We start from the raw sequence: 144,179 nt of genomic DNA, 5'->3' as shown, positions 1-144,179 counted from the left end.
AGCCTTTGGAGTGGGAGCACTGACTCCAAGACCCCAGACTACCAGAGAACTAACCCTAGGGGGTATCAAATAGTGAGAACTCACACAAAGGAAACCACTTGAATACAAGAGCCAGCATCACCCAACCACCAGGAACACCCTGTGCAGGATGCCTCATCTAAACAACAAACACAACAAAAATACAAACCCAATCATCAGCAAAGGCTTCCCTGGTGGCTCAGATGGTAAAGCATCTGCCTACAATGCAGGAGACCCGGGTTCGATCCCTGAGTCGGGAAGATCCCCTGGAGAAGGAAATGGCAACCCACTCCAGTATTCTTGCCTGGAAAATCCCATGGACTGAGGAGCCTGGTAAGCAACAGCCCATGGGGTCGCAAAGAATCAGACACAACTGAGCGACTTCACTTAATCAATAGCAAACAGGATTACCACTTCACTCAGCCTTGCCCATCAGAGGAAAAACAAACAAACAAACAAAAACTCAGCACAATCTCACCCTATATGAAGCTTACACAAACCACTGGACCAACCTTAGGAGGGCAGAAACCAAAAGGAAGAAGGAATTCAACCTTGAAGCCTGGGAAAAGGAGACCACAAGCACAATAAGATAAAAAAATAATAATAATGAAAAGGCAGAGAAATACTACACAAATGAAGGAACAAATTGAAACACAGAAGTCCAAATAAATGAAGAAGAACTAGGCAAACTATCTGAAAGAGAATCCAGAATAATGATAGATCAAAATAATGATGATCAAAAACCTTGAAAACAAAATGGAGAAAATGCAAGAATCAATTAACAAAGACCTAGAAGAATTAAAGAATAAACATAGAAAAAATACAATTACTGAAATTAAAAATACTCTAGAAGGAATGAATAGCAGAATATCTGAAGCAGAAGAACGAATCAGTGAGCTGGAAGACAAATGGTGGGAAAACCTTTCGAAGAGCAGAATAAAGTAAAAAGAATGAAAAGAACTGAGGATAGACCCAGAGACCTCTGGGACAACACCAAATGCACCAACATTCAAATTATAGGGGTCCCAGAAGAGGAAGAGAAAAAGAAAGGGTATGAGAAAATATTTGAAGAGATTATAGTTGGAAATTTCCCCAACAAGAAAAGGAAATAGTCAATCAAGTCCAAGAGGTGCAAAGAGTCCCATACAGGATAAACCCAAGGAGAAACACACCAAGACACATACTAATCAAACTAACAAAGACTAAACACAAAGAAAGAATATTAAAAGCAGCAATGGAGAAAGAACAAGTGACATACAAGGGAAACCCCATAGGCTTAACAGCTGATCTTTCAGAGAAACTCTGTGGGCCAGAAGGGAATGGCAGGATATATTTAAAGTACTGAAAAAATATCTACAATCAAGATTACTGTACCTGGAAAGGATCTCTTTCAAAATTGGTGGAGAAATAAAAACTTTTCAGACAAACAAAAGTTAAGAGAATTTAGTACCATCAAACCAGCTTTACAACAAATGTTAAAGGGACTTATATAGTCAAGAAATACAAGAGAAGAAAAAAGATCTACAAAATAAACCCCAAACAATTAAGAAAATGGCAATAGGAACATACATATCAATAATTCCTTTAAATGTAAATGGATTAAATGCTCCAACAAAGACACAGACTAGTTGAATGGATACAAAAACAAGAACTATATATATGTTCTGTCTACAAGAAGCCCACTTCAGACCTCAAGACACATATAGACTGAAAGTGAGAGGATGGAAATATATATCCCATGCAAATGGGAAGCAAAAGAAAGCTGGAGTAGCAATCCTTATACCAGACAAAATGGACCTTAAAATAAAGAATATTATAAGAGATAAGGAAGGACATTACATAATGATCAAGGGATCAGTCCAAGAGGAAGACGTAACAATTGTAAATATCTATGACCCAACATAGGAGCACCTCAGTGCATAAGACAAACATTAATAGACATAAAAGGAGAAATGGACAGTAACACAATAATAGTAAGAGACTTTAACACCCCACTCACACCAATGGACAGATCATCAGAACAGAAAATTAATAAGGAAGCACAAGTCTTAAATGATACATTAGATGAGATGGATCTCATTGATATCCTTAGGACATTCCATCCAAATGCAGAATACACCTTCTTCTCAAGTGCATATGGAATACTTAAATCAAACCTCAGCAAATTTAAGAAAATTGAAATTGTATCAAGCATCTTCTCTGACCACAATGCTGTGAGACTAGAAATCAATTACAAGAAAAAAAAAAAAAAACTGTAAGAAACACAAACACATAGAGATTAAACAACACATTTCTAAATAACAAACAGGTTACTGAAGAAATCAAAAGGGAAATCAAAATATTTATAGAAACAGTGAAATGACAGTGAAAACACGACAACTCAAAACTTATGGGATGCCGCGAAAACAGTTCTAAGAGGAAAGTTTATAGCAGTACAATCCTACCTCAAGAAACAAGAAAAACATTGAATAGACAACCTGACTTTACACCTAAAACAACTGGAAAAAGAAGAACAAAAAAATCCTAAAATTAGTAGAAGGAAAGAAATCATAAAGATCCAAGTGGAGATAAATGAAAAGGAAATGAAAGAAACAATAGTAAAGATTAGTAAAACTGAAAGCTCTTTCTTTGAGAAGATAAACAAAATTGACAAACCTTTAGCCAGACTAATCAAGAAAAAAAGAGAGAAGAATCAAATGAACAAAATTAGAAATGAAAAAGGAGAGGTTACAATAGACAATGCAGAAATACAAAGGATTATAAGAGACTATTATGAACAAATATATGGCAATAAAATGGATAACCTGCAAGGATGGACAGGTTCTTAGAAAAGTTCAATCTTCCACAACTGAACCAGGAGGAAATAGAAATCATGAACAACCCAATCACAAGCACTGAAATTGAAGCTGTGATCCAAAATCTCCCAAAAGACAAAAAGCCCAGGACCAGATAGCTTCACAGGAGAATTCTATCAAACATTTAGAGAAGAGCTAATGCCTAGCCTTCTAAAACTCTTTCCAAAAAATTGCAGAGGAAGGAGCACTTCCAAACTCATTCTATGAGGCCACCATCACCCTGATACCAAAACCAGACAAAGACAACACAAAAAAAGAAAACTACAGGCCAATATCACTGATGAACATAGATGCAAAAATCTTCAGCAAAATTTTAGCAAACAGAATTCAGCAACACATCAAAAAGTTCATACACCATGATCAAGTTGGGTTCATCCCAGGAATGCAAGGATTCTTCAATATATGCAAATCAATCAATGTGATACACCACATTAACAGATTGAAAGATAAAAACCATATGATAATCTCAATAGATGCAGGAAAAGCATTTGACAAAATTCAGCACCCATTTATGATTAAAACACTTCAAAAAATGGGCATAGAAGGAACCTACCTCAGCATAGTAAAGGCCATATATGGTGAGCCTACAGCAGACATTATTCTCAATGGTGAAAAACTGAAAGCATTCTGCCTAAGATCAGGAACAAGACAAGGGTGTCCTCTTTTGCCACTATTATTCAACATAGTTCTGGAAGTCCTAGCTACAGCAATCAGAGAAGAAAAAGAAATAAAAGGAATCCAGATCAGAAAAGAAGAAGTAAAGCTCTCACTGTTCACAGAGGACATGATACTGTACACAGAAAACCCTAAAGATAGGATAAGAAAATACTAGAAAAAAAAAATGAAAATACTAGAGCTAATCAGTGAATTTAGCAAAGTGGCAGGATACAAAATCAATACACAGAAATCACTTGCATTTCTATGTACTAACAATGAAAAATTAGAAAGAGAAATTAAGGAATCAATCCCACTCACCATTACAACAAAGAGAATTAAATGTCTAGGAATAAACTTTCCTAAGGAGACAAGAGAACTGTACACAGAAAATTGTAAGACACTAATGAAAGAAATCAAAAATAACATAAACAGATGGAGATATATTCCAGTTCCTGGGTAGGAAAACTCAATATTGTGAAAATGACTATAGTGCCAAATACAATCTACAGACACAATGTGATCCCTATCAAATTACCAATGGCATTTTTCACAGAACTTGAACAAAAAATTTCATAATTCATATGGAAACACAAAAGACCCTGAATAGCCAAAGGAGTCTTGAGAAAAAAGAATGGAGCTGGAGGAATCAACCTTCGTGACTTCAGATTATACTACAAAGCTTCAGTCATCAAGACAGTATGGTACTGGCACAAAAAACGAAATATAGACCAATGGAACAAGATAGAAAGCCCAGGAATAAACCATGCACCTATGGGTACCTTACTTTTGAAAAAGAAGGCAAGAATATACAAAGGGGCAAAGACAGCCTCTTCAATAAATGGTGCTGGGAAAACTGGACAGCTACATGTAAAAGAATGAAATTAGAATGCCATACACAAAGATAAACTCAAAATGGATTTGAGAAGTGAAGTCGCTCAGTCGTGTCTGACTCTTTGCGACCCCATGGACTATAGCCTATCAGGCTCATCTGTCCACGGGATTTTCCAGGCAAGAGTACTGGAGTGGGTTGCCATTTCCTTCTCCAGGGGATCTTCCCTACCCAGGGATCGAACCCGGGTCTCAGGCATTGTGGGCAGGTGATTAAAGACCTAAATGTAAGACCAGAAACTATAAAACTCTTAGAGGAAAACATAGGCAAAATACTCAATGACATAAATCAAAGCAAGATCCTCTATGACCCACCTCCTAGAGTAATGGAAATAAAAACAAAAGTAAACAAGTGGGACCTGATTAAACTTAAAAGCTTTTGAACAGCAAAGGAAACTATAAGCAAGGTGAAAAGACAACCCTCAGAATGGGAGAAAATAATAGCAAATGAAACAGTTGACAAAGGATTAATTTCCAAAATATACAAACAGCTCATACAACTCAAGGCCAGAAAAGCAAATAACCCAATCCAAAAGTGGGAAAAAGACCTAAACAGACATTTCCCCAAAGACATAGAGATGGCTAACAAACACACGAAAAGATGCGCAACATCGCACATTATTGAGTGAAGTTGCTCAGTTGTGTCCAGCTCTTTGTGACTCCATGGACTGTAGCCTACCAGGCTCCTCCATCCATGAAATTTTCCAGGCAAGAGTACTGGAGCAGGTTGCCATTTGGTATCACCTCACACTGGTCAGAAAGGCCCTCATCAAAAGGTCCACAAGCAATAAATGCTGGAGAGGGTGTGGAGAAAGGAAGTGCTCTTGCACTGTTGGTGGGCGTGTAAATTGATGCAGCCACTATGGAAGACGGTATGGAGACTCCTTAAAAAACTAGGAATAAAACCACCATATGACCCAGCAATCCCACTCCTAGGCATATACCCTGAGGCAAAAAAACTTGAAAAAGACACATGTATCCGATTGTTCACTGCAGCACTATTTACAATAGCTACAACATGGAAGCAACCTAGATGCCCAATGACAGATGAATGGATTAAGAAGTTGTGGTACATATACACAGTGGAATAGTACTCAGTCATAAAAAGGAATGCATTTGAGTCAGTGCTGATGAGGTAGATGAACCTAGAACCTATAACACAGAGTGAAGTGAGTCAGAAAGAGAAAGATAAATATCATATTCTAACACATATATATGGAATCTAGAAAAATGGTACTGAAGAATTTATTTACAGGGCAGCAATGGAGAAACAGACATAGAGAACAGACTTATGGACATGGGGAGAGAGAAGGAGAGGGTGAGATATATGGAAAGAGTAACATGGAAACTTACATTACCGTATGTAAAATAGACAGCCAATGGGAATTTGCTGTATGGCTCAGGAAACTCAAACAGGGGCTCTGTATCAACCTAGAGAGATGGGATGGGGAAGGTGATGAGAGGGAGGTTCAAAAGGGAGGGGATATATGTATACCTATGGCTGATTATGTTGAGGTTTGACAGAAAATAACAAAATTCTGTAAAACAATTACGCTTCAATTAAAAAAAAAAAAAATTCTTCCTTCCGAGCAAAACACTCACCTCTTCCAATCACCCCTCCTCTCTCACCTCCCTCCACCTCATGCTGGGCTCTGGTGATGAAGGGCAGGAAGTGGCTGCTGATGAGAGGCATCACCCAGAACCAGGCCAGCTCTGGAGCTGGCTGTGTCAGGCTGGTTCAGTCTTCCTGGCAAACCTACCAGTAAGGCTTGTTACAGGTAAGGAAGTGAGGCCCACAGAGCTGGAGTGTCTGGCCTTGAACCCAAATCTTAAGTACTATACTGTCTCCATCTAAGAGCTATATAGGGGCAGAAGCAGGGCCCAGGGAGCCCCTTGAGGGCTCGGGAGGCCTTGGATACTTGCTACCCAAGAATTAGAACCCCTCCATCAGCTGGGGGTTGAGGGGGAGAACTCCCCACCCTGACAAATTCTCTGGGGCCATGTGCCCTCCCATCCACCTAAGATCCTTGCTCTCTCTACCTGCTTTAAGAGCCTGGGTGCTCTGGTTTTACCTCCCCTACCAGACTCTGAGACCTGATGGGGGTAGGGGATAGGATCCCCGCTATGCACTTTATTGCACGTCTCCAGTGCAGAGCAAACCCCACCACATCAGGCACCAGAGAGCTGTTGGTGGTCCAGGAGTTCTGAGGGGGCTTGGGGATTCACAGTTGGAGGTGGGCCCTTATTGGAGGGGTGGTATAGAGAGGCTTTGACAGTGTGGATCCTAACAAACTGTGGACAATTCTTAAAGAGATGGGAATACAAGATCACCTTATCTATCTCCTAAGAAACATGTATGCAGGTCAAGAAGCAACAGTTAGAACTAGACATGGAAAAACCAACTGGTTCAAAATTGGGGAAGGAGTATGTCAAGCCTGTATATTGTCACCTGCTTATTTAATTCCTATGCAGAGCACATCATGTGATATGCCGGGCTAGATGAATCACAAGCTGGAATCAAGATTGCTGGTGGAAAGGTCAATAACCTCAGATATGCAGATGATACCACTCTAAAGGCATAAAGTGAAGAGGAACTAAAGAACCTCTTGATAAGGGTGAAAGAGGAAAGTGAAAAAGCTGGCTTAAAACTCACCATTAAAAAAACTAAGATCTTGGCATCCAGCCCCATCTCTTCATGGCAAATAGATGGGGAAAAAGTGGAAGCAGTGACAGATTTTCTTTTCTTGGGCTCCAAAATCACTGCAGATGGTGACTGTAGCCATGAAACTAAAAGATGCTTGCTCCTTGGAAGAAAAGCTATGAAAAACCTAGACAGCATATTAAAAAGCAGAGGCTTCACTTGGCCAAAAAAGGTCCATATAGTCAAAGCTATGGTTTTTCCAGTAGTCGTGTATGGATGTGAGGGTTGGACCATAAAGAAGGCTGAGTGCCAAAGAATTGACGCTTTCAAACTGTGGTGCTCGAGAAGACTCTTAAGAGTCCATTGGACAGCAAGGCGATCAAACCAGTCAATTGTAAAGAAAATCAGCCCTGAATATTCATTGGAAAGACTGATACTGAAGCTGAAGCTCCAATACTTTGGCCACCTAATGTGAAGAACTGACATTGGAAAAGACCTTGATGATGGGAAAGATTGAGGGCAGGAGGAGAAGGGGGCGGCAGAGCATAAGATAGTTAGATAGCATCATGGACTCAATGGACATGAATCTAAGCAAACTCTGGGAGATGGTGAAGGACAAAGTAGCCTGTTGTTCTGTCACTAAATCGCATCCAGCTTCTTGAACCCCATGGGACTATAGCCCACCAGGCTTCTCTGTTCATGGATTCTCCAGGCAAGAAGGGCATCTTCCTGACCCAGGGATTGAACCCAGGTCTCCTGCATTGCAGGCAGATTGTTTACTATCTGAGCCACCAGGGAGACCTCAGGGGAGCCTGGTGTGCTACAATCCATGGGGTCTCATGACTTAGTGACTGAACAATACAAAAACAGAGAAGCCAGGAGTCAACAGCACAACCCAGATTAGCTGAATGACCCTGGGCTCAGCCTGTCTGTGCCTCAGCATCCTCATCTAGTTATATATTTTATTTTTGGCCTGCCCCTCACGGCTTGGGAGATTTTAGTTCCTGGACCAAGGAGTGCTAGGTTCTTGGCAGTGGAGTCCTAACCACTGGACCGCCAGGGAATTTTGCATCCTCATTTATAAAATGGAGAAGTTCACTATTGCGCCTACTTCATTTCTATGAGGAGCGTTGCTCTGAGATAAAGCATGTAGAGAGTCTGGAACAGCGCAATAAATTATCAAAATTTTGTTCTAACCATTGCTGTTGTTCTCATCATCTTCTTATTATTGGTGGTGCCTAGTGCCCATTTAGGCTCTGGGCCAGCCCTGACTCTGAGCTTAGGCTCTTGACCTGGACTTCTCTTGCCCTTTCTTAGTTCTGGGAGGGTCAGGCAGGTGACTGTTACAGCCAATGACCCAGAAAACATGGTACCCAGGAAGCCAGCGGTGCTCAGCCTTGGTTGCATGTTAGAATCTCCTGGGGGAACTTTGGGAAATTCCAGCAAGCTGCTAAAGTTGGGAACCAGTGCTTGAAACTCATTCCTTACGCACAGGGGAGGCAGAGACTCGGCATGAGATTCAAACCAATTTGACTCTTGATCTACCAGCTACATGACCTTGGGCAAGTTCCTCAAGATCCTGCTAACTCAGTTTCTTCATTTGTAAAGTGAGGTTTTGAGGAATTCCACTAAGTTAAACAGGCTGATATGTAATAGGCACTTAATATAGCTTATTATTTTTAGTCCATAGCTCAAAGTTGCCCTTGTTGATTGAGTACACTTTCCAATATGCCCAAGAAGGTGGAACCCACCCCTAACCCACATCACATTTTTAATTACTTTTCTGGGGCTACATAAATTGTACTGTAAGCCTTGTCAGTTCCCCTCTTGAGTCTCACCATGGTCACGTAGTTTTTTGAAATTATAACGCTTAAAAGGTTGCCCTTGGGTGCCATCTTAGAAGCCCCTGCCTGTCCTCTTTGGTTCTGATTTGCAAGGCACTGCTGCTGTGGGTGGGTTCCAATGGGGCAGGACTTCCTCATTTGGAATCTTCAAATTCCTGGGTTAGAAATGGGAAGAGAGTGTCCTCAATGCTTTCACCCAGGAAAAGCAGCACAGTCTGATTAAAGTATCAATACTCTGTTTCTTTGCTTTGGGCTAAAATTATCTCACCCTATTATGCTGATTGGAAGCCCTGGCAGTTGAATGCCTTTGGTTAATTAAAATGCAAAAATCAATTAATGATTCAGTTCAGTTCAGTCGCTCACTTGTGTCTGACTATTTGTGACCCCATGAATCGCAGAACGCCAGGCCTCCCTGTCCATCACCATCTCCTGGAGTTCACTCAGACTCACCTCCATTGAGTCAGTGATGCCATCCAGCCATCTCATCCTCTGTCATCGCTTTCTCTTCCTGCCCCCAATCCCAGCATCAGAGTCTTTTCCAATGAGTCAACTCTTCATATGAGGTGGCCAAAGTACTGCAGCTTCAGCTTCAGCATCATTCCTTCCAAAGAAATCCCAGGGCTGATCTCCTTCAGAGTGGACTGGTTGGATCTCCTTGCAGTCCAAGGGACTCTCAAGAGTCTTCTCCAACACCACAGTTCAAAAGCAACAGTTCTTCGGCGCTCAGCCTTCTTCACAGTCCAACTCTCACATCCATACATGACCACAGGAAAAACCATAGCCTTGACTAGATTGACCTTAGTCGGCAAACTAATGTTTCTGCTCTTGAATATACTATCTAGGTTGGTCATAACTTTTCTTCCAAGGAGTAAGCGTCTTTTAATTTTATGGCTGCAGTCACCATCTACAGTGATTTTGGAGCCCCCCAAAATAAAATCTGACACTGTTTCCACTGTTTCCCCATCTATTTCCCATGAAGTGATGGGACCAGATGCCATGATCTTCGTTTTCTGAATGTTGAGCTTTCAGCCAACTTTTTCGCTCTCCTCTTTCACTTTCATCAAGGAGCTTACCTATTATCAAATTGAAGAAAGTAGGGAAAACCGCTAGACCATTCAAGTATGACCTAAATCAAATCCCTTATGATTATACAGTGGAAGTGAAAAATAGATTTAAGGGCCTAGATCTGATAGATAGACTGCCCGATGAACTATGGAATGAGGTTCGTGACATTGTACAGGAGACAGGGATCAAGACCATTCCCATGGAAAAGAAATGAAAAAAGCAAAATGGTTGTCTGAGGAGGCCTTACAAATAGCTGTGAAAAGAAGAGAAGCAAAAAGCCAAGGAGAAAAGGAAAGATATAAGCATCTGAATGCAGAGTTCCAAAGAATAGCAAGGAGACATAAGAAAGCCTTCCTCAGCGATCAATGCAAAGAAATAAAGGAAAATAACAGAATGGGAAAGACTAGAGACTTCTTCAAGAAAATTAGAGATACCAAGGGAACATTTCATGCAAAGATATCCTCGATAAAGGACAGAAATGGTATGAACCTAACAGAAGCAGAAGATATTAAGAAGAGGTGGCAAGAATACACAGAAGAACTGTACAAAAAAGATCTTCATGACCCAGATAATCATGATGGTGTGATCACTAATCTAGAGCCAGACATCTTGGAATGTGAAGTGAAGTGGGCCTTAGAAAGCATCACTACGAACAGAGCTAGTGGAGGTGATGGAATTCCAGTTGAGCTGTTTCAAATCCTGAAAGATGATGCTGTGAAAGTGCTGCACTCTATATGCCAGCAAATTTGGGAAACTCAGCAGTGGCCACAGGACTGGAAAAGGTCCATTTTCATTCCAATCCCAAAGAAAGGCAATGCCAAAGTATGCTCAGACTACCGCACAATTGCACTCATCTCACACGCTAGTAAAGTAATGCTCAAAATTCTCCAAGCCAGGCTTCAGCAATACGTGCACCGAGAACTTCCTGGTGTTCAAGCTGGTTTTAGAAAAGGCAGAGGAACCAGAGATCAAATTGCCAACATCTGCTGGATCATGGAAAAAGCAAGAGAGTTCCAGAAAAACATCTATTTCTGCTTTATTGACTATGCCAAAGCCTTTGACTGTGTGGATCACAGGAAACTGTGGAAAATTCTGAAAGAGATGGGAATACCAGACCACCTGACCTGCCTCCTGCCTCTTGAGAAATCTGTATGCAGGTCAGGAAGCAACAGTTAGAACTGGACATGGAACAACAGACATGGAACAACATGGAATAACATGGTTCCAAACAGGAAAAGGAGTACGTCAAGGCTGTATATTGTCACCCTGCTTATTTAATCTCTATGCAGAGTACATCATGAGAAACACCGGGCTAGAAGAAGCACAAGCTGGAATCAAGATTGCCGGGAGAAATATCAATAACGTCAGATATGCAGATGACACCACCCTTATGGCGGAAAGTGAAGAGGAACTAAAAAGCCTCTTGATGAAAGTGAAAGAGGAGAGTGAAAATGTTGGCTTAAAGCTCAAAATTCAGAAAACGAAGATCATGGCATCTGGTCCCATCACTTCATGGGAAATAGATGGGGAAACAGTAGAAACAGCATCAGACTTTATGTTTTGGGGCTCCAAAATCACTGCAGATGGTGACTGCAGCCATGAAATTAAAAGACGCTTAGTCCTTGGAGAAGGAAATGGCAACCCACTCCAGTGTTCTTGCCTGGAGAATCCCTGGGACGGGGGAGCCTGGTGGGCTGCCGTCTATGGGGTTGCACAGAGTCAGACACAACTGAAGTAACTTAGCAGCAACTCCTTGGAAGAAAAGTTATGACCAAACTAGATAGCATATTCAAAAGCAGAGACATTACTTTGCCGACTAAGGTCCGTCTAGTCAAGGCTATGGTTTTTCCTGTGGTCATGTATGGATGTGAGAGTTGGACTGTGAAGAAGGCTGAGCACCGAAGAATTGCTGCTTTTGAACTGTGGTGTTGGAGAAGACTCTTGAGAGTCCCTAGGACGGCAAGGAGATCCAACCAGTCCATTCTGAAGGAGATCAGCCCTGGGATTTCTTTGGAAGGAATGATGCTGAAGCTGAAGCTCCAGTATTTTGGCCACCTCATGCAAAGAGGTGACTCATTGGAAAAGACTCTGATGCTGGGAGGGATTGGGGGCAGGAGGAGAAAGGGACGACAGAGGATGAGATGGCTGGATGGCATCACGGACTCGATGGACGTGAGTTTGAGTGAACTCCGGGGGTTGGTGATGGACAGGGAGGCCTGGCGTGCTGCGATTCATGGGGTCGCAAATAGTCGGACACGACTGAGCGACTGAACTGAACTGAAGGGGGAAAAAAAAGTCTTAAATGAATGAAGATACTGTCTCTCGAAACATTAGTACCTAATTCATATGGCTGTTGGGAGAACTCGGCGAGACAAAGTATGTCAAACGATTGGCGTATCTTGGGAGCTCAGGGAGATTATTTATTAATCATGTCTATTAAGGCAAAGGTTCTACCATGATGTGATGTGTGAAAGTCGCTCAGTCGTGTCTGACTCTTTGTGACCCCATGGACAGTCCATGGAATTCTCTAGGCCAGAATACTGGAGTGCATAGCCTTTCCCTTCTCCAGGGGATCTTCCCAACCCAGGCACAGAACCCAGGTCTCCCACATTGCAGTCGGATTCTTTACCAGCTGAGCCACAGGGAAGCCCTCTACCATGATGGTTTCCCTGTAATTCAGCTCTCACCCCTCCTCAGACTCTAATCCTGGCCTAGGGTGGCAGACAGGTTCTGTGGGCGTGACTTCCTGATTTCCTCAGAGTACAAAGGTCAGCCCTTCCCATCAGAACAGCCCTACCACTGGGTTTTAACCTGAGTCCTGAGGCCTGAATATGAATTAGGTCAAGTCCTGTCTTGTCCAAGGATTGTCTGACAACCTATTACCAGCGATCCCCTGTACAACTGATTTTCTCTGGAAATCTCAGCTTTGAGAGGTTTGTTGGGGAAAAATGCACTTTTAACCAGTTCAGTTCAGTTCAGTCGCTCAGTCGTGTCCGACTATTTGCGACCCCATGAATCGCAGCACGCCAGGCCTCCCTCTCCATCACCATCTCCTGGAGTTCACTCAGACTCACCTCCATCGAGTCAGTGATGCCATCCAGCCATCTCATCCTCTGTCGTCCCTTTCTCCTCCTGCCCCCAATCCCTCCCAGCATCAGAGTCTTTTCCAATGAGTCACCTCTTTGCATGAGGTGGCCAAAATACTGGAGCTTCAGCTTCAGCATCATTCCTTCCAAAGAAATCCCAGGGCTGATCTCCTTCAGAATGGACTGGTTGGATCTCCTTGCCGTCCTAGGGACTCTCAAGAGTCTTCTCCAACACCACAGTTCAAAAGCAGCAATTCTTCGGTGCTCAGCCTTCTTCACAGTCCAACTCTCACATCCATACATGACCACAGGAAAAACCATAGCCTTGACTAGACGGACCTTAGTCGGCAAAGTAATGTCTCTGCTTTTGAATATGCTATCTAGTTTGGTCATAACTTTTCTTCCAAGGAGTTGCTGCTAAGTTACTTCAGTTGTGTCTGACTCTGTGCAACCCCATAGACGGCAGCCCACCAGGCTCCCCCGTCCCAGGGATTCTCCAGGCAAGAACACTGGAGTGGGTTGCCATTTCCTTCTCCAAGGACTAAGCGTCTTTTAATTTCATGGCTGCAGTCACCATCTGCAGTGATTTTGGAGCCCCAAAACATAAAGTCTGATGCTGTTTCTACTGTTTCCCCATCTATTTCCCATGAAGTGATGGGACCAGATGCCATGATCTTCGTTTTCTGAATTTTGAGCTTTAAGCCAACATTTTCACTCTCCTCTTTCACTTTCATCAAGAGGCTTTTTAGTTCCTCTTCACTTTCCGCCATAAGGGTGGTGTCATCTGCATATCTGACGTTATTGATATTTCTCCCGGCAATCTTGATTCCAGCTTGTGCTTCTTCTAGCCCGGTGTTTCTCATGATGTACTCTGCATAGAGATTAAATAAGCAGGGTGACAATATACAGCCTTGACGTACTCCTTTTCCTGTTTGGAACCATGTTATTCCATGTTGTTCCATGTCTGTTGTTCCATGTCCAGTTCTAACTGTTGCTTCCTGACCTGCATACAGATTTCTCAAGAGGCAGGAGGCAGGTCAGGTGGTCTGGTATTCCCATCTCTTTCAGAATTTTCCACAGTTTCCTGTGATCCACACAGTCAAAGGCTTTGGCATAGTCAATAAAGCAGAAATAGATGTTTTTCTGGAACTCTCTTGCTTTTTCCATGATCCAGCAGATGTTGGCAATTTGATCTCTGGTTCCTCTGCCTTTTCTAAAACCAGCTTGAACACCAGGAAGTTCTCGGTGTACGTATTGCTGAAGCCTGGCTTGGAGAATTTTGAGCATTACTTTACTAGCGTGTGAGATGAGTGCAATTGTGCGGTAGTCTGAGCATACTTTGGCATTGCCTTTCTTTGGGATTGGAATGAAAACGGACCTTTTCCAGTCCTGTGGCCACTGCTGAGTTTTCCAAATTTGCTGGCATATTGAGTGTAGCACTTTCACAGCATCATCTTTCAGGATTTGAAACAGCTCAACTGGAATTCCATCACCTCCTCTAGCTTTGTTCGTAGTGATGCTTTCTAAGGCCCACTTGACTTCACATTCCAAGATGTCTGGCTCTAGATTAGTGATCACACCATCATGATTATCTGGGTCATGAAGATCTTTTTTGTACAGTTCTTCTGTGTATTCTTGCCACCTCTTCTTAATATCTTCTGCTTCTGTTAGGTTCATACCATTTCTGTCCTTTATCGAGGACATCTTTCATGAAATGTTCCCTTGGTATCTCTAATTTTCTTGAAGAGGTCTCTAGTCTTTCCTATTCTGTTGTTTTCCTTTCTTTCTTTGCATTGATCGCTGAAGAAGGCTTTCTTATGTCTCCTTGCTATTCTTTGGAACTCTGCATTCAGATGCTTATATCTTTCCTTTTCTCCTTGGCTTTTTGCTTCTCTTCTTTTCACAGCTATTTGTAAGGCCTCCTCAGACAGCCATTTTGCTTTCTTCATTTCTTTTCCATGGGGATGGTCTTGATCCCTGTCTCCTGTACAATGTCACGAACCTCATTCCATAGTTCATCGGGCAGTCTATCTATCAGATCTAGGCCCTTAAATCTATTTCTCACTTCCACTGTATAATCATAAGGGATTTGAGTTAGGTCATACCTGAATGGTCTAGCGGTTTTCCCTACTTTCTTCAATTTAAGTCTGAATTTGGTAATAAGGAGTTCATGATCTGAGCCACAGTCAGCTCCTGGTCTTTTTTTGTTGACTGTATAGAGCTTCTCCATCTTTGGCTGCAAAGAATATAATCAATCTGATTTTGGTGTTGACCATCTGGTGATGTCCATGTGTAGAGTCTTCTCTTGTGTTGTTGGAAGAGGGTGTTTGCTATGACCAGTGCCTTTTCTTGGCAAAACTCTATTTTCCTTTGCCCTGCTTCATTCTGTACTCCGAGGCCAAATTTGCCTGTTACTCCAGGTGTTTCTTGACTTCCTACTTTTGCATTCCAGTCCCCTATAATGAAAAGGACATCTTTTTGGGGTGTTAGTTCTAAAAGGTCTTGTAGGTCTTCATAGAACCGTTCAACTTCAACTTCTTCAGCATTATTGGTTGGGGCATAGACTTGGATTACCGTGATACTGAATGGTTTGCCTTGGAGACGAACAGAGATCATTCTGTCATTTTTGAGATTGCATCCAAGTACTGTATTTCGGACTCTTTTGTTGACCATGATGGCTACTCCATTTCTTCTGAGGGATTTCTGCCCGCAGTAGTAGGTATAATGGAATCAGTGAAGTAAAATGGACTGGAATGGGTGAATTTTTCCCCTTAGGCCACCCCATATGGTATGTGGAGTCTTAGTTCCTGACAAGGGATTGAACCGGTGACACTGGGATCAGGAACGTGGAATCTTAACCTCTGGACCACCAGGGAAGTCCCATTCAAGACTATTTATTGAACTCCCACCATATGCTCAGTCTTTTTTTGAGAATAAATCTAACACAATCCTTGGCTTATGGAGTTTACCATCTAGTTGGGAGACAGACTGATAGTGCATAGATAACACACAGATCAATGTATTAGAACAATTTTGGTCTCATGCCAGATTGAAGGATTTCAGGCACCCCTCCTCTTGCTATCATATAAAATAGCTGCATAAAATATAAGTGAAACACTTGGAAACCCATAGCTGATTTCAAAAAGAAGAAAGGCATTCCAGAGATAGTGTGAGAACTCCAAGCCAGCCTGAGGAGGAAGAGCTGAGCCTATTCATGGGGTTTTGACTAGATAAAGGCCATTGAAGTCCTGGAGCCTAGACTTCTAAGGCCCGCTTAAAGATAGGAGGCAGCCCTAGGCTGTTTGAGGCAGGAAAGCAGGGACTTATCCCTCTAAACTTATCCTTTAAAGGCTTAGAGACTTAAAGGGAGAACCAGTCAGGAAAAAAGAAGGCTGGGAAAACTCTGGCAACCAGGCCTGTAGGAGGAGCAACAAAATTTTCTCATTGTCATGAGCTTGGGTGGGAGATAAGTTCCTGGGAAAGATGGAAGGTCCAGGCGTGCCCCACATAGTGGGGATAGCCAGACTAGTCCCATTGTATCCCCTCCTTGGTGTGCCCTGGTCCTGGGACTCCTGTGCCAAAAAGTTAACATAAAAGTTAATCCAGAACTTACAGCCCTGACAGAAGCAAAATCTAAAGTACTCTGTGAGGATATTTTCACAGACATTCCACAACAAAACAACTCCCACTAAAGATGAGAGCCCACTCAAAAATCAGTTCCCAGAGGGAAACAAGGCACCATAAGAAATTAACAGTAAATACAAAAACATTTTAAAGAAATACAAAAAAATTCACCCCCTAAGAAGTGGCAATAATACAAAAAACTTGAAAATATACACATTTGAAGTGATTATTAAGAATTTTTTAAAGAAAAGAAACAATTACAAAGAATAGGATACTTTGGGTGGGGGGGGGATATTGATGGAACACAAGCCAAATAGAAGTTTTAGCAATGAAAAACACAGTTTTAATAAATCATTTATTAAAATGGATAGATTAAACATCAGAGTAAGGCACAGCTAAAAAAGAGCAGGTTGGATGATACCTCTGGAAAAAAATCACTCTTACAGTATTACAGTGAGAAAAAGAAAAATAGAGAACCAGCCATGGCTAAGAGACAGAGGGGAAAAACGACAAGACCTAGAACACTCTTGCCTGGAAAATCCCATGGACGGAGGAGCCTGGTAGGCTGCAGTCCATGGGGGTCGCTAAGAGTTGGACACGACTGAGCGACTTCACTTTCACTTTTCACTTTCCTGCATTGGAGAAGGAAATGGCAACCCACTCCAGTGTTCTTGCCTGGAGAATCCCAGGGACGGGGGAGCCTGGTGGGCTGCCGTCTATGGGGTCGCACAGAGTCGGGCACGACTGAGTGACTTAGCAGCAGCAGCAGCAGAACACTTTAGCTAGCATACCCAGAAGAACAGAGCAAATGGGAGACAAGCAATACTTGAAGAAATAATGGCTGCTGCCGCTATTTAGTCGCTAAGCCATGTCTAGCTCTTTGCAACTCCACGAAGCCCATGGAGCTTGCCAGGCTCCTCTGTCCATGGGATTTCCCAGGCAGGAGGCAGGAATACTGGAGTGGGTTGCCATTTCCTTCTCCAGGGCATCTTTCTGACCCAGGGATTGAAACTGGGTCTCCTGCTTGGCAAGTGGATTCTTTACCACTGAGCCACCTGGGAAGCCCAAATAATGGCTGAGAATTGACCAAAATTGAAGAAAAACCTGAAATTCAGATAAGCACCCCAACCCAATTTCTGAGAATAACACAAATTCACACGTTAAGCACACAGTGGAAAATGAAGAGAACAGCAAAGCTAAGCAGATAATATTAGAAAATGTCATAGTTCTCCGAGGGAGGAATTCACAGTCCTAGAATAGCATGTAAGTAGGAAGGAGAAGAGGGCAGAGGGTGCTGATCTTGCCTAGAGGTCGGGAAAAGCGTGATGATTGATTTTACATGTTAACTTGGGTAGGCTATGGTACCCAGTTGTTTGGTCAAATATCAGCTTAGATGTGTCAGTGAAGATGTGATTAATATTTACAGGGACTTCCCTGGCAGTTCTGTGGTTAAGACTCCTCACTTCCACTGCAGGGGGCATAGGTTCAATGCCTGGTCGCCAGATTGATCCCACAGGCCACGAGGTGTGGCCCAAAAAGAAAAAAAAAAAACATTTACCATCAGTGAATTTTAAGGAGAGCAGCACTTCATACTGTGGGTGGGCCTCATCTAATTAACTGAAGCCTTACAAGCAAAGGCTGTGGTTTCAGAAGGAATTCCTGCTTCAAGGCTGCAACATAGAAACCTTCCTTGTCTGAGTTTCCAACTTGCTTCCCTGTGGATTTCAGACTCAGGACTGCCACATGAACTCTTATGAGAATTTCCAGTTGGTTGACCTGCCCTACAAATTTTAGACTTATCTGTCCCTACAACCATGTGAGCAAATTCCTTAAATGTCTCTATATATCTATAGACATAGAGATGGAGATGACGGAGACACTCTCTGTTTCTTTGAAGAACCCTGACTCATACAGAGGGCTTCCTCAGGCAGCTGGGTGTTTGAGTGGGTCTGAAGGCTGAGGACACATTAGTTCCACGAGAGAGGGACAGAGGGAGAGGAAGAGCTTTGCAGGAAGAAGTGATGGCTCAGGCCCAGGCCATGCATCCAGGGACAGATGAGACCCATGAAACATGATCACACCAAGCCTCGAACATATTTGGGACTTTTTCCTAGGAGCAGCCAAAGTCTGGGTGCAGTTATAAGTGGTGGGTGCCCACAGTTACAGAGCAGATGTGCCAAGGCTGGGGTCTTAACCAGGTGTCTCTGCCCCAGAGTCCATGTGGAAATTTCTATAGCACCACCCCCCTCTCACAGAAACCATTTGAGGACATTTGCCGTTATCCATCTGTCCAGCACATAGTCTGCCTTGCTTTTGAAAGCAGCACCCACAGTTTCTTTTTAGGAGGAATTTCTCTCCTCATGGGCATCTTGGTGGGGCTGTCAATCCAGCTCTCTCACTTTGAGCCCGGAGTGGAGTGACTGAAAGATGGACACGGGGCTGGAGCTCCCTGCCCCCAGTGGTGGGGCCCAGCACTGTCCCAAAGGACCTGCCATGGAGAGCGCTGTACCATCCCTAGTTTAATAGGCTGGTCATTTTTCTCCATTTCATATTAAATTACATGCCTAACTATTAATTCCCTTGAGTGATTCTGTATTCACTTCAGTCTGAGAATCGCTGAATGAGAGGAAGGCAGGTCCTTAGGTGGAAGTCTGGGGCCTTCCAAATACCACCCACCCTGAGTTGACCACCATCTCACTTGCCACAGGGTTGACTTTACATTCTTTGAAGTGAGGCTTCTTTAGCCTGAAGAGTTTATGAAACATTTGCCATTTGCCAAGTCCAGGAGCTGACCTGAGGGCCCTATGTGCATAGCGACTCTGCCCTGGACCCCAGGCAGTGACATTGGTCTGGGTCCCAGATCCTCAGGGCACAGTGCCCTTCACCAGTACCAGCCTGACTCCTCTACAGCCTAGGACTGGGGCTGGATTCTGGAGAGAAAGTCTCTTAGGAAAGGAGGACAGGGGACTTCCTGGTGGTCCAGTGGTTAAGATTCTGTGCTTCCACTGCAAGGGGCACAGGTTCGACCCCTGGTCAGGAAAGGAGGACAGGAGCTCCTGGGGTGCAGCCAGGGATCTGGAATCTAATGTCTTCAGCCTCTAGCACTGTCCCTGACACTAAGGCTCAGCCCACCATGCAAGGGTGCAGGGTATAGAGGAAGGACAGAGAGAGAAGCTTCCTTACCTTCTACTTCTGAGAAGACTGAAAACACTGGGATCCTTTTTACAAGGCTGACGTGCAGCCAGAATGTGCCAGAATTATTTAAATACTGAGATGCTTCCATGCTGGTTGGTAAGTAGCCACAACCCTGAGCTCCCCAAACACCCTCAATGCTCTGGCTGACCCTGTCCCTCCCCAGAGGCCCTCCCCCACCTCCAAGACCCTGCAGTTCTGTTTGATCACTGCCCTTGCGTGCCAGTTCCTGTATGGAGTGTCAGCCTGCTCATGGGCTTTCCGTACACAAGACACCAGCTGTTTCCTGGCTGAGGGGGTTGGCATGGGAATTGGCAAAAAAAAAAAAAAAATCCACTTAGCTAAGACCGCAGGGTTGACCCATATGATAACAGCCACGGTGAAATCTTGGCATTTTTATGCAGGTTCTCATGTGCCGGGAATGGCTGCGGTGGAGTGCGAGGGATACTGTACTGCCGGAGCTTTAACCCTGGCCCTGGGTCCTGCTCTGGTTCTGAATATTCCAGCGGTGTGACCTTAAGCAATTTATCTAACCTCTCTGAGCTTCCACAAAATATCCACTGCACAAGGTTGCCAAGGAGATGAGCATATTGAAAATTTAGGAGCTCGGCCCCCCGCCTCAAGGTCCTGGGCTAAATCCAGACCGGTAAATATAGCAGCAGAGGACTGCCCCCGCTTGCTGGCCCCTGTGGTTCCCAGAAGTGCCACCAGTCCCTGGTGATGGCTACCAGGACGCCGGCTGTATCCAGGTGCTCCCTTGGCTGAGAAGAGACGCCCCGCCCCACCCCCACCCCACCCTGCCTCCTCTGAGAGCCTGTGGATAATAAGCAGGAAGCAGTTGGAGGCGCTGGTGGCCCACATGCCTTTTCTCTGCCCTGCCTGTTTCCTGGTGATCGGGGCTCGCTGTTGGGCGGCAGGGAAAGGTGGTCACCTCCCGCTATGACTCATCACTGTGTAGTGGGTCTAGTCTCCATCCAGCCCCCTCCCACCCCAACACTCACACACACTATACAGTCAGCAACACGCACACTTACATTCAGACAAACGCTCACATATTCATATACATTCACACATACACACACACACCCCTACACCCATCTTCCATGCACCCACACGTATCACACACTCATACATATTCATGTTATACTCACCCACCCACAGACACCTTCAGATGCACACACATCTGCATGTTATGCTCACACGCGTATTCACAAGAAGGTGAAAAAAGTGCAGTACATGAAATAGGTTGTTTGCACATTAAAAAAAAAGTATGTTAGGGATTTGTTTTAATATGTAATAGAAAAACAACAAACCTGTCAAGCTAGGGATTTCACAGCACAGATTGTTTAGGACAAAGCTAAAAAAGATAGGAAAAGATTTAAGTAAAAGGGAGTGAGTTGCTTTAAAGGGAAATGCTGAGTAAATCATGGCAAAATTTGCGTGAATGATTCCCCAAAGCCTTGGAAACATGGTGGAGATGGGGGTAGAGGGTAAGGGCTCTGTGCAAAGTATGTGGGGACCAGGGGCGTGCCAGCCATGGAGGGAGACTCAGGGACCCTCTAGAAGGAGAGAGAAATTTATCAGTTTTTTCTTTTATGGCTATTGCTTTCTGTACCCTATCTTTAAAAATCTGCCTGCTCCCAGCTTGTGAAGATAGTCTCCTAAGTTTTCCTCCAGAAACTGTAAGTTTTAGCTTCTTATGTTTAGATTTGTGATACATTTTGAACTAATTTTTGTGTGTGGTACAAGATAGGGAGATTCAATAACCATGAATTTGAACAAACTCCAGGAGATGGTGGAGCACACAGGAGCCTGGCATGCTGCAGTCCATGGGGTCACAGAGTCCACAACTTGGCAACTGAACAACAACAACAACAAAATTGTTATTCTAGCACAATCTGCTGATATACCCATTGAATTGCCTTGATGTCTTTTCCAGAGTCAGTTGACTGTGTTTCGTCTGGATCTGTTTCTGGACTCTCCTGTTCCACTCATGTATTTGTTTATCCTTTGCCAATACCACACTGTCTTGATGATCATAGTTTTATCAAAAGTCATCAAATCAGCAGTGTAAGTTCTACAATTTTTTTCTTCTTTTGCAAGATTACTTTGTTTCTTATAGGTCCTTTACATCCCTATACAGACTTTAGAATTAGCTTGTCCTGATGGGATTTTGATTAGAATTGCATTGGGTTTGAGAACACTGACCTCTTTCCAGTATTGATTCTTTCAGTCCATAAGTGTGGCATATCACTCTATTTAGCTCTTTACTTTCTCTCAGCAATGTGCTGTTGTTTCTAGCGTACAGGTCTTACACGTCTTTCATTTTCATGTCTATCTGTCTCCCTCCCTCCCTCTCTCTCTGTCTCTCTCTCTCTCTCTCTATATATATATATATATATATATTTATTTATTTATTTATTTATTAGGTTGCATGCATTGTTTACATGACCTAAATGTCCTGGTATTATGTATCTCATTGGTTTCTTAGGTGTTACTCTCCATCCTCTATTTTAAGATCTATCTATGTTGCTGTGCGTACATTTCGTTCCCTATTTGCCTCTACTGCATTATAGGTCTGATTGATATTCTGTGTTTGCCCCTTCCCCTTCCTCCTTCCTGCTCTATGCGCCCTTACTCTCCAAATTTCCATTGGATTGGCCAACAGGGGGCACTATCAAGAGATCAGAGGGCCGGAAGAGGTAGGGTATTTGCTGCCTGACTCCTTTCTTGCAAGTCCAGTTTGCCACTAGCTGCAGTCCTCCACGTAAGCCAGAGTTTTTGTCAGATGGCCCTCCCTTAGGGCTCCACTTCTGGTTGATTCAGGTTGTTCTTTCCACTTGTCCCTCTTGCTAGAGACTGGGGCTTTCCCATTCACTCCTTACTGGGTTCCCTGAACCATGCCCATACCTTGACTGAAGACCGTCTTGAGTCACCCCTTTTGAAGCCTGCATCTGCTTCCTGTAGGGACCCAGTTGATACAATCATCTATGGTGTAAACCACGCTTTACCTACTCCATTGAAGCAGGCCTTCAGTGCCAGTGCTCCCAACTCTCCATTATCGTTAAACATTACTATGTTGAACTGCTTCATACAGTGTTACACAAACTTATGCAGCAGTTTGAGAATTTATATAGGCTACTTGCCCAGGAGCAGGTCCTAGGCAGGTCTGTACCTCATTTAACTAGACACCGTGTGGTTATGCTTCAGAATAGTAGCATCAGCTGATAGGCTCACCTGAAGTTCATAGGAGTTCCTGGCTACTCATATTGGATATGATGCTGGGCATCACTCAGCTTTCTAATTTTGCCAGTTTATTAGGTGTAAAGGGAAATCTCATTATTGTTTTAGCTTGCATTTTTCTGATTACTCATGAGAGTAAACATCTTTTCAAGTGCTTTCGAGTTTGGGGATTTTCTCTTTCTCTATTTGGACACTTACCATTTTCCTCAGGGATTTAAAATGTAAAGCACCATGCAGGCAGCAGTGGGTAGGCTGGACCTTGGGAAAGTCTGTTTGTGATCTTTACACGTGGCAAAATTTCCTCTGCCTTTCCTTTACCCCTTACTCTCCAGTGGTTCCCCTCTTAGCTGTGTAACTTTCTCCTCTGACCCTCAGCATCAACCTTACCAGGACAGGTTCAGTCACTAGCGAAAAGTCATTCCATCTCAGACACTCAGCATTTTTCATCTATAAAATGGAAACTGGCATAATCACTGTGAGTAGCTTTATTCATTTAAGTGAACTGAACACTAGACAGGGTTAGACATAAACACCCTTGAAAAGCTCACAGGTAAGTAGCTCAGTCGGTAAAGAATCTGCCTGCAATGCAGGAGACCTAGATTCGATCCCTGGATTGGGAAGATCCCCTGGAGAAGGAAATGGCAACCCACTCCAGTATTGTTTCCTGGAGAATCCCATGGATAGAGGAGCCTGGCAGGCTACAATCCATAAGGTTGCAAGAGTTGGACACGACTTAGTGACTAAAGACAGAGAAGTATAGTCCAGTGAGGCTCACACTATGAAGGCAGCCTTGGCTAGAGGTGGTGGGTACAGAGAAGTCATTGTGAGATAAAATACGTGAAGTCATTTTGAATAATAAATAGAATTGCTAGCATTTAAGCACTTAGAGTGTGTCAGGCACCATAGCAACTGCTTTACATACATTGTTTTATCTAATCCTAACAACAATTCTTTAGCAGTGATTCTAAAAGTGTGTTTTGCTGGCCTCTGGGGGGTCCCAAGACTCTTTCTTTCAAGGGATCCTATAAGGTTTAGAGTATTTTCATTATAATACTAAGATATTATTTGTTTTTGTTTTTGTTTTTTACTGTGTGCTTACGGCACAAAAGCTATGGTGAACAAGACTTTTGATGCCTTAGCATAAATCAAGGCAGTGGCACCAAACTGTTCTAATGGTCATTGTTTTCTTCACCACCACACAGCTGTGGAGAAGAGATTTCAGTTTCACTAAAGAATGTCCTTGATGAAACAGTAAACAGTATTAATCTTATTAAATCTCCCCGAGTACATGTCTTTTTACTCTTCTGTGTAACAAAATGGGAAACACACAGAAAATACCTCTACTGCCCTCCAAGTACAACCATTGTCTCAGGGAAAAGTATTCATATGACTGAGTTGTGAGCTATATCACCCACCTTTTACATGGAACATCATTTTTATTCAAAAGAATGCCTGAGAGACAAACCACGGTTATTCATATTTGAATGTTTGGCACACGTTTTGTTGAAAATAGACAAAAAAAAAATAGACAAAAATGAGCCTGCTACTTCAAGGAAACCAACAGTATAGAAGAATTTTGTAAAACTTGTATCTACTACTATGATCGCAACAGCTTCTCATGCTTAAAGACTTCTCTGATGAAATCAGGAATGTTGTTAGCCATGTGGTTTTTCTAGGTTGATAAAAAAATTTGTCAACTTTTGGAAGATTTGGATATTCAATAAAAAGTACTCTCTAAATGACTAATGCACAAAATTGTAAAATCATGCATAGGAAAAAAAAGATTCACTTAAAGTATAAGATAGACCCATGGATTTTAATATGACAGACTATGAAAAGATTATTGGATAGTTTTTCTCAGTAAATTTTTTTTGTTTTGGAAAGTTCAAGTAACTTTGAAAAATTGAAAATAATGTTCACATATAATGGACTGGATTGTTTTTTAAATTGGATTTATTTTTTGGCTGCACTGCGTCTCTGTTCCTGTGAGCAGGCTTTCTCTAGTTGTGGTGAGCGGGCACCCCATTGTTGGTGACTTCTCCTGTTGCAGAGCACGGGCCCTAGGGCACATGGGCTCGGTAGTTCTGGCACACGGGTTTAGCTGTCTCTTGGCATGTGGACTCTTCCTGGACCAGGGATTGAACTCATGTTCCCTGCATTGGCAGGTGGATTCTTTATCCCTGGACCACCAGGGAAGTCCTGGATTGGATTGTAAAATGTTTATCTTATTTTGTTATTTTTTATTGAGGTATGGTTGATTTATAATATTATATCAGTTTCAGGTGTACAACATGGCTATCGCTATTTTTAAATGAATAAAGATGTTTTCACTTCTCAGTTTTAATGTTTAATATGATAAATCTATGAGTAAATAAATATATTTATAAATTCTAAATAATTTGGTAAATATATGGCTATCTAAATATACAGCTATAAACCAAACAAGTACAAGCTCTTTGTGGTCTTTCATACTCTGTGTTCATACTGTTGTTTTCCTGGAAGTCACAGGTCCTAAGGCCAAAACTGCTGCCTTCGAGGTAAAATTATTAACCAAATCTATGGCTGAGGAAACTGAGATTTAGAGATTAAACCACTTGCCTGGGTCACATAGTCCCTGGGTAGTGACATCAAAATCCAAGTTCTGTTCATTGCACTATGGTTGTTTAAAGGCATGGCATGCTGTAGCCCTTCTGAAGTTCTGAGCTATGTCCCTGGCTTACATTAACTGTCTTCTATTTGTATAGGCGGAGAGCTTGCTAATGAAGCATTTCTGCACAGGTTATTTAATTTGATCTCTGTGAAAACTTTGAGTGTGAGGCTAGGCAAGTGTCACTGTTCCACTGTACAGAAGAGGAAATTGAGGCTCCCAAGATTAAGTAAGAAATTGATCATTATGGGCACTGATGACTTATGAGAGAGGGGTAGGAGAATGATTATTTTTACTTTATATTCTTTTATGCCTTTTGAATATTATACATATGCCTGGATTAACTATTCAAATAATCCCATCAAATGGCTTTTGTAAATGAGGTCAAGCAACTTTATAAAGGTCCCAGAACTAGTAAGTGATGGCACACTGGGATTCCAGCTCTAGTCACTGGACTCCAGAATCACATCTTAACCATAATGCTTTCTGCCCTCCTAGAATATGCTGTCTTCTGGCTTTAAACACTGTGAAGCATGGACATGAACGCAAAATATTTGTATCATTATTAATAAAGCACTAGACAGAGGGCCTTTTGAGAGGCTGAGACTTGGAACTGTCAAGAGCTGCTTTTGTCTAATGAAGTGAGTTAGGCCAGTTAAAGGGGGCAGGGGTACCATCCTTGGACACTGGGGAAGGAGAGCTCCTCTCCAACCCAATGCTGATGAAGCAGAGAAAGCTGGTCCACTGACAGAGCAGGTGAGAGACAATGGACCACTGAGATCTATGAAGGCGGGTCATCCACTGATTTGCTGGTTCCTGAATCCAGATTCCCTTCCATCCTATTAACTACCACCTACAACCAATTAGGGCTTCCCTGGTGGCTCAGGTGGTAAAGAATCTGCCTGCAAAGTGGGAGACCTGGGTTCGATCCCTGGGTTGGGAAGATCTCCTGGAGAAGGGAGTGGCTACCCATTCCAGTATTCTTGCCTGGGAAATCCCATGGACAGAAGAGCCTGGCATGGGGTCATCAAAAGAACTGAGCAACTAACACACACACACACACACACACGCACACACGCAACCAACTAGGTGATGGGTTTCTGCTCCTGGAAACTAACCCAGTCCTGACAGAGTCCATGCATTAGGCATCTACTAGCCATGTACTTTGCTTTCACACTTGATCTGCTTCTCTGGCCAGGATTATTATTACAGCCTCCCAGCTGGTCTTCCTATTTCAGGCCTTGCCCTCTGTTTATTGTCTACACAGTAGCACACACAGGATGATTCTGCTAAATTGTTAGTCAGATCATTTCATTCCTTTGAATAAAATGCCCTAGTGGCTCTATCTCAGAGCAAAAGCCAAAGTCCTTTCTACAGCCTGTAAGACCCTAAACTTTCCAGGTCTTGACTCCTCTGACCTCATCTCCCATCATTCTTCCCTCACTTAACCACAGTCACATGGGCCAGAGAGTCCAGAAATAAAGTCATATATCTATGGTCCATTGGTTTTCTATAAGATTCTCAAGCCATTCAGTAAAAATATTGTCTTTACAACAAATGGTGCTGAGAGAACTGGACATCCACATGTAAAAGAATGAAGTTGGACCCCTACCTCACACTTTATTTAAAAATTAACTCAAAAAGGGTCAAAGATCTAAATATAAAACTATAAAAATCTTGGATGTAAATGCTTATGACCTTGAATTATGTAGTAGTTTCTTAATTATGACACCAAAAGGCCACAAGTAACCAAAAAGGGAGAAAAAAAAATTTGACTATTATGCATTTAAAAAAACATCAAAAAGTGAACTGAAAAGCCACAGAATAAGATAGTGTACTTACAAATCATGTATCTAATTACAGTCTAGTATTCAGAATACAGAAAGAACTCAAACTCAACAATAAAAAGACAAACCACCCAATTTAAACATAGGCAAAAGATCTGAATAGACATTTCTCCAAAAAGGATATAAAAATGGGCCGATGTCAGAAATCATTAGGGAAATGCAATTCAAAACCAAAATGAGATACCACTTCACACCTACTAGAAGGACTATAATACTTTTGTTTTAAAGAAAGAAAGTGGAAAATAATGAGTGTTGGCAAGGATATGCAAAATTCAGAAGCCTCATACATTGCTGGTAGAAATGTAAAATGGTGTGTATGGCCACTTTGGAAAACAGTCCTTGAAGTTCCTCAAGAAGTTAAAACATAGAGTTACTATATGACCTAGCAATTCCACAAGAGAATTGAAACATATGTTCACACAAAAACTTATACATGAATGTTCATAGTGGCATTATTTGTAATAGCCAAAAAAAAAAAAAAAAGAAAATACCCCAAGTTTCCATTAACTGATGACTGGATAAACAAACTGTGGTATGTCCATACAATGGAGTATAACTCAGTAATAAAAGGGAATGAAGTCCTGATACATGATACATGTGGATGGACCTTGAAAATATTTATGCTAACTGAAAGAAACCAGACATAAAGGGCACACAGTGTACTATTTAATTTATATGAATGTTCAGAATAGGCTCATCCATGCAAACAAAAAGTAGATTACTGGTTAATAGGACATGGGGCAAGAGGGAATTGAGGGGTGTGGGGTTTCTTTTTGAAATGATGGAAACACTCTGGAGTTCAGTAGTGGAAATGGTTGCACAATGCTGTCAGTATAGTAAATAACCAATGAATTATACACTTTAAAATGGTTTCAATGGTGAATTTTATGTTATGTGGAATTTATCTCAATATAACAAAACTTAAGTAAATTGATTTAAAAAAAACTTTCCATAAAGAAATTCCAGGTCCAGATGGCTTCAGTAGTAAATCCTACCTAATATTTAACGAAGAAAATGTATCAGTTCTACACAGAAAGTGAAAATGAAAATAAATAAAAAAGGAACACTTCCCAACTCATATTTTGAGTCAAGCACTACTCTGATACCAAATCAGAAAAAAATTTGATTATAAGATTGCAAGAAAAGAAATAAATCTCTAATGAACATAGACCCTTAACAAAATTTTAGCAAATCAAATCTAGCAACAGATAGAAAGGGAAATGAGGTATGACCAAATCAGGTTTATCCCAGGAATGGAAGGTTTGTTTACCATTTGAAAATTAATCAGCGTAATTCACCATACCAGCACAATTAAAAAAAAAAATACCGAACAACTACATGATCACCTCAATAGAGTTGCAAAGTTTTTTGACAAAATTCAAAACCCTTTTAGTAAACAAGAAATAGAACTTTCATAACTTAATAAAGGACATCTATGAATAATCTTCAGCTAACATAATATTTAATGGTGAAAGCATTCACTATTGGTAAAGATTGGGTAAAGGGCAAAAATGACCACCTTAGTCCTTGTTTTCAACATTGTACTGAAGGCCCTAGATAGTGCAATAAGGAAAGTAAAACAAATACAAGACATATAGATTGAAAAGGAAACTATCTTTATTCAAAGACAACATGATTGTCTACTTTGGAAGTCCTAGTTCAGTTCAGTTCAGTCGCTCAGTCGTGTCCGACTCTTTGCAACCCCATGAATCGCAGCACGCCAGGCCTCCCTGTCCATCACCAACTCCCGGAGTTCACTCAGACTCGCATCCATCGAGTCCGTGATGCCATCCAGCCATCTCATCCTCTGTCGTCCCCTTCTCCTCCTGCCCCCAATCCCTCCCAGCATCAGAGTCTTTTCCAATGAGTCAACTCTTTGCATCAGGTGGCCAAAGTACTGGAGTTTCAGCTTTAGCATCATCCCTTCCAAAGAAATCCCAGGGCTGATCTCCTTCAGAATGGACTGGTTGGATCTCCTTGCAGTCCCAGGGACTCTCAAGAGTCTTCTCCAACACCACAGGTCAAAAGCATCAATTCTTCAGCGCTCAGCCTTCTTCACAGTCCAACTCTCACATCCATACATGACCACAGGAAAAACCATAGCCTTGACTAGAGGTCCTAAGGTGGCTACAAAAAGCTATCAGGGTCACATGATACAAAGTCAATGTACAAAAATCAAAGGTATTTCTGTATATTAGCAATAAATAGTTAGAAATAAAAATATAAAATGCCACTCACAATAACACAAAAACTTAGTATCTCAGGGATAAATTTAACAAAATATATGAGGAACTCTATATAGGAAACTATAAAATATTCCTATGAAAATTTTAAGTGAGGAAAGTGAAGTTGCTCAGTCGTGTCCAACTCTTTGCGACTCCATGGACTACCAGGCTTCTCTGTCCATGGAATTTTCCAGGCAAGAATACTGGAGTGGGTTGCCATTTCCTTCTCCAGGAGATCTTCCCAACCCAGGGATTGAACCCAAGTCTCCCGCATTGTAGGCAGATGCTTTACCGTCTGAGCCACCAGGGAAGTCCAACCCAACTAAATGAATGTTAAATGGACAGATACACCATGTTTATGGATTGAAAGCCTCAATATTGTTAAGATATCAATTCTCCTCAAATGAAGCTATATTTGAAAAGCAAATTGTTCTACAAAATCCCAATAAGATGCCAGTGGGCTTTTTTCTTTTTTTTTTCAAAAAAATTGAAAAAAAGCTGACTACATCTCTATATTAAATAGGTAAACAGTAAGGTCCTATTGTATAGCATGGGGACCTATATTCAATATCCTGTAATAAATCATGATGAAAAAGAATATAGACAAATAACTGAATCATTTTGCTGTATACTAGAAACATGCACAACACTGTAAATCAACTTTACGTCAATTAAAAATTTAAGAATTGGGAGGGGACATGGGTAAACCTATGGCTGGTTCATGTTGATGTTTGGTAGAAACCAATGCAATACTGTACAGCAATTATCCTTCAATTAAAAGTTTTAAAAAATTAAATAAAAAGAAAATGTATGTGGGAATAGAAAATACCTAGAATAACCAAAACAATTTTATAAAAATTGAAGAACATGGAGGGACTTCCCTGGCAGTCCAGTGGTTAAGACTCTGTGCTTCTACTGCCAAGGGGCACCGGTTCAATCCCTGGTCTGGGAAATATCTCATATGTTGCATTAGTGCAGCCAAAAATTAAAAAAAAAAAAAAAAGAAGAACAAGGAATTCCCTGGTGGTCCAGTGGTTAGGAGTCTGTGATTTTACTGTTGAGAGCCTGGGTTTAATTCCCAGTCAGAAAACTAAGATCCTACAAGCTGTGCAGTGCAGCCAATAAGAACAAAGTGCAGCTAAAGAAAAGAATAAAGTTAGAAGATTTACTTTATCTGATCTCAAGACTTATTACAAAGCTACATAATCAAGACAATGTGGTATTGCTATAAAGATAGATTATAGATCAATGGAACATTATAGAGCCAGAAATAGGCCAATACATATATAAACAGTCAGATGTTTTACAGAAGTGCCAAGGTTATTTTATGTAGAAACAGCATTTTAAATAAAAGGTGCTGGAACAACCTGATATCCAACTAACTTCAACGCTTCCCTCACGCCTTCTTATACAAAAGTTAATTCAAAAATTAATACTAGAAATACAATTGATTTTTGTATATTGACTTTATATAATGTGACCTTGCTGAACTCACTTGTTAGTTTTGGCTAAGGAGATGGACGGTCAGGATGGGGGAAAAGTGGGGTGGGGGGCTCATGTGTGAGGCTGGCTAATTTAGAACAGGTGGTCAGGGAAGACCTCCTGGGAGAGGTGACATCTGAATAGATTTGAAAGCGGCAGGGAAACCAGACATGGAGTTCTTTGGGAGGGGGAGTTGGTGTCTCCCCGGCTGCCAGAATTTATACTCACAACAAAGCTGGCAGCAGAATCAGGGGCTGAGCCCAGGTCTGCCCCTTGGAAAAAGTCTGAGAGAAGAGGCTTCTTTGGGGTAGGGGCAATGCAGCCAGTAACACAGACTACTCGGGTAGCAGGCTGACTGCCTGGGGAAGGGAGTGCCTATCGTCTGGGTGGAGTGGTATATGGAAAGCTATTTGTCACCTCCCTAGGGTGGCAGGACACCAGCACTCCAACTGGGGGGCCAGTAGCTTCCCCAGTGTCTCCTCAGACAGAGCATATGTCACAGTGTGATGCTTTATATATTCATTCACAGGAGTTCCTTGGTGGTCCAGTGGTTAGGACTCTGCGTTTCCACTGCAGGGGGCCCAGGTTCAATCCCTGGTCGGGGAACTAAGATCCCACAAGACACATGGCACAGCCAAAAAAAAAAAAGAAAATAGATATTCATTTACTTATCTGTCATTAGTGTCATGGAAACATGAGCTCCATGGGGACAGAGACCCGCAAAGAACAAGCAGGTGATTCACACAATTTCTGTGTGATGAGGGACTTCCCTGGTGGTTCAGTGGTTAAGACTCTGCACTTTCAATGCATGGGACATGGGTTTGATCCCTGATCTTGGAAGTAAAATCTCACATGCTGTGTGATGTGGCCAAAGGCAAAATAAAACAGGTCCATGTGATGAGCAATCTGGCAAGCTCTCCATCCCCCTCTTAAGACAGGAAGTCAAAGTGGAAGGCCAGATGGCCTGGCCCAGGGGTAGTTCAGGCTCTGGGAAAATACTTGGGCTGAGGGTGATTCATAATTCCGATCCCACACAGTGAAACCAGAGACTAGGTTGCTCATCCTTTACTTCGTTCAGTGCTCACAGATGCCCTCTAAGGTAGATTATGCTCTCACCATTCCCAGATGAAGAATCCCTGCCTCAGTGCTGAGATGCCTTTACAAGTTTTCATAGCTGATAGATGGCAAAGCTGCTTCTCTCCAGGACCCAGAGTCTGTCTTTCCACCCTGAGCTTTAGAATGGGGTTTGAAGTCGCAGGTGGTTGTTATGGTGATGGGGTGGGATGGCAAAGGTGAACTCCAATAGGTGTTCTGACTGACTGCTGGCATCTGTTAGACACCAGAAGCCCTTGGGCAGGAGCGGAGACTTGGGTCAGATCCTGCTCCACTCAGACAGCCGTCTTGCCCTAAAAACACTGAGCATCACACGATGATCTGGCCAAAGGTCCCAGGCCCAAGAGTAAATCCATTCAAATGGAGGGAGAATCCTGTGACAAAGGGGATCATTATCCCCGGGCCTAGCTTGGAGCACCTGTGAATTCACAGGGGAACAGCACACCTAGTGAGTCATCAGGTATAAGGCATCTGGTACTATGTCTAACACACAGTAGGTGCTCAATCTTGGGTTGCTATTATTATGATAAAGACAATATCCTTATGCAGAAATTAGTAATAAATTGGAAAGCTGAATTTCCTTCTGGGCTGAGAGTTGGAGAGCTCCCCAGGGCCAGGGTTGTGGGAACCAGATGAAATTTGTTCCTAATGAGGGTTCTGTGGAAGCTCAGCAAGTAGTTCTATCAAATTAACAGGCCGAGCAGACACAAGGGAGCGGATTTCTTCCTGAGCCTGGGCCCTGCCATCCCTCAGCCCTTGGAAATCAGATTATCGGGTGGGCAGGGCCAGGGAGGAAACTGAACTAAATACAATTACCAGCCCAGGCTTGTCCATCTGAGCCTGGAACAGGACAGGGAGGAGGGGAAGGCAGAAGGGAGTCAGAGCCTTGCTCAGGAAGTTACAAATCCAAGGAAGTGGACAGGACAGGCCCATCCCTGCTGGAGGGCCTTGTTTCCGTGAGCCCATCCTGGGATTGTCTCATCTCCATGCTGTTCCCACAAAACACCAGTAACAAGGGCCTCCTTCCTTGGAGATAAGTGCCGTAATTCCTTTTATAGCCATGATCCCATCCAGCCTCGGCTTGAATCTCCCTAGTGATGGGGTGTTTGTTACCCATCAAGGTCTTCCGTTCCATTATTGATTCAAAAGCAGCCAACTGTAGGCAAAAGCCACTGATATCTGGCCTTAGACCTGGCCACAGAGGAGATGTAGAACCATGGGTGGGCTTGGCCGCATTTCCTCACCTGTGAGATTTGCGGCCTTGTGGGAGGCACTGGGCGGATGTCCTCCGTGTCCTTCCACGCTCTCCCATTGTGAGTTGTGACTTTCCAGGTGGACTCTGGCTCATTGAAGGACATCAGTCCATCACGGTCTCAGGAGTCAACTTGGGTGTTGCCTTGGCTGTGGTGGTCCAGGCAGAGCCACCCCTTCAGACCTTCCTGCCACGACTGCAGGAAACTGCTCTTGCCAGATGAGAACAAGACAGCCTTTGCTCTGAGTGCTGATGATGAGGGCTACCCCGCATGGAGGAAGCCGGCCTGACACAAAGCAGACACACACGGAGGCAGAGCCGAGAGAGCTGCGGGGGAAAGGATAGGGCCTGAGAAATGTCCACTGTGTCCCAGAACTTTTCGGTTATGGGGGAGCCGATAAATTACCATCATTGTTCCACGCAGTTGGTTTAAGCTGCCTTTTCTGCCACGACCAGTCTCTTAATGGGCAGAGAAGCCTTAAACGTGTGGAGATTTTTCCTATAAACCGGCTATACCTCAGGAAAATAATAAATTTTATTTAAAAAGTGAAAAAAAAAAGTGTTTTCCTAATAGGAAACTGGCTTCTCGGAGTTTCGATTCAATGGCTGTGGTTACTGCACTGGCCATACACACTCTGTTTCCACAGGAAATGAGACCAGGGATCTGCTGACAGTCTCTCATCTCCTACCCAGGTCAGCAGTAAGCTAGGAGGGATAGGGGTTGTTCTCAGCTCATCCAGAGAAAATGAAGCAGAGGAAGAGGAGGAGGAACAGGAAAGGGGTCCCAACAGCTCAGCTCATTTACTGAGCCACCGCATTCCCTTTTCGGCTCCCACCGAAGTTGGGTTTAAGTTGGGTTTCCGTTGCTTGTATAGACATCTGACTCCTAAAACCATTCTTTCCATCTCTGCTCCCCAGCACCCAATACTGTCTGGCACATAAGAGACTCTCAGTTAAGATTATGACTTTACTTCCCATGATTTGGAGCCTTCTATCAATTTTGCCAAATTTAAGAATGTGTTAGTGTATGTGGTTGTCTCTTTGGAGGAGCAGGTTTGATTTTTGGAAGGCAGATTCAGCAAATGTCTCTCAAGTACTATGCCAGGGGTTTTCACATATATTACTTCATCTACTATCCAAACCGCTGTAGGTAATTCTATGCCCATTTCACAGAGAGAGAGAAACTGAGGCTCAGATAAAGTTAAGTAGCATTTTAAAGTCAGCTAAAACTGACGAAACCAGGAAGAGAAGATATGTCTTCTTAGAGTGACGCTGTTGACTAGTGATAAACTTACATCTAGTTAAGAGAACACAAAGGCCTTGCAGGTCCCTTTCAACTTCCATTGTGAGAAACCCCCCACCCCCCACAGGCTGGCTGTGACCCTCTTTGGGCAGTGGCAGACATGGTCTGCATGTAGCTAGTCAGTCCTGCCCTGGAGTCAGCTTTGAGTCAGTCCCAGGGAGCCTCTGCCAGTGCTGGTTTCTGAATCAGAAATTGTTCATTGTGTTCTTAGTAACTTCAACTTATAAGTTGCTAAGTTGTGTTTGACTTTGTGCGACCCCATGGACTGTAGCACGCCAGGTTTCCCTGTCCTTCACTATCAATGTCCATCGAGCCAGAAGGGCCAGAGGCAAATGTGCACATTTGAGGGAAATGGCCAGTGGGCAGGGTTAAGGTAGGTGAACCCAGTTCCCTGTGAAACCAGAAGCACAAAGAGGAAGAAGTTACTAGCAACCACGTGAGCATGCCTTCCCCCTCTGCCCATTCAAAGTGTACAACAATTGTTTTTGATATAAATATATATATAAAAATATATAAATATATATATATACACACCCTGAGTTGTATAACCATCACTATAAGTTTAAAACGTTTACATCACCCAGAAAGAGACCTTATACCCATTAGCAGTCACTCCCCATTTGCCCTCAATCTCCCTTCCCCCAGTGCTAGGTTATTTAATCCACTTTCTGTTTCTTTAGATTTGCTAATTCTGGACATTTCATAAAAATGGAATCACACATTTTGTGGTCTTTTGTGCAGGTTTCTTTCACTTAACATAATGTGTTCAAAGGTCATCCATGTTGTAGCATGAATCAGTGCTCAATGGCCAAATATCACCACATTGTATGGATATACCAACTGATAGAGTCATCAGTTCATGGACATTTGGGTTGTTTCTATTTTTTGGTTATTAGGGACCATTCTGCTACAAACATTCATGTACAAGTTTTTCTGTGGTCCTGGTTTATTTATATATTCATCTCTGTTCCCCATTCTCAGGTTCCTTCCCACATAGGTAACCGTTTCAGTTTACGTAATGTTTTTTAGTTAATGTGTTTCTGATAAATGATTCCTCTTGGGCGTGTGCATTTTTCATCTGCTCACATGGTGGTACTATATTGTACTCAGCTCTGTGGTTTGAGGATCCATCCGTGTTGCCATGAGCAGCATCCGGTCCATTGTGCTATCTGCTGTGGGTCCTTAGGGGTGGGCTACTACCACATTCTGGACCCCCACCTCCACTTCATTGTCCACTTTGCTGGCACCACATCCAGACCCACAGCGGACATCTGCTATGTGTCCCCTTCAGAACCTGGTGAGAATCCTAGAACATATGTCTGAGAGAGGATTCCTGGGACATAGAATATGTGCGTACTTACTTTGAGTGGTGCCTGACTATGAACAGTCTCCGCTGCTGGCAGGCAAGACTGGGGCTGCAAGGAGTCAGAATTGTTCTTTTCATCCATTTTCCCCACACGGAAATAACAGCCTAAACAGATACTCATCCCGACTTGCAAAGCCTCAGGACATCAGTACTGAGACGCACCATGCCTACTGAATGACAGAGATAGACACACCTTTTTATTTCCTGTCTCACATCTCTTTACTAAATTTCTAGGACACTGACTACATTTATACCTCCTGAGCTCATAAAGTGAGGTTGTTCTTTATCCCTCGTGGATAAAATTTCTGAAGAAAAACTACTGTTTCAAAAATTTTGTTTTGCTCTTGGGGTGCAAAGATCTTTGACCCTATAATGACTGTCTTCTTTTTTTCTAACCAGGAGCTGAGTGGGAGGGGACTGACTCCGTAAACTCTCCCAGCACTAGGAGCACCAAGGAACCGGGAAGAGAAGGAAGGATTCAAGGGATCAGCTGGGAATTTTCTCTGGGGTTTCTGCTGACTTCCTAGAGAGAGACTAAAATCCTTATGGATGGTGGAAACTGTGAAATTTCTTCCCTGGGAAAATGTCCTACATTTTGGGAGGGTCAATCATTTGGGCAAAGCTTGAAGCTAACACATCCCTTGGAGTCTCCGAAGGGACTGGTTTCTTTTTGTTTGTTTCGCTGCACTGTGGGGTATGCAGGACCTTAGCTCCCTGACCAGGGATCGAACCCATGACCCCTGCAGTGGAAGTGCAGCAGGGAAGTCCAAGTGGTTTCTTCTTAAGGGACTAGCTCAGAGCTTACCCTACATCCCTACACCCAGGGGTGCATCTTTTCACAAAGCACATGTGTGTCATCAGAAGTCATTCGCAAAGAGTCCATTTGTAGGTAATGTGAATCCCTTTGTCCTCATTCTGATTCCCTGAGTTCGGATTTCTCATAGCTGGCTTTTCTTAAGTGAAGGCCATGCTCCTGCTGGACAGACGAAAGCCCTGTTGGACTGTCCCAGTAAGTCGCTGGCAGGGCCTGGTGGGAAGCTGGGAGCGGTTGCTGCACCCATGAGGGATTAGTGCTCTCTCTGCCTGTCGTCACTTCTTTCCCCTCACTGGCTCCTGGTTTTCAAATTCTAGCTCTGCGAAGTGGCTTCTGTGGCTGGCTTTATTTGAAAGTATTTAGGACAAAGAGAGAATCCAGCATTTCAAAACACTGAGCCTCACTTCCACGTCGCTTTCTCATAAATGCTGAGAGGGAACAGATTAGGAAGAGGAGATGACGCCCTTGGGGAAGTCACCCTGATTTCCCACTTCCATCTGTCCTCAGCATTTTGCTCAATACTGGCATCATAGACATGAGGTCAAAGGTCAGCAGGTCACTGGACCTGGAAGAAGACAAAATTTACTATTATTCCTTAAAACAACCCATTTTTTAAATTTTTATTTGTTTTTTAGTATATTTCTGGCTGCACTGGGTCTTTGTTGTTGCGCCACAGGCTTTTCTCTAGCGGCGGGGAGCAGGGGCTGTTCTCTAGCTGAGGTGCGTAGGCTTCTCACTGCGGCCACTTCTCTGGCTGCGGAACACAGGCGCGTGAGGGCTTCAGTAGATGTGGTTCCTGGGCTTAGCTGCCCCCCAGCATGTGGGGTCTTCCCCAGCCAGGGACTGAGCCAGGCCCACCAGGAAGCCCAAAGACAAGGATATGACGAGACAAAGAGCGGCACTCTTTATCCAGTGCCTACTTCATGATGGATGTTGTGCTAAGACTCGGGTCGCTGGATGTGAAGAGCCGATTCATTGGGAAAGACTCTGATGCTGGCAAAGATTGAAGGCAGGAGGAGAAGGGGATGACAGAGGATGAGATGGTTGGACGGCATCACCAACTCAGTGGAGATGAGTTTGAGCAAGCTCCAGGAGATGGTGAAGGACAGGGAAGTCCATGGGAGTCACAGAGTCACACACGACTGAGCGACTGAAAACCAACAACAAATATATATATATACATGTATATACACACACACACGTATCCCTTTCCCACTAACTGTGACCATATTATTGCAAGGTAAGCCTTATCTCAGCTTTGTGTAGCCTACAACCCCAGGCTACCTTGGACACCACTGTCTACCCCACTAAGACCCTCATCTCTTTCTGACTCACTCTTCTGCTATTCGAAGGTGACTGGGTTCTGACTCAGAGCATGGGGAGGAAGAAGATTCCTTGGCACCAGGAAGGGAAAAGGGATGCAGGGCTGTTAGTTCCCTCTCTGTGGGACTGAAGGCAAGCAGCAGCAGGAGAGAAAGGCCCAGGAGTGGGCAGAAAGGGCACAGAGGGTCTGGTCACCAGAAGGCAGGGAAGGTGCAGAGCTGTTTGTAAATCCCACCCTCTGACCCCTCAGTCCTTCACAGAGCAGGACCCATAGAGTGTCCCAGGGGGATGGCTGAACGGCAGAAGCACCTGGGAAACCGTGCAGCTGACCCTCTCCTAGGCCTTGAAGTCACTCTGAGGGCTGAGAAGAAGATTCCCACGACTGTCAGCCCGGCAGGGGTCATGGATGTGTGGTGGGCTCAGGTTTTCCCTTCACCCAGCCTGTGCAATGACCTGGTCATTGTGCTAAAGGCTGGTCAGAACAGGGGAAGGGAGAGTGGGGAAGGCAACCCTGTAGTGAGGGAGTCCACGGTGCACTGAGCAGAAGGGTGAGCAGAGAATGAAGGAGACTGGGACTCAACATGCCTCCTTTTCTGGACTGGGAGCACCACTGGAGGGGGCTGGCAGGACCACGCTGTGTAGCTGAGCGAATGGTGCCTCCCACTGCACTGGGAGGTGCCAGTCATGTAGACCACAATGCAGACGGCAGCCCCTAGGGTCAGGCGCTCCACAGGCTGCAGGGCATAGGAGTAGTCATGCCCTCTGTGCCTAGCTGCTGTTGTTTAGTCACTAAGTCATGTTTGACTCTTTCAGGCCCCATGGATTGCAGCAGGCCACACTCCTCTGTCCTCCACTGTCTCCCAGAGTTTGCTCAAATGCATGTCCATTGAGTCAGTGATGCTATCTAACCATCTCTTCCTCTGCTGTCCCATTCTCCTTTTGCCTTCAATCTGACTCTGTCTGAAAAGCAACAGAGTCTTTTCCAATGAGTTGGTTCTTTGACTCAGGTGGCCAGAGTATTGGAGCTTCAGCTTCAGCATCAGTCCTTCCAATGAATATTCAGGGTTGATTTCCTTTAGGATTGACTAGTTTGATCTCCATGCAGTCCAAGGGACTCTTAAGAGTCTTCTCCAGTACCACAGTTCGAAAGCATCAGTTCTTTGGTGCTCAGCCTTCTTCATGATTCAACTCTCACATCCATTCATGACTACTGGAAAGACCAGAGCTTTGACAGTATGGACCTTTGTCTGAAAAGTGATGTCTTGGCTTTTTAATACACTGTCTAGATTTGTCTCTGTGCCTAGAGAACATTTTAGAGGCTACTGCCTATCCTAGACTTTGAAGGTAGGAGCACTCAGACGTGAGCATTGTCCAGGAATTGAAGAAGCCTTCTGAAGAGGCCATCATCAGGCATAAGGTCAAGTGGTTCTGGCAGGGGCCCAGCCAGAGAGGTCTTCCTGACTGCCATGTCTTGTCCTTGGCCCCATAGGCACCCAGGACTGAAATGGCAGAGTCCTTGATCTTTCCCTGCATCAGCAATCACAAGAGTCAATCCCAGTTAAAAAGAGAAAGTCTAAATAATCTCAGGCACACATGAGCCAGTCCTCTACAATGAAGATATAGCAGTCTCTTAGGCCTGCTGCCCCAACTGTTCCATCTAGCTTCTAAGTTTGACTTCTTTCCAGTGGAGACCCCAGAGGCATGCTTACCATTGGCTCTTTGCCTTTTTGGGTCCCCATCCCTCCTCCTGGATTCCCATCAGTAAAAAGAGTGTAGATGTTTAGTGGGCAGGGGGTCCAAACCCCACCCCTCAGGGATACCTCAAGTGTACTCGCCCATCTTAGGGGGAAGCGAGGTTGCCCACTGGATTCCAGACTAGGGGAGCAGAAAGAGGAAGTCAGTAGTCAGATGGAGCTGCTCACTGGACTCAGTTGACCTCACAAGGAAGACACACAGCACCCTGATTCAACAGGAGCCAAGCCTAGGGCATCCTCTCCAGTCTCTCTGTAGAAGGGCAAGCTGGGAGAGTTGTAGGATTTGGACAGTGGCCTGAGCAGAAGGACAAACTTGCCTTTGTGTCAGCTCTTGCCCCCACGGTCAGCCAGACATGAACGAGGCAGGGTCTCTGACAGCTCTTCCACCTGTTGGGGCTGCCCCGCTGTCCCTAGTCAGGCTAAACTAGGTGGCACCTGCTCGTGGAATGCCAACGCAGGCAGGTGCTTGCAGAGCAAAGTGTTGGAGTTTCCTTTGAGCAGGGCAGTTTAAAACTGAGATAAAGATGACGAGATCTTAACTGTAAGCTGCTTCTCACAGCTAGTTTAGGAGAAAGATCTTACCAGGATCCCACAGCCAAGATGAGCACAGAGATTTGGACAGTCTTCTTTGGTCTCCAACTGGGTAGATTCCATTTGAAATGTGTTCCTTCCTCTTCTGGTCCTTGGGTGCTTATAACTGGAAAGTTCTTCTCTCATTCTTGAGTGCCAACATACCTAAAACCTAATGAGCTTACAGAATGGGCATCATCAAAAAATCTACAAATGATAAATGCTGGAGAGGGTGTGGAGAAAAGGGAGCCTTCTTGCACTGTTGGTAGGAATGTAAATTGATACAGCCACTGTGGAAGACAGTATGGAGATGCCTTTTAAAACTAGGAATAAAACTACCATAGGACCCAACAATCCCATATAGGCATATACCCTGAGAAAGTCATAATTGAAAAAAGTTACATGTACCCCAATGTTTACTGCAGCACTATTTACAATAGCTAGGGCATGGAAGCAACCTAGATGTCCACTGACAGATGAATGGATAAAGCAGCTGTGGTACATATACACAATGGAATATTACTCAGTCATAAAAAGGGACACATTTGAGTCAGTGCTCATGAGATGGAGGAACCTAGAGCCTATTATACAGAGTGAAGTAAGTCAGAAAGAGAAATGGCGTATATTAATGCATGTATATGGAATCTAGAAAGATGGTACTGAGAACCTACTTGCCGGGCAGCCATGGAGATGCAGACACAGAGAACAGACTTATGGACATGGGGACGGGGATGGTGGAGAGGGTGGGATGAATGGAGAGTAGAATGGAGACATATTCACTAACATATGTGAAATAGATAGCCAGGGGGAATTTGCTGTATGACTCAGGGAACTGAAAGTGGGGCTCTGTGACAAACTAGAGGGGTGGGATGGGGTGGGAGGTGGAGGGAGGTTTAAGAGGCAGGGGACATGTGTATACCTACGGCTGATTCATGTTGATGTATGACAGACACCAACACCATACTGTAAAGAGTTATCCTTCAATTAAAAACAAATAAAAAACCTAATAGACATCCTCTGATCCCTTTGATCTTTTCTTCCAGTCTCCCAAGATGTTACTGCTCCCCTCTGAAATTCATCCGAGATTTGCTGACCTTTCTGGGCACTGAAACATCAGGATGGCACTCAGCAGCCTACGAGCCGCCAGAGTTGCTGAGAGGTGCAGCGACAAGTCATGTTTGTTAGTCTGAGTGTAAGGGCCCTGCTGTTGATTTTCTGAGGGTGAGGGCAGTCCAAGCTCAGCTGTCTCTGGTTTTCCTTTGCACAAGGCTCTTCCCTCCTTGCCCTGCCTCCTTACAAGCCATCTTCAATCTCCCACTAGGGCTGTGTACTGTCATCAGACCCCTGCTGGAGTCACACTGAGGGTGGAAAGATCAAGGTAAGTGCCCCTCTTCCTCCTCCCCCTAAGAACTACATCTAGGTACAGCAAGATGTAAGGCAAGTGTCAGACTCAGTGGCAGGCCAAGCCACTAACTGGCCTTGGACTCTCCTCAGAAACGAGGGGGTAGACTGGACAACACAGCTACCCATTCCACCCCTTCAGGACCAGCCCTTCCTACCCTTTCTTTAGCTTCTCTTCTGGCAGATGTGTTTTACTTGAAAAGTTCCCCACCTCACCCAACCGCAGTATAATTTCCCTGTCTCTTTTCCACCAGCAATTCAAATCCCTCCTTTCTCCTATTCCTCTGCTTACCCTCTTCAAAGGCCTGGGCTCTGAGATCTCTATTCCAGATCTGGCCTGAGGCTTTAGTGAGCGGGGACTGAACTCTGACCGTTTCCCCTCGTGGCCTAGTCGGACTTCTTTTTTTTATGGTTGAACTTCTTCTTGAATTAGATGTTACAAAATATTCACACACATACACATGTGAAACAATCCTGCATGGAAAACTCTGGTCAAAACTTTTCTTTGGCACAAACACAGAACATTTCCATGGCTTCCCACTTTCTTGATTCTCTAGGGCTGGCCCATGGCCAGATAGAGGAATTTTAGCTCTCAAGGCCAGAGAGAAGTTTGCTGTCCCAGCTCCTGAGGTCTGGGTCATCTCCAGTACCACCATATTAAGACAGTAGTTTAATAAAATCTGCCAGTATCCCCCGCCCCCTAGCCCCGAAGGCTTGCTAATAGTTGAGCAAGGATCTATGGGCCCTGTCAGCCAAGTCTGGTTCTTTTTTAGAAGCTCTTAGACAAAGTCTTTAGACAGCTGGCTCCCCAGGTTGGAGGTAGTGTCCAAGGCCTCAAACTTAGCCTGGTCCACTATAATAGGGATAATTTACTCTTTTCTATGATCTCAGAGTAAGGTTTGCTTTTGTCTAATCTGCGTGCATGCTCAGTGCCCGAACTTTTGCGACCCCATGGACAGTAGCTCACCAGGATCCTGTGTCCATTTATTTTCCAGGCAAGAATACTGGAGTGGGTTGCCATTTCCTCCTTCAGGGGTTCCCAACCCAGGGACAGAATCCATGCCTCTTGCGTCTCTGGCATTGGCAGGTGAATTCTTTACCACTAGCGCCACCTGGGAAGCCCCAAGGATTGCTAACAAACAGTAAATTCTTTCTCTGAAGGAGAACTTACTTTCTATATTCCTTGGCAGACCCCATCCAAAAAAGCCTTCTTCATGGTTGCTATCAACAAGCAATGAGGGCAGAGTAGAGAGGATATGCTAATGAATGCAAACACTTTAGTGCTTTCTATACACTGGGCTCTAAGGCACAATAATACGCACGCACCCATGCACACACGTGTGCAGATGGTTTATCCTCTAACAATGTACTGGCACTTTCCCCCATTTTACACATGAGGAGCTTGAGGTTCCGAGCAGCTGTATACCTACCAAAGATCTTGGCTCACCAGTTGGTTCTGGTGGGCACTATAGTGATGTCTCAGGAATAAGAACTCATAGGAATGGGATGTAGATAGTACGTGGAATTGTTAGGGGAAACACACTGACTGAAACTGCCCACCCTGGCCAGGCACCACAGTAACCATTTGCACGTGATCTTACAACAGGAGGTCCTGGGGAGGAGCACAGAACCAACCAGCTACTACCAACCAGAATTCAGGAAAAGGTCGAAAGCAGAAGCCAGGTGTCCTGCCACCTCCCACAATCCTTCTCGCTGGCATCCATCTTGGCTGAGCAATGCATGGAGTACCAGGAATGACCCTGACTCAGAGTGGTTGGCCAGAGAAAACCCAGAAGTTAAATCCCATCACAATAAAAATGGAAACTGCAAGCCACATGCCTGAGCAGTCTTCCTAGGTACCCTTACCTTCCTGCTCTCCACCCAGGTGCCCATTTTCCCAGTAAAGTTTCTTGCTTTGTCAGCACATGTCTCCTCAGACAATTAATTTCTGAGTGTTAGACAAGAGCCCACTCTTGGGCCCTACAAGGGCCCCCCAACTTCCTGCAACAATATGGAAAGAACGACATTTTAGAGTTGAGAGGGACCTCAACTGTACAGTTCCCAAGAATCTGAGTGACCTTCCCAAGGCTCATGAAGCTGCTCCATTGAAGAATCAATTCAGAATCCACTTCGTTATTTCAATGCTATTTCTATCTTGCTCACAGGTCTCTCTTATGAGGAAGAGAAAACAGACATTAGCTTCAATAATTTAAGGTGGGGTCTTGGAGAGACTAGAAATGTTAAAAAACACTTGACTCTGAAAGAAAAAATAAGTTTAAGAAGTGGTAAGGGGAAGCCCCAAATAGTGTCATGGACCATAGTTCTATGACTAGTCCAACAGGCAGACGTTACCCTCTGAAAGCCTATGCCAGTCACCACCAACTAACTGCATACTCATCTGTTTTGGGTACCTGTTTCAGTGTGCTGGTTCTCAGGATTATTTTTTCTTGGAACGTATGCATTCTACCAAAGTGAATTTCTCCCAAACCAATCCTTCACTTTTATTGACTTCCATTATAAATTTGGCAATTTTCAAGAATTTTGATGACCCAGTGTTTGACGCTGATCTGTGGCATGTTCAACGCTAGTTCTGTGGATCTGGAAAGCAGTGCGAAGGCACCTAGCGTTTCACTCCTTCTACTGCAGCCTTCCTATTCTTCCCTTCAAACATCTTCCATGTTAGCTTCCCTGGACCACAAGAACATCTCTTATGGCTATGAAGATCTGGGTTAGCACCCAGGTAACTTTCTGTTGTATTGCCTTTCTCCAGCCTTGGTGGAGGTACTGACAGTCAGATACAGGGAGACTTGAAAGCTAGCATTCTATATTTCAGCTGGAATATTCCATTAGCTCATGGCTTTGGGCTCCAGAAAGGAGTCATCTCCCAGTAATTTGAAATACTAGATACTTGATTTCCTTACAATGTGACTGTCTTGTAGATAAGCACTGTGGGTCCCTGCTGCACAGCTCAAGTAAACTCTGTTGAGTTAGCAGGACTGACCAACTCTTCCTGCTGTCCTTGGCCATGTCAGCGCTGGCCCAGTGAAGTTTATCTTTGCCTTTCAGCCTTCTTCCTGAGAAGCATCTTACCACCTTTTTACTAAGAGTGAAAGGCAATTAGGGTACAGATGGCTTAGATTTTCTTTTCATATACATTTTTCTTCTGCTGCATGTGGGAAGCACTGTACTTTGAAGAAATTCAAAATTATTCCTAAGACACTTAATGTTATTTTTACTCCAGCATGAGTGCTCAAGGACAAATGAGCACTTAGACGGAAACATCCTGCCTGAGAGAACCACACAGCTTGTCCAAAGCCCTTATCCTGATGCTGTGGGCAAGTTCGGACTCACCGAGCTGTACTTCACCTTTGTATTTCAATTGCTGGCATGTTGCCTTGCTTAGGTCATAAGGGACGGATAGTCTTCCTTTGGCAGTATAGATTTTCCTCACAAGAATTTTGGTTAGCAAGAACTTTTCAATTAACTGAAGGAGGCAGCTTTATAGGCAGGAGATATATGATGGGTTGGGTTTATTTTTAATTTCTGTTAAAAGTTTACCATGCATGTCTGGGACAGGGCAGGAAAAGCAACTTGATATTTGGAAACATCAGAAAACATAATTCTTTGGAGGCTGTTTTCAATGTCACTTTGCTGCATCTTTCCCTCAATTCTAACAAAAGGGTCAATTCCAGGATTTCAGTATCCTGAGTTCATAAAGCCTGGGAAAAGAGATCAAGTAGATACTTCCTCCAACTCTAAATTTTGTGGTCCTAATGTGACCTTTGTCCCAATACCTAGAAATGACCTTGACCACTGGCATCGAGGCAGTGTACCACAGCTTTTCTTCTAGTGTTCAGGGTAGCTTTGAATCAATTTTCCAACTAGGAAAGAATTGAAACAGGAAAGGAATAAAGGAGGAGGGGTGTCTAAGCAACCAAGTCTTCCCTGGAAGAGAAGAGGAAGCCATGAGAAGTGAGTAATAGGTTTATTTGCATATACACAAGAGAAGAGCTAGCGTTGCTGGGAGAGAGGCAGGGCTTGTGAGGAGATAAGGCTTCAGCAGAGGAAGGCACCTTGACAAACAAGGACTCCGGGCTCAGTAAACCAAGCACAGTTGCAACCTTCTTTTGCCCCAAGCCCACTACTCATTTAACTCATTTACCTGTTGTCAGAGAGACATGGGAATTACTTACAAAACCAGGTGGTAAATAAAGTGGAGGGAACCAATTTTATAAATCTGGACCAGCCACTTAAAACCTTTATGTACAGGATCCAGAAAAAACCCATAAGAGGCACCTTTGAATAGTTCAAACCTAATCAAGTGCCATCTGCCCTGTTAGTAAAATAGCTATCACTATCCCCAGAAGACTCTGGGGATTAAATGTCTCTCCAAAGTTGAGGCCTCAATCCTACAAGTTTAGGCAAAGGGACTCTAGAAGTGGAAGTTCCTGCCAGGTTTGAAAGACCATGATCACAGACAGGAGATCTCTGGGGATCAGAGTGGAATGGCCACAGAGACACACACTTCTCAGCCTGCTTCTGTGGCTACGCTGTGGGGCTGAGCTCCTGGCAAGCAGAATCTGGGGTGTCTCCCAAGGATGGAAGGCATCCTTGCTAAAAACATCTTTTCTTGGATTCTAAAGTTGAACTAGAATGAACTTTGACCTCTCTTCTAAGTATCCAAATGAGATAAAGGCTCTTAACATGAAAAGATCAAGTTCTGCATTTGGGAACAGCAACTACCCAGTGGCTAGTTCTCAAGGGAGCTTCATCTACTTCTTTTTCTCCAGGAAGACATGTGGATTGTCCTCAGAGAAGTCAGAAGTGGCCAGGTACTGACTAGATGCAGTAATATAAAACAAAAAGATTGGACATGCTGACTAGGAAGGGGAAGAGAAACACACACTGAGTGATTATATCCTTTTTTTTTTTGTATATAAAGGATTAAAAAATTCCAATTTAATAATAAATTTTGGAAAAGCAAATGTAAAATGACTTGGGCTTATAAAACCAGAATTTACAATTATCTGTGAATAGTCAAAGACAAATCATAGAACCGTTCTGATTACAGGTTAAAGTAATTCTACTGGTTACAGAATCACTGACCCACTCCCCGGTGAGATTACAGTTGTTCAGTTGCAAGCATCTCCACCGCTACTCACACTCCTTTGTCTCCTCCTCCTCAGACAGTGTTTTCACACCCAAGTCACAGCACACACACCAGGCACGTCTTTCTTTTCACAAAGCTTAGCAAGATGATCCCTCCTTCTGGCTTAGATCAACAACCTTCCTTTATAAATAACCCCCCTTCCCCTGGTCACTAAATTCGTCCACATCTTCATCCTCCACAGGCTCCCTCCCCTTGGTCCCAGTTCCAGTAGGACATGTTCATCCCTAAAAAGAATGCTGGATTCGTGAGGCCACACCAGTCACAAGCTAGGACCTCTCTAGGCCAGTGGCGCTGGGCTCCTAGTTGTCCAGCATCTTTGTGCTCAAGAAAGCTGTAGTGTTCTCTCTCCGTCATTTCTTCCCAGCATTCTCCTGCCCTTTCATGACATCCATGCCAACAAGCTGTCTGTCATTCTAGGTTTCCCTGTCTTGTACAAGCCTTCATTAATAACCAAGTGACTGTAACTACCACGGCAATGCTGAAAAGATCCTTGTCTTTTCTTCTCTCAATCTTTATCTACCTTCATGAACAGAGTCTCCTCTAGAAGCCAGTGACTCCTCTGTCCACTCTCTCTGCATCCTGAGGGACCTACTCAATAAGAATCTGTCACTCTGAGATGCCCACTCTGCAAGATCAAGTCACAACACCACAGCCTCTGTGGACTGCAGGTTGGAGGGAAGATGCCAGGCCCACCAATTCTGATCGATCATTTCGGGTTAAATTAAATGAACGCAGTACCACACTCTGCTCTTCCCTACACTTCTTCATTAACACACCTGTAACATCCACTTTAGTAGTCTGAGCACAAAGCTCTCGAGAGCTGTCTTTCCCCTTCTTTCCACAGGCCGAGATGCCACAATGTGGGGCCAAGGAAGTGCCTGCTGGCCTTCTGAGTGCCTCTCAGAAACTAGCACCTAACTTGTTAAAGTGTTACCCACAACTAGTTATATTTTACGGCCCCCCTACAGTATGGTGTTGCACCACTGCTCAATTTGCAACCAGTGAACTTTACCAGGGATCTATGTCCTCTCGAATCTGGTCTTGACTGCTAACCTCTCATTAGCATGAAAAACGCTCCCCTTTTAGTACACCTACTTTAATGCTCAACGAAGAAGTGCCACTGAGAAAACATGGAAGATTTCTTTAAGAAAGGAACCATGCTTTCCTTTCCAGCACAGCCAGTGGGCTGAAGGCCTGTTTCCACTCTCGTCTCCATTCTTTCAGTGTAAATCCACTACTCACTGGCAACACAGTCTGATTTAGCAGGCACTCATCATTAAAACCAGACAGCTATGGCATATAAACGAGGTTGAGATGCCAAAAAACACAGATCCATAGAGCCTTTCTGATGGAGAATGGAAAGAAAAGTCTGAGACAGTGAGCTCACGCGTGCCAGTGTACACACACATGAGAACAAGTCAAACACCTCAACAGGATTTACTGTAACAGAATCTGCACAGGTACACTATCCTCAAGTCTTACTAGAAAGGACTCACTTGCATTTTTTCCCTTTCTTAACGCAGCACGACCAATGGCCAGCTAAACATCAGACCCATTGTTGAATAGAAGGGAGCAGCATCAGACACAAAATTCCAGGCCCTGGTTTTACGTGCCTTTAATACTATTTTTCCTTTCCTCTGTGTTCACTAAACAGGATTTAAAATTTTTGTAAAGCTACTTTTCATAGCTTTTTGTTTTCCCTTTGTATTTATCATGTTTTTAATTTCTTCTCTGAGGAGGAATTCTCCGAATCTGGGTCTTCCAATTCGATTCGGTGCCTCTTGAGGCCACTATGGCCGTGAACAGCTCTGCTGCTGTCTGTGTCTGGGGGGTCAGTGGGGTCCTCTCTCGTTCCAGCACTGGGGGACTCACAGGCGATTTCAGACCCACAACAGTCTTTGTGTAGGAGTATCCCTGTCAGGGACAAGTTATCGTGGTCAGTGTCCACAATTCCTGGGGAAGAGCAGGCCAGTGCCTCCAGCTCCCCGAAGTTCTGCCCATTGTTGTGGGGGTGCAGGGGGCGGGGGTGCAAGCGTCCATTGTTGTGGTTGGCACAGATGGTTTCGAGGCTCCTCTCCTCACTGTCATCAGACTGGGTCCTGAGACAGTTGCCAGACCCGCTGCTCAGAGTGGAACCAGACGCCTTGGGGACAGGAGGGGAGGGTGGCTCCTCAGCACGGCTGCTCAGGGCCTTGCTTAGGGCCTTTCCATTGAGCTTCTTGGTTTCAAAAGTGTGTTCTACAGTGCCACCATTGTTGGAGTCCTGAGAAGCATCCTCGGGGGCCTCTGCCCAAGGGTGGCCACTGGGCTCCGGGCCTGGGCCATTGTTGGGGCTTACGGCAGAAGTCCCCTCTTTAAAAGCGTCCTTGCTGCGGCCTTCCGGCAGCAGGTCCTGGGTCCTCTGGGCCACAGCCGTGTTTAGACAGGCTTCCTTGCTGGAAGAAGGGGCTGGGTTGTCCTTGTGGCTGGTTCCCGCCCTCCCTTCATCGGCCTCACCAGACACGAGAGAGCTCTCTCCATCTTTGTTGTTTGAATAGGAGATGTAGGAGTAGCGGAGCCACTTGTAAGCTTTATAAATCTTCCGCTCAACGGACTCTATGTCGGAAGTTGGCGATGCTCGGCTTGGCTGAATCTCCAGAGTGGACGCGCTCCGCTCAGGGGAGGAGGTTGGGGAGGAAGAGAGGTCATCTACTTTGATCTGGGGGTAATCGTAGTTGTCTTCGCCAATGTAGGTGTCGGTGGGCTTGGGCGGGGCGCCGGGCCTCTCTTCTCGAGGCGTCTTCTGCCGGCGCCGCATGGCGTTCCGCTGCCGGGTGGATGTACGCCGTTCGTTCAGCTCCTCCTCGTCCTCGGAGCTGCCGGAGCTGCTGGAGCTGCTGGACTCATCTTCGGGGCTGGGAGACCGAGGCCGGGGAAAGAGGTCTGTGTCCAGTTCCACCTCACAGGCATTCTCTTCAGAGTCAGACTCGTTGGAAAGGGCCAGGAGACGTTTGTCCTGGTAGCGCCGCAGGGCAGACAGGCGCTGCTGGCGAGACGTGGCATCCTCACACGAGGGCAGCGGCGGGGTGGATGCCACCACGTTTGTGGCAGTGACCCGCAGCGGGCCCAGGTGGAAGGCGCTGTCGGCAGACTCATCCACTGTGGGCGGAGGGGAGAGGGGCAGCGAGGCCGAGGACTCGGAGTCGGTGTAGCCCGAGCGCTCGCTGACCCCCGCGTGCAGCTGGAGGATGGTGCTCTCGCTGAGGTCACTGTCCGAGTCAGAGCTCCAGCCCTCGATCTCGCGACGCACCAGGGAGTCAAAGAAGGCCATCATCCGGGGGTCTTCCTGCACAGACTGGTTGGCGTAGTCGTGAGACAGACCACTCCCACTGTTCAGCACAAGGCTGATGTACTCTTCGTGGGTATAGAGACAGCGAGAATCATCCTCAATCCGACCGTCCAGATCTCCGGTACATCCTGGCTGCTTGTATGGGCTCCAGATCTGCACAGAAGGTGAAAACAAAACCAAGGAAGCCTGATTGCAATGTATTCTAAAGCTGCTGGCCATTAAGAGCTTCCCCAGACTCTCCCTGTCATTTAGCCTGGACTTGCTAACCAACTTTAGGCCCAGGATAAACACATACCATGACTCCCACTGACCCCCCTCCCCTTTAGCTTCCTCTACCAGTAGCCTGGAAATCACAATAACCCCCTACATAATCTCTGAGGACAGAGGATGACTTGAAGATTGGCCAGTGTGTTCAAAACTCTCAGAAGATTGGAGAGGTACCACTTTTCCAAAGTGAAAACAGACCCAGCAGTCAGTCCTCTGCAACAGTTAATATTTCAGCCTATAACTACTTCTCCCCAAATGCAACATTTCTATTTTTAACTAATGGGAATTGCTTACTGGAGCTTGGTAAGAATAGCCAACTGCCTACACTGCAGTTCCCTCTTGGACATGCAGGCATCAGTTACCCAGGAAACTGGGTTCTCTTAACCAGGGAGCTGCTGGCTTGCTCCCCAACTTTTCTGTTAGCTCTTGGAATAGGCAGGACTCACCCTCCAAGCCCACAGACCCATCTCTTAATACCCCTCCACTTCACAGTCAGACCTAGGCGCTCATAGCCAAAAAGTGGCAGAACTAGGATTCAGACTAAAGTCTGTCTGAATGCAGAAGCCCAGCTTTATGAGCTGAATTAAGTTATGCAAAAGTGGAGTTCAAGGTAATTAAGCTGTCACTGCAGATGAGAACGATTAGCTTCACCTGACTCTGCCAGACTGGTCCTGAGCAGCACAGAGGAGCTCGGGTATATCAGCTGGTAGTTATGGCAACTCAGATGAAATTCCAGGTGATTTTCTTGCCTTAACAGGCTCCTGTCTATCTTTAGCTGGCACCCAACCCAGAAAGTAGTGGCTTTTCGTTCCCTATCCTCTATCAAGACAATGGCTTTGCTTCCCCAAAGTTATCCAAGGACAAATTCGCCTTCCTGTGAGAATGCTCCTGAGGCCCGCTCCCTCCCAGGAGGCAGCATCTCTCAGGAGGATCCCCAGTTCAAGAGGGGCTGAAGAAACCTTCTAGGCTAGGTCTCTTCACCAATTCCCAATTCAGATTCATTCCTCCTTCAACTTTGTCCTCTGCCCACAACTCCTCAAGTGTCCTCCCACCCTCAGCTTCACAATCTCACCCAGGGGAGCGTTAAGGCAGTGATTCTCAAACTTTGGTGTGAACGTGAATTACCTGAAGAATAATTAAAACGCTGACTCCTGAGCCCCACCCTCAGAGATTCTGATTCAGTAAGTCATAGGGAGGTTACCAGGGCTCTGCACTTTTAATAAGCACTCGAGGAGTGAGAAAGTGGAGGGACCAACTTTTAAGAAACACTGGAATATATTAATAGCATAAAATAAGTTGCAAAAAATAAAGGCTTTGACTGAAGCGATTCTCAAATTCTTTGTGAGACCCAATGTTTGGGAAACATTTAGATCTGGTCTTTAGCAACAGGCTCAAGCTATAAATGACTATCTTTGCAAAGAGATGTCTCTGGGAATAAAAGTTTGGTGGCTTAGGAAAAAAACTGAAAGGTTCAACAAGCAAAGCCCTTAGGATGCTTTGGAGTCATAGTCTATACACTGGGCTAAATCTCATTCCCCCAGTTAAAAATGGAAAATGTTACTAACCATGTTATATAATATGAAGATAAATCCTTATGTACTTCCCAGAAACTCAGAATTTAACAAAAGAACAAAACATTCATGGTGAGATGCTTGCTGGCCCAACTATCCAACAAGCCTGGGTTTTAGTCTACTACCCAGCCCCCTACATCTTCACTTCAGGAATGAAAATCATAATACTGAAAGTTGGCATTTATATGCGCTCTGGAATGTATTAAGCTGAGGTAGACTTTCATTCCTGAAGCCTGGAGTAATGGAACAAAATGCTGGATCAGAAGGCAAGAGGCTTGAGTGTGGGTTCCCACACAGCTCTAGTTTGCTCAGCTCCCCATCTACACAGTGAAATTAGACAGGTCTCATGCAACCCGAAGATTCAGAGCAAAACAAAAGATCCATCCCAGACGGCCAGGCTCCAGTCCTCAAGGGCCCTATAGCACAGAGCTGTGGGAGAGGCAGAACAGGTAGGAACCTGAGCCTCCTCACTCACATGGCCCAGAGCAAACGGCTTCACCCTTGAAGCCTCTTTCCTCAGCTGTAGACATGAGAAGGATGAAATGATGTAACATATACCAAAGTAGCAATAACTGTAGGGCTTCCTCCTTTATTTGGCAAACGAATACCTCAACTGGAGGTTTGAGACTTATCCTCAAACAGACTTTTGAACACCAGAGGCACTGACCATCCCAATTATGTTAGTCCTCATCCTTGAAACATCAATTTCAAACATCTGTGAAATTATTCTTTTTAATATTCAAAGTCAACAACTCAGAAGTGAAGCAATGAAAGCACAGCTTCCTGTTGCATGTGAACTGTGGCTAGATATCCCTCCTCATGGGACAAGGTTCATGAGAGAAGGAGGAGGGATGTGCAGCTTTCTCTTGAAGCCCAGTGACAGTGACAAGTTTAGCTCAAGAGACTACTGAGCAAACAGATGCAGTTCAATTCTCATTCAAAAATCATTGAAATGGAACACAATTTCAGTAACAAGTGTTCTGACCCACACAGGTGACTGTGACATGCTTGATGTAGCATCTCTAAACCCTCTTCTCTCTCTGCACTATTATACTAAATTCAGACATCTGGCCACCTACCATGAAAAACGATACAGACAGAGACTTATGTTGCTATTCAGGGGTGCTTCACACTCTCTAATCTGGATTCCAAGACTCCCTGGGCCCAGCTGTGGCCTACACATTCCAAGCCTTACATCCGAGCCCTCCCCTTTCTGTGCTCTTCACTCTGGCCAAATGATCATTTCCTAAACAGGCCCTATGCTTTGCTGCTTGTGAGCACTGACTCATGAGTGTACTACCTGGAGTGCAGTAGGTGATCAATAAATATTTATTGATTCAGTAAAATAACAAAATATCCAATCCCTCTCTTTAAAATGGCCCTCCCATCTTATTCCTTTCTTTTCTTTTGCAGACTTTTTTCTTCAAAATCTAGCTCAAGTATTACTTGAGATAGTTCAAGTGTACTGAGATTACCCCAGATTGGGGGGGGGGAAATCTCTGCCTCCCCACACAGCAATGTTTCTATCTCTTATGTACTTTGCATTTTTCATTACTTTTATTTCTTTTTTCTCCTATTGGGTCATCAATTCCTATGGGGATCTGCATTACCTATCTTTGCATTCCTCAGAGGGCCTATCGCAAATCACACACAGTAGGTATGGTTCACAAATACTGGGTGAATAGACAAATACTGGTCTTTGAGGAAAAAGAAAAAGCCAGCAATTGTTCATCTTTCTCTCTCTTATGTTTAACTACAAAATAACCCCATTTTTTGCTAAGTGTGGGCATTCAAGAGAATATAAGATCTGTTGTGGGTGAGAAGAGGCTGGTTCTGACTCCTTTCCTTCAGGCTAGTAAGGCATCAGTAAAGGACAAGTCAGGGAGAAGGTGGACCAAACAGAGTCAGGTGGAGACAGAGGCTGGCTGGATTAAAGTATGGTGGAATGATGTTCTTTGAGCCACTGACTCTCAGGGAAAACACAAGAAAGAGATTTTTTTTAAAGATTTTTTTTTTTAAAGCAGTGGACCATTTTTAAAGTCTTTATTGAATTTGTTACAGCACTGCTTCTGTTTCATATTTGAGTGTTTTGGCCATGAGGCAAGTGGGATTGTAGTTCCCCGACCAGGCATCAGACCAGCCCTCTCTGCATTGGAAGGCAAAATCTTAACCACTGGACTGCCAGATAAATACCTGAAAGTGACTTTTATTAAAACAGAAACTGTCAGGCACAGGTAACCTGTAAGGCACTCCTGTGTGTCATTCACTTGACAGATGGGAGACAGACTCGAAGAGCTGCCCAAGCGTACTAACTGTTACTGACTTAAGGTTTCCAGTGGCTAAACATGCCTCCTGGTGGGGCAGGGTTCAGACCCCACTGGAACCTGGAAGCAATGAGTTCTACAGTTTAGTCTGAATATTTTCACAGAGAAAATATTCTCTCCTTTAAGAACTTGGCTAGTCTCCAACCTCTGACCTCTTGGGTAAGGATTCCAACTGACTAAACAACGACCGGGGAGACTTAGCACAGAAGCATCCTAGGGTGTCAGCCAAGCAGGAATCTCTCTTCTAAAGGAGATGCTCAAGCAGAGTTCCCTGATAAAGAGAATGATGTCAACAGAACTATGGAGGACATGCTACTATACTAACCTGTGAGTCACACCCTAAAAGAAAAGGGAAAGCAATATGCAAGGGACAGGACGGTTCAGTGATCACCCAAGTGAAGGACTGCTGAGCTGAACAAATACAGCAGGAGCACCAGGCCACTGCTGCCTTCCCACTAGCATGGGAAGGGTGGCTAGACATTGACAAGAACAAAGAACAGGGCCCTGTGCTAGCCTTACCACTACTAGCTATAATTAACCCCAAACAGTAAATTTATAATTTACATCTCAACCTCTGCAAAAAGAAAAAGTCAATAAAAACAATCTAAGTCTAGGTCTAGCCCTGTTTATTTATGGGTAAATAAATGTATGCAATCATGAAAGTCAGTCCTGATCAACAATAAAACCTAAATGAAGGGAGTTGGAATAACGACAAATAAAAATACTGACCCACACTCCAACATTACATTTCTGATAGTTTCCTCTGCCTCAGACGTTAAGTTGGATAGTTTTTTTAAAGAGAGCAAAAGAAAATGAAAACTATCCATTTATTACAAATCAATCTTCACATTTCCCCTGAAATCTCCCTCAAGTTTTCAATTGTTATTTTGGGGGGAAGTGAGGAGTTTTATGTTTTGCTGGGGGAAAGAGGGAGGAGATATCATCTATCCTTACTTAAAAGTCAGGTCATCACAGGGTCCTCAGGAATTCATCATTTGCCCTGAGCCCTCATTTTCTCAGCTGTGGAGAAGGGTTACTAGCAGTTCACTGGAATGTGAGTGATGGGCAGTGGGCCATCCTTCCATGGACACAGGCCAGGCTGGCTCTCTCATTTACAAGCTCTAAAAATATCCCTTGGCAGGGTTACGTTCATTCAGTCAATGTGCAGTTGATGCAAGTGTTCATCCTCAATTACAACCACATGAAGTGGTTTTTGATATGTCCTGAGACAAGTTAGCTATGGTTCTGGAAGTCACTTGTTGTATCTGTGCCATATGAGGACAGCAATTAATGCCAAGTGCACACCCAGTAACTGAGGAGATGGTAGCTTCTTTATCTGAGATGGGGTTTGGAAAGCAGAATTCATCAGATTCCAGATCAAACACCATTGGAAATGGAGCAGCATACAGGTAGTATTTGGTTTCAAAGCCTCGTGACTAATTGTTAAGAAAAGAGTCCCTTCTGAAAGGAGGTTTAAAAACCACTCTCTTGATTATAACATCAATTTTCCCATATTTTGTAATATGTCAAAATAATTGAGAATTCTGATAGACCTTTAGTATGTTTATAGCTATGACGTGCTACATACATTGTTTTGTTTTTCTCCATTTATGAACTTTCAGTGATTTCTCTCAAAGGACAAAAGGGGAATGTGCCTCACCTTGATAATCTTTTCTACACCAGAAGAGCAGATCATGTAGGTGTGGGGGTTAAATCGGACCTGGTTAACAATAGACCGATGCCCTTTCAGCACCATGAAGGCTCCGTTGACCACCCTACCAATGCCACCTGGGAAGACAGAAGGAAACAAAAATCAAATGATGAAACAGATGGAAGTAAACAGGCTCCAGTAATGGCAAACAAACAGCTCTGAACCAGAGTCGAAATTTTTTACTAACTGTATCACCAGCAGAATGCCTAATCTTACAGATAAAGTTGCTATGGAAAGAAGGAAGATGAACTATCTCTCAGCATATGTGCTCTTGCCCAGAGCCTTTATTTAGCCTTTAAGCATTGCCCACACCCACCCACTGCAAAGGCGTTGTCAATGAAGCCACAGCCACTTAAAACACTTCTCAAGTTTTTGATCCCTAGGACAGAATCCCAGTGTTACCTTAGAAAAGGCCAGTCATAAGCAAAATGAGACTGATCTGCTTGGGAACAGTCAGGCAGCTAAGCCAGGGACATGCAGAACCAGAAGCATATAATTACTTAAGTGTACCCAAAACATCACTGATCCAGTTGCCCTCAATTTCTATGATGAAAGTAGCAAACAAAACATACAAAAACCTCTGGGAAAATAGTGGAGAAAATCCTTTCTTCACTCTGACAGGGAGAACTAAGGATAAAGCAAGGAGATACGGGTCACTTTCACAATAAGCAGAGTCCAAGTATGGAAAATTACACAGGGTGGGCCTTGAAGACATCATGTATGGAGACCACAGACAGAAAGCAGTATCTTACAGACCATCCTATAGGCTTTCTTTTTCAACGATGAGAAAAGTACCAGAGGCCTAGAACTTATAACGCAGATGAACATGTCATCATTTATGAACTTGGGATAATCTTAAAGGTTCAACTTCATTGGTAAGGGCATCACACTCCCACAGGACACATGCACCCAAGTCGTCACTTTTAAGCAGCCATCAACAGCTCAGTACACACAGGCTGACATGAGACACAGACAAATGAATGCTCATCTATTTAAGCAGGGAGAGCCTTCGCAGATCCTGCCAGGAGCATGGCATCGCTGGGGCACAAAGTGCCATTAGCACCACCTCGGTCCACGTGCTCCACTCCAGGGCCAACTTCTCTCAGTTCAAACATTCATGTCAAACACTTCTCATCTTACTATCTGCAGGGAAAATGGCTAGAACAATATCCCTCTTCCAGGGATAATCTGGTTCTGCAGAAGGTGTCTTCTGCTTTTGGCCTCCTGACACAACTCCTCTTTCACCTCTCCTGCCTCATGAGAGAGATTCCTCTCTACTGACATGTACATAACATATCTTTTTTTTTTTTTTTTACAACAGCAAGAGGTTGGAGATTGCACTGATTTGCTTCTGAGTGGTGTCAACTTGGCTAGCACCAGGTGCTTACTCTACTTGCTGAGTGACAAAAATGTCCTTTCCCTAAATTTTGCCCCATGTCTGACATTATTAATATACGAATAACCCAGGATGGACAATACACTTATAGCTATTCGTATTTCAGCCCAACATCATCACGTTTGCTAATAAACCATAAAAGAGGAGAAAGTAACTAGGACATAGGTATGTTTTTATGGAGACAAAAGAGTCAGGAAAGGTTTAAGCACCCAGGTAGGCTGCCATGATGGGAACACCTAGGCATCCTGAGTGCACCAGGTTCCTAAGGTAGAGAGGGAGGAGGGGAAGGTAACCTGAGCCTAGTCAAAACAAAAAGAAACTTGAGAGAACTAAGAGGGATCCATGGGAATCTAAAACAGTTGTCTTAATACACCCCCCAAAGAGTTCCTTTGGGTCTGTTTCTTTTCTATAAATGGTTGATTCAACAAGCAGCAATCTGGCTCATGGATCTCTTCTCAATCCTACGTTTCAACAGCCCACTCCTATCCATACCTCCATTGGGGTGGTCACTAGCAAAAAAACTTATGCTTGAACCTAGTACCAATATCGTTGAATTCTTCTGCTTGTAAGAAAAGGAATTTAAGTGACTCAGAGAATTTCAGTGACTTCTTCCAACTAGCTTGGCAGAGCCAGAATTTGAACCAGAGTCTCTTTGGTTTTAATGCCTAATATCCTTTCCATTGTATAAGTGGCCTTTAAGAGATGAAAAGGTTTGAATAGGGATAGAGTCAGAAGGTCATAACCAATTTCTAAATCCTTCTGGCAGTCATCATGTAAGTTGGTTTTCATTTTAAGTCCTGAATTTAACAGGGGGTGGGATGCTTCCTGGGTGGTGCTAGATGTAAACAATCCACCTGCCAATGTAGGAGACACAACAGAGGCGGGTTCGATCCCTAGGTTGGGAAAATTCCCTGGAGGAGAAAACGGCAACACGTTCATGTATTCTTGCCTGGAAAGTCCCATGGATCAGAGGAGCCTGATGGGCTGCAGTCCACTGGGCTGCAAAGAGTTGGACATGACTGAGCAACTGAGCACACGCAGAAGGGGTTAAGGAGAAGATTCTGTCCAATGGTATCCCAAGTGCAAGGTCTATAGTATCAGCACAGGACATTTCATCCCACTGCCAACACCAAATAGTCTATGAAGTAGAACTGGATCTCGTGCACACCGAGAACCTGGAGTGCAACGCCTGAACTAAAGCAGGCACTTGCTGTAATGAAAGCCGGTAGCCACTGCTGAATGGACAGTGTTTCCGGAGAGGGCAGTTCTACAGTAAGCACCACTAAAGGAGGACTTTGGTGAGATGGAAGGTCTCGTCTTAAAGAAATAGCTACCATACGACCAAGGTTTATTAACTAAACCAATCTTTCTGTCAAAGATGACTTAGAATACAAAAATACTAACTTTCAGATCTAAAGAATAATTGAAGGGTATCAGTGCTTGAAAAATTCAGACCACAAAAAATCTGTTTCTACTGCTCTTTCACATGCTGTGACCTCATTTGGTTTCTCTTCTTGGCAGTAATTTTAATACAAGATACTTTCCCCTTCCTACCCAAGAAACCTGAAAAAAAGGAGGAAGTCAATAAAGCCAAGAGACTGAAAGTGAAACAGGTACAGAAAGAATTACTGCTGCCATCTGTATAAAGTAATCCAGGCTATACACAGAATCACAGCAATGAATAGGCTTCAGAGAGGTTTGCTATAGTCCCTCTCCAGTTTTCAGGTTTCAAGTGATTGAAAACAGCTGCTACTGTACAATTTACACAGAATGAGTTTAGAGAAGAAATTTTTATCAGTTCTGGAGATGTGTATAAATCAGATAGATTCCTTGAGTCTCAAATGACTAATGCCAAGATGCCAATACCAGTAAGAACTTGGGTTCTCCTCTCCTCCATTATCTAACCAGAGCCTGCCCATCAATAGCAAAATCAAGCTGAAAAAACTTAGGCAGGGAATATTTTTGACAAGAACCACATAACCTACATAATCTCCCTTTAGGATCATCACTCATCTGTGGGTAACAGCCCTGGTAAGGCTCAAGCCCACCCCATGGTTATTGAGCCAAGTCACAACGTTATTGCTAGTAATGGTACCAATAAGTAAAACAGCACAGACTCAAGAGTAAGACCCTTGGTCATTCTTGAGCTGTCATTTGTTTATCAAGTTCTGTACAAACCAATGGTCATTTCTCCGAACCATCTGCTCTGGCTGGCTCAGACAAACAGGCTGGTACCATCTTGTAGGTTTCTTTTTAAGTTGATGTCAAAGTTTCCATACATCCATCTTTCCTTTGTTTCAGAAGGGATACTAGGGAGGTGGCAAATGTTCTATCTTATCTGTTCTACTTCTCTATTCTACTGCAAGACCTCAGAAAATAAAATGAGTGAGAGGGCAATCTCATAAGACTCCAGCATTAGTGGTTCACTCACTATCTTGGGATTCTAGGAAACACAAGGCACTTAGAAAAAACACCTTGTTCAGAACCCTGATAAAGACCTTTCTAAAATGCCACGGCCAAATGTTCCCACAGAGAAGAAAAAGGACTAAGCCTACATGTGCTCACTGCCCTCTTTTCTAAACTATGCTCTTTTCATAAGATTCAGCCAGAGATTTGTCCCCTCAAGCCTCTCAAGAGGGTCAGGACACCACTCCCACTTCTTGCCAACTTCAATTACTTCTGTTTCTTGTCAATTTCATTCATTTTCAACAAAGTCCTCCAAGAATGAGGATGTTTTCAACTCAGAAGCTAAAAGCACCCTGGTCAGGATTTCTAGATGCTTTGGTTCAAACAGAAACTTATCCACTGTGCTAGGGCGTGATCCTCAACAGCACTTGGGACTGACTACAGAACAAGACACTGAAATATTTTGTTCTGAAATAAACTCTGAATCAAAGTGGGTAAAATGGCAGTATTAATTTTCTTGTTACAGTCTTTGGATTTTCCACTCCTTCCTCAGTTCAGTTCAGTTCAGTCGCTCAGTCGTGTCCGACTCTTTGCGACCCCATGAATCGCAGCACGCCAGGCCTCCCTGTCCATCACCATCTCCTGGAGTTCACTCAGACTCATGTCCATCGAGTCCATGATGCCATCCAGCCATCTCATCCTCTGTCGTCCCCTTCTCCTCCTGCCCCCAATCCCTCCCAGCATCAGAGTCTTTTCCAATGAGTCAACTCTTTGCATCAGGTGGCCAAAGTACTGGAGCTTCAGCTTTAGCATCATTCCTTCCAAAGAAATCCCAGGGCTGATCTCCTTCAGAGAGACTGGTTGGATCTCCTTGCAGTCCAAGGGACTCTCAAGAGTCTTCTCCAACACCACAGTTCAAAAGCATCAATTCTTCGGCGCTCAGCCTTCTTCACAGTCCAACTCTCACATCCATACATGACCACAGGAAAAACCATAGCCTTGACTAGACAAACCTCAGTCGGCAAAGTAATGTCTCTGCTTTTGAATATGCTATCTAGGTTGCTCATAACTTTTCTTCCAAGGAGTAAGCGTCTTTTAATTTCATGGCTGCAGTCACCATCCGCAGTGATTTTGGAGCCCAAAAAAATTAAGTCTGACACTATTTCTACTGTTTCCCCATCTATTTCCCATGAAGTGATGGGACTGGATGTCATGATCTTTGTTTTCTGAATGTTGAGCTTTAAGCCAACTTTTTCGCTCTCCTCTTTTACTTTCATCAAGAGGCTTTTTATAGCTCCTCTTCACTTTCTGCCATAAAGGTGGTGTCATCTGCATATCTGAGGTTATTGATGTTTCTCCCGGCAATCTTGATTCCAGCTTGTGTTTCTTCCAGTCCAGCGTTTCTCATGATGTACTCTGCATAGAAGTTAAATAAGCAGGGTGACAATATACAGCCTTGACGTACTCCTTTTCCTGTTTGGAACCAGTCTGTTGTTCCATGTCCAGTTCTAACTGTTGCTTCCTGACCTGCATACAGATTTCTCAAGAGGCAGGTTAGGTGGTCTGGTATTCCCATCTCTTTCAAAATTTTCCACTCCTTCTTAATAGTTGATTAATTAATGGGTAGGACAAACACCTTTGCGAGAATGGGAAGGAGAAACAATGGACAACACAGAGATTAAGGAGGGGGAGTCTGAAAGCAAGAGTGAGGAACCAGGAACAGGGACTAGATGACTGGAAGGGTCTGTTGGAAGATAAGAAATTAGGACAGCAGGAGATAGATTTGTGTTTAAAAAAAAATAGAGCACTGGGTCCTCATGAAGAGGGTAAACATCCTTGATATTCCAAGATTTATATGTTGACACATCCAAGGATAATAAGGGCTGGACATATAAGGACTTAACAAATGATTGTTAAATTGAAATTAGTGGAGAACACTGTTAAGAGCGGTGCTTGCAGCTCAGTAGTTAATAGAATCTGCCTGCCAACGCAGGAGACACAGGTGATGCAGGTTCAGTCCCCGGGTTGGGAAGATTCCCTGGAGTAGGGAATAGCAAGCTATTCCAGTATTTTTACCTGGAAAATTCCATGGACAGAGAAGCCTGGCAGGCTACAGTCCACGGGGATCACAAAGAGTTGGACATGACTTAGGACTCACGTGTGTACTGTTAAGAGTGGTATTTTAAAAAACTTAATACTCAAGTTAAAAAACACAGATTATGGTACAGGAAATGCTTTTAGCATTTCATGGGAGAATTTCATCTGGTAGCTCTGGATTAGGGTAGGAAACAAAAGGCTGCAGAACACACTGATGGGGCAAGGTGGTAAGCAAGGGCGTAAACGAGTGGCACCATTTCATAGAGAAATTGAAAATATCTCAGTGACGCAACTGACTTCAAGACTCTGTAATCACCTAGTCCTCCCTGAAGCAGGAAGACCTGGACTTGGTGTTTTTCACCAAAGAATCCAACAGTCAATTCAGCTTTCATCCTACTCGCCTCACTGCTGGCAAGACTCAGCCGAGCTGCCTCCTCATGTGATGTTTTCCTCCACCGTCTTCCTAGGCTCACCCTCTTATGGGTTTTCTGCTACTTCATTGGTCACTCCTTTTTTTTTTCTTCCACATTTTTTACTGAAGGATAATTGCTTTACAGAATTTTGTTGTTTTCTGCCAAACCTCAACATGATGGTCACTCCTTCTTGATTTCCTTTTTGGCTCTTCTCCCTGGCTTCTTGACATTAGACTGCCTTAGGGTTCAGTCTTTGGTCCCCTTCTCTTTAACTAGTTATACTCACTTCACCCACTGCTGACCTCATACAGTCTGTGGCTTCAGATACTACCAATGTCGTCCCAAACCTTCAGACACCACCTACGTGCCGACACCAAAACTCAAAATGTCACCTCTAGTCCATGTCTTCCTTGCACGCCACACCTCTATATCCAAACTGTTTACTCAACATCTCTAGAGACATCTCAGACTCTACCTGCTCACCCTTTCTCCCAATCTAATGTATCAGAAATTCTGATGGCTTTACTTTCAAAACCTATCTAGACTCCAACCCCTATTACCTTGGTTCAAACCACCATCACTTACTAACCTGTATTATGAGAGAACCCTACTGGTTCTCCTCATTTCTATCGCTGGAAGTCCCTCTCCCAACATTTACCCTCAAAACTCAGTAATCAGAGTGATGCTGTTAAAACAAGTCAGATGAAGTCACTCTTCTGCTCAAAATTCTCCAATGGTTCCCACTTCACTTGTAGGAAGAGTGACTGGACACCCCTATATCCCACTTACCTCTATGACTAAGCCCTATTCTTTTCCCCCTCTCATTCCGCTTCAGCACATTGATTTCCGTGCCAATTCTCAAACATAATAGGCACACTCTCACTTCAAAACCTTTATGCTGGTTCTACCGGAAATTCTCTTACCCTGGATTTCTGCAATGCTCCCGCACCATCGTGAGGTTTTATTCAGATGTGACCTTTTCAATGAGGACTATATTGAATATCCTATTTAAAATGACATTTCCCTGATTCCCTTCCCTATACTACTTATTTCCCTCATTCTGTTCTAATTTTTCCTTTTCCAAAGCACGTCTAACCTTTTATACACATGATATAATTTATTGTATCTATTGTTCACTGTCTGTTTCCCCCACTAGGATGTAAGCTCCATTCTAGCAAGGCGCTTTTGTTCTTCTGCTGTACCCTAAGTTTCTAAAACAGTGCCTATCTAGCACATGATAAGTTTTCAACAAGTATTTGATGAATGAATGAAAAGGCATGTGTATTAGACTTCGGAATATAAGAATGCAGGAAAAGAACTGAATCTCCACTAGTGGGCTTCAACATCCAACATGTGGATTATCCAAGTGTCTCTCTCCATCTTCCTGATGTCAATTTTGGATGTTTCTTTTATAACATTTTTGACTACAGTAGGAGTAGAGAAATAAAGAAGCTAAGATTCTACCTACCTTCATGATCCTTTGAAACACTAATTCCATAAAAACTTGACTTGATTCCCCAAATCTGTTCAAGCTCTCCTTAAATATCTTTTTTTATAGCCCTTGGAACCCATTTTAAAATTTAGTATGTGTGCACGCGTATGTGCACACACCCTGCCCCCCCCCGCCCCACCCCACACACCCTTTTCTCATCTCTCTTGGACTAGAAGTTCTTGGAGGGCAAGAAAGCATTTATCTTTCAATCACCCATAGGATTTGCATAACATTTTATCTAAGGGTACTCAGTAAGTGAACAAATTAAGTTCTCTGGAACAAGGCTTGAAGGAGAAGCCGAAAGCTATTACCTACTAAAATGAGGTCTGGTAAGTACCCGTTCAAGCAGTTAATCTATTTCATTCTCGACTCTACCAGCAGAAATTAAGAAGGGCTGTGAGGGGCAAGAGACCACTACTTTTCCTCACTATATCTAAAGAGTTGTCCAAACAATCTCTTAGTAATTCCAAAAGGTCTGCCTGTACATTCCCAGGGCTCCAAGTTTCCAACCATAAAGAGAAATACAATCAGGGTACTGACAATACAAAGAGAGCAGTGGCTGCTTCCTGGGGATCATGTAACCACTTAAGAGCTAAGAAAAGCCAGATGGGGACAGTCAGTGCTGTCAGTAAAGCTCAAAGAGCCCCACAGACAGCAACACTTAATTGTACAAGAAAGTCAATTACACGAAATTCTTCTTTCATCATCTGTATTTCACACGTGTCTGCAACCAACTACTTGTGAACAATTAAAAACAGTTGTTCCTCCAATTACTTGGGAGGAAAAAGCAGATGCCCAGGTCTGACTCCTTGAGAGTAAATGCATCTATGAGAGTAATGGGAGGAGAGACGGAGTACGCACACACACGCAGGCTCATGGAGATGCACCAACAGCTGTTTCCAGCCTCTTTCCTCCGCCTGCTGGCAGTGGGGGTGGCTGCAGTGAAGGCTGTATGTTCCCCCCTCCATTCAAGGAAAAATCTGTCATAGGACTCTCCCCTCTTAAACTACCAATGAGTCAAGAGCAGCCTTCATGCAAGAAAAATGTAACTGACCATTCAGGAGGGTACCAGATAAGGCCCATGTCTTGGTCTCTAAGGAGTTTTTCAGAGGAAAGTTAAAAAGGAGAAAGCTTTTAAAATGAGAAATAACAACATTTATTTATTATAAATAGAAACTCAGCTACTAAGTACACTTAAAATATCCCTAAGAAACTAGGTATTATTATTACTGTTGTTATTGTTTACATTATTAATATTCTCGTCTTACAGATGAAGAAAGTTTTATTAAACAATTTTCCCAAAGCCTCCAACTAGAAGATGAATGTGTATCAGAAATTTTAAGCCCAGGCCTACCAACTCTATTACACTGTGTTTCTTTCCATAAATAGTATGGTCTTAGTGTAGAGGCATATCTGAGGTGAAGCAACGCAATCAGTGAAAACCCTAAAGCTATTTCCAACAAGAATTAGGAAAAGGGAAAGAGAAGGCCATGTGAGTATTTTCCAGAGAGGCCCACCCCTACCACATGGTATCAAACCCTCCATCACTTCTATTACCTGTTACTAGGGAGCAAATAGTTTGGAAACTATGGATCTATGAGCACTCATCTTATCCACAGCAGTAACAATGTCTTCCATCTGAACCCATCTAGTTTTCAGAAAGCCTTCAAGATTGTTAAATCATTCCATGATATGAGATGGTAGGGTGAGGGGGGCGGGTAGCAATTTTACAAAAGAAACTGAGGCCCACAATTGCTGTTACATAACCTGCCTAGACTCACTCAATCAGTTATTGGAAGTACTGGATTTGAATCCAGGTATGATTTTAAGCCTAATGCTCCTTCCTATCTATACACCATGCTGACTCTATACATAACTGTCAGTCTGTTTATCTTCATTAACTGTCACATAAAAACAGATGCTCTTCCTACGTACTTCAGAGGTGTAAAACATATTCTGATGGGGTTTTTTTTTCTTTGCCACAGTGAGATTCCCAGTTCTATTCCTTCCTCTGATTTTTAAACAGGTTTTTAGAAATGAGTTGTTATTTGAAATCAATTGAAAAAAACTGAGCCTAATTTTCCAGGTAGGAAGATTTACCCTGGGTATTAGGTCTTACATCTTAAAATTATTTCCTCAACCTACTAGGAAGCCCTATGTGAATTACTTAGCCAACTGGCTAATTCTGTTTATATAATAATACTAAATTTTGTTTCTATAATAAATAAATTTCATCTCTTTGGCGTTTGTGTAGCAAAAACATTTCCCCAGTGATTGTCAGTCTTTCTGAACAGAAGTGTGGAGAAGAAAAAGATGCCCCTGCTCTTGGCTCACACTTAGCACCGCTCTCCGCCTAGTTCTCAGCATCTGGCATGCACCGAGAAGCACACAGCAGGCATTCAATAAAAAATGTCAACTGCGTGTCATCTGATTATGCCATTAAGGCATCTAACAGCAAGCCAACTTCCCCACATAGCCTGCCTCAGTGTCTTACTCTGAAACGGCATGAACAGAGACAGCAACTCAGCCTCATTCCAGATCTGTTAAGTCAAAGAGGCAGTAGATTAGATTAGGAATTTCCTGACAGACTTTCCATCATCTAAGCATTCAAAGCTAAAACTCAAGGCCACTTCAAGCCCTTATATGTTATGTCTGGCTCACTGAACCTTGCTAAATGTTTCTTAGAACTACAAATGGCCAACAGTTAAAAATAGAGAAATTACACAGAAGAAATTTCTAATCACTGGAGTTGCTCTGGGGCAACAAGCAGGCTATCAGGGTGGGCAACCTAGCAGAGGGCTTCAGGTAAAATTCCTCCATAAAAGTGTACTTGAATACACGTTTAGTTATAACTCAAAAGAATTATTGTGGGGATGGGTACGTGAGCAGAAAATTCTATAGACCACTGATCTGGGCTAAGTAAACTCCAGCATGTAAATGCCTCTGCTGGGATATCATGTTTTCATTTTTATTCATTTAATAATATTTTACTTCTATTGTGATTTTTCTTTGACAAACATCTATTCACTAGTTTTTAAATTTTTTTTCATCAGGGAATAAAAAAAGGATACCGAAAATAGCATAAAAAGTATAAGTTAGGGCTTCCCTGGTGGCTCAGTGGTAAAGAATCCACCTGCCAGTGCAGGAGACACAGGTTTGATCCCTGGTCTGGGAAGATCCCACATGCCACTGGGCAACTGGGCTCATGTGCCACAACTCCTGAGCCTGTGCTCTAGAGCCCAGGAGTTGCAACTACTGCAGCCCCTGTGCCTAGGGCCCCATGCTCAGCAGTAGGAGAAGTCACTATAACGAGAAGCCCTTGCACCAAAGCTGGAGAGTAGGCCCCCCTCCCCTGCTCGCTGCAAACAGAGAAAAGCCCACACAGCAACAAAGACCCAGCACAGCTGAAAGTAAATAAAGGAAAATCATAAGTCAAATAAAAGTTCAAAAAGTATAGCTTAATGAAATTTTGTAAGACGAACACCTATATAACCAACACCCAGGTCAAGAAATGGAATTTTTCTTGGCCATTCAGAGGCCTCTATGTGCCTCATTCCTATTACAACCTCTTCCCTTCCCCAAAGAGATCATTATCCTGGGACTCCCTGGGTGGTCTAGTAGTTCGGAATCCACCTGCCAATGCAGGGGACACGGGTTTGATCCCATATGCCACAGAGCAACTAAGTCGGGGCACTGCGACCATTGAAGCCTACACGGCCTAGAGCTCAGGCTCCACAGCGAGAGAAGCCACCACGATGAAAAGCCCACACACCTCAATGAAGAGTAGCTCCCGCCTACCATAACTAGAAAAAGCCCACACTCAGCAAAGACCCAGGGCAGCCAAACAGAAACAAAAACCCCACAAATATACCATTACCTTGACTTCTATATTAATCACTTTCTTGGTTTTTAAAACAATTTTTATTCATTTCAGTGTACATTCCTAAATCCTTTTCATTTGGGGTGGGGAGAGGGGGGCGATGGGCACACCACACAGCTTGTGGGATCTTAGTTCCTCAACCAAGGATCAAACCCGGGCCTTCGGCAGTGATGCAGTCCCTAAACCACTGAACCACCACTGAATTCCTCCAGGGAATTCCCTCCTAAATAGTTTTGCTTTGGTTAATGTATCTTTTGGAATTTTTTTATACAACAGGTTACTCCCTGTCCATCCTTTCTTTTATCATCAGAATGTATCTGTTGAAGAATATAAGATCATTTCACCTATAGTTTCTGACAGTCTGGGTTTTGTGGATTGTATCCTCACAATGTAGTAGTAATACACCACACCCCTCCATCCTCTGTGCTACCTGCAAATCAAAGCTAGAGCCTGAGGTCTGATCAGATTCAGGGTTGTTGTACTTTGCAAGACTCTAGGCACCGCCATGTTTCCCATCAGCATGCTCATAATGTCAGGCTGCCTTTCTTTTTGTAATGCAAATAACCAGTCGATGCTCAATGTCTAGATGCATTAATGCATGAAGGCTGCTAAGTAATTATATTAAAACTCTGTAATTTTTTTAATGCCTTTTATTTTACCTATATTTTTGAAAGATATTTTCCTCGTGTATAGAATTCAAGGTTGGCAGGTTTTAATTCTTTAAGCACTTCAGAGATATCATTCTATTACAGTCTGGCTCCCATCGTTTGATCATCAATCTTACTGCTGTTTATTTACAGGTAATTTGTCCATTTTCTCAGGCTGCTTTTAGGCTTTTTCTCATTATCTTTTGCTTTCAGTAGTTTGATTTATGATGTGCCAAGGTGTGTTGTATTTACTCTGCTGGTTTGAATCTGTATAGTTGTATTTACTTTGGAGTTTTTGAAACTGAAAATTGGCATATTTCATTTGTTCTGGAAACTTTCAGCTATTATTTCTTCATATATTACTTCTCCTTCACTTTCTCTTATCCTTCTGGGATTTCAATTTCATATGGATATGGCAGATCATCCATGTCCCTCTTGTCTCTTACACTCTGGTTTAGCTCTTTCCATTCTCTATTCTCATTGTCCTTCAGTTCGAATGTCTTCTATTGACCTGTCTTTGATTCACCAAACCTTTCTTTTCACAATTAAACCCAGCCAAAAAATTCTTAGTATTAGACATATTTTTCAGCTTTAGAATGTCTACGTGATTTTTTTCTAAGTCTGTTGAAATTCTCCAACTTTTTATCAATTTTGTCCATCTTTTCTATTTTCTTTATCACATTTACAATATTTAAAGCTCCTGATTATTTGACTTCAGTATCTAGATAATATTGTGGATTGGCTTCTTTTGATCCCTGACCACATTTTCCTGTTTCATAACTTTTTTACTGCATACTGGACATTGAGGATAAAGAACCACAGTGACTGTTACAGACTGAACTGTGTCTCTTGCAAATTCGTATCTCAACACCCCAACCCCGCAAGATGACTATTTGGAGACAGAGGCTTTAAGGAGATAATTAACGTTAAACAAATTATAAGGGTAGGACTCTAATCCAATAAGACTGATGTTCTCATAAGAGGAGGAAGGGACATCAGCAATGAGACATTAGCAAGAAAAGGCCATGTGAGAGCACAAAGAGAGGGCAGTCATCAGCAAGCCCAGGAGAGAGGTCTCGGGAGAAATCAAACTTGCCAGAACCTTGATCATGGACATCCAGAACTGTGAGAAAATACATTTCTGATGTTTAAATAACCCAGTTTGTGGGATTTTGTTATGGCAGCTGTAGCAGACTGATACAGAGATGAAAGTCATTTCCTCCATCTAGCATTTACCCATTCTACTTCTTTCCTCAGGAAGGTAAGGGGCTGATCACCCTCAATCCAATCAGGAGGGACCAGGTCAGGGCTGGATTGCTTCTTAGTCAGACTAAGTCTACTTCTGGTTTCAAACCTCTCAAAGGCAAGACCTACTTCTGGTTTCAAATCTCTCAAAGGCAAGACCTGGAGACTGCAGGTTGCAGGTCTCTTCCACTAATGGGGGTTTGTGTCCTACAAGCCAGGAGACTGCAAGAGACTGCACTTTGCCTTTCTGGTCCAGCTCCGTCCTCGAGTGTGGCCTCGGGCTTCTGATGGAGAGCATGTGAAACCTCTGTTCTCTGCTTCTGTCCTTTGGAGGTTTTAAGCTTATCTCTGTGTCATCCTTTTCCAAACAGGTTCAAAATGCCCTGTGGAGCAGACCCTTCTCACTAGGGGAATTCTGTCTCCTAAGCACTGTATACCATAGGCATCTCATTCTGCTTTCCAGTCTAGTCCCCTCACCCTCAGTGCAACCCCAGCACCCAGCAAATGTCCTACAGAGAAGACTGGTCATGTGTTTGGGGTTCCTCTGAATCTAATATATCCTATCAACCCATGAGACTGTTGAAAACTCTGATTTCTTTTAACCCTGGTAGAGGCTGTCCATGGCAGCTCCATCGACAACCTGGGCACAGATGCCGTCAGGACAGAGCACGGCCAGACCTTCTGCTCAGTTGGGAAGGTTCTTCCTCCTTCAGAACTTTAGTTCTTCTCACACACTATTACCACAGCTCTCTGACATCTTTAAAAAGGTGGCTTTTGTAATTTGAGTTTTGTACTTATTGCAATGGGAACGTACTGCACGCTATGTGGAATCTGCTGCTGCTGCTGCTGCTAAGTCGCTTTAGTCGTGTCAGACTCTGTGTGCGACCCCACAGGTGGCAGCCCACCAGGCTCCCCCGTCCCTGGGATTCTCCAGGCAAGAACACTGGAGTGGGTTGCCATTTCCTTCTCCAATGCATGAAAGTGAAAAGTGAAAGTGAAGTTGCTCAGTTGTGTTCAACTCTTAGTGATCCCTGGACTGGTCATGTGTTTGGGGTTCCTACCAGGCTCCTCCGTCCATGGGATTTTCCAGACAAGAGTATTGGAGTGGGGTACCATGAAGTCTAACTATTTTTTAATAGAAATTTTACATCATTCCTTTTTCCTCTTTAAAATAACATTTCTACTTTACTTACTTTCCCTCAAATTTCAACACAATATATTTTCATAAAAATTCTATCAGATTCACCAACAAAACTATAAATACAAATTCAAATTTTTTTTATTTCCTGTGACTGTAAGGTTCTAAGTGTTAACATTTTGGTACTGTATAGGATTAGAGTTACCATTACAATTACAACTCAGTTGCTCAGTTGTGTCTCTTTTGTGACCCCATGGACTGTAGCCTGCCAGGCTCCTCTGCCCATGGTACTTTCCAGGCAAGAATACTGGAATGGGTTGCCATTTCCTTCTTCAAGGAATTACAATTCTTACTGGAACACAACTGATCAAAACAGATATACTTTTAATGTTTTATAAAAACCAATTACTATAAAAAGAAGCAATTTATTGCATTAGAAGATAAGGGAGAAGGGAGGGGGTGGGTTGGGCTATAGCCCTATGATTAAAGAATCCATCTTTTTTTTTTTTTGCCACCTTAAGAGATTTTTATACCTTAGGGGCAATGCACCATGCCAAGGTTCAAGTGGTCAGATATTTCTGGAATATTTCTGATTTTCTGGTATTTTTTGTTTGTCTGTTTGTTTGCTTCTTTTTCTGTAAAGTGGGAGATGGACAATGGGGAAAGGGGAGGTGGGAACAGATAATACATATGGAATTTAAGAATCTAGAAATGGATTCCTTTAAACTAACTGTGCCTGTACAATCCTTGGAAGGTCCAGGCACCCATTTCCCAGTTTCAGTACTGGAGTCCTAAGTCAGTTCTGAGGGTCCCTGCCAACTCAGAGATCACATACTCATCTACATAAAAAGGCAGCCTAACAGTGGCCCATACCCTAAGCCAGTACAGAAATCATCAGGGGAAAAAAATCTACAATTCTACTGCTAATTCTTCCCCCTTCTCTCAATACAAACATGAAAAAGATTCCAGAGAACAGTCCTGGGAGAGGGAAATTATTCACCTTCCATTTTAAAAGTCAAATAGACTTAATAATGAAAAGTTTTCAAATCATGTACAATAATAATTAAGCCCCAAGTTTATTTCTCAGCTAATCAATCTAGGACTTATGGGGGTGGGAGACTTAATACAGGACTAATTCTAGAGACAGAACATCATTTTTTGTTCAGATAGACTGTTGCTGTCCCATCTGGTTGTACGTCAAAGGTAAGATGCTTCATTCACACTTTCCAAATTCCAGAAGGGGAAAAAGGCCTTTTGTAACTTGTTTAGTAACCAGAGCATAGCAATAGGATAGCTTTTCCAAAAGTAAGCCTAATCAAATTCTGAAAGGCAGATGTTTGGTAACAATATTGTTAATTCAGCAATAGGCAAGCCAACAACTTTCCTCAACTCTAAGCCCTAGACACATTTTGTGTAATATTATCAGCACAGTCCTCTATTCCTTTCCTACCATTTTCCAGTTTGATGTCATGTATCACCTGGAGCAGATGGCTGTATTGAACTGTCCTGAGAATAAAAAATAGGCATTTTTCTACCAGTAGGAAGCCACCAGTGAGACACTCATCTGAGCACGTGAGGACACTGGTATCAAGAATGATCCCTGCTGCCTGGAAGCTCAGATGGCCCAGATCCAAACTTACGGAAAGCTTTTTCAGAATATATCTAGAGCCAATGTGGAAACATTTTTTCCTAATTTCTCTCATGTATGGGATCAGCCAAACTCCAGGGAGTACATCCGTCCATTAATAAAGAAAGTTTCCCTTTAGGAAACATCACCAGGGAGGCCAAAGGAAGGGCAGAGCCCCTAACAACTGTTTGTAGAGTAATAAGCGGAGCAGGAATGTGTGCGTCGATAAAGGAAAAGCAAGGAAAAAATATTCCAAGTGTGAAACAGCAGACAGGAAAATGAAGAGGAGGCGCTCTAAGAAGGCTAAAGAAAAGTTCTTAGGAGAAAAAAATCTGAGCGCGATTATGTCAGATAAGGGTATGCATGAAGGTTATAGCTAAATCTGGCTTCTAATTTTTATTTTAAAGTTTACTTTGGTCACTCTCCAATAAATTTATTATATTAAAGGAGAAATATCTTCTTCTGTTTCTACAGATCTGCCCTTCCAGGGCACAGCATGTAGGAGGTCAACAGCGCCAACATTAGCAGCAGGTTCATTCTATGGATATGCTCACCTGCTTCTGGATCTGCAGGAATTCTCCACATGTACAGGTTGAAGTCATCAGAGCCTGAAAGGATATACTGTTGAAACAAAAAAATATGTATTTATTACTTATGTACTGATTGATAATATATGTATCTACTTATCTATATAGGAAAAGGTTTTTTAAAAATAAACAAGATAAATGAACATATAGTCATAAGGCACAGCACAGAACTCTCTTAAAAGTATCTACAAATCAGAAGACTAGTTGGCTAAAACTCAGCAAAACTGAGTTTTAAAACAACCAAACTGATTTAAAAATGGGCAAAGGATATGAATAGATACTTCTCCAGAAAAAGTATAAAAATGGCCAATAACATGAAAAAATGCTTAACATCACTAATCACTAGGGAAATTACAATGAAAACCACAGTGAAGTACCACTCCACACCGATCAGGATGGCTGTTATCAAAGGCAAACAAGCAGAAAACAAGTGTCCGTGAGCATGTGGAGAAACGGGACCCCTGTGCACGGCCATGTAACGGTGCAGTCGCTGTGGGACAGAAAACGGAGGCTCCTGCAACAGCTGAGCACAGAACTACCATACAACCCAGAAACTCCACTCGTAGGTATATACCAAACAACTGAAAGCAGGAACTCAAGATATCAGTACACTAATGTGCACAGTATAATGCTCACAACAGCCAAAAAGCGGAGATGACCTAAATGTACATCAATGGATGAGCAGACAAATAAAATGTGGTATAGATAACCATACAACGGACTATTATTTAGCCTTAAAAAGAAAATTCTGACACGTGCTACAACATGGGTGAAAACTGAAGACATTTTGCTAAATGAAATAAGCCAGATACAAAAAGACAGCTGTTGTATGAGGAACAGAGACTAGTCAAATTCACAGAGACAGAAAGCAGAATAGTAGTTTCCAAGGACAGGGAGGGAAGAGAAATGGGGCGCTACTGTTTAATGAGTACAGAATTTCAGGCTAGACAGATGAAAAGGTTCTGGAGATGGGCAGTTGTGATGGTTACACAACAATGTGAATATACTTAATGCCACAAAGCTACACACTTTAGATGGCTACAGTGTTAAGTTTTATATTACATATACTTTATACCACATTTTTTCCAAAAAAAAAAAAAAAATTAAATTTAGGAGCTTCCCAGAGACCTTTTATGCAAGCCCAAGCATCCTGAACTTGCCTGTTGTCATCTGACATTATTGAGTAGGATGCCACTGTCAATCCAGCTATGAGTTAGCGTCCCTTTTGTGGGGTGGCTTCCAACTGTCTGATCTCAAAAAGACAGGACACTAAGCCAGATCTATTCTAATTAGAACTCATAAGAGCACTGTCTAACACTGTCTAATGGCAATCAGTGAGCAATTCTGTGAGTTTACTTATTTCCAAAGATTAACAGAAGTGCTCTACCTTACGTTTAGCTCAGCATTACTTCCTGCCTTTTGGTCCCATCTGCTTATTTACCTAGAAAAATAAAGGCCTACAGTTTTCTAATGAAAGATTCTGACTTAAAAATGACACTATCAGTTCAGTTCAGTCGCTCAGTCATGTCCGACTCTTTGCGACCCCATGAATCACAGCACGCCAGGCCTCCCTGTCCATCACCAGCTCCCGGAGTTCACTCAGACTCACGTCCATCGAGTCAGTGATGCCATCCAGCCATTTCCTCGGTTGTCCCCTTCTCCTCCTGCTCCCAATCCCTCCCAGCATCAGAGTCTTTTCCAATGAGTCAACTCTTTGCATCAGGTGGCCAAAGTACTGGAGCTTCAGCTTCAGCATCATTCCTTCCAAAGAAATCCCAGGGTTGATCTCCTTCAGAATGGACTGGTTGGATCTCCCTGCAATCCAAGGGACTCTCAAGAGTCTTCTCCAACACCACAGTTCAAAAGCATCAATTCTTTGGCGCTCAGCCTTCTTCACAGTCCAACTCTCACATCCACACATGACCACAGGAAAAACCATAGCCTTGACTAGACAAACCTCAGTCGGCAAAGTAATGTCTCTGCTTTTGAATATGCTGTCTAGGTTGGTCATCACTTTTCTCCCAAGGAGTAAGCATCTTTTAATTTCATGGCTGCAGTCACCATCTGCAGTGATTTTGGAGCCCCAAAAAATAAAGTCTGACACTGTTTCCACTGTTTCCCCATCTATTTCCCATGAAGTGATGGGACAGGATGCCATGATCTTCCTTTTCTGAATGTTGAGCTTTAAGCCAACTTTTTCACTCTCCTCTTTCACTTTCATCAAGAGGCTTTTTAGCTCCTCTTCACTTTCTGCCATAAGGGTGGTGTCATTTGCATATCTGAGGTTATTGATATTTCTCCCGGCAATCTTGATTCCATCTTGTGTTTCTTCCAGTCCAGCGTTTCCCATGATGTACTCTGCATAGAAGTTAAATAAGCAGGGTGACAATATATAGCCTTGACGTACTCCTTTTCCTACTTGGAACCAGTCTGTTGTTCCATGTCCAGTTCGAACTGTTGCTTCCTGACCTGCATACAGATTTCTCAAGAGGCAGGTCAGGTGGTCTGGTATTCCCATCTCTCTCAGAATTTTCCACAGTTTATTGTGATCCACACAGTCAAAGGCTTTGGCATAGTCAATAAAGCAGAAATAGATGTTTTTCTGGAACTCTCTTGCTTTTTCCATGATCCAGCAGATGCTGGCAATTTGATCTCTGGTTCCTCTGCCTTTTCTAAAACCAGCTTGAACATCAGGGAGTTCATGGTTCACGTATTGCTGAAGCCTGGCTTGGAGAATTTTGAGCATGACTTTACTAGCATGTGAGATGAGTGCAATTGTGCGATAGTTTGAGCATTCTTTTGCATTGCCTTTCTTTGGGATTGGAATGAAAACTGACCTTTTCCAGTCCTGTAGTGACTGCTGAGTTTTCCAAATTTGCTGGCATATTGAGTGCAGCATTTTCACAGCATCATCTTTCAGGATTTGAAACAGCTCAACTGGAATTCCATCACCTCCACTAGCTTTGTTCGTAGTGATGCTTTCTAAGGCCCACTTGACTTCACATTCCAAGATGTCTGGCTCTAGATGAGTGATCACATCATCATGATTATCTGGGTCGTGAAGATCTTTTTTGTACAGTTCTTCTGTGTATTCTTGCCACCTCTTCTTAATATCTTCTGCTTCTGTTAGGTCCATACCATTTCTGTCCTTGATCAAGCCCATCTTTGCATGAAATGTTCCCTTGGTATCTCTAATTTTCTTGAAGAGATCTCTAGTCTTTCCCATTCTGTTGTTTTCCTCTATTTAAAAAGTAGAAGTCCAATATATGCACAACCTCATGCCTAATAAAAATGTTATTAAATACATTATAATCATTAAAAGTCAATTTACCAGTCTTCAAAACACTAGTAGTGACATGATAAAGGAGATAAAGAAACTTGTATTCAAAGATGAAGAAAACATTATCCATGGGGACTAGGTGATTTGGCCCAGGGCACAGAGGAAGAAGCAGTGGGTTCAGGTTCCTCATCCAGTTGCTTGTTGCTCTGGTTTGAATGTTTGTGTCCCCCACAAATCCACATGTTCAAATCCTAATGCCCAGTGTGGTAATATTAGAAGATGGGGCCTTTGGGAAATGATTGTGTCTTGAGGGTAGAGCCTTCATAAATGGGATTACCACTCTTATAAAAGAGACGCTACAGAGCTCCCTAGCTCCTTCCACCATGTGAAGAAAGTGAAGTCAGCTGGCTGCAACCATGAAGACAGCCTATACCACAATCCAATCAGGTTGGCACCCTGACCTTGGACTTCCAGCCTCCATAACTGTTAGAAAGAAATTACTGAAATTATAAGAAGCGTAAGTCACCCAGTCTGTGGTATTTTGTTATGGCAACCAGAAGAGGCTAAGGCTCCTTTAGTTCTAGGATTCTATGATTACCCTGTGAAAGAATGATTGAAGCCAGATCAGGGCTGAAAGTCCCTAAACTGCTGGCCCATGGTTACTTGACAAGTCACTACATAAGTATGCTCAAAATAAAGAAACTCAGTCTAGTCCTATTACACTTCAATTAAAAAGTTTCCTCAACAAAACCCAAAGATTTTAAAAATGGGCAAAGTACTTGAACAGACATTCTCCAAAGAAGAAACATATGATGGCCACATACAAATGGCCTATTTAAGCACACAAAAAGAAGCTCAACGTCACTCATCATTAGGGAAAGGCATATCAAAACCGCAATGAGATACCATCTCACACTCATTAGGATGACTACTATCAAAAAAATAGAAAACAGTTCCTCAAAAAATTAAGAATAAAATTACTACATGAGTCATCAATTCCACCTCTGGATATATATCTATAAGAACTGAATGCAGGATCTCTTAAGAGATATTTATATAACAATGTTCATAGCAGTTTTATTTATAACAGCCAAAGAGGGAAGCAACCCAAGTGCCCATCATCAGATGAATGTATAAACAAAATGCGGTGTGTACACAGGATGGAATATAATTCAGATTTCAAAAGGAAGGAAATTCTGACATGAGCTACAACACGGACGTATCCTGAACATTGTGTGTTCATGACAAGAAGGCAAATACTGTATGCTTCCACTTACGAGGCTAATAGAATAACTGAGTAGTCAAATCCATAGACACAGAAAGTAGAATGCTGGTTTACCAAGAGTGGGGGGCAGGGGAGAGTGGGGAGATCGTGTTAACTGGGTACACAGTTTCAGTTTTATAAGAGGAAAAACTTTTAGAGACAGATGCTGGTGATGGTTACAGACCAATGTTAATGTACTTATCACCACAATACTATACACTTAAAATTTTTCCCTTAACAATAAAAGAAAAAAAGAGAAGATGAATCCTCCTTGTCTTGATTTAAGGTCCACTCACTAACTCTGCAGTGTATGATACTATCTTATTTGAAGTTAGGAAGCTGGAATTCAGGAGCCCAAGGCTTTCGTCTCCAGCCTGTTTGGCTAAACCACCTAGTAGTTAGGGAGGAAAATTCATTAATTACATAAGAGCCAAGCACTTACATGCCAGGCACTCTGATGTTTACAAAAAAAATCAGGTAATATCCAGATTCCCAAGGAGCTTAATTTCAGTAGAAAACACACATGTAGGTACACAACTACCATGCCATGAAGTACACATCACTAGGTGCTGTTATGAGAAATAAGGTGCCTGGTAAGTCACAGAGGTCAAGGCAAGACGGATTTGAGCCCTGAGCCACCCCAGGTAAAGATGTGGTAGAAAAAGGTTAAAGCAAAGAGCAAAGATAAAGCTATGGTACTCGTGTGGCTTTAGCAGAAAGCGGAAGCATGGGGAACTCACTCCTTCATACCCGGCTCATGTCTCTCAGTGTACCTGATCGCCAAGTGCCAGTATTCATGTCTCTTAGTCTAAAGTCTTCTCCAAGGCCCAGGAGGCTGCAGGCTGCTCTAGGGAATGAACCTCCTTGGGAGCAGGTTCCTACAATGATTCAAGGAAGCTGGCACATCAATATTCTACCTGGCTCGTTCCCAGGTAGAACAGCCTGAAGTGTGCGTCCTGAGGATTTCCTGGTGGCTCAGTGGTGCTAAAGAATCCACCTACCAATGAAGGAGAAGCAGTAGATGTGGGTTCGATCCCTGGGTTGGGAAGATCCCCTGGAGGAGGAAATGGCAACCACCCCAGTATTCTTGCCTGGAAAATGCCACGGACAGAAGCGCCTGGCGGGCTACAGCCCACGGGGTCGCAAGAGTCAGACACAAGGGAGTATGCACGCATGTCACGTCTTCTATACCCCTTCCCCTCAGGATCAAACTTCAACTGCCCACAGTTGTAGTTGGCTCACTAAGTCATCCTTCCTTTCCCTATTTCTTTTTTCCACTCCTGTGATATTTCCCGCATTTCCAAATAAACTACTTGTATCTGAAATCTGAACCCAAATTAAGACACACAGGGGAGGGGGGACAGAACACAAAAGAACTGTGCGCTAATAATTTATATGTAAAATACACGTATTACTCAACAGCTCATCATTTCACGTTCTGTGTTTAAAAGAGGCTATAAAACTTCACACAGAGAACTCCCTCTACCCTGTGCCCACCCCCATACTTTTCCCAAACTAAACAAACAAAAAATAAATATTTAAAAAGGAGGGAGCTGAGGCTGGGCTTTTCAGAGGTTTTACTATTAACACATCACTGCGAAGGATCAGTGCTTCCCTCCTCTGTTCAACTATTCACCAGGGAAAGCCATGACAAGTTAAAGGGGACTCGCAGACAGAATGCTGACTCAGAAGAGTGCCTTAGAAGGAAGAAAACTCCCGCAGAGCTAAGGCCTCTCGGATTTAATATGACAGCTCCAGAAACACAGAGAAAATGAGTACAATGTACAGGCTTCCTCTCAGGGATAAGGGCAATTCCCGACCCTTTCTTCCTCTTGCAACCACCACAAGGGAACACTTCGGGATGATTTCCAAGGAGGGGGTCTTGACCCACTGCCGTCTAGTCAGACCGTTTAAGTGTTCATACACACTAGACTCACATAACCACCCTGAGGAATTCATTTACGGCATTTCTTGCTTGTCTGCTGGGCTCTTTCCAACATTAGAAGTTGGCTGCCTGGGATACTGCTGACTGTGGGAGAGTAAAATAAAAATGAGTCCATCCATGTATTCATTAAACAAATATTTATCGAATGTCTACTATGTGTCGGGCACTGTCCCAGGGAAAGGAGCACAGCACTGATCAAAAAAGACCCTGTCCCTACTTTCATGTGAGTTACATTTTATTGGGTGGGAAGAGGAAAAGAATTTTATGCATATATACTGGAGAGTGAATAGGGGGAAAAAAGTTTAAACATATATATATATATGTAATATGTCTAGTAACAGTGTTACAGAGAAAAGTTAAAACAGCAGCTTAGAGCATACAGGGAGTGCTGGGGGTGGTTAGTTCCATTTTATATAGGGTGGTCACAGAAGGCCTCTCTGATAAAATGGCATTTAGAGCAGAGCCCTGAAGGAAATGAGGGAGCAAGTTACATGGATATCTGGGAGAGGAACATTCTAGGAGAAAGGCTAGAGCCCTGGGCTATTTTAAAATACAAGGAAGTCAAAAGAGATCTGTTTCTTCTCTTTTCCAATCCTCCCTTACCTTCTGTCTCTTTCTTTCTTTTTCTCCCTCCCACCCTCCTTCCTTATCTTTCTCTGTTTATAGCTTTGCAAAAATAAGCATCATTTCACGTGGGAGGAGTCCAGAGATACATTTAACATCATCAGAGCAGTTGGAAAGATCCCTCTCCTCCCAGGTTGAGAGAGGTTGAAGCCTCTGACTGAGGAGTGAGTGACAAATTAAAAACTCACTTCCCATGAGTGTCTCACCTTATATCCTAGCACAGACATATAGGGCAGGGTTCCAAAGGAGAAAGAATGTTTTAGGGGATCTGTTTTTTAGGCAACAGAAGCCCCACTTCCTAAAATGCTGAGGTATGGGGCGGGGGGAGGTGGGAGACCCACAGGCTACTTTAGATCAGCGAGTAGAAGACATACTTAGTTTTAACTTGGCTTTGTGGGTTAAGATAGGGGATACCAATGCAAAAATGAGCACAAGTTCTTGTGTGGACACACACCATCCATAATACTTCTCAGCTGGCCACAAAGCTTAAAGGTTGGCCACACTTTAACCTCATCTCTTACTGTTCATTCATTTCATATCCCAAGAGGAAAGTCTGTTTACTGATCTTGACGCAACCCAGTCATCTTAAGCAGAGTTAACCTGAAACCAGTGCATTTTATTTAACCCACTGTCAGTATGGAGATACTACCTTGTTCAAGCATACAAGAGCAACAATTGTTCCTCTTAACAGGTTCAAGGAGCCACCAGCATGACCACCACCACCACCAACCACCCCACCCAAATCACCGTATTAGCACTCTGTCACTATTTTATTCACCCACATGTCCTCCGTCAATCTATCAACCTTTAGAGAAAACAGGCACTCACAAAATACCCCTCTTCTGGTAGATTGCCATAATGCCCTCCAACAACTCCTCCCCTTCATCTTTTAGCATTCTCAAACCAAGCATGCTCTCAAGAAAGACTTTTTTCTACATGCAAAGGCATTTTGCTAACTGAACTCCTAGAGAGGCCCATGCCTCTAAATATAAAGACCACCTTTGTAGAGTGACCTAAGTCACAAGTAATTATTAATAACTTGAAAGTTCAAAGAAGGATCTAAATATGGCCTGCCACGGCAAAAATGCCTACTAAGTAGAAGCTTACTGGGAAAAAAATTATTTATTAGCCATCTTCAAGCAAAGCAATAGTTTCTTTTCCCCTAACATCTTTATTTAAGCCTTAATGGTATCAAAAACAAACTTATGGTGACCAAAGGGGAAATGTGATAGAAGGAGGGATAAATCAGAAGCCTGGGATGAACATACACACACTACTATTTATAAGACAGAGAATCAACAAGGACCTCCTGTATAGCACAGGAAACTCTACTCAACATTGTGTGACAACCTATATGAGAAGAGAATCTAAAAAAGAATGAGTATATGTACAAGCATAACTGAATCACTTTGCTGTACACTTGAAACTACTACAGCATTGTAAATCAACTATACTTCCAAAAAATTTAAAAAAAAGAAAAAAATTTAAAAATAAATAAACCTTAATGGTTAAACAATCCAAATAAAGGGACAAATTTGGAATATAGATAACTCCCTATCAATTATATTTTAAGGTCTCACTGGGTTTATAAACAAAACAAAACAAGTCCCCCTCTTCACACCCACCAAAATCTATATTAAAAAGAGGAAAAAGTTCTAAAAGGCAGGAGGAACAGGCCATCTACCTGATACACTCGAAAAATAACCCAGACTATGTCTTAGGTTCTTTACTAACATAGAAATCTCTTTCTGCTCAATTTCTCTGCCCTACTTCTCTCTCAAAGTGTGTATATATATACACACACACACGATGTGTGTGTGTAAGTGTAAAGCGTGTGCATACGTGTGTTTGCACAGTATTTGATATTCCCCAATATCTGCTAATGAAGAAACATCAGTCAGCTACTATTCACTGAGTACTGATCAATTTACACAGTTCTGAGGTTCTTCCCATAATAACTGATTAATTATTTCTCCAGTAAATGGCATCCCTGTCCAATTAACTGTATTGACTAGGACAGAAAAACCAGATGGCTCTCTGGCCTGGATCAGCAAGAGCAGAGAAACTGCTACTAACATTTAAATCAAACACAGTTCTCATTTCCCCCTGACCTTTGTCAGAAGGGGAAAAAAATGTGACTGAACAATTCTGTGATGTGCTCTCTATGAGATTATTTTCAGTAAAAGGCTTGCCTATTGGTATATAATATACCTTTGATCATATCATTTATACTGAGTGCCTGCCACAAATACCATCCAAAGAAAACAAGAGAAAAAAAAAAAAGAAAAAAAAAAAACAAGAAATTTTTTCTTTGGAAATGGCCAAAGCCATAGGTTTACGTGATTTTATTTGGTAAGAGAAAACAGAGGTCTGTTGGCTCCCAATAAAAGCAAACAAATATGCATACTCATAAGATTAACACTATTTTTTGCATGTGAAGTGATATGATTTTTGCTTCTTTGGATCATTTGCCATGTCAGCTCCACTAGGCTCCTGGAATTCTTTGGTTTATTAAAGTAAGTAACGTTTATGGGTTCTGAGTAGGAAAAATTCTATTAACAAAGAAACGTTCCATAAAGACAGCCAATAACTGTGAAACAATCAGTAGGAAAGAAATTAAAAAAAAAAGAAAAAAACAACTCTAAGTCTCTTAACAGCTGCTTGTAACAAAGTAGCCTGCGTTACTTAAAGATAAATCTTTGGCAAAACTCTTTTGGAAACCTGGGCAAGAAGAGGCGTCATCAACCAGATGGCCTTCAGCAATCAATTTCTCTTCTGTGGTAAAGCTACTTAACGTAAACTCTACAAGGAGCATAGGGCAAGTAGGCAGGTTATACTCTGTTCCCATCATTAATATCTACCAGGGATTTCCAAGTGGAGCCCAGACTCCTAGTCAGGAACTATGGGAACACTACCATGCTGCGTTAGCAGATCACATCAATTCTATTTATTCCTAAGAAGAAATCAGGTCACCTAGTGTTCCTTTTCTGGAGAAGGCAATGGCACCCCACTCCAGTACTCTTGCCTGGAACATCCATGGACGGAGGAGCCTGGTGGGCTACAGTCCATGGGGTCGCTAAGAGTCGGACAGGACTGAGCGACTTCAATTTCACTTTTCATTTTCATGCATTGGAGAAGGAAACGGCAACCCACTCCAGTGTTCTTGTCTGGAGAATCCCAGGGACGGGGGAGCCTGGTGGGCTGCTATCTATGGGGTCACACAGAGTCGGACACGACTGAAGCGACTTAGCAGCAGCAGCAGCAGCAGTGTTCCTTTTCAGTTTAACAATTAAAACTAGACCGTATCTAGTAGGTCTGCATACACCCCAAAACCTTTTAAGCTTTCTAAGTTCTACATCAGCAAATGAACCAAAAGGTGGTTTAATACTTGAGTTAGATCTTAATTTGGGATTGCTAATACTTGAAACCCCTAGTTTTCAGGAATTCCATAAACTCCTTAACACTATATGCAAAACTGTGTGCATATGTACATTTTTCTGAAATGAGTGTTCAAAGATTTTAGACTTTCAAAGAGGCTCAGGATTAGAAAAGAATTATAAATGGCTGATTTAATAAGTTATTTTCATGCTACCTTCTCTCTATAGAGTAAAGTTTCCTAAAATATTCACCTAAAAAATACATACAACAAGGAATTCCTCGGCCACAATATTCTGTGTTCAGCTCTTTCTCATCAGCCCATGGAAGAGGCTATCACCACTTGATCTGAAAACACAGGTGGCAGCATGCCTATGAGGAAGAGGGTTCATCACAGGCAAGGGACTGAGTCTAGTCCTGGTTCAGCTACCGACTGGATCTGCAGTTTCAAACCACACTAGACCTTAGTGTCACAAGGGGATCGAACCTGTCCAACTACACCCAAAGGTAGCTGGGAGCATTAGTATGACATGAAAGCACTTTTGAAGCTAAAGTGCCAAAAATGTGTGTGTGCGTGCTCAGTCGCTCAGTCATGTACCACTCTTTGCAACCCCATGGACTACAGCCCACCAGGTTCCTCTGTCCACCGAATTTTTCAGGCAAGAATACTGGAGTAGGCTCTCATTTCCTCCTCTAGGGAATCTTCCCGACCCAGGGACTGAATCTGCATCTCCTGTACTGGCAGGCGGGTTCTTTACTGCTGTGCCACCTAGAAAGCCCAAAGGGCTAAAAATACATGACATAAAAGAAAGGCAAGAAGAAGAAAGAGCCGACACAAAACAAGTCAAAGGAGACAGAACCCAAGAGTTAAATCTCCCCTGTGAAAGGGTGCCTTGATTTCAACTGAAGGGGAACATATGGTACACTAGGCCCCCAAGTGAGCTTAATCAGAGTTTTTACTGTTGCTTTTTTTTAGTCGCCCAGTCGTGTCTGACTGTTTGCGACCCCTGCAACACGCTAGGCTTCCCTGTCCTTCACTGCATGGAATTATTAGGGAAAAAGAAAAAAGCAAAGCTATAACTTTCGAGGTTGCTTTACTGGCCTGGATCGCACTTCCTGACAAATTCCTATACCTCTGCTATGCCCATACAATGTCAACACAGAAAGGTTGAGCGGTGATGTAACGTCTGAGGCCAAGCCAGGTATACAAGGCTATTTTGTTGGCTTCACAGGGTACAAGTCAGGAGATGAGATATGATGACTTAATTATCATGACTTTAGGGGTTCTGCCATCTATCAAGTTCAGAAGAAAGACCTGTGTAAATGATACCAATGTTCAGACACTCAAGGGCTCAGTCCTTTCCAGAAATCTTTATTCCCTCTCCCACTTTCAGCAAGATGTAGGGACTACTGGACTAGGTGTTAAAGGAGACTAAAGCAAGAGAAGATTTTTAAATTACCACAGTCTATCTCCAAGCCACACAAACCCATTAGCCTGAAAGACTTATTTCCCAGAAGCCTGAGCTACTCCGCTGGACTCGAGCAATCTAGGGCAAGAGCCATTTAAGGAATTGTGAAAGAAAAGGAACAAAAACCGAGTGCTGTCTTAAAAGTGAGTGCCAGAAAAGCCAGCAGGTGGAAAACTGGCCGCCTTTTTTAACCCTGCTAAGAGACTGACTCACTAAGTATACAGAAGGGAGTATGAAGCTTGGGAGACAGAATGTACCTAGTCAGGCTTCAGGGAGAAGAGGGAAAACAAACAAAAATCCAAGTATGATACAAAAGCAAGGAGGAGAATCCTTTAGATTTAGGCAGCCTCCAGAGGAAGGAATGCTATTTGCTGTTTTACTGAAAGATTCCTCATTATATTGCAAGACTGGAAGGTAGGCTACCTTAAAAAAAAAAGTTAAGGCTTTATTTGGCGCTAATTGTTCCTGTTGATACCCAACCAATCTGATGTCACTTATGTCACCTTATCTGATGACAGACATTATCAAATTTGAATAAGATTGTGCTTAATCACTCAGTTGTGTCCAACTCTTTGCAACCCCATGGACTGTAGCCCACCAGGCTCTTCTGTCCATGGGGATTCTCCAGGAAAGAATACTGGAGCAGGTAGCCATGCCCTCCTCCAGGGGATCTTCCCAACCCAGGGATTGAAACCAGGTCTCTTGCACTGCAGGCAGATTCTTTACCATTTGAGCCACCAGGGAAGCCCTATATTATTATTATTATTATATATAGCAATAAATAAACCATGTATCTGTAGCCAAAAGTGGGGGTGACAGAGTGTATACAGGGCTTTGAATGAAAGTCTCAAAGGGGATACAAACTGGCAGTCATGTAACTGCGTCTACCACAGCATCTGGCACACAGTAGATGCTTGGCAAATATCTGTCTTCTTATTTTATAAGATGGAAGGGGGAAAGGGCGTGAAGTTAGGACAGGTTCAGTAGGAAACAGGTTCAGTAGGAAAAATGGATGTTTTCCTGCTGAAGCAGAGGTTTGAAACTTGTGGCTCTAGAACAGAACAGTGCACCTGTTCATTTAATTCATACAATGAAGTATGAATTTGGTGCAATACTTAAAATTCAAGAAACTTCATATCAGTTAGTCAGTCAGTTCAGTCACTCAGTTGTGTCCGACTCTGAGATCCCATGGATTGCAGCACGCCAGACTGCCCTATCCATCACCAACTCCCAGAGTTTACTCCAACTCATGTCTATTCGGTGATGCCATCCAACCATCTCATCCTCTGTCGTCACCTTTTCCTCCCGCCTTCAATCTTTCCCAGCATCTTTTCCCATGAGTCAGTTCTTTGTATCAGGTGGTCAAAATACTGGAGTTCAGCTTCAGCATCAGTCCTTTTAATGAATATTCAGGACTGATTTCCTTCGAAATAGACTGGTTGGATCTGCTTGCAGTCCAAGGGACTCTCAAGAGTCTTCTCCAACACCACAGTTCAAAAGCATCAATTCTTTGGCACTCAACTTTCTTTATAGCCCAACTCTCACATCCATACCTGACTACTGGAAAAACCAGAGCTTTGACTAGACAGAAAAGGAAAGATATACCCATTTGAATGCAGAGTTCCAAAGAATAGCAAGGAGAGATAAGAAAGCCTTTTTCAGTGATCAATGCAAAGAAACATAGGAAAACAATAGAATGGGAAAGACTAAAGATCTCTTCAAGAAAATTAGAGATACCAAGGGAAACATTTCATGCAAAGATGGGCACAATAAAGGACAGAAATGTCACATAACAAATCTTTATTTCTGGTTTCTCTTGGAAAAAACCAAAGGCCCTCTTGGCCACAATAGGCTGAAGCTTGGTCAAAGCTTCATTTACATGGCATTCACTTAGATTTAGGGAGGGTAAATCTAAGTTGTGGCTATAGTCCACCACTCACTATTGCTTACTTCTAGCCCAACTCATTCGTCTTTGCTGCTTGCCTTGCTTTTGTTGGCATTAAATTGTGACCTTCTATACAGCAAAAAGGAGCCTCTATCGAGAGCTCAAAAATCTGGGTTCTAGTCCTACTCAAACTTGTATGTTTTAACTTGTTTTAACCTAACTCTCTAAGCCTGTTTTCTCATCTGTAAAAGGCCCTCCTAGGGACTGAACAAAATCTCTAAAAGCTCTATAATTAGAACTGATCCACAATGGTGGCAATGAGCATGCAGAAGACATAAAACACTATTTAGTTTTATACTTTATTCCAAGTCCAAGATCTTGAAATGTTAGTTTCATTCTGGGCCTAATGAATTACCTAGTAAACCTAGGATAGTCTAATAAGAAATACAGACTCTCTTGCATAATGTTTTGATTTGGGTGGACTGCGTAATCTCATTGTAATGAAAAGCCAGAAGACTGTCTCAGATAGATAAGTCACTCACTGCCTTTCCTGACCATGTTCATTCCTATTATGGAAATTCTCAGATTCCTCTCTGGGATGGTTACTTACCCAGCCTATGACTAAATGAAGAGTTGCAGAGCACAGAGCTTCAGGCTGTGGGCGTTCTCAAAGTATACAAGAACAAGATCAAATATAAAGACCTGATATAAGGAAAGAGTAGGCTTTGGAATTTGAAAGCAGCTAAAAAGATCCTGTTCGAACTAGTCAGAGTATCAGTCTTACAGATCATACAGTAACTATGGCAGCCTCTGCTTCAGCCCAAAGTGTGTAAAGGCAGAGGCCGTAAATCACCTTTGAGAGACATGTTTCAGAAATGAGACAATAATTTTGGCCTCCTGTGTAACACTTAGAAGTATAAGCTCAGCTGATTAGTTTCACTGAAAATCCATTATTTAATCATCCTCCTAAAGCTCCTGGAAGTTGAGCAAGAAAACAGGTATTATCAGTCCTGACTTACAGTTAGACAAGCCTTAGGCCCCAAAAGCTAAAAACCACACACTGACTAAAATACTTAAGATTCACTTCAACAAATATTTATTGTGCTCTCAGTACACCAGGCATTGGAGACAAGACAATGATGAATTAGCTACATTTCTTAGTCCCTAAGGGGTGAAGAAAACAGCCACACATAAATCTCTGTGCGTCTCATTCCCTAGGTCATATACTCTGATAATCTATATGGGGAATATAAATAGACTTTAACTCCGAAATGGATCTGAAGTTAAGACTCAGTGACTTCCCACCCTCCTTTATCCATGGCAAATCACTTAGCCCATCCAAAAAACAGTCTAGTTTGTCAGAAAGGATACATTACCCACAAACTCTTCCAATAAGATGTACATATCTGTCAAATCTGAATAGAGAAAATCAAAAGCCATCCCATGTTTTTATCGTCATATATAACCCGAAAGGCAAAAAGCACTGCATCCTGTCAATGTAGATAACCAGGATCACCACAAAATAACTCACATGGTTCTCACTATGGTAATACCTGTACTTGACCCAGGAATTGAACCGGGGTCCCCTGCATTGCAGGCAGAATTCTTTACCAACTAAGCTATCAGGGAAGCCCACTTGTCCCTACGTATCTCATAACTGTAACTTAAGGCAAAAGTTCTCACCTGGTGCAATTCTCCACCCAGGAGATAAACTGGCACTGTCTGGAGATGTTCTGGTTGTTTTGGGGAAAGCTGGGAGAGATGACACTGGCGTCTAGTGGGGAGATGCCAGGAATGCTGCTGACTATCCTAGAATGCACAGGACAGGCCCTCCCAAGGAAGAGTTATCGGACCAAAATGTGGATAGTGCCAAGCTGGAGAAATCATGGCCTAGGTGCTCTTACACCTTGGTCAGAAGCCTTTGTTCTCCATCTTTCAAGGACTCCATGTAGACAGGTTCCGGCTGCTAACACAGAAACCGACAGAAAACACAGCATCCATTCCCCTTCACCTCTTTTCTCCTTTTCCTCAGGCCCTGTGTCTCCGGTAATAAAACCTAATAAACCACTTCATGAAGTAGAGCCTGCTCTTTATTGCTCAATGAAATAAAACGCACATGCATAAGAGGTTGACAGAAGACGGAAAATCAACAAAAGCAAGGAAGAAAGGTGGAGAGAGAGGGAGGAGGTGCTTGGTTGTCATTTCCGCAGCTAAATGAAACTAAACCAACCGTCTGCAGAGCAGAAAGCTACTTGTTAACACTATCAAGAGTCAGTTCATCTCTAGAAACTGCTTCTTTCCACCCAACAAACAAACTGCCTAATAAAAACTAAGTCTATCAAGAATTGCGGTCTCTCAAGGGAAATTTATCACTTATATAACTGAGGCCACCTAGTGGTTTTAAGTGTGAAGTGAAGTCGCTCAGTCGTGTCCGGCTCTTCACGACCCCATGGACTGTAGCCTATCAGGCTCCTCAGTCCATGGGATTTTCCAGACGAGTGTACTGGAGTGGGTTGCCATTTCCTTCTCCAGGGATCTTCTCCACCCAGGGATCGAACCTAGGTCTCCTGCATTGTAAGCAGATGCTTTACCATCTGAGCTACCAGGTTTTAAGTGTAGATCGCAGCTAAGTAGGCCCTGACTTGAAAATAAATTCTGAATTTAGACATATATTCTCTATTTACAAAAGGGGAAATCCCTAGACTGGGCAACTTAGAAGATATTCTCAGCTTCTTTAACAAGCAACTCTAATTAAAAAGCTTTATTGTGTTCCTGCTACATATGCTAATCCTTAAGCTATGATGTTGGAGAGCCCCTAGCAACCTCAGCTAGGGAGAAAAATCCTAGCTACTGCTTTCAAAAAAATAGGATCTTCACAAGTTCTCAAATAACTATTTCTTTTATGCCTCTTGCCCACAAATAACTTTAAAGCAGTGGCATACAGCATGTGAGAATTATATGTAAAAATCTGACATAGCTGATGGATCCAAAGAGAACACAAAGAATTAACAAGAAACTAAGGTTTCTTTTTCCAATCTAGATGTGCAACAGCAATGAAATTTGTTGTGTTTCAGAAGAAGAAGGAAAAAAAACACATTATTTGATCAGTCCTTCTTTATATTTGTCTTTGCTAAAACTTGGTTACTCAGACCAGTCCAACCAGTCCATTCACTGACACTCACTTCAGCACTTCTATGGCCAAGATTGACAAGGTACTGGTATGTTTTTAAACTGCCAGCTCTAAGGCAACATCAGTATTTTGACTCCCACTAAGACTGTGAAAAGGCAGGAAACTTCACAGCTTCGGTTCTCCTTCCCAGTTGTGGTGCTGGCAATATAAAGGAAGAGAGTCAGCATCTGGCTTCCTCTCAAAGTTGCACAGCCCATTTCATCCAAGAAAAAGATGCCACCCAAAAGGGCTATTCAGGATGTATGTCTCTTAGCTGGTACCCACAGTGTTTCACTGATACCAAAAAAAAAGGTGTCCTTTTTGGCAGGCTAATTTTCTATGGACTTCCTCCTCTCTTCTGATATGACACATTCTTAGAATCTTAAAATCTGTTCACAAACTTGGCAGACGTAGGTTGCTCAGAACTATATTGTGGTTTTTACGGTGTATACCTTATATTATCCAAAGGCAACTCTGATGAAGAAACTCACTATTAAGATGGAATGTCTCCAGACCCTTACTGTTTCAACTGTTTCTACCTGACATGGCTAAAGAGAAATAAAGACCAGTACATAAGGAACAATATGAGAGGAAAGCATGAACGTGGGATGCAGGAGGTAGCAGGCACGTACCTGGTCACGATCTCCTGCAAAACAGCAGCTTTTCATGGTGCAAGAGTTGAAGTAACCCTGATTGTCAAACTGGAACACAGGCAGGCGGGAGTGGATGTCATAGAGCACGGGGGGCAGGCGACGCCTCAGGGCCAGGAGCTGGGTCCCATTGCTGTTGAATCGCACACTCATGGCACTTTGGAGGGACAGGTTGCCCCCATACCGTAGGAGAGAACTGGAAGGCAGAAAGCACATGGATCAGGCATGAGGCAGGCAGGATGAGAGTCTGCAAAAAAAAAAAACCACTGCATTTCATAACCAGGACCTCCCAACAGGCTTGCACATCTGAATTCTGGCAGAAAGGTGTTTCTACGCAGTGGGCTAGAAGGTAATAAAAAGGACAGAGATGACTCCTTGATTACATTAAAACAAGTTATTTAACTTTGCGGTTCCTCTCTTCAATCTCCAAAAGTTGAATTACCACTAAGTTTATAGGAATAAGATACAACAAGCACCTTGAATGAAAAGACATATTAAAATGATTAGTTCTTTTATTTATCTGAGCTACATAAGCAAATAGTTACTTGTCAAGACCCTGGGAAGTCAGTGGTGTCCACCCTAACTGACTATCATGGATGGTATTTAAGAAATATATCTGTCTTTTGAATTAGAGACACAGAAACCATCAGCCAGCAGAACAAGATACTCTAGTTTATTCTGGATTTTTAAAAATAATAATGACTTTATTGCTTATGCACTTATTTTAAAATTTTCAATCTGTTCAGAGAATTTTTATATTCCATATGGCATAACTCAAGAATAAATATTAAAGAAAAATTTTAAATTAAATACAGAGCCAGCAGTTACAATTAGAAAAGCAGGATGACTTGCTTCTCTTTACAGTTCCCAATGAGTTATATTTAGCTTTAAAATATACTTTGACTAATATATATAATTCCATTTATCCAGCTTCTACTAGAGACTGGTATATTCTGATTCACCCAGTATTCTTCTGTAGCTTCATAATGTTCATAACATTTTTTAAAAGTCAGATGGTATGGTTCAAAAGTATTTATTATGATGATTCAGAAGATACTTCCAATTTTACAGTTAACTAGGATGACCATGAACATTAACAATTACACAGTACTAGGTAACTTATCTTTCTAGTAGTCAGTCTCCTTGACTACCTGGACACTGTTTTATTATAGAGGGATGACTATTCATTGTCCATGCATAACCAAATTACTGGTAAGAAAGTGAGATTACGTACTGATCTTGTGCACTGGAAATGCTACAGAAATGAGGGCCACATTAGTGCTATTAACTCACTCTGTTTCAAAAGACACTGTGATCTTGCAAAGAGAGTCTAGTAGTTTAAGAAAAAAGTTTATACATTTAGGGAATCAGAGCTGGAAAGGGCCTGGAGACATCTAAATTAGAGCCTGGAAGATTTATTTGAAATTTATTAGTATTAGCGTGTTTGACCATTTGACATAATTTAATTCACAATTTTAGTTTTTTCAACATGCTGTTTTATTAAATATAAATCCAAGTAGTCACCTTTCCTCTGAAACTCTCTGATATTAACTTTGGTTCTGAAGATTCTTTAATACATTATTTATATACAATTAAATTTATTTCATTATACAGATATAATAAAATGGTATGTGGTATAAAACTTTGTAACTGACTAAGTGCTATATAAATTAAAGAGATTACTATTTTAAAAAAAAAGAAAGAAAGAAAGGAGTCCCTGGACCACAGTGCAAAGGAATTTGCCAACTTATCCTGATCATAAAAACATTCTGCGCCACCGCTAGCCAGTCAGTCCTTTGTCCCCCAAAGCTGTCTTTTCACCAGAGGGAAGAACTCTAGTACCTCAGTTACGTGTGGAAACAAGGCCTGGGCAAACAGACTTTATTCCTGTTAAGTGTGAAATGGAAGGAAAGAGAGCAGTGACTTAGAAAAAACGGTCCCTAGAACTCCAAACATCACAGAGGAAGAAGCCTAGTCCTGCTGTAGGCCCCAAGTAATAGTCCCTACAGACTGATGTTCTTAAAACGTCCTAAACAGTGGCCACACTCACACACATACCCGAAATGAAAGACAGGGCTACTGAGTCCAGGTATTTCCTTTACAGGGTGTCCTAGCTGCCACAGGCATGAGGTGTTTCCCAAACACTAAGCTCAAAAACAATGAGAGTCTTTCAAATTCGAGATCAGTCTGGAGTGTGCAAATAAACAGGCATCTGTATACAGGACTGACAAGAAGTTGGGGGTGGAAACAAGACTCAAAAAAAGAAACTTGGCCAACCCCACCAGCCACAGCAGCAGGGGTTTGCATCAGCTGAGGCAGCCCTGACAAGAAAGCTGGGGCCTCTGGCAAAAGCCCTTTGCATCCGTTAACAGCAACTTCTCTGCAGATTCCAGTCAGACCTGCAGACAGGCATCTAGGCCCATCCCATTCCCACCCAAGCTCCTAAGTCTGCCGCTCTCCAGGGGTCTGTTTGTGGGTTCCACAAGAGTCACTAACTTTTCCCTTAGCTTCTGGGCAGGGGACTCCTATCTCTCATACAGAGAGTGTAGGTACATAGGAATCTTGCTCCTAGAATGTTTAAGAGTACAGCTACAAAAAAAACCCAACAACAACCAAAACTGTAGCAGCAGTTACTAAAACTGAATACTTCATGTTTGGGGCAATAATCCTTTCCGAGGGATAGACTGACACCTGAAATTCAGATAGTGAGCTACATTAACTATAATTTCTCAGCAGGGGTTCTGTTGCCGGCTCCTCCTATTGAGAATGATAAGAATGATCTAGTTAATCAGGAAGAAAAGGCTTAGAAGTAGTTTCCCCTCAAAGTCAAGATACAATGTCAAAGATCCTGTTATGATTCCAAGGGTAAGATGCATGATAAACCATCTGGTACTTTTTCTCAAATAGATTCTCAGGATCCATATGCAGATAGTCTAATTCAATCAGAAAAGTGGGCCCAGGAATCTGAATTTAACAAGCAACCTTAATTAATAATGATGCATGTGACTTTCAAATCACTCTTTGAAAAACATGGTTCCATTTCGGAATTTGGGGTGAGTGCGAAAATAAGGTGGAGAGAAAGCAGATTACTAGAAGCTAAATGAAAAGCCAACTACACAACATGGTACTTTTTTTACAGCCCAATGCCTAATAGGAGGAGAAAGGACTCCAATTCCTTTTCAGATCAGAGTTTCACTCTACCCACAATGCCTGAAATGTTTCTTTCCTGCCCTCAACACATTCCCTGAAGGAGAAGTTTCTTGTTTACTCTTTGGAGAACTGACGGGTACCTATACACAAGAATGTCTCAAATCTGACAGTGTCTCCACTCCTCCAGAGAAGTGGCTGCCATTACACACCCAAATGAAAGGAGCACTGTCTTGAAGGGACTGGCAACAAGTTGAAATGAGTTCAAACCAAAATATCCCTATAAGAAAAAGAAAAGCAAAAATCAATTCCTGGCGTATCTTCACATGCTGCTTCCCTGGTGGCTCAGAGAATGAAGAATCTGCCTACAATGCAGGCGACCCGGGTTCAATCCCTAGGCTGGGAAGATCCCCTGGAAAAGGGAATGGCAACCCACTTCAGTATTCTTGCCTGGAGAATTCCATGGACAGAGGAGCCTGGGAGGCTACAGTCCATGGGGTTGCAAAGAGTCAACATGACTGAGTGACCAACACTTTCACTTTCGACCTATCTTCAACCAAGAATTTGTAACAAAATGCAACAAGAATGGGACAGGAGGTGATCCAAGGGTCAGCATGTAAAAGGCCCAGGACAAAAGGTAAGAGAACCTCAGATCATCAGGAAGATATTCCTCATTAGTGTGATCCTCTGTTTTTTGGCTTTTTTGGTGTTTCAGCCGGTCAGAAATAGTCAATTGGATTTCTTTATTGCTTTGGCAGGATAAAAAGAACATTTACAAAAAGTCTTTGGCCAAGGTTAAAGTCTTGGAACAGAAGAGAAATAAACCAAGGCTGTTTCCAAAAAAAGTGACTGGGAGTATCACATTTAGCACAAGATAAAGCACCCATAAACATTCCAAGATCTGGCTTCATGAAGCTAGACTTCCATAAATTTATGACTAAGTAATTCATCAAATAGTGCCAACACGAGTTTCTAAAGCCCCACTGGCATGCATTTCCTCAGTTACTATGTGAAAGTTTCCTAACACCTGTGAAACGGCTGGAGTCAAGGCACTGCTATTCCAAATCACAGACATCAGAGCTGGTGCCAGTCAACCAGAGAGGAAAATTCAATGTCGCATAGGTAGGAAAAAAATCTCTCCCCTTCTGTTTCTGCTTTAGGACAGGATGACCTGTAAGAAATACAGGTGGCATTTTGTACTTCCTATAACACAACACAGAGAACAGGACAAATCCTAGAGGATTTGTTAAGTAGAATTAAGTAAAAAGTGAACAGGTTCAAAAAGTTACTGCCCGTATCAGTTCCGTTCAAGTATATTCAAGATCCTGGTAATCCCGTAAACTTTCTCTTTCTTTTAAAAAAAAATCCACTTTAAAAAATCATTTTTAAAATTTATTTATTTTTGGCTATATGGGCTTTTCTTTAGTTGTGGTAAACGGGGGCCACCCCGTAGTAGCGGTGTGTGGGTTTCTTGCTGCGGAACACAGGCTCTAGAGCACGTGGGCTCAACAGCCGCAGCTCCTGGGTTCTAGGGCAGGCTCAGTAGTTGTGGCGCACAGGCTCAGTTGCTCCACGGCACTTGGGATGTTCCCGGTGCCTCTTGCAATGGCAGGCGCACCCTCCACCACTGAGTCACCAGGGGAGCTGTCTTTCTTTCTTTCTTTCTTTAATTGAAGTCTAGTTGATTTACAACATTGTGTTAGAGTCTGGTGTACAGCAAAGTGATTCGGTTACATATACATGTGTGTGTATATATATATTATTTTCCATCATAATTTATTATAGGATATTGGATGCAGTTCCCTGTGCTCAGCAGTAGGACCTTGCCGTTTATCTATTTTATATAGAGCAGTTTGTATCTGCTAATCCCAGACTCCTAATTTATCCCTCCCCTTCTCCCTTTCCCCTTTGGCATCTAAGTCTGCTTTCTGTGTCTGTGAGTCTGTTTCTGTTTTGTAAGATTCCACATATAAGTCATATCATATGGTACTTGTCTTTCTTTCTGATTTACTTAGTATGATAATCTCTAGGTCTGTCCATATTGCTGCAAATGGCACTATTTCATTCTTTTTTGTGGCTATATAGTATCCCACCATATATACATTATATATACATATACATAATATATACACACCCCCCTCACATCTTCCTTTTTAAAAAATTATTTATTTATTTTAAAAAATGATCATGCTGCACACGTGCCTGCAGGATCTAACTTCCCCAACCAAGGATTGAATCTGGGGCCATAGTAGTAAAAGCACTGAGTCCCAACCACTGGACTGTCACGGAAATCCCTGGCATATCTTCCTTAACCGTTTCTTTTATGTGAGTTGGAAGGGGAAGAACCTGGGCTTTCAGGTACTGCAGAGCCTCTAATCACTACCTTCCAGAACAGGGGCATCACGCTCAGAGCTGAAGTGATCTACAGCCCATGTTTTTGTCTTTGGCTCAGGGGATCCCAAAAGCCATAACCAACCAAGATGTCAACCCTATACAAGATCTCAAAATGAATTAAAAGGCAGTGCCATAACGGATTTGTCCTAGGAAACTCGTGATTTTTCTGTAGAATTAGGGACTTAGCATTCAGTCATCTCAGTTCATCAGATGATTTGCTTATTCAAAAAATCCCCCTTTACTGCAAGCTGTGGAAAATAGAGAAGGATTTTATAAGCAGTCATTTAATCTTCATCCTAAATTATTAATGGCTCTACCTTCTGACAGATGTTACAAAGCATCAGCCCTGACCTCACAGTGTAGAAAGCTGGAGAGGGAGAGTGTAATGAATACAGGTTGGCAGGAGGAAGAAAAAAGTCAGGGGAAGGCAGGAGACTGAGATGGCAGTTGCTACAGCAACAGTAAGGGTGCAGAAGAGTGGGTGGGAATACAGGCAGGTAAACAGGCAGTCCCTGATGGTGGAGGAAGAAACTAAGTGGGTGTGCTGACTATCAGGGAACTAGGCCACAAAGCCAGAGGGCTGTTAAAGGGGAAAGAGGCAAAGCCTAGAAAAAATGCTAAGCAGAAGAGGGTTTGAAAACAAAAATCACAATTTGACCCAGTGGAAAAGAGGAGGAGAGAGGAATGCAGTGGGAAGGCCAAAGTGCTGACTGATGAGACGTGATTATAGGAGACAGCCTGTGTCATACAGGAGCCGCTTACTGAGTGTCCAAAAACCAAAGTCAGTTCTAGTTGGCAAACATATAGATGCCTTAAGATAAGGTTTTCAAGTGTTTTTATAGTAACCCTTTATAATAAGCTTATTTTATACTGTATTCCAGTACACCCATGTTTATTTAGCATAAATTCATTAAACAACTTGCCACCTACTGTGCGCAGTGCACCGATTTTCCATTTTCTATTTAATAAATACTTGTGACCATCTAAGTCAATTCCATGGCCCTATGGATTACTGAAAGAGTTTCCTACCTTGTCTTCATGCCTCTACTCTTGGCACATGCTTCAGTTCATCCTGAATATGACAGCCAGAGGGATGCTGAACCATGAGTCAGACTGCGTCATTCATGTGCCAGTGGATTTCAACCAGGTTAAAACTCAAACTCTTTATAATCCCAACAGAGACCCTAGACACCTTTCCCCACCAATCCCTCATGTCTGACTCTACCTCCTGGCACTCTTTTTCCCTTACCCTACCTTCAATCACATGATGCCTCCTTAGAACACATCAAACATCTGCTCCAGGGTCTTTGCACGTGCAAATCCTGAGGGAATATTCCTCCCCAGATATGAACATGGTTCATTAATTTATTTCTTTATTCAAATATCCTCCTCAGTTAGTCTGTTCTGATACCCAATGCAAAAATGAAACCTCCCCAATGCTCCCTGTCTCCCTTGCCTGCTTAGTTTCTACTAATGAATCACCATCTTACATACCATTTATTTTGCTTCTTATCTGTCCTTTCCCACTAGACTATCACCTTTTATGTCGCTTCCCGTGCATTCCAAGTGCTTAAACAGCCCAGGCACGTACCAGCATTCAATAAATGGGTGCCGCATGATCCAGTGGATCGTGAGCAGCAATCTGAAACACTATGACTTTACAACATTAAAAAAGCAGGCTCCACAAAGGTTTACCTGGCTCCTGACATTTGTCTGCTCACAAAACCTAATCTTGAGAGGGGAGCAACAGAGCAGCAGAAGAATCAAAGAAACAGCAGGAGGCTTGGAGAACATCTAAGTCAGTTTTCTACTACAGGCAAAGAACTGTGGCCCAGAACGTTAAATGATTTGCCAATGACCACTCAGGTCTTCTCTGCACTGACACCACCACACATCCTTCAAATGAGTCAAATTTATCTATCTGCTAATAAGTAGTCAACAAAAAGGAATAGTTTAACAGGTAAACATGTATCTTAATTATTCTTGTATTTTAAAGCAAGTTTCTGGTATTTGTAGGATAAAAGTTCAAAAGGAAAATTAATAGTCAAACTTTAGGAAGTCAATTACAAGCTGAAAAAAAAAAATTCATTTACCCATTTTCAGAGAGTAGACAGTGAATTCTATAGGCTTTGAACACATGCCCTACCAAATCATATCTAAAATTAGATAGTGATAAACATTTAGTTTGATGGATATACTGAGAACAATAAGAAGATACGTCAATCAAACTATAGCATTTAGTTAATTTATTTTTATACCTTTCACTTTATTTTCCAAGTTTTCCTACAATGAGCATAAACTTCTGTAATTTCAGAAGAAAATACGTTATTCTAAAATGTCATCTCAAACATACTCCTTTAATTAAGGGACCACAGAGGGTAGCTTTGAGGGAAGTATGAGAGAGCAGAATTTAAAGAGCTTAACTGAAACTTCAGATGATATGCTGCCCTACAGGATTCTGGGGCAGATGCAAATCTGAAATTAAGCCATTGTCCTAAATTCTTTAAAAGACAGTTAAAAATTTGCAAAGAACTCTAAAACTACCAGTGTCCCTCACCATCCTTCTCAATGAAGGCAAATAATATCCCTCCTTTGAAAGGATTTTAAGTAATAAATAGGCCCCACCTTGGTTAGCACTGGACACAGTACCAGGTTAGATCTGAAACTATACTTAGTTTGGTTTCTCTTTGCAGATACACCATCCCACTTCCCAGGTACCTATAAATAAATGGCAAAGTATATTATTGGAATAAAAAACAAATTCAAAGTGCAAAGCATTTTATGTAGAATCCAGAAACATTAGCAAGGTTCCTGGAAAGTCTTCCATACATGGGTAAATTCATGGATAAATGAAGCCAAGATTATTAAGAGTATACCAATATATCCCTGTCTAAAATACGTGACTCACAACAGATTAAGTACAAATGGTCAAACCTAAGATCACAAAATAAAAAGTTCAAACTGTGAAGAATTCACTGATTCTTCATAGAATTCACTGATTCTTCAGTGATTCTTCTTAAAAGAATCAGATCACAACAGATACCCTTGAAGAAGCAACACGTTTTTCATTAAATTTAATTTCCAAAATGCTTATATATACATTGTATCAATTAACCCTTACAATAACCCTATAAGGTGGATAGTGAAGGTAACATTTTCATCTCAAACTGGAGGAGACCTAGGTCCTAAATGTTTATATGACTTGGCCCTGACCATACAGTAAATAAGAAGCGAAAATAGGGCCAGCAAGTTGTTTTCTGCTCCTTGGTTCAACAAGATTTCACTGACTACATGGTGGAGATGAATTATTCCACCCAGCACAAAGAACAGCATCAGATGATAATACATCAAGGCTAGAAGGATTCATCTAAGTAATTCACTTCAGATCCTTCCCTGTAGTTCAGTAACTCATATATATGTAACTCATATATGCATGCCCTTACTGAATAACCATTTATTGAAAACCTGCTAACTATTCTAGATACTATGCTAAGCACATGGATTTAAAGATGAAATAAGATGGGAAAGACATCCTCAAGAATTAATGAGGTACAAGAAAGCCATCAGTTTCCTTCTATAATATGAACAATGTTGTAATAAGGGGAATATGTCCTGTGCAAGACATAGGGAGAATATCTATCCCTCCACTGGGAACACAGGAGAGAAGCAGTCACAAAAGACTTCCTAGAAGAAAAATCTAAGCTGACTCTTCACAGAGAGAGTCAGAGAGATGACTCAAGTTCTTAACTGGCAAAAGAAACAAGATAAATCTGGATATGTTAATACATGGATAAATTCCCAAAAGATACTGATGGGTGAAATAGTCAAGTTGTAGAATAACTGCATAGCAGTACATCATCCATGTGAAAAACATACCTCCATATAGAAACAAAAACCATGTATTTTCTACAAGGACATGTATAAGCACACGAAACCAAAGAAAAAGTTCTGGAAGCATATACAAACTCTTAACATTCATCCCCTCAGGAAAGAGGGCAGGAGACCAGGATTGGAAGTAGTCAGGAGGAATTTTAGCCTTATTCATAGTTTTAAAAGGAGCATGCTATTATGTATTACTTACATTTAACTTTTTATTTTGAAATAATTATAGATTCAGAGGAATCAAGGGTTTCCCTGGTGGCTCAGATGAAAGAATCTGCCTGCAATGCAGGTGACCCAGGTTCAGTCCCTGGGCTGGGAAGATCCCCTGGAGAAGGGAATGGCAACTCACTCCAGTATCCTTGCCTAGAGAATTCCATGGACAGAGGAACCTGGCGGGCTACAGTCCATGGGGTCACAGAGGCAGACATGACAGAGTGACAGTCATTCTCAGAGGAATTTGCAAAGAAATTTTCTTGTAAAAAGAGTTTGCAAAGAATAAAAACCATATGATCATCTCAATAGAGATGCAGAAGAAGCTTCTGACAAAACTCAACAACTGTTTATAATAAAACTCTCCAGAAGTGGGTGTAAAGGGAACATATCTCAACATAATAGAGGCCATATGTGACAAACGTACAGCTAATATCATACTCAACAGTGAAAAGTTGAAAGTATTTCCTCTAAGATCAGGAACAAAACAAGAATGGCCACTCTTGCCACTTTTATGCAGCATAGTTTTGAAGACTTAGCCACAGCAATCAGAAAACAAAAAGAAATAAAAGGGAACCCAAATTGGAAAGGAAAAAGTAACATAGTCACTGTTTGCTAATAATACGATACCATATACAGAAAATCAAGAAGGTTCTTTGAACCCTTTACCCAGACTCTCCCAGTGTTACCACCTTGCCTAACTATAGTATGATATCAAAACCAGGAAATTTACATTGGTACAATCTATGGAGCTTATTCAGATTTTGTCAGCTATACACACACTCATTTGTGTGTGTGTGTGTTGCTCTATGCAATTGTATCATGTGTATAACTTCAAGTAGTCACCACCACAATACTTATGTGTACCATCACCACAAGACTTCCTTTTATAGCCACATCCACCCCTTTTACCACTAAAACCCTAACACCTGGCAATGACTAATTTGTTCTCCATCTCATGAATGTTACATTAGCTCATGAGAAGTGACTTAGCAGCAGTTCACTTAAGGTTTATCCAGATTGTTGCACGTATCAACCGTTCAGTTTTTTTTTATTGCCAAGTAGTATTCTACGGTATAAATGCACTACAGGTTTATTATTTTTTTAAACTACTTACAGATTGAAAACGTATGGGTAGTTTCCAGCTTTTGGGTATTATGAATGAAGTTGCTATGAACATTCATGTACAAGTTGCTATATGAAAATAAGTCTTCCTCTCTCTTGGATAAACACCCAGAGTGCAACTGCTGGGTCAGATAATAAGTTCATTTTTAATTTATAAAGGAACTACCAAAACATTTTCTAGATATTTTGTACTATTTTACAATCCTATTCACAATGTATGAGTGATTCAGTTTCTCCACATGTTCACCAGCATTATTTGTATTTTAAAAAGCTGAACTGAGAAGTCAGTCAATGTATTTTAAAACAAAAGACAAAACCAGACATTTCTGGCTTCCTTATGGTTATATCTAACACTACCTATGAAATATTTTTGTAACCCCTGCCAAAAAGAATCAAACCTAAAACTGTTTCAGTCCCTAGACCCAATACCAATTTATGAAAAAAACTGAGATAAGAGGGAACATGCTAAATGATGGCATAAACATGCAATCAGTGCACCTGCCCCTTGGCATCTATGGGGGACTGGATCCAGGAACCCCACAGACACAGAACCCGAGGATACAAAGGGCCTCCTGTATAATCTAAAATGTGAGAAATTCCGTAAAATAAATAATCCAGTTTCTTTAACAAATAAGTTACAAGAGAAAAAAATGAAAAGTAGGAGTATCCAAAGACTTAGAAGCCATGTCAACTAATTGCTTGGTACACACCTTATTCAAATCTCAATCCATAAGAACCAACTGTAACATTTAGGAGGCAATAAAGGAAATGTAAACACTAAATATGCAATGGTATTAAGGAATTATTGCTAATTTTTTAGGTGTGATAATAATACTATGATTTTTAAAAGAATTATCTTTTCATGGAAAGTAATATGGCAGTTCCTCAAAAAGTTTAACAAAGGATCACCATATGATCCAGCAACTACACTCTTAGGGATGGAACCAAAAGAACTAAAAACAGGTACTCAAATACTTAATCATCAATCTTAATAGTAGCACTATTCACAATAGCCAAAAGGTAGAAACGACTCAAATGTCCATCAGTAGGTGGATAAACAAAATATGGTATATACATCCATACAATAGAAAATTATTCAGCCATAAAGAGGAATTAAATAACTGTACTGATACATGCTACAATGTGGATGAATCTCAAAAACTTTACGCTAAGTACAAGAGGCAAACTAAAGGTCACAGCCATAACACGTAAATCCACAGATACAGAAAGCAGACTGGTGGTGGCCAAAAACTAGGGGAGCAGTATTCTGGGGAGTGACTGCTTAATGGGTGTGGGTTTCATTTCGGAATGATAAAAATGCTTTGGAACTAGACAGAGGTGGCAGCTGCACAACACTGCAAATGAACTAAATGCCACTAAAGTTTTCACTTTAACATAGCTAATTTTAACTATTTAAAATAGTTAATTTTATATCATGTGAATTTTATCTCAATTTTTAAAAAAGAATATCTTTCAGAGATACATACTAAAGTATTTACAGAGGAAATAATACAAAGTTACATGGAAATGGAGTCATCTCAGTGGAAGAATAAATGAAGTAAGATTGTCCATGGGTTAATTATTGAAGCTGGGTGCTATGTGCAATGGAGTTTATTTTACTATTTCTCAGTGTGTGTGTGTGTGTGAGAGAGAATTTTTAAACATAAAAAGTTTTTTTAAAAGAAAAAGAGTCAAGATTTGATTTTAAAGTAAAAATGTCTACTTGATTTAGGGGTCTGGTATCATCTCCCCCTGAGTAAGAGGAGTTGGGAAGTATTAAAGGGAGGATATGAAGTGGAACATGCTTCCACAACTCCCATCCATTCACCAGGCATTCCCCAGATGCTCTGATCTGAAGCTAAGCCTCTTGCTATAAAAAGGCACATTTGTGTTTGGTGAGAATGAATAGACACAGGGAAGCTCTGGCCTGAAGCCAGAAGACCCTGGGTCCAAATGAACACAGCAGCAAATTCAATACAGATCTCTGAAAAATCACAGCTTCCACCTTGCAGGATAAGCAAAGTTGCCAAATCACCTGGGGTATGTATTAAAAAATGGCAGAGTCACAGGGTCTGCCCTGGATCGACAACTCAATCTCTGGGTCTGTGCTCCAGGAAGCAGCACTTTAACAACCTCCCCAGGTGATTCTGATGCCCCCTGAAATTTGAGAATTACTGGGTTAGAATAATGGGGTCCTGGTGCCTTTTTGTAGCGAAGCTGATTCTAGAGCTCCACCTTGTGGCCCAAACACTAGAAAGCAACTTTGTCACAATTCTTGACTTGCTTACATGCTAGTTTAACTCACTGACAACCATTCAAAGCCCTGCAAGAACCCTTACAACCTCCTCTAAGGGTTTATTCTCTGCAGATAACATTTTGATCCATGCTATTACACTCAGGGAGTTAATGAAAACATTAGAGAGCTAGCTTTGAAAATACATACTATTTCGTGAAGAGTGTAACACTGCACTCACTATTTACTGAAGGTCATAACATTCTAAGCATTGTGCTAGGCAACAGATATAAAACATGGCCATGTCTTTAAAAATCCACAGAAAAAAATGCAAAGTAATAGTACAGATTAAGACAAGTGCTTCCTTTCTGAGAAGCAATTTCTGAGCACTAGAAAGAAAAGACATAATCTTTTATCTGGAGATAAAACATAGTCATAGTAAAGATAATCAATGATGGCAAAAACAGTAACTAAGACATGCAACATGAATGCCACAGACCCTAAGTACTTTACAGAGGCTCTGGATAGAGTGATCCTTTCTGCCAGAAGTGAGGGAAAGCTTCATTCATTCAACATATACTCTGCACCAAAACTGGGCTAGGTGCTGGGGACACAGCGAGTAAAAAAAGGAAGGATGCTTTAAGAGAATGTTAACGGGGAGATAGAGCAAGGACATCTGCACCGATGGGCTGCCATTTGATCTTGGACCTTGAAGGGTAACTAGAATTTGAAAAAGATAAATTCTCCTTTACATGTGTTTGTATGTAGAGGACAACCTACAAGCGGAAAAGGGCCACTGGCACCAGAGAAGGGGTTCACTGCTTGCTTAACAAGTTTCCATTTTGTCCGTAAACTAGGTCATCCATTCATTAAAAAAAAAAAAAAAAAAAAAAAATTTTTTTTCTTGGAGCATCCCACATTACTGGTTCTGGGGAATATGGCCATAAACAAAGATAAGAAGCAGACTCTAGAGCTCCTGGGTAGGGGAATGGCAGAAGTATGTTTAAGGACATGTGCTGTGTGCCAGAAGCAAGAGCAAGTTAAGAAGCTAGCCGACACCTTAGAAGTCGACACCTTATGTAAAGAGTAATATGGACCTGAAATAGAGCAGAGGCTTTAAGAACTGAAAACAGTGGCCAGGCACTAACACAGACCAAGGCTGGTTATGGCAGAGGGATTAAGAAATAGAAGAGGCATATGGGACTCTGGGATTTTAGCCAGGATCATTACAAGAGTGATGGTGACATTAATAAAGAACTTAAGGAAGGAATATAGTTTCAGGGGAAAAATAAGCTTTTATTATGGGTTTAATAGATGGAACATTTGCCTGAGCACTGGATAGGTTCATATAAAAAGTGAAGATGGGTGAGTGGGAGAGAAGAGAGAGAAAGCAGAGCATGAATGACTTTTTTTCCCAGCCTTTGAAGCGGAACTCTTGGGCTCTATTTTCCCACAACAGTATGAGCAGCCCTTAAAGGCAATGTGGCAGAGACTGCCCGGCTGTTCAGAAGACAGACTGCACTTAATTTGGTCTCTACAGAAGTAGGATTTGCCCAGGCCCAGTGAACAGATATCTAGGCCCCAAAGCCAGGTGAGTTACTAAGAGCAAGCAAGTCCTTCTTGACAGCAGGAATTTGCATTTACTGCCCATTTACACAACACATAAAAGCACCAGCTTATGAGGTAAGTCTGCAGGAATTCCTGGCTTGCCCCAGTTTTATTATTGAGTAGGAAAGAAACACTCTCTTTATTATCCTTGTCAAAGCAAGACATTGTTACCTGTCACAGAACTAATAGTTCCTGACAAAAATTGACAGAAACTATAAAGACACGAGAAAGGGGAGAAGTAGTGAGTGAGCAGACAGCTAGAACAGGCAATGAAAATGGTGAGACAAGGAGAGCAACAGCCGGGAAAACCACTTTTCCTCAATGCTTTGGATGCTCAAGGAGCTCAGTTCTGAAAACTGCCCAGAGGTCACTCCAACAGACCAAGCAAGACATCACAAGACATCACTTTACATATAAATGAATGAAACCTCATCCAACCTTGTGATTATACTTCTATATGTGAAGTTTTCTCTTATCTAGTCATTATACTCAAGTTACCTACCTATGGTCCACTCATTTGCACTAAAATCCCCAAAGCAAACCTTCAAATTCCAAAGACGACAGGGCCAGGGAAGTAATATCAATGAGCAGAAACCACCTTGGTTAAGACGTGAAGGCGTGGTGGAACCGGTAACGCATCCTAAAGGTTTCAAGAGGAACGAACCCCTGATTCAGCTTCGGTTGCCATATGAGAATAAAGGTCCAATGATTTCAGGTCTTTTGACTTTTTCAAGTGATGTTGGAAATTTTGATTTTTTTCTGTGTAATTTTCTAAACACGATTATATCATGTAGGTCAAATAAAATATCCCTGTGGGTTGAATATGGCCTATGGGCAACTAGTTTACAACTTCTGTTCTAAAACTTTACAAAAGAAAAATGAATAGCATGTTCAGAAAAATGAATAGCATGTTTTTTGTCCAGGGCAAAAAAATTAACAGAGCAAAAAATTTGGAAAGTCAGTGTGCAAACTGGGGCTGGGCCATAAGACAGTGAAAAGTGAGGCAGAAAGTCTAAAGGACTCAGACTTTAGAGTTGGATAGGTCTATATTAGAAAAATTTGAGAGGAATTTTGACAAAGTTTCATTTCAAGGAAGCACAGAGGAAAGAAAACTAGGATATAGAGGGTCCCTAACTGATTTAAAAGGGGAAAGGAAATAACACACATACACACGTTATTTCACCTCTCTGTATGTACCTTGACTTCTTTATCATTAAAAAATAAGAATAACAGAATTGATTTAATAAGGCTGTCATAGGACTAAAAAGGAATTATTCATATAACTGTCATTATCCCCAGCAAATCATGTTTAATATATGTTAGCTACTATTTATTATTATGAGGCACTGAGAGGTAAAGTAACATGCTGAAGATCCCACAAGGCAGTACAAGGCAGTATTAAGGTGTACTGCCTGGCTTTGTATCCAGGATGTACTTCAGATCCTGCTCTCTAAACCATCAAGCTGTTCGGCCTCCGTTTAGGATCTGTACAATGAGTAAGTCAGGTCAGATGACAACTGAAGTCCCTTCTAAAGCTGACACTTTATTCTGAAAGCCAGGCCTTTCACCAGCTTATTTCAGGGTAACAGTGGGACAAGCATGAACCTGTCCATACTCCTATGGGCTGCCTGCTGAAGTGGAGCGACACAGCTCAGGCTTGGGCAGGGCAAGAAAACCATTCTAGCACGGAACTAACCCTACGGTAAGGTAGGAAGCAAAAGGTATTCAATGTGAGCCCCCTTTGTTGTTCCACGGAGATATATTTGTTTCTAGGAAGCCAGTGGGCCACTTAATCAGGCCCAGAACGCATAGATGTGCCCAAGCTACAAGCTGGAAGTTACTGAGAAGTCGCCTAAGGAACCACAATAGGCTCTAAATCAAGAATTTTTAGAACCCCGAGCAACTCATCCCCTTGGGATTCAAGGGTCTCTGTGAGAACCTGGTAAAAGCTCTCCTCGTTCCTAGAAAAAAATGCCACACGTGCCCACTCAGACACAAGCACACATCATTTTACCTGCGATTATAAGGTGCTTACAAATTCTCGAAAGTCTCTCCCTAGACATTAAAGTACCCCTGAAACAGATCATCTCTCCTGTTCTAGGCTTGTCCTCCCAGCTGATTCAGAAGGGTCCCAAGATTTGGGGGCTGGGGTTTCCAGGCAGCTGTGTTAGGAGACAAATCACCCACTGCAACGCAGCATAATTAATCCCACACGGAAAAGACAAAGGGCTGTCTCTTTTTTCCCCACACCAACTTGTACTGAGAAAGTTCAAACAGAAACAATCTGCACTTTAATCTCCAAACACTACAGGATGTGGAGAACAGGACCCCAAGAATATTTCATAGCTTTTTTCTGCCTCGTATCCAAAAAATTACATAGAACCTTAGGAAAGATGAAAAAACAGGTAAAAACATCCTAGTCTCCATAGCACTGTGCTCTTCCTTTTACTCCAAAAAAGGAATCAGTCAAGAATGCCAATTAGCTTTACTAGATGACTTTTCTCCCATATGGGCTTTGAAAACTATAGGTTACCAAAGAAACCACATAACCTTACGCATAAATGAAATAATCAAAACAAGAACATAACGTTTTCCCCCATAAGACTTGTAACAGTTTACATGTTAATGAAGGACTATTAATGAAGGACTACGTGTTAATGAGATATATGTGGTCTTGTGCAGTTGAGAGGTTTGTAAATCAGTGTAGCCTTTCTTGGTGGTGGGAAAATTTGACAATTTTTATTTTAAAAAGATGTAAAAACATCCATTCATTGTTTGCTGCAGCAATTCCCTAGATATTTTGCAAAGGTAGGCCAAGTATGTGCGACCAGGGTCAGTGAAACATAGTTTATAACGGCCCAACAGGAAACAAGAAGTCTGGTTGCTGGGTCCATCACATGAATGGAAAACCAAGTAGCCATCAACAGAATATGCTAGATCTGTTACATGCTGATATGAAAAAAGCTGCAAGACATTATTAATTGAAAAAAGACGCTGAAAACAAGGTATTATTATGTGGTTCTTTTAGTTTAAATTCTTCTAAGGATATGTATTCTTTATGCTAGTTATATGCATTAAATTTTGTTCTTGACAGATACCTAAGGAACTGTTCACTGTAGTTACTTTTGGAGAAAGTGACTAGAGACCAGCAAAGAGAAGAATGGTACTGACACAAAACATTTAGAAAACATACAAGTAACAGAGATCAGCTTGAGATAGGACCTTCTTTTTATCTTTTTCTTTACATTTTTCTGGATACAGACCCTAAATTTAATAAGTGTTACTATAAAAACATAGCAGAAATCTCACTTAGAATTTTTTAAAGAGAAAGAAGCCATGTTTAGTGAAGGGATAAACAGAAAGGGGAGGAGGGCCCAAATACAATGCACAGTACGAAGCTGGTGGAAGAAAATCAGGAGAAACATTAACATTCAACCGCCCTCTTCTCTCAAGACACTGCTGACATCATGAGCTACTCAAGCTTTCCACTGGGGATGAATAGCTCAGGCCTCACTCCAGTTGCCAGCTATTCATTCTCAGTACAGGAGATAGCAGGCTGGGAGAAAGCTGGCGTCGTTAGTCCAAATTCTGCCTTTTGTGATATGGACAAGGCAGAACAGTTGCTCCCGAAGAGCGCAAAGTGGAGAGAATGCTAAAGCTAAACACAGGAGACTATCTTGCTGGCAGAGGACAAACCTCCCTAAGCACACAGTGCAGAGGCACCACAGGGGCCCTGCCACTACACGCACGCCCGTCACATGGAAAAGGGAGAGGCAGGTGCACATGCAACAGCAGGAGAAACCTCTGCTGCCCTATGGAGCCTCAGGGATCCCCGCTCAACACCAGGGATGCCCTTCCGGGATCCCATAGTTCCAGCCTCATCAGACTGCCCCATGGAGAGAATTAGCTAGGACTGAAAAACCACCAAGGAAGAGAATCCTCTGTACTTAATTGCCCCTTTCATCTGAGGCCCATGAAATAAACCATAACCTTGTTTACTCTGCATGATACTCTTCTGCAATAGCGCCTTAAAGTGGGAAGTTACTGCCATATGGAATTTTCAGAAGAGCTAGCAATGCATGCAAATCTTTCATAAAGCAAGGTTTGGCTTTATATGCCATAAAAGGTCATCTCTCCCCCATGGGATTTAAGGAACATGAAAGAGGAACATGAACTTGCCCCATCCACGTATTTCTCTTAATGATGTCTGAAACTCCCCCATAAGTGATCAGCTCAGAATTGTCCTAAGAGTACTCTTTAATAGTGCAAACACAAGGGGAACACATCCCTAACACTGCAGTGGTAGCTCTTAACCTTTACTGTTGTAGTCACTGGTCCTTTTGAGAAACGGAAAGAAAAAAAAAAAACTTCCTCCTCACAAAAACACACTTAGGTGAATATACAATATAATTTCCATGCAATTTGGGGGTTCACAGTTCTCCTGAAGTTCATATCCCCTTTACTCTGGGGTTAAGAATCCCCAGTTCAGTAGTAACGAGTTTAATAAATCACCATAATTTCCCTTCCATGCATCTGGGGAACCATGGACCTAAAGATAGAAGGTAGTGCTAAAGCAAGGCTTTCCCATTGCAAAGTTTGCCTAGAATTGATCCTGTCTAGAGCCCAGATTACAATTTATGACTTCTCCTTAGCAAGGAGTATGGATATCTCACTCTGCCTGCCCATTGGGAATAGAGTTCTCCTGGCTTCAGAGAAACCAGGATACGTTAGGAGATGTCCAACTGAGATCAACTGCCAATCAGGTTCCCACAACACATGCTGGCTGATTATATTTCTTGAAAGTTCAGGCAGGGAAAAGCGATAACACCTTCTGAATAAAAGGAGCTCACCTCTGAGGTTTTCGAATATCCCAGAGTCCCACTCCTTCCTTTGAATTGGCTGTGGCCAATAATCTGGGCTCCACAGGGTTAAACATGACACTGTGAAAGGCTGATGGATAGTTGGCCAGGCAGAAGGGCTCTGTGAAGAGAAAAATTCTGATCAGTCCACTTCAGGCACTTCTGGGTCAATGGCAGGTAGACAAGGAGGAGTGTGAAGGCAAGGAGAAGCACAGCCCTTAACAACTACCCCACTAGCATGCTTACGCACAAAGTCCCCACGAGTCCTGGCACACACCCTCTGTACACAGAAAGTCTGAACACAGCAACTTAAACACATATGCACAAAGTTTAAGCTATAATACTGAGAAATACACACAGTACCTATTTAGATCCTGTAACAAAACAGAAATGGTCATTGTAACCAGGAAGGTAAGCTGTTTCACAGTAAGTAAAACTGAATTCCTCATGAGCTAAAAAAAAATTCACACTCAATTACTGGTAGGATTATTATACCTTAATCCAAATTTACCAGCTTTAGAAATTAAGTTTTATAACTATATAGACTTAAAATAACAGTGCAGTTTTTCCTTCTGGCAATATTGCTCCCTAAATTGAAAAGAAAATGGTTTCAGTCTAGAATTTTAAGATTTCATTTCAATGTTGGAATACTTAAAAAAAAAGACATCTAATACTTGAACTTCTCTTGCATCCAGCCAGCTCCTATGTATATCAACTTCCCCTAGAAACCCTACAGCCTCTTGCATATACTAGCTGGCTCCAGGTGAGGAATGAACCACTCTGCTGCCTGGGAGGACTCAATCCTGTGGAAGTTGTTTAGAAGCAGTAGGTGGAAAGCACTCCTCAGTCTATGATTCCGTGCAGGATATGTCACAGGCCTCTGTGGGAGGAGAGGGCACGGGGAGCACTCAATCATCTCAGCCAGGAGGCAGTTCAGACAAAGGAGAATCTCATCTAGGAAGCAAACCATTACATTCAACCATAGATGCTACTTTGGCTACCTTATCTTCCTGACCCTGAGAATAAGCTTCTCCTATAGCCTGAACCTCAGTAATGAGCACAGACCAACATATTAAATGCTCTGCATATAGAATAAAGACTCAGACCCTGCCAGACAAGGCAGGCAGGATAGTAACTTGGGCACAGAGATATGGCACTGACAAAGCTGCACCAAGAGTGGGGCTGTGGGTGGCACTGAGGTATGCTGGAGAGAAGAGCCTTTGAAGACAGAGCGACGGAAATCTCTCTGCAGGAAATGAGCTGAAAAAGAGAATTTCCTGAAGAACTTCAGTGAAAGTCAACAAGACAAATTCTTCATTTTACATTTCAGAGATGCAAAGAAAACATTCAGAAGAGGAACTCACCCAGACAATCCCCCCTAAACAAAGTCTATCTGCTATCATTTTAAGTTTCTATACACAGTTAAGGTGGTACAGATCCTCAACCATAGTTGAGGGTCTGCGGTTCTTCCAGCAAAATAACAACCCTGGAACTAGGATGCAACAAATTGCATAACACCCCCATTCTCTTAAATAACCAAGAATATGTGCATTTCAGCACCATGCACACAGCTGGCCCCTGTGGCTCCCCTCCACAAATGAGGCACCACACACTCTATTCCTTGGGGCTACCTCACAACAAGACACTGCGGTGTTTACCCTGCTGCAAAGGTCTGTGGATCACAAGTGATGGAAGGGACGGGCAAAGGTGCCTCACTTCTGACTACTGGGGGTAGGATGGGACCTCCAGAGACACACATTTATGTCCCCATGTGAGTTTCTTCTCCCTTTACAGCACTTCCGCCCAGGTTACTCAAGTCATAAACTGGATCTGTGATGAAGCTGACGTCAAACTCTGCAGCACAGTCCAGTTACATTGTGCACAGGGGCCCTACCTCCATGGGGAGATTCCCGGATGTCCCAGATGAGAACCCGGCCATCATCGGAGGAGCTGGCAAAAATGTTGTCATTCACAGGGCTCACTGACAAGCCATACACCGCATCTTCATGAGCGAACACATCTAAGGTCTCACTGCTGAGAGACAGAGAGCAGAGAGAGGCACACAGGCACATACATACACACACAAATAGTGCAGAGTCCCAACCCTCTAGTTCCTAGAATGAAGCTCTTTTCATTTCTAGGAGAAAGTCAACCCAGCTAAACCCAAAGGATATTACATTTACTAAAAAGTAAAAAGTAGGTATTCAACTTTCAGGTTAAAAGAAAAAGGTAGTATTAAAGGGACAAGACCTCACAACAAGTTTGTTTGTTGCCCTAACTGAGCGTGTTTGAAAGTGACTCAAGGGAATTCCCTGACAGCCCAGTGGTCAGGACTTGGTGCTTTCACTGCCAGGGCCCAGGTTCAATCCCTGGTTGTGGAACGAAGATCCCCACTGTACTCCTCCCCACCACGTGCCCGCCAAAAAGTGACTCAACACATGAGTTTCACGTTTTGACTTACTACAGAACGCATCTGCTTGTGTACAGACTTGGGGAGTGGTGCTGGATTTCCAAAAAGTGAGGGAGAACAATAAAGCAGCCCTGATGCCATCAAGGGAAGAAGAGGAATTCCCGATGCCCGGCATGTGAGAAAATGCGTGGCCCCAAGCCAGGCTGCCTCAGTTCAGATCCTAACATCACGTGACCTTAAGTCACCTAACATCTCCATGCCTCAGGTTCCTAATTGAGATCATAATAGTACTGCCTCATAAAATTACTGTGAGGGTTACATGTTTCCTTCCCTTCTAACCTTGCCCTTTAAAATTTCACCAGAAAACTATAATTTTATATCAACTTTGTAAATCTTTTTATAAATCAAAATTTAATTTGAAAACTATTACCGAAATCTTTTTTTCAGCCAAACAGTTGATTTTATGCTATTTACTTCAAAAAAAGAAGAACTATTTTGGTCTAAAGAGATATCTGCCTTTCTTCATACGAAAAACAGAGTTAATCACTTTCACATATCAACAATCTATTTACCTTTCAACATCATGGAGGATAACTTGCTCATCATTTCCTGTAAGGGAAAAAGCAGACATTTGACAATTCCTGAAAAGTGGTCCCATTCATATTACAATTCAGTATGTTAAAAATTTCAGGGAAAACAAATGAACAAAGTCAGTGTTAATAAAAATTAAGAGTGCTAATTAGAAAAAGGTTTATAAAAATCATTAAGAAGGATAGAATATACTTATAGAGAATTTTTAAAAGCATAATAGCAACTAGAAATAACAAAACAACAATCTCCAAAATGCATTATCCAATGATTAAAAAACAAAAGCAAAACAATGGCTCTTCAGGAAAAGAGTAAGTGATCACTGGCAAATCAATCAACTACTCCAAGCTCGTGGGTTTTCCTTTGTTCTTTTTAAAAACAAAACGTTCATTATCCGTGAGACATGGAATAATATCTGTTACTTTTCTATGTCTCAGCAAAACAGGAATAATTGTGTCTACTTCATAGTAATTGTGAAGATAAAAGTGTAAAGGCATTCAGACTAGAACTAGATCCCCCAACAAATGTTTGCTACTATTCACATCCTCGTCATCTTTTATAGCATTAAAGCTTAATGATGATGATACTAAATGATGGGAAAGTTTTTATCCACAACTTTTTTCTTTTGCATTCTCTTTATTCCATCAAGGCATCTAAAAATACTATACATTCATGATGTGTATAGTCCTGCCTTCACGTGGTTTATATAGCTAACAAATAAAAACTCCAAAATGAAGACAGTAAAAAAACTTCCCACTCTGTGCTAAAAGTACAAGCAGTAGAGATGTGGCTAGGTCATCTTAAAGTCCTCCCTGTAACTCTATTGTGGGTTCATATGAAGTAAATCAAACCCGTGTCAATGCCTTATAGGTAACAGGCACAGTGTGAAGCGCTGAAGATTGAGAGAAATAAGCGAGGCATTCAGTCTACCTGCACGAACAATTAACAGTGACAAGACGGGTTATCTTGTAGTGATATGCTCTACCATGGGGACACAAATAAAGGGGCAATTGTGTCCTTTATGAGCAGGGTGAAAGTACATGGAGAATATGTTTTTATGGGAAAGGAGACACTTGAACAGAAACTCAGAATTCTAACTGATGGAAAGCTTGGCCTGTGGAAAAACAGTAATGGCATGTAAGATGGCAAGTGGCTTAGCAACCTAGAGTACAAGATGCGGGGGAGGAAAAGGAGGCCAGGCAGGGAGACTGGGTAAGGTCAAAGGTTCACAGGATTGATTCAACTTTTCAAAGAAAACTTGTATAAGCAATGAGTAAGGAGATACTGGTAGCAGAAATCACAGGACACTACAGTAGTCTAGGCCAAAACTGAGGACCTGAATCAGAGCAGTAGGTACAGCACAAGGACAGAAACTAAAGGATGAATATGAGGCTTTCAAAATATTAGTAACTGGTGACTTACGAGATGTAAAAATGACAGACACGTTTGGCGCTGATTCTGAGATTTCTATAAGATTGAACCATATAACACTCTCATTGCTGTAGGCTGAAAATGCCTCAATGTCAGCAGGTCCTTAAAAGTTAAACCTAACTATTTAGATAATTACTTGAATGGTGATAGTAACTGAGAAAGGGAATCCATGAAACAAGAGGAAATATTTGTGCAGGTGAGAAGAACTAAAATCTCAGTTTTAGATCTGCTGCATTTAAACTACTTTTGGAACACAAGGTAGATATCCAGTGGGGAAGTCTGCAGTGCAGAAGAGAAAAAGTGTTAGTCACTTAATTATTTCTGACTCCCTGTGATCCCATGGACTGTAGCCCACCAGGTTCCTCTGTCCATGGAATTCTCCAGGCAAGAATACTGGAGTGGGTTGCCAGTCCCTTCTCCAGGGGATCTTCCCAACCCAGGGACTGAACCCAGGTCTCCTACATTGCAGGAAGATTCTTTACCATCTGAGCCATCATGGAAGCAGAAGAGAGGTCAGGCCTAGAAATGGAGTGGTCAGACAGGAGTGTGATTGATGGATGCCATTAAGAGGCTGGCTTGACAGCAAGCCATTCCAGTTATACCCCAACATAACATGTTTGCAAACAGGAGCCACTAATGGGTCATAATACCAATTGGAATCACAACCTTTAAAATCTTTAAAAACAGAATAGAAAAAAAAAAAATCAGAGTGAGTCACACATAGTACAGTTAAGTACTCTTTCTAATATGTATCTGTGTACCAGACTGCAATGTGAACTTTTCTACCAAAAAAGATAGAAACAAGAGCAAAGGAGAGAAAGGACAGACAGACATTAGTCTGATATGTGTATCTAAACTGCTACCATACAGAGAAGACAAGCTATGGGAAACCAGTATTTCCACAATTCAATGGGCTAAAGGAAAGAAAATTTGGAGTAATTTTAGCATTCCTTTATCTGAAATCCCAGCCACAGTCAACTTCCCAAGGGGAAATCTCCCTTCTGCTCACCTCCAGAGAATACTTTGGTGTTCCCACTGTTGAAAGCCAGGCAAAAAATGTTGGAATGATGTTCTCCTTTCAGCTGTATGGGCTTAACTCTGGAGTGGATAGCTTGTTCCATGTGCCATAGTAGAACCCGGCGATCATCTCCTCCTTGAGAGGGAAGCAAGAATCTAGGGTTAAAAGAGCTGGCATTCCAAGGCTGATATTTCATTTTTCCAGCCTGAATCCCATACTTTTCAAAACTTCATCTCCCCACCTCCATGAGACTCTGATGAGCCACACAAACCCAGAACTCTATCCCCTTAATCATCAGTGGACATGTGGCTTCTAAGTCACTCACTCTTCCCCAGGAATTACATCTTGAACAGACACACAGAAATTCCTGAATTTCCAGAGACCCAGTCATTTACACATTTCTTCATTTGCTACCTAAAATTCTTCCACTAATGTTCCCCCACTTTTTTTCTGGTCTAACAGAACCTGAGTTGCTTTCTACTTCTTGCAATCAAAGAACTCTAAAGAAATCATCCCAGAATTTAAAGCATAATAGTTTCCAAAGCACTCTCCTTGATGAGATCTCATTGACTACGGGACACCAGACAAAGGATAACTGAGGAACTGCCTGTCACAGCAGCAGGATCAAGACAGAACTTGGCTCTGGTGAAGCTCAGTCCAGCTCTTTCCTCTGCACAACTCTCTATAGTCTGAGTAGAATGAGCAATATTCTACTGCATGCGCCAGCTCCTAGAGAATGAGAAGATACATGTTCTGCTGCTAAGTCGCTTCAGTCGTGTCGGACTGTGTGTGACCCCACAGACGGCAGCCCACCAGGCTCCCCCGTCCCTGGGATTCTCCAGGCAAGAGCACTGGAGTGAGGTGCCATCGCCTTCTCCAGATACATGTTCTACATATTCTTTATTTTTGCAAATGCATTATACATGTCTGGAAGGATCAACAATGGACTGTTAAAAGGGTTTACTACTTCCAGGGAGTAGGATTAAGAGAGAGGTAGAACACCTGTTAGAAAGTTTTTACTCTTACTTTATAGATTTGGCACGGCTTGACTCTTTATGATAAGCCTATATTATATTCCTAATAAAACTGTAATTTACAACAGGGCAGAAAAATAGTAAGTTCTATACTTCCGCCTCCCCTTCTCCATTCAATATAATAGCTACAAACTGTATCACAATCATACAAAAGCGTACCACTAGATGCAACCACTACATCAATAAGTCTATAAGAACTAACACAGAAACATGACCAAAGGTCTCTGTCAAGGGAAAAACATTTAGTGTAAAATAGTATGCATACCAACATCCTTTTTGTGTAAAATAAATTTTTTAAAAGCTCCATGACAGCAGGAACCTTGTCAGTTTTGTTCACTGCAGACTTTCTAGCACCTAAGTGAATGCCCCAAAGAGTAGACACTGAATTAACATGCTTATGCTTGCATGTCTGTGCTTGTATTTGCATATCTAGATGGCTGTAAAAGAAGTTGTTTTCAGTGGACACCACTTCTAGGCTAGGGCTGCTGGGAGACTTTTCATTGTGATAAAATATATATAACAGAAAATGCAGCATTTTAATCATTTATGAGTATACAGTTCAGTGGCACTAACTCTATTTGCAGTGTTGTGCAAACATCACCATTATCTATCTCCAGAACTTTTACATCATCTCAAACTTTTAGTTTGAGTACTGTACCCAATACTTATTCTGTACCCAATAAATGATATCTCTCCCCAGTGCTCAGTAACCATTATTTTACTTTCTGACTCTATGAATTTGATTACTCTAGCTACTCCCATATAAATGGAATCATATAATATTTGTCCCTTTGTGTCTGGCTTATTCACTTAGCATAACATCTTCAAGGTTCATCCATAGGGTAGCACAGATCAGAATTTCATTCTCTGTAAGGCTGAGTAATATTTCATTACACACATACCATATTTTTTTTAAGTTCATTCATCCATCTATAGATATTTAGGTTGTTTCTACCTTTTGGCTATTGTGCATAGCATTGCTAAGAGCATATGGATGTATAATATTTGTTCAAGCCCCTACTTTCTGTTCTTTGGGTATATACTGTTGGAAAAATCATTATGTTTTAATTTTGCCATAAACATATTTCCTCTTTTAGTTAAAAAAAGTAGAAAACAGAGCCCAAATCAAACTTAATTCTCCCTTCTCTAGAAAGAAGCTGCCTTCATTCCTTGAGTTCCTTTGTTTCTTGGGATTCTTCTTCCTTCCATTGTTGGTCAAAATCAAGTTGTGTCCTCCTCCAAAGTATTTCATTTGTCTACCAGAATGATCCCTTAACTATGACCCACAATGTTCTTTGTTTATGACTTGCCTAATTCAACTAGGCTGGCCTGGGATGGTTATTTAAATTCCATATCTCTTATAAAGTTCAAGTCATGAAAATAAAGTTTGGGGGTTTGTTTGCTTTATTTTAATGAAAAATGGCATAAAGGGGTTTTCCTCCCTCTTCATAGATTTGGACAAGCCACGGGCACTTGAGTTCTACATAGTCTCTACTCTTTCTGTTTTCCTCCACCACTTGAGGCCATAGGTCAGGGACTTGGCACTGTTTCTGCTACTCTGTATCTTAGAGAAATATTTTTCTGTGCCTACCTCTCTATCAAAAGTGCAAATTTAAAGATAAAGAGGCCCACATGTTTCTTCCACTTACTCATGTTTCTAATCTAATCTCTCTGAGCCTGACTTTCATCAAATACATACCTAGGGTCATAATAGCTCTACTCTCATGGGTTTTATAGACAATAAGGTCAACTACAAGAGAGTTAAGTAACTTGCCAAGGCAACAACAGTAAATATAGTGGTTGGTTAAGTCAAGATTCAAAGGGCTTCCCTGGTGGTTCAGCTGGTAAAGAATCCACTTGCAATGCAGGAGACCTGGGTTTGATCCCTGGGTTGCGAAGATCCCCTGGAGAAGGGAACAGCTACCCACTCCAGTATTCTGGCCAGGAGAATTCCATGGACTGTATATACAGTTCATGGGGTCACAAAGAGTCGGACACAACTGAGCAACTTTCACTTTCAAGATTCAAAAGGAAATAGTTAAAAGACTCCATAGTTCCCATTCTCTTAACCACTATTGTAGATTGTTTGCATTACAAAGTGAAAAAGCAAATTCAGTTGATGAACAACTGAAAGGATTCTCTGCCTTGGTAGCACAACTCAAAACACAGTAGGTAAGAATAAAACAAAGGACCACAGGAATAAATACAGAAATCAACTTAACTGGAGTTAAACAGAGGGAGCAGAGACAGGGACCAAGAAGGGACTGCCTGAAATGATAAAGATTCTAGTAGCAACACACAAAACTGATCATGGCTTATTTCGAAGAAAACACAAGAATTTCTACAAATCAATTTTGAAAACCACTAGGAAAAGAGGCAAATATGACAACTCACAGGAGAGGAAAACCAAATGGCAAACAGATATTACAGAGAATCTCAACCTCTACAGTAATTAGACAAATGTAAATTATAGATCTCTTCTTTCAAAATGGCACAAAGAAACGTACAAGAATGTCCACTGCCTCACTGTTCATAACAGCAAAGAAAAAAAGTATATAACATAAATATCCATCAATATATGAACAATAAAAACAACTGGGATGAAAATACAAATAAAATCTAAGCTCAGTGGAACCAGTACCCAGCATTTTAAATGAGCTAGATACATGTACCAAAATGAATAAACTTTGAAAACCTAATTTTAAGTAATAAAAACAGGTTTCAGAAGGATATGTAAAGGAAAACATTAAGTATTTAAATATGCAAAACATCACCATATTATTTACGAATAAACACAAACAGTAAAAGGGGACCTCAAATGTATGTGTAAAATTTTGTTTCTTTTTTAAAAAACTAAGATTACAAGCAAATTTAACAAACGACCAACACACTGTCAAATTCGATATATCTCTTGCTATTTAAATATTGCATGATATTGTTATATCTTTTAGGTATAGTAATGGTATTGTGGTCATGTTAAAAAAGACAAAAAACTTCTTATCAGTTAAGGATGCATTCTTAATGGGTTTAAATGGTGAATGTCTGGAAGGTCCTTTAAAATATTCCAGAAAAAAATGGAGGTGAATAGGTGATAAAATATTAATTGTTGTAGATAGGTATACTACATTTTTGTATATGCTTGCACATTACCAAAAATTTAAAATATATATAAAGTTTTTTTTTAATGTGGACCATTTTTAAAGCCTTTACTGAATTTGTTACAATATTGTATCCTTCTTTATGCTTTGGTTTTTTGGTCAGGGGGCATGTGGGATCTTAGCTCCCCAATCAGGGATCAAACTTCATCCCCTGTATTGAAAGGTGAAGACTTAATCACTGGGCCACCAGGGACGTCTCTATATATTTATATATATTAATGTTCATGATAGAAAAAGAAAATAAAACTCTCCAGGATGTGCTGGGATATCCACAGAAAAGAAATATAACTGAGGGAACCTCTGTGTTTCATTAAGATATCAACAGGCAGAACGACCTCTCTCTGCCAGCAGCACGACCTCTCTTGAACTGCTGCTGCTGCTAAGTCACTTCAGTCGTGTCCAACTCTGTGCGACCCCAGAGACAGCAGCCCACCAGGCTCCCCCGTCCCTGGGATTCTCCAGGCAAGAACACTGGAGTGGGTTGCCATTTCCTTCTCCAATGCATGAAAGTGAAAAGTCAAAGTGAAGTCGCTCAGTCATGTCTGACTCTTCGCTATCCCATGGACTGCAGCCTACCAGGCTCCTCCGTCCATCGGATTTTCCAAGCAAGAATACTGGAGTGGGGTGCCATTGCTCTTGAACTGCAGTAGCATTAAAAAAAGAACAAAGTTCAATAAAAAGGAAACAGAATATCTACACCTATGCACTCAAAGACATTACCATTCTCAACCAAAGAATCTTCCCCTATCACCCAGATTATCTTTAATCTTCATTTTGGATTTAATTTTACAAAATAAATAAATACTTGGTGATTTAACATGAATGGTTATTTGTACAGTGCCTTGGATCATTTAAAATGATGTGTTCTTAGTACCTAAAATGATAATGGCAGCCCAAGTCCACAGGAGATTGGAATCACTGAGGCAGAAACTATCACTCTGACAGGGCCTGCTTCCTCTGCTTGCCCTCAAGGTCACTGTCAGAAGACGCGGTGAACATTCTCCCCCACCCTGCCCCACTTCCTTAGGCGAGGTATTAAGAGCCCTGTACAAAGATAACACTTTTCAACCATGTGTTGGCAAAAAACACAAAGGATACAAACTGAGGCATTATCTAAAAGTGTTGGGCTGCTTTTTAGCCAGTAGAGGGAGCAGAACAGCTGTGCCCAAATTTCTGACCCCAAAAAGCTAAGGAGAGCTGATGAAGCAAGGATAAATCAGTTTAGAACGTGAAAAAATCTCTACAGTTTCTACAGTTCTGTCTCTGTGAGTCATCTGGTCAGTTCAAAAAGGGCAGAGATTGACTGTACCACTTACTACCTATGTACCTTTAGACAGGTTACGTAACCTCTCTAAATTATATCCTCTCATCTGCAAAACTGAGAAAATAACTACCTATTGTCTATAGTGTTACTGGACTTCCCTGGTGGTTCAGATTATGAAGAATCTGCCTGCAACGTGCTTGATCCCTGGGTCGGGAAGACCCTCTGGAGAAGGGAATGGCAACCCACTCCAGTGTTCTTGCCTGGAGAACCCCATGGACAGAGGAGCCTGGTGGGCTACAGTCCATGGGGTCGCAAAGAGTTGGACACGACTAAGGGACAAACACACGTTAGGATTAATGATAGATCTGTGTGAAGGGCTTGACCCACTGCCTGATAAATAACACAGGAAGAGAAATGTTAGCTAATTATTATGCTATTTGAACTAAAACAATAGCTAACATCAGTTAAACTTGCTCTGGGTGAGGGACTATCCTAAGGGTTTTCATGTAGTAGATCTTCTAATCCTCTTAATAACCCTATGAATCAGGTATTATCCAGATGAAACTACAGAAAAACTAAGTAACCTTAAGGTACACAGCAACCAAAAATGTGAGCTGCGATCTGAATCCAGGTAATCTGTCTCCAGAGATGGAGCTCCTTACCACTATACAATCCAGCCTCTCAAGTACACAGAGGCTAGTCAGCAAAGCAAATGAGTGAAACTTGCCAGATTAAACAGCAGAGGAAAGACTACACAACTTTGTTTAAAAGAAAGCCACTACTAGGCCAGAGGAGTACAGGCTTAAGTTGACCATATCTCCCAACGTTTTAAGAGAAGACAGCACCTTGATTTTCGCAGGCTAAGTGCAGGCTTCAGTGCAGGCTGCATGCAATTAGCCCATGGAGAGGTTAAAACTGTGTGATTTGTCCAAGGTCACAAAACTGGGGTCGAATGACAGTTCTTAAATTAGGGAACTCTTCCAACAATCCAAGAGAAGACTCTACACAAGAACATCAGATAGTCAACACGGAAATCAGACTGATTATATTCTTTGCAGCCAAAGATGGAGAAGCTCTACACAATTAGCAAAAACAAGGAGCTGACTGTGGCTCAGATCCTGAACTCCTTATTGCCAAATTCAGACTTAAATTGAAGAAAGCAGGGAAAACCACTAGACCATTCAGGTATGACCTAAATCAAATCCCTTATGATTATACAGTGGAAGTGACAAATAGATTCAAGGGATTATATCTGATAGACAGAGTGCCTGAAGAACTATGGACGGAGGTTCGTGACACTGTACGGGAGACAGGGATCAAGACCATCCCCAAGAAAAAGAAATGCAAAAAGGCAAACTGGTTGTCTGAGGAGGCCTTACAAATAGCTGTGAAAAGAAGACAAGCGAAAAGCAAAAAAGAAAAGGTAAGATATACTAATTTAAATGCAGAGTTCCAAAGAATAACAACGAGAGGTAAGAAAGTCTTCCTCAGTGATCAGTGCAAAGAAATAGAGGAAAACAATAGAATGGGAAAGACTAGAGATCTCTTCAAGAAGATTAGAGATACAGAGGGAACATTTCATGCGAAGATGGGCACAATAAAGGACAGAAAAGGACCTAACAGAAGCAGAAGATATTAAGAAGAGGTGGCAAGAATACACAGAACTATACAAAAAAGATCTTCAGGACCCAGATGATTATGATGGTATGATCATTCATCTAGAGTCAGACATCCTGGAATTCGAAGTCAAGCAGGTCTTAGGAAGCATCACTACAAACAAAACTAGCTGAGGTGATGGAATTTCAGTTGAGCTATTTCAAATCCTAAAAGATGATGCTGTGAAAGTGCTGATACACCAGCAAATTTGGAAAACTCAGCAATGGACACAGGACTGGAAAAGGTCAGTTTTCATTCCAATCCCAAAGAAAGGCAATGCCAAAGAATGCTCAAACTACAGCACAATTGCACTCATCTCACACACTACTAAAGTAATGCTCAAAATTCTTCAAGCCAGTTCACAGTATGTGAACCGTGAACTTCCAGATGTTCATGCTGGATATAGAAAAGGCAGAGGAACCAGAGATCAAATTGCCAACATCCACTGGATTATCAAAAGAGCAAGAGTGTTCCAGAAAAATACCTGTTTCTGCTTTATTGACTATGCCAAAGCCTTTGACTGTGTGGATCACAACAAACTGTGGAAAATTCCTACAGAGATGGGAATATCAGACCACCTGATCTGCCTCCTGAGAAATCTGTATGCAGGTCAAGAGTTAGAAGCAACAGTTAGAACTGAACATGGAACAACAGACTGGTTCCAAATCGGGAAAGGAGTACATCAAGGCTGTATATTGTTACCTTGCTTATTTAACTTATATGCAGAGTACATCATGAGAAACACTGGGCTGGAAGAAGCACAGGCTGGAATCAAGATTGCCAGAAGAAATATCAATAACCTCAGATATGCAGATGACACCACCCTTATAAAGAGCCTCTTGATGAAAGTCAAAGAGGACAGTGAAAAAGTTGGCTTAAAGTTCGACATTCAGAAAACGAAGATCATGGCATCCAGTCCCATCACTTCATGGCAAATAGATGGGGAAACAGTGGATACAGTGGCAGACTTTATTTTCTTGGGCTCCAAAATCACTGCAGATGGTGACTGCAGCCATGAAATTAAAAGACGTTTACTCTTTGGAAGGAAAGTTACGACCAAGCATAATCAAAAGCAGAGACAATTCTTTGCCAACAAAGTCCGTCTAGTCAAAGCTATGGTTTTTCCAGTAGTCATGTATGGATGTGAGAGTTGGACTATAAAGAAAGCTGAGTGCCGAAGAACTGACGCTTTTGAACTGTGGTGTTGGAGAAGACTCTTGAGAGTCCCTTGGACTGCAAGGAGATCCAACTAGTCCATCCTAAAGGAAATCAGTCCTGAATATTCATTGGAAGGACTGATGCTGAAGCTGAAACTCCAATACTTTGGCCACCAGATGTTAAGAACTGACTCACTGGATCATTGGAAAAGGCCCTGATGCTGGCAAAGATTGAAGGTGGGAGGAGAAAGGGATGACAGAGGATGAGATGGTTGGATGGCATCACCAACTCAATGGATATGAGTTTGAGTAAACTCTGGGAGTTTACTTAGGGTTTACTCATTTGACAGGGAGGCCTGGAGTGCTGCAGTCCATGGGGTCGCAAACAGTCAGACATGACTGAGTGACTGAACTAAACTGAACTGAACTGAAATTAGGGAGAAAAAAAATCAAATAGCAAGTGCAGGCTGGGGTGGAGAGAGAAGGTGGTATCACGTGAATTTTGCTGTTCACTACAAAGAAGTAGCCACAGGAGTAATATCTCTACTATTACTCTGCTCTTATCTAGTATCTTTATCCTGAAAATGATTCCACTCATCTACCGATTATCTCATTTTTCCACGTATCCGATTAAGTAAGGCAGAAATATTCCCCATTTTAAGGATGTGAAGAGTAAGGCAATGGTTTGCCTCAATGAAGGAAGCCTCGACTCCTAGTTTGAAACACTTTACACTAAAGAAGAACCAGAAATTAAAGTGGCAGCAACACCCTAAAGAGACAACTAGAACACTGGGAAATAAAATGGTTTCTCTAAAATCAGATGACTAATAGCAGTGGAATTTAATAGAATTAGGGTCTTTAAATCCTAAGCCAGCACACCAATCCCTAGAAAATGTCTCGACTTCCTAAACAGAAATAGAGAGAAAAAATCCATATCAGAATCACAGAATAGAGTCCGAAGACACCCAACAGATCATCTCCAATATCCCCATTCTGTCAATGAAGAAACTAAGGCACAAAGAGGTAAACTCACCTGCCCCAAAAAACACACCACCAGTTAGAGGCAAAGCTATGCTATGCTAAGTCACTTCAGTCATGTCCGACTCTATGCGATCCCATATATGGCAGCCCACCAGGCTCCCCCGTCCCTGGGATTCTCCAGGCAAGAACACTGGAGTGGGTTGCCATTTCCTTCTCCAATGCATGAAAGTGAAAAGTCAAAGTGAAGTCGCTCAGTCGTGTCCAACCCTCAGGGACCCCCATGGACTACAGCCTACCAGGGTCCTCCATCCATGGGATTTTCCAAGCAAGAATACTGGAGTGGGGTGCCATTGCCTTCCCCAGTTAGAGGCAAAGTGAGATTCAAATCCAAGATGTCTGAGCCCAAAGCCCCTGTTTCTCCTAAAGTGTAGTAAGCAGAGGCCACTGGATGATTTCAGACAGTAGAGAAATGACTTTAATAATTATGTATTTTAACATGAGTTACGGGGAAAAAACCTAGCATATTAAACTCATGATTTCAAGGACATTATAATAATATACAGTTTCCTTTCAAATATTGTTTTAAGGAGTCAATTTAGAAAAAATGCTAAGTAGCAAGGTGATATATGAAAAAAAATTAAGAAAAAACATAAAACAGCAGAGGTGGCCTAATTTCAGTTTCATTTTTTTAAATATACACATATAAAGACTAAGTAAAGTATGTCTCATATGTCCAAAATGGTCATCCTGAGTAGGTGTGATCTTTCTTTAAATATCTATTTTCCAAATTTCCCATAATTAACACATGACATTTAAAAAACATGAATAAGTGGGAAGTCTGTCTTATAAGTGCCATAATCTGATAAATTGTATGACTCAACAGGAAATTCTCAATAGTAAAGTATGGCAGCAGTGAAATGTCAAAGGACAAAAGCTCCTCAAATAGAGCTGCTGAGTGCTCAGTCGCTCAGCTGTGTCTGATTCTCTGTGACCCCATGAACTGCAGCCCGCCACTGGAATTTCCCAGCAAAAATACTGGAGTGGGTTGCCATTTCCTACTCCAGGGGCTCTTCCCTACCCAAGGATGGAACCTGGGTATCCTGTGTCTCCCGCATTGGTAGGAGGATTCTTTACCACTACAGCCACCTGGGAAGCCCCAAACAAGAGCTAGGGCAACACTAAAAACAGATTCTCTGGGCCTCAACAACAGCAAGAATTTACAGGGAATTTATGAGAGTGGACAATACATTCATTTTGTGGTATTCCCAGACCACAGACTGTCCTCATGTCCTGTCTCATTTCTGCCATAGAGAGAACTAAGCTGGACAGTATGCTTTCTCGATTAAAGCATAGATGCTCTTCATTCATTCTGTGAAGTTTCTTATTTTTACTTTTTTTCTTTAAGTAAGAACTGCCTGCTTGACTTTTGCAGAATTCCTTGCATAAGCAAGGAACAACATAATAAAGTTTTCTTTTACCCTTCATAGGCAATTTCTAACAATTAAACCCCAGGAAGGTAAACAGAGAGGTCAACTCTGAGACTAAATCAAGTTGATGGTGGTTGCCAAACATGCCAATTTCAGTTGTTTCTTGCCAGTATATCTAAGGCAAAACATGCTGCAGCCACCTATGGCAGGAAGCCATAAAATATTAGTACCAGGCCATCAAACATAGTTAAGGAAAAAAAAAAATCCTCAGAGATTCCAATTAGTTACTTAGCTTTAAGGAGTTATGCCAAATATACAACCAGAATTTATTTATTTATTTATTTATTTTAAATTTATTTATTTATTTTTAATTTTTACTTTACAATTCTGTATTGGTTTTGGCATAGATTGACATGAATCCACCACAGGTGTAAATGCGTTCCCAAACATGAGCCCCCCTCCCCACAACATCTCTCTGGGTCATCCCCGCGCGTCAGCCCCAAGCGTGTCATATCCTGCATCAGACATAGACTGGCATTTCAATTCTTACATGATATTATACATGTTTCAATGCCATTCTCCCAAATCATCACACCCTCTCCCTCTCCCTCTGAGTCCAAAAGTCCGCTATACACATCTGTGTCTTTTTTGCTGTCCTGCATACAGGGTCATCATTGCCATCTTTCTAAATTCCATATATATGTGTTAGTATACTGTATTGGTGTTTTTCTTTCTGGCTCACTTCACTCTGTATAATTGGCTCCAGTTTCATCCATCTCATCAGAACTGATTCAAATGTATTCTTTTTAATGGCTGAGTAATACTCCATTGTGTATATGTACCACAGCTTTCTTATCCATTCATCTACTGATGGACATCTAGGTTGTTTCCATGTCCTGGCTATTATAAACAGTGCTGCAATGAACATTGGGGTACATGTGTCTCTTTCAATTCTTACAACCAGAATTTAGATACAAGACTTTAATGGAAATTTAGAATGAGGAAAGTTGTATAACAAGATTTTGACAGGTATCTGGATTTGCAAAAAATTCCTCCTCCTGAGTAATGTTCTTGGAAGACTTTTTAAAATAAGGAAGTACAGACAGGCTAAGAATTAAAACTAGAGAGTCAACCAGATTGACAGTCTGCCTCCACCCTGGAAAATCTCTACTACTCATCTGCAAAATAATGAGGCATCACCAACTTTAACAATCCCTTTCAGAGACAATAAAACTTGCAGACAGAATGTACTGGTGGAGTAAGCCACTTTGGAAGTCCTTTATAAATGCAGAACCTATTTTCCCTACTGAGGGACCATGTCAGAAGACCCAGATTTTAATCTTGCTTGTACTTCTTACTAGTTGTGATCTACTGGGCTAATCATTTTACCTCTTTACTCCTTTATGTTCTTACATGTAAAATTAAACGGGTTCTGTTAGATGATCATTAGTTCTTTTCAGCAATAAAACTGCATGATTCCACAGGGGCAGAACATCAGCAGCCTAAAATCACAAGACGGGTGAAATCAGGCCTTTAACCCAGGTCTCTTAAACTTCTTCAATGATGACATTACATGGCATCAAAGACACTCTATAGCCAATACCTGAAAAACTACAATATCTGAAAACTCTTCACAGGGCCAACCTATACACTTGAAAGAGTCAACTTTTATTCCAAATGTATCTGGTGCTAGACAGATAATCTACAAAACTAAGCCTTTAGCATGGTTTTAATATCTATATCACATCACTTTGGGTTAAAAACATCTCAGGAAAAAAATTCCAACTCAGTGGAGAATCATTCATCAAAATGCCTTTCCTCAAAATCAACTCTGCAAAAAAACCAACCCACAGGGAGAGTTTTTTAAAAAAGAAAGGAAGGGGACTTCCCGGTTGTCCGGAGATTAAGAATCCACCGTCCAATGCAGGGGGCACAGGTTCAGTCTCTGGTGGGGGAACTAATATCCCGCAGGCTGCAGGGCAACTAAGCTTGAGCACCACAACTAGAGAAAACCCCACACACCGCAAATCCTAAACCCGTGCGCTCTGGAGCCTGCAAGCCACAAACAGGGAAGCCTGCAACCGCTGCAATGAAGACCCAGCAAGCCAAATATTAAAGAAAAAAAAAAGGAAAAGAAAGAAAAAAGAATGTACAAGTGAATAGCAGGACAAGCACTATAAGAGGAAGTACATGGAAAGGAGGAGGTAACTTAGCCTCTAGATATAGCATCTTCTTAATGGTTTTAACCTGTTTTTTGGCGGGGAGGGGGGTGGTTTCTAGGACAAGGAGAAAAATGACTAACCAACCTCTTTGCCTCTCAAACTTATACCTTCAAAGTGGCAGCTGAAAGACCTGACATGGGGAGAATGGAGGCTTGGAGGCTTTTCCAGCAGAGGCATTCAACAGTGAATAAAAGGAGTGAAGAGACTAAGGCTATGGTTCTACCAGAGTGCCAGACAGCTCTTATGATCATGAGTAGGTGGCCCTATGACTTATCATCCAAACCAGGACCTTTTTAGGAATGAAAGAACACTAATAATTGTATCAGGGCTATGGGGAAACTGGGTCCCAAGTAAATCAGATATATGGTCATCTTAGGTGTTAAGGGCCCCAGCAAAGGCAGGGGTGCTTCCCTGGTGGCTCAGCAGTAAAGAATTCAGCTGCAATGCAGGAGACACGAGTTCAATCCCTGGGTCGGGAAGATCCCCTGGAGGAGGAAATGGCAACCCACTCCTGTATTCTTGCCTGGAAAATCCCATGAACAGAGGAGCCTGGAGGGCTACAGTCCATGAAGTTGCAAAACAGTCAGGCATGACTTAGCAACTAAACAACAACAAAGCAAAGGGAGGGGATCTACAGAGTTAGCTGATCGGCCATATGACGAAATCTGACCTCACCTTATCAACCACAGGAGCCCCAGCAGAGGCAACAGGGAAGATGGAAATCAGCCTTTCGGCTAATACCATCTCTGCTCCTTGGGTACAATATTAACTTGTCAGTTACCTCTGGTGCCATTTTCTCATTGATTCCTACGTGTCCCAGCCCTCTGGAATAAACTCCTTTACGATTGGTCCCAACAGTACTCAAAGCACGCAGACCTGATCTCCAATGCATATCAACTCTGTATCCCAAGAGGAACATGACAGAATCTCGGGTGTCTAACACTGCAAAGTGCAAGGAGGGAGCAGGAGACACAGGAAGCGTGGACGTGAAGGCATGGGAGAGCAGGTATCCACAGTGACAAACTGCTGCTGTCAATTCTTCCCCTAATCCCTGACCTATAAAAACTGATATAAGGGCAAGTGGAATCCAAGAGCAGAACCCTCCTTTTTCACCCAGTCAGTGAGTAACTCCGGAAGGAACCAAAACACCTTCTTTTTGACAGAAACGGAGTGAAGTTGCAAGAACCCTACACTCCTTGTTAGCATTAGAAGCGCTTCCAAATGGCTTATGGGCAGACCTCCCATGCTGTACTGTTTAAACCGCCTTCCAAAAAGCAATTTATTCTGAAGCACATTATTTATCTCTACCCCAGGCCTAGATATTTTCTCCCCACGTATAATTATAAGGAAGTACTCTTATTTCTGTTGGCTGGAATTCAGCCAAACATACTCAAGCAGCATAATTTCAGCAGAAATCAAATTCAAATCACAAGCTCAGTGAATACATATATATTGTTTGTGCTTCTAGTGAGGTAAATGGGGAATAGGAACTAACTTGGTAACCAGAGTATGTATACCAACTTCTATTCAGACTAAAGCAGGTGAGTTTAACCCAGTATGAAGTTAGTCACATGGTTTATAGAAGCAAGCATGAAACACGCAGTGTTAGGGAAGAAGACTTTAGAAAGCTGCCAAAACCAAAGTCCAGGTGAAGTAAGTTTTAGTCCTGAGAGAGCTCTTGAGAGGAGAGAACTGAAGCTGTGACCAGAACTGTGCCTCTTATTGGCTCCAAGCCCATGATCACATAAAGGGGGAAAAAACCATTTAGCACACCAGAGAGACAGCATAGGGAGATGAGAATATAAGGGAAAGGTCAAATCCTTTTAAAATGTATATAACATTCTAAAAATTTCAGAGCAGTTAGCAGCATGTCTCAGAACTCTCGCAGACCCAGGCTGGAAATCCAGCTTCACCACAAACTACAGGTTTCACAAGTTACTTAACTTCTCTAAGCCTCAATTTATTGTCAAACATTTTTTTCTTTCTTCTCGTTTTTGACGGCACTGCAGTGGGATCTTAGTTCTCCGTCCAGGGACGGAGCCCGCACCTCTGCAGTCGAAGTGACACTGGACTACCAGAGAAGTCATTGTTAAACATTTGTTTTTATAAACAGTAATATCTCGAACACCAGATGAACCATTCCTACTTAATGTGGTACACTCTGGGAAGCATTGTAGATTTTTGAGAGATCAGCAGGAGATATAAGATAATGAGTCAAATTTTAGGGAGCTTATATTATGTTAGCAGTGGTGAGTAACAAGTATTAAAGCTGAAAAGAACAAAAATTTGGGAAGCAGCTATTGGAATCAAATTTTCTACAAAGATTAAGGTAATATATAAGGTAGTAAAAAAAAATCTTATTTCATTCCTAAAATTCTATTTCATTTTCTTTTAACGAAAGACAATGAATTCCAGTATCTAATTTTCCACTAATGCCCTGAGTGAGTGAGTGAGTGTTAGTCACTCTGACTCTGTGGAATCCTATGGACTGTAGCCCCCCAGGCTCCTCTGACCATGGGATTCTCTAGGTAAGAATACTGTATTGGGTAGCCATTCCCTTCTCCAGGGCATCTTCTCAATAACCCTGGTATCTCACATTGCAGGCAAATTCTTTACCATCTGAGCCACCAGGGCAGCCCACTAATGTCCTACCTGTTCTCATTACAGAATCCTCAGCAGTCATTTATCAGTGTCCTCTCTTGATTCTTTAGCACTTTGTTATGACAATTAATACAAAACCTTCAAATCCCCTCTCTTTCTAGATCATAAGTAACACTGGCTATTCTGCAAGTGGCAAATAAGACATACAAAGTGCTTAGCAGAGGGCGTGGCAAATGTGTGTGCATTTTCACACACTATCTGCTAAATAAATGTTTTTAAAAAATAACTCAGAGCTATTATTGAGATTAAGGAGGCAGACATAGTGTGTTCTCAGTAAATATTTTGAATGAATAAACATAACATACCTATTTGAAACAAGTTATTTACATCAAAACATAGCAATACAATTTATCATCTAAGAGGAGCAACTAGAGTTGGACATATGCTCAGAAATTGCTAACATTTCAGCTTTCAACTCTTTCGAAGAGGTCCAGAAAAGGTCCCCTGCCTGATAAGAAGGGGCAGAAAACTATTAAAAGGTAACCTACAAGCAGCACTTGCCTAGGAGCAGAGTCCTACTTAGTCCTCACTGCCAGAGACTAACCAAGCACTCTGGACAAGTCACCTTTCTACTTCTCCACTCCCTCTTCCATAAAATGAAGATCTTTCCATCTCTCTGATTCCATGAGAAAGAAGGAAGAAACCAAATAGGCTTTCTAAAGTAGTATTTCCCAGTCAGTCAAGATCAACTTTTGATTTTTGCCATATCTATATAACACAGCCACTATCATTTTTCTTTAAAAGAACTTTTAAAAATTTAGCTTCACCTTAAGCAATAAATCCATGAAAGCTATTTTATACATGTTAGTTAACTTTTCTAACCTGTATAAAATAAATGTACTATTAAAATGTAAATATTCACTCAAAGATCCCTTAAAATCAGCTTGTATACCCACACTTTGGCAAATAGTAACCTAACTCTTATAGGTTACTCATAACTTATAAGCAAAATATTTAAAGAACACAAATTAAGTAAAAAATAAATGCAATTTTATGTTTCCACAATAATCTAAGCATTAATCTTAACAAATCAATATTCAGTTCTTAAACTATAAGAGATAATACTTTTAATATAATGTGGGTCACCAAGAATTGAAAATAGAATTGATTCCTTCTTAACCTACATAATCTTCATTTGAATTAGGAATTTGGTTCCTTTAACCTTAAAAGGCTTCAATTTCACCCTTGAATATTTAAACTCAGACTAAAACAATAAGAAAAGCAATTATTTCTTTCTTGAAACCATGAAAAAGAAAACAAAAAGATCAAAATTAAACACTGTTTATAAGCAATGAAAGTGCTCTTCACCTTGCTCAATGCATGAGAAAACAAATGAACCCACTTAACTCAGAATTCAGAAAGCAGCACTCCTGGGTCTCAAGTTTTACTGGTCAATAAAGTGTCCTTGATCTAAATGATTCCAACTACTTCACATCCAAATCTATCAGTAATCAAGTGAATAAGCACATACTTGTACCTGGCTGACACCTCTCTTTAGTGTGTGGCCAGGATACACAACTGAGGGCCACGGCTCTTCAGAACTCTTAGGGATCAAAAAATGTACTAAGTTCAGTGATGATCCTCTGAACAGTAATGAACATAAAGACATTTTTTTGATGTACTTATAATGTCTAATGAGACTGGTAGCCATCAGTTAAAACTCACTAGGTGATTTTAAAGCAAAAGTGACAAACCCAGGCATAATTTTACATTTGCCAGTCTTTGATAGATAGCAATTAGTTGACTGAAAAAAGAGTGGGAAAAATAATATGTATCTATAAATATCTGTGATACCATATCCTTGTGACATGATCTCTAAAATTTATCATAACAGTGTCCTCCAAGGCCATTTCTATAAGCCATCTTTTTTTCCCACTCAGGCTAACAGACTAGGGGATTTCTGCCATATTAAACACTAAAAACCAGAGAAAAATCAAATATCTATTAAAGTATCATAAAGCAGAAGAGAAAATTTTTAAAGGACCAGGCACTGTTACAACTGAGAAGTAAAGGTTCCGCAAATGCAAGCTTAAGAGTATGATTTACACCTGATTCATCATCTCTGTACTTCCCATAGCTCCTGTCTTATAAACAGTATGTGCTCAAAAACTATTTGTTGAACTAACAGACCAAAGAATAAAATTTAACACCTTCACAGCAATGAATTATCAGTAAATAGAAAAGCCCAGAAGAAAATCCAAGAATTGATTCTCCTAATCACCATGTCAAAATGTACGTAACTACAAAAGCTTAGTCAGAAATCTGGCCATATTTCTTCTGATAAACTAACTCCTGGACCAAGATATTCATTCTAATTAAACATGTGAGAAGTTTTAATAAAGTCAGAATTCATTTAACTGGCTAAAGCCAAACACTTTACCTATAGGTAATACGTTCTTACATGAGTTAATTTACAGAAAACTGATTCCATAAAATGAAATATAGGGACTTTGTCGGTAGTCCAGTGGTTAAGATTGTGTGCTTCCACTGCAGGGGCCGTGGGTTTAATCCCTGGTCAGGGAAGATCTAAGATCCCTCATACCTCAAGGTGCAGACAAAAAAATTAATTTAATTAATTTAAAAATAAATAAAGCTTAATTACATAAACTTAGTAGCCCAACCCACCCCCCCACCCCTGCAAAAGAAATACAACTAGTGATTGGGCAACAGGAAATGATCATCAGTTAATAGGTTCCAATTAAGCATATACTTATCATCACAGCTATTATTTGATGCTTAAAATTATGCTGTGACAACAGTATCAGGGTTAAGCTTATTCATAAAGCATTTCTAATAGTTCCCCTCACTGAGATCATTCTTAATTTTTCACACTGTTCTGTGCTATCTGCAATAAATGTTAGATGTTGAGGTGTCACTCTCTTAAAAGCTTTTTTGTGAAGTTCAAGTTAAATAGCAACAGTAATAACAATTGCAGCAGTAGCAGCAACCAGAGCAACAGTATGGTCTAGATCCTTGACAGAAAAACTTTACAAGTATTATTTCATTCAACACTTATCACAACCCTGTGAGATGTATCACTGTCTTTATTTTATGAACATGGAAACACAAAGGATGAGTGATTTGTCAAAGGTAACCCAGTAAGCAAGCAGTTTAGTTGATTTTCATCCCTAGGTACTCTCAATCCAGAGTTCATGCTTTTAACCTCTAGGTATAACTGTGGATAGTAAGTCAAGTCAGAGATCCACAGGAAACAGAAATAGGACTAAACAGTGAGTCCAATTATAAATATTATGACCAAGTAATTAAGTGCCTCTCCCCATTCACAGCTCCTACTTAATTAACACTTTGAAATAGTGTAGTTGCTGATGGTATCTGAAAAGCTTCTGAAGGTGCTTTTTCTACATTAGGTCATAAGGGTTAAAAAAGAGATCATAATCTCTCACTATAACTCAAAACTTCACACTATGGGCTATTAATCTGTTGGTGCTACAAGTTCCAAGGCCTTAAGCATCAATTCAGGGTAAATGATATTATAGCAATTCTTATCCCAAAGAGCTGAATATTTTTGTTTACTGCTGTCTGTTTATACAAACCATTTATAAGATACAAGAAAGCAGAGATATACATATATACAGAGCTACATTCTCTTTTTTTTGGCTTCCAGGATCTCAATTCCCAACCAGAGACTGACCCTGGCCCTGGCAGTGAAAAATGCCCAGTCCTAACCGCTGGCCCGCCAGGAATTCCCCGAGAGCTATATTCTGACTGGTCTTCCAATCAGATCCCAGGAAGATGTTCATCTTCTTCCCCAGAAGAAAATAAAAAGACTTTGAAGTAAACATATTTCCATTCAAGGGAAAAGGAGAAACGTAAGAGGAGGCAGGGCTTCCCTGGTAGTTCAGCAGTAAAGAATATGCCTGCCAGTGAAGGAGACTCGGGTTCAATCTCTGGGTTGGGAAGATTCCCTCGAGTAGGAAATGGCAACCCACTCCAGTATTCTTGCCTGGGAAACCCCATGGACAGAGGAGACTGTCAGGCTACTGTCCAAGGGGTCACAAAGAGTCAGACGTGACTTTGCAACTAAACACCAACAAAGAGGAGACAATGGAGGCAATTTTAAAAATCAGATGCAACCAAAGATTCAAAAGGTAAACCTAGGCTATGCCCTAAATAAGTGCACTAGCATAACCTCTTTGATGGTGTCAGGATCTCTCATAAGTAGCATTTCAACATACAATTGTTGTTCCTTACCTCTCTCAAAGAATTAACACCCTTAAATATTCTAAGATGAAACCTGCAAGCATCAAGCATAAGCTGTCCTTTATAGACAGCTGCTGCTGCTGCTAAGTCACTTCAGTCGTGTCCAACTCTGTGTGACCCCATGGACGGCAGCCCACCTGGCTCCCCCGTCCCTGGGATTCTCCAGGCAAGAACACTGGAGAGGGTTGCCATTTCCTTCTCCAATGCATGAAAGTGAAAAGTGAAAGTGAAGTCGCTCAGTCATATCTGACTCTTAGCGACCCCGTGGACTGCAGCCTACCAGGTTCCTCCGTCCATAGGATTTTCCAGGCAAGAGTACTGAAGTGGGGTGCCATTGCCTTCTCCGTTATAGACAGTAATGTTCACTCAAACCTATCGAGTTTGGAAAATACCTTCACATGTAACATTTCACTGAATACACCTCCTTGTTAGGGTAATGACAGTAATCTGATAATCCCAGTTTACTGATGAGGAATGATTAGGACTTCCCTAAATTCAAACAATTTGAGAGCTTCCAACATCATGTGACAGACTTTGTCCATACCATTCTGTGCCTCCTCATTCCACATCAGAAGTCACAAAACTATCCTGTCTGCCTCATTTGCACATGCTCATTACCAGCACTCTAGGAACAAGTGTCAGCTAATTACGACATCATGAGTTATAAGTACAAAGGGTAAAGAAAACAAACTCAGCATTTTTTCTGAGGCCTGGCACTCTGTTCATTACCCAAACTAAACCTGGCCTAATGTAGTTGTTACAACTACAGCCCTTCAGGTGGGTGCTGGTATTCCCTGCTCACATCAGGAAAAAAAAGGTTTAGCAACTTGACTAAGGTCACACATTAAATCACGTGTGCTGTGCTGTGCTGTGCTAAGTCGCTTCAGTCATGTCTGACTCTTCGACCCCGTGGACCGTAGCCCACCAGGATCCTCTTGTCCATGGAATTAGCAGTGATTTTAACCATGTGTATGTTATACCACACTGCCTTACGTGATACCACAGTAACACCCTTTACAGTAACAAACAAAAATATTTTTTAGGTTAAAGCACTTTTGTATTTTAAAATGTCCCCAAACCATCCTACTTATTGCTGTCCTACATTCACTTCCCAGCTGAGCACCTTTTCTCCTTCCTGGTTTTCTCTGCTTTACTCTTAATATCTACTGGACTCACTGTGCCCTGGAAAAGGGGCTAGCTGTTAGAACAAAAAACCAGTGATGTGTCCTTAACAAACAGTATTGTTTATAAGGCCACAGGATTCATGCAAGTATTTTCGCCCTAACTCTAAGTTAATTCTATCAAATAGTAAGTGCCAGGGAATTCCCTGGAAGTCCAGGGGTTAGGACTCTGCGCTTTGACTCCCACAGCCCCAGTTCAATTCCTGGTCAGGGAACTAAGATCCTACAAGCCTCCCAGTATGATCAAACAAAATTTAAAAGAAAAAAACAAACAACAAAAAAACCCCACACAAATAGCATGTGTCAGTTAAAAGAAATGTGAGCCTGCCCAAACAATTAGAAAATGAAAACAGTGAACAAATTAAGGACAATCTATCATTTTTTAAAAATTGTTTTTCTTCCAGTTTTACTGAAATATAATTGACACACAACACTGTAAGGTGTACAGTATAATGATTTGGCTTACATATATCATGAAATAATAATCACAGTAAGTTTACTGAATGGTCCACCAGCTCATATAGATATAAAATTAAAGAAATAGAAAAAAAAAATTTTGTCATTGGAAGGACTGATGTTGAAGCTGAAACTCCAATACTCTGGCCGCTTGATGCGAAGAGCTGACTCATTGGAAAAGACCCTGATGCTGGGAAAGATTGAGGGCAGGAGGATAAGGGGACGACAGAGGCTGAGATGGTTGGATGGCATCACTGACTCAATGGACATGGGTTTGGGTGGACTCCCGGAGTTGGTGATGGACAGGGAAGCCTGGTATGCTGCGGTTCACGGGGTCACAAAGAGTTGGACACTAGCGACTGAACTGAACTGAAAGATTTACTCTCTTAACTTTCATATATAACATGCAACAATGTTAACAATTGCACTATACATTTCATTCCTAGCACCTGTTTATCTTATAACTGGAAGGCTGTACTTTTTGACTGCCTTCACCCAATTCCTCACCCCTTGACCCAACCTCTGCCTCTGGTAACCACAAATCTGATCTCCTTTTCTATGGAACATTATATCATCATAATCATCACATTTGAGGGCTTTAACCAATCCAGACAAGATATAGGAACTACAACAAAATGCATAGAAGTAATCTCATCTGACCTCTTACTACATTTTTGGTGAAACATTAGGAATAGATAGCATTAGCCTCAAAATACCTGGAGCTCTTCCCCTCAGTTGTTAACTGCTAAAGAACAATATAGATAAGATGTAAATATGATACCTTAAATAGTTTTAAATTTGGGAAGATTACTGAAAGACTTCCTAGAACAAAATTTAATTAGCTTTAACAAGTGAAGGTGTGAATTTATGACTCCCAAAGGGGGTTTCCTTATCTGAAGCAAACAGGAGGACCTTTCTGTTGTATAAGTTATATTCATAATACACGAATAAGCTAATAAGGCTTTTAACCATAACTCTACCTACCTTCTTCTGGCAACAAGAAAAGCTAACAGAAGCTAACACTACCTGAGCTAAACTGGACGAGCAGGAAAGGGACAGGAGTATATAAAAAGCAAATAGGAAGAACTGAGCTAGAGGAAGTGTGAGAGGAAGAAGGACTGAGGGACAAAGAAGGCTGGAACCCAGAAGTACAGATGGAGATGGCTATTTACGCCTACAATCAGAAGGTTCACCAGCGCTGCCCTGTGGAAAGGGCCCTGCTCTTCTATAGACTAAAATTGAGATAAAGAAAGTGAACTGGTCAAGTCTAGAGAAAATGGGGTTCATGTAAGACAAAGGGGAACATACAACACAAGGAAAACCGGTAGAGAGGAGGCAACTTTCTATCGCCTTAAAAAAAAGTTCTGATGAAATTTAAATGGATGAATTGTATGGCATGTGAATTATATTTTAATAAATCTGTTATTTTTAAAAAGTGTTGTTAAATTGAGCAATGTATGACTCCGTTTACCATTTAATCAGCATGCTTAATTAGCTCAGTCTGTAATAGCACCTCCCCGTCCCCCCCCGCCCCCCACCACCGTCAAAATTCCCTCACTCTGTAGGGTACATTCACTTGGGAATCTCTGTCGGAATAAACCAGTCTAGGAAGGAGACAGAGGATGATGAATACAGAAGTAGCAGTAGGGGAAAAAACTGTTAACTCTTTTAACAGCTCTTCCCCCCATTCTTGCCCTGTTGGGGAAGGAAGCTTTTGTTTGGGGGTATGCCTCGAAGTGGAATATCAGATGTCTCCAGGAGATGATCTAGGGCCAAATTCTACCTAGTCAAAGAGAAAACGATACGATGTGGAGAAGTCAAGTCAGTCCTGAAGAAACCCCAGAAGGCTTATCGTGAAATGATCCCAAGTCTTATTATCTCTGCTACCCCCAAACTGGACGGCATGCCCTGTGCCACTTCGCGAAGAGTTACTCGTGAAGACGATGGATTCCTTGCCAGGATCCCAGAAGTTTCTGGCGAGCTGCCCACTGACGTAAATTAGAAAACCATTCAGGGACCGGGCTGGGTGAAGCGAAGCGCCACGTCCAGCGCAGGGCTCCCCCTTCCTCCCTCTAGACGTAGGAAAAGGGATGGGGTAGGGAGGGCAGAAGGCGAGCGGGAACGCCAGATCAGCCGTCTTCGCCCTCCTACCCTGGGCCGGGTTTCGGGGAGCCGCCCCCAGCGTACCCCATCCCCACTCGCCCGCCTTGGGCCCACGACCCCCCAAGATGAGGGCGGCGGCGAGCGCCCCCAGGGGCCGCAGGCGCACCTCCTCCGGGGCAGCTGTCGCCACCACCCGCCCGGCCCCGGCCTCCCCGGGAGCAATAGGCTATCGATTCAGCTGCCTGTCGCTAGGAGCCCCGGGAGAGCGAGGCCTACATCGCCCGGCCGGAACCCCGGCCTCGATTTCGCCACCTACCCCACACCGGAGGGGGAGCCGCGGGAGTGGGGCGGGGGGGCGGGGGGAGGCAGTCAAGCCCAGGTGGGCGGGAGGAAGAGGCGCGAAGACCACCTGCAACGGGCAGGCGCGGGGGAAAGAGGGTGCGGGCTCGCGGCTCCCGCCAACCAGTCTCCCGGGGTCGCACCCCTACCCCACCACCCCCACCCCCTGCCCTCACAAGTTGCGCATTCAAGTTCAGGCCGGTGCCCCTTGGCCTTCCAGAGTCCTCGGCACTCCCGAAACCAGAAAAAAAACAAGACACGGAAGAGACCACCCCCAGGACCCGAGGAGATGGTGCTGGGCCCCCGAGGGCGCCGAAGGGGGCGGCCCAGAGGGACCCGCCCGTCACCTCCCCTCGGCTCACCCGGAGTCGCAGCCCCGACCCCTCCCGGCGGCCAGCCCTGTCACCGCCCTACCCCGGCCCCCCCCCCCAGGCCCCTTCCCAGGACGCCGGCGACAGGGGCGCGAGCTCCCCCTCCCTTCCCCCACCCCGGCCTCAGGCGCGCCTCGGCCTCCTCCCCCTCCAAATCGCCCAGAGGCCCCCGCACCTTTTAAAGTACACGAAGGAAGAGTTTCCCATCAAACTTTGTCAGGCCGTAACCTCGCCCCCCACCCCCTCGCCGACCCACACTTCCAGGGCAGTCATCAGGACAGATCACTTTACACTCGGGATAAAGCGAATTAAGGACCTGTCAACCATTTTAGGTCTTTTTTTTTTTTTTTTTTAATAGAAGACATCCTCTTCTTTCCCCTTCCACCCTCCCCCTGCCAGGGTTTTAATCTGACACCCACCTTCCCACCGCCGAAGAAAGGGGGGGGGGTGGTGGGTTGAGAAGGGAGGGGGTACGGACGGAGGGCAGGAGGAGGGTGGTGAGAGAGAGAGAGAGCGAGCGAGCGGAAAGGGGAGGTTGGAAGGGGGCCGGGAGGCGCGGGGAGGGGAAGGGGGTTGATTTACCTGAGACCAGCCACTGGCCTCCATTGTTGGAGAATTCAATGGCATTGACACAGCCGAAGTGGCCGAGGAGGTCCTTCTTGTAGAGGTTTCTGCAGCCTCGCAGGCGTCTCCTCTGAAAGTCCTGAGTGAGCAGGGGGTCCCCATGCAAGCCCCGCTGGGACAAGAAGCCCACCACTGACCTCATGCTGCCCCCCAGGCCAGCTCTCCTCTTCATGCTGGAACCGCCGCCGCCGCCGCCGCCGCCGCCGCTCGCTCGCGCCGCCGCCCCTCCCTCGGCCTCACGCGCGGCCGCCGCTCTCCACCCCCCCCACCCGGCCCTCCCCCCGCGCTGAGATCCGGCTGGTTCTTTTAACCAGCCATAGCAAGAGACGGAGCGAGGTGTGCAGACACTCGGTGGCGTTCGCGGCTTCCTGACGGTCCCCTCCCTCCCCTTTCCTCCAACCCCTCCCAGACTCCTCCCTCTCCTTCTCCGCCTCCTCCAGCAGCTGATCCACAGCTGCGGCCGCGCTTCCGCGATGCGCGAGGCCCTTCCGCCGGCCGCGGGGGGCCGGGAGAACGCTGGCGGCGACGGCCCCTCCCCCGCCGCGGGCTGCGGGGCCGGAAGAACCCGGGCGGCTGGCCTTGAGACCGCGGGCGGCGGCTGGGGCTTTCGCACCGCAGCTCCTCCCTCGTGCGAGGACCCGGGTCGCTCTGGGCGGAGGCCGGGCTGCACCCCACCCGCCCCCTCCCTGAGCGGTGCACTCTGTGAAGTTAGAGGCGCGCAACAATCAAAGTGGCCGCGGGGCCGCGGACTCGCCTTCCTCCCCCGGCGGCCCACGGTCCATCGCCGCCCTGAGTCCCGGCGGGAGCCGGGACGAGTGTGCTCCCGGGTCTCTCTCTCTTTTTTTTTTTCCGGTCCGGAAAATGCAGCCCGAGGTGGCACAGAGGTGGAGGGAGGGTTGCAGACGGAGGCTCTGGTCGGACTCCCTCAGTTCGTCTCATCCTTGGGCCGTCCGAGTCCTGCCCAAGAGAAGGGGATCAGGAGTTAGGACTGGACACTTGGGGGTAAGGTTGCTTGAAAGTGAAAGTCGCTCAGTCGTGTCCCGACTTTCTGCGACCCCATGGACTATACAGTCCACGGAATTCTCCAGGCCAGAATACTGGAGTGGGTAGCCTTTCCCTTCTCCAGGGGATCTTTTCAACCCAGGGATTGAACCCAGGTCTCCCGCTTTGCGGGCGGATTTTTTAACAGCTGAGCCACAAGGGAAGCCCAAGGTTGCTTGGCGCCGGAAAGATATTTTTAACACCACCCTTCCCCCATTCAGTTCCCTAATTTTCCCTTCCTCCAGCCATTCATTGAGAAAGAATGAACTGGGTTCCATCCGTTAGACGATAAAGTGGTATATGGGGGGGGGGAGGGGGATGAGGAGAGGAGGGGGAATAAATTTTTCAGATCTGGCAAGAAAATTGCCAAAACCGAGTTGAGAAAGGTCCAGGTGAGCAGAAAGGACTTCTGTTCATTAGTTCCAGGTTCATCTGCAAAACACAAGACCGCGTTATTCGAAAATAATACTACATGTTATTTAATTGGGTGTGTTGAGGTCCTCTTCAAGGTCTTGAGTGTGGAGCTCTGAGGCTGTACAGCTGTTAACTAGCAGCTTCCTACCAGGCCGGAAGCAGCTGCATTTTAGTGGCCTGGAGCCGGAGCCTCTGCAGTGACCCCAGTGAGGAGAGTGTTAAGTGCTTTGGAATTCTATCAGATCCTGAAAAAAAAAAAAAAGTCACCTTATTCGGTGTAATGTATTAGGTTGGGGCAAAAGTAATTGTTGTTTTGGACCATGAATTTTAAATCATTATGATGCTAAGCCGCTTCAGTCGTGTCAGACTCTGTGCGACCCCATAGACGGCAGCCCACCAGGCTCCCCCGTCCCTGGGATTCTCCAGGCAAGAACACTGGAGTGGGTTGCCATTTACTTCTCCACTGCATGAAAGTGAAAAGTGAAAGTGAAGTCGCTCAGTCATGACCAACTTTTAGCGACCCCATGGACTGCAGCCCACCAGGCTCCTCCATCCATGGGATTTTCCAGGCACGAGTACTGGAGTGGGGTGCCATTTCCTTAGGCTCCTCTAATAAGCAACTAGCTCAGATCCAGAGGAGAAAGGGTCAGCTGTGCTGCTTCGACGCCATGGGGACCGTTTTCCCTCGGGACGTCTCATCTAAGTCACTGCAAACAGAGCTGGGAGACGCATGACCGAGGTGATGGGGCGGCCCTGTCACCCAGTGCATTTACTCATTCGTTCATGTGTCCGTTTATTTATTTAACAAACTTTTATTTGGACCATGAATTTTAAATCATTATAATTACGCTCAAACTCATCTTTATTAATCAAGATAGAGACTATTACAATCAACACACTTTTGCTAACAAAAAATAACTTTGTTTATTCCTGTAGCATAAAAATCTGTGCTTTGGGATACGAGGAACTTTTGGAAAGCGTTTTCTGCATCCTGCTAGTAGTGAAAGTGTTTTCCCTGCAAAAGGTTATTGAGATTCTTGAAGAAGTGGTAGTCAGTTGGTGAGAGGTCAGGTGAATATGGCCGATGAGGCAAAACATAGCCCAATTCATTCAACTTTTGCAGTGTAGTTGTGTGAGGTGCAGTCGGGTGTTGTCATGGAGAAGAATTGGACCCTTTCTGTTGACTAATGCTGGCTGCAGGCGTTGCAGTTTTTTGGTGCATCTCATCGATTTGCTGAACATACTTATAGATATCCCAGTTTTCCCAGGATTCAGAAAGATGTAGTGTATCAGATTGGCAGCAGACCCCCAAACGGTGACCATGACCTTTTTTTGTTGTTGTCGTAAGTTTGGTTTGGGGTTGTGCTTTAAGAATCACTGAACTAAAATGGACCAGAATGGATGAATTTAATTCAAATGACCATTATATGTATAACTGTGGGCAAGAATCCCTTAGAAGAAGTGGAGTAGCCCTCATAGTAGACAAGAGGCCAGAATGAAGTACTTGGGTACAGTCACAAAAATGACAGAATGATCTCTGTTCGTTTCCAAGGCAAACCATTCAGTATCACAGTAATCCAAGTCTATGCCCCAACCACTAATGCCGAAGAAGCTGAAGTTGAACAGTTCTATGATGACCTACAAGACCTTCTGGAACTAACACCAAAAAAAGATGTCCTTTTCATCATAGGGGACTGGAATGCAAAAGTAGGAATCTAGAGATACCTGGAGTAACAGGCAAGTTTGGCCTTGGAGTACAAAATGAAGCAGGGCAAAGGCTAACAGTTTTGCCAA

The 144,179-nt window shown here is 42.5% G+C and overlaps 1 protein-coding gene, 1 long non-coding RNA gene and 1 other non-coding gene across 4 annotated transcripts; 1 reads left to right on the top strand and 2 right to left on the bottom strand.

The window, feature by feature from the left end:
- Positions 1 to 31,847: 31,847 nt before the first annotated feature.
- On the top strand, positions 31,848 to 31,920 carry TRNAG-UCC. Its single transcript has one exon. It is a non-coding gene; the product is annotated as a tRNA-Gly (tRNA).
- A 13,994-nt stretch (positions 31,921 to 45,914) lies between these two features.
- DCAF5 (DDB1 and CUL4 associated factor 5) lies at positions 45,915 to 141,191 on the bottom strand. 2 transcript variants are annotated; one of them, XM_040226213.1, is made up of 9 exons: positions 140,889 to 141,191; positions 116,067 to 116,210; positions 113,611 to 113,647; positions 112,523 to 112,662; positions 110,620 to 110,749; positions 91,153 to 91,366; positions 73,477 to 73,543; positions 56,531 to 56,658; positions 45,915 to 50,861 (listed from the first exon to the last, which is right to left on the bottom strand). In XM_040226213.1, exons 1-9 carry the CDS (start codon positions 141,100 to 141,102, stop codon positions 49,092 to 49,094), a joined length of 2,844 nt encoding a protein of 947 aa, XP_040082147.1. In that variant the 5' UTR covers positions 141,103 to 141,191; the 3' UTR covers positions 45,915 to 49,091. The 2 variants fall into 2 exon arrangements, with proteins under 2 accessions (XP_040082147.1, XP_040082148.1); XM_040226214.1 differs by having other exon boundaries at positions 141,068 to 141,146.
- LOC120852780 lies at positions 69,500 to 71,111 on the bottom strand. Its single transcript, XR_005718645.1, has 2 exons — positions 70,317 to 71,111; positions 69,500 to 70,282 (listed from the first exon to the last, which is right to left on the bottom strand). It is a non-coding gene; the product is annotated as an uncharacterized LOC120852780 (long non-coding RNA).
- Positions 141,192 to 144,179: the final 2,988 nt, after the last annotated feature.

Source organism: Oryx dammah, unplaced genomic scaffold (assembly GCF_014754425.2).
Source record: "Oryx dammah isolate SB20612 unplaced genomic scaffold, SCBI_Odam_1.1 HiC_scaffold_26, whole genome shotgun sequence".
Classification (NCBI taxonomy): domain Eukaryota; kingdom Metazoa; phylum Chordata; class Mammalia; order Artiodactyla; family Bovidae; genus Oryx; species Oryx dammah.
This window is presented reverse-complemented; position numbering and strand designations above follow the sequence as displayed.

What these genes read in the sequence shown, in the direction of transcription:
- DCAF5 (XM_040226213.1), bottom strand. Translation starts at nt 141,102, where the DNA reads ATGAAGAGGAGAGCTGGCCTGGGGGGCAGCATGAGGTCAGTGGTGGGC. An exon ending in TCCTGCAGATCCAGAAGCAG is followed by an intron (nt 56,659 to 73,476) that starts GTGAGCATATCC and finishes CTGTCTTCCCAG; the next exon opens with GTGGCATTGGTAGGGTGGTC. An exon ending in GTGTAGAAAAGATTATCAAG is followed by an intron (nt 50,862 to 56,530) that starts GTGAGGCACATT and finishes CCTTCTGTGCAG; the next exon opens with ATCTGGAGCCCATACAAGCA.